This window comes from Oncorhynchus kisutch, linkage group LG4, assembly GCF_002021735.2.
Source record: "Oncorhynchus kisutch isolate 150728-3 linkage group LG4, Okis_V2, whole genome shotgun sequence".
Taxonomy (NCBI): Eukaryota; Metazoa; Chordata; class Actinopteri; order Salmoniformes; family Salmonidae; genus Oncorhynchus; species Oncorhynchus kisutch.
Genome location: NC_034177.2, coordinates 3,466,212 through 3,569,918, shown reverse-complemented (window position 1 = coordinate 3,569,918; position 103,707 = coordinate 3,466,212). Strand labels below are relative to the sequence as shown.

The following is a 103,707-nucleotide window of genomic DNA, read 5'->3' as shown; positions in this document are numbered from 1 at the left end:
CTCACCCATTACTACCAGCATGTCCAGAGATACAACCTCTCTCATCATCACCCAGTGCCTGGGCTTACCTCCGCTGTACCCGCACCCCACCATACCCCTGTCTGCGCATTATGCCCTGAATATATTCTACCATGCCCAGAAACCTGCTCCTCTTATTCTCTGTCCCCAACGCTCTAGGCGACCAGTTTTGATAGCCTTTAGCCGCACCCTCATACTACTCCTTCTCTGTTCCGCGGGTGATGTGGAGGTAAACCCAGGCCCTGCATGTCCCCAGGCACCCTCATTTGTTGACTTCTGTGATCGAAAAAGCCTTGGTTTCATGCATGTCAACATCAGAATCCTCCTCCCTAAGTTTGTTTTACTCACTGCTTTAGCACACTCTGCTAACCCTGATGTCCTTGCTGTGTCTGAATCCTGGCTCAGGAAGGCCACCAAAAATTCAGAGATTTCCATACCCAACTATAACATCTTCCGTCAAGATAGAACTGCCAAAGGGGGAGGAGTTGCAGTTCACTGCCTCATTGCCTGTATCCGCTACGGAGCCGCAGTCAAACGACCACCCCTCATCACTGTCAAACGCTCCCTAAAACACTTCTGTGAGCAGGCCTTTCTAATCGACCTGGCCCGGGTATCCTGGAAGGACATTGACCTCATCCCGTCAGTTGAGGATGCCTGGTCATTCTTTAAAAGTAACTTCCTCACCATTTTAGATAAGCATGCTCCGTTCAAAAAATGCAGAACTAAGAACAGATACAGCCCTTGGTTCACCCCAGACCTGACTGCCCTCGACCAGCACAAAAACATCCTGTGGCGGACTGCAATAGCATCGAATAGTCCCCGTGATATGCAACTGTTCAGGGAAGTCCGGAACCAATACACGCAGTCAGTCAGGAAAGCTAAGGCCAGCTTCTTCAGGCAGAAGTTTGCATCCTGTAGCTCCAACTCCAAAAAGTTCTGGGACACCGTGAAGTCCATCGAGAACAAGAGCACCTCCTCCCAGCTGCCCACTGCACTGAGGCTAGGTAACACGGTCACCACTGATAAATCCATGATTATCGAAAACTTCAATAAGCATTTCTCAACGGCTGGCCATGCCTTCCGCCTGGCTACTTCAACCTCGGCCAACAGCTCCACCCCCCCCGCAGCTCCTCGCCCAAGCCTCTCCAGGTTCTCCTTTAACCAAATCCAGATAGCAGATGTTCTGAAAGAGCTGCAAAACCTGGACCCGTACAAATCAGCTGGGCTTGACAATCTGGACCCTCTATTTCTGAAACTATCTGCCACCATTGTCGCAACCCCTATTACCAGCCTGTTCAACCTCTCTTTCATATCGTCTGAGATCCCCAAGGATTGGAAAGCTGCCGCAGTCATCCCCCTCTTCAAAGGGGGAGACACCCTGGACCCAAACTGTTACAGACCTATATCCATCCTGCCCTGCCTATCTAAGGTCTTCGAAAGCCAAGTCAACAAACAGGTCACTGACCATCTCGAATCCCACCGTACCTTCTCCGCTGTGCAATCTGGTTTCCGAGCCGGTCATGGGTGCACCTCAGCCACACTCAAGGTACTCAACGATATCATAACCGCCATCGATAAAAGACAGTACTGTGCAGCCGTCTTCATCGACCTTGCCAAGGCTTTCGACTCTGTCAATCACCATATTCTTATCGGCAGACTCAGGAGCCTCGGTTTTTCGGATGACTGCCTTGCCTGGTTCACCAATTACTTTGCAGACAGAGTTCAGTGCGTCAAATCGGAGGGCATGCTGTCTGGTCCTCTGGCAGTCTCTATGGGGGTGCCACAGGGTTCAATTCTCGGGCCGACTCTTTTCTCTGTGTATATCAATGATGTTGCTCTTGCTGCGGGCGATTCCCTGATCCACCTCTACGCAGACGACACCATTCTATATACTTTCGGCCCGTCTTTGGACACTGTGCTATCTAACCTCCAAACAAGCTTCAATGCCATACAACACTCCTTCCGTGGCCTCCAACTGCTCTTAAACGCTAGTAAAACCAAATGCATGCTTTTCAACCGGTCGCTGCCTGCACCCGCATGCCCGACTAGCATCACCACCCTGGATGGTTCCGACCTAGAATATGTGGACGTCTATAAGTACCTAGGTGTCTGGCTAGACTGCAAACTCTCCTTCCAGACTCATATCAAACATCTCCAATCGAAAATCAAATCAAGAGTCGGCTTTCTATTCCGCAACAAAGCCTCCTTCACTCACGCCGCCAAGCTTACCCTAGTAAAACTGACTATCCTACCGATCCTCGACTTCGGCGATGTCATCTACAAAATGGCTTCCAACACTCTACTCAGCAAACTGGATGCAGTTTATCACAGTGCCATCCGTTTTGTCACTAAAGCACCTTATACCACCCACCACTGCGACTTGTATGCTCTAGTCGGCTGGCCCTCGCTACATATTCGTCGCCAGACCCACTGGCTCCAGGTCATCTACAAGTCCATGCTAGGTAAAGCTCCGCCTTATCTCAGCTCACTGGTCACGATGGCAACACCCATCCGTAGCACGCGCTCCAGCAGGTGTATCTCACTGATCATCCCTAAAGCCAACACCTCATTCGGCTGCCTTTCGTTCCAGTACTCTGCTGCCTGTGACTGGAACGAATTGCAAAAATCGCTGAAGTTGGAGACTTTTATCTCCCTCACCAACTTCAAACATCAGCTATCTGAGCAGCTAACCGATCGCTGCAGCTGTACATAGTCTATTGGTAAATAGCCCACCCTTCTTCACCTACCTCATCCCCATACTGTTTTTATTTATTTACTTTTCTGCTCTTTTGCACACCAATATCTCTACCTGTACATGACCATCTGATCATTCATCACTCCAGTGTTAATCTGCAAAATTGTAATTATTTGCCTACCTCCTCATGCCTTTTGCACACATTGTATATAGACTCCCCCTTTGGTTTCTACTGTGTTATTGACTTGTTAATTGTTTACTCCATGTGTAACTCTTTGTTGTCTGCTCACACTGCTATGCTTTATCTTGGCCAGGTCGCAGTTGCAAATGAGAACTTGTTCTCAACTAGCCTACCTGGTTAAATAAAGGTGTTCTCAACTAGCCTACCTGGTTAAATAAAGGTGAAATAAAAAAATGAAAAATTAAAAAATCCTTGATTTGATTTGTATTTGATCAGGTTATGCTTGAAATACTTGGGAACAGATGAACAAAATTAAAATCACTTGGAGCTGATATCCTGTGTTTTTTTGTGTTTTTTTTACAGTTGCAAATTCAAGCACATGAGCCACCAGTTGGGAAATCCTGGTGTAAAAGTCCATCTAGACAGGTTGGTTCCTAGACTGTGGGTCGTCCTGCCAGACAGACTACAGTATGAGCAGCACAGAAGGTGCAGAAGAACAGGAAGTGGTGAGAAGCCTGATCGAATCAAAGTGTTAATGTGTCTGGTCCATGGAGCTGTGGGAGACATGGAGGAGTTAGGTTGGTATTCAGGGCAGAGGCAGAACACAATGGCCCGGTCATGACTAAGCTATAATGATTGTTTAGGTGAGGCATCATCACCAAGCCAGGTGTTTCTATCTATTCAGGTAAAGTAGACAATTTGTCAGAAATGATACATCGAAGTCTATTTTACAACAATGAAGGATTATACTGCCTAGACTTGACTGAACCCACAATGATACAGACCAGAGGGAATTGAGCTACAGAGAAGTCTGGATTCAGGGTTAAATCCACTGTCATCATGTCATCAGAGACATGGGCTGAGTCTGACACGGCACCTTAAACTCTAGGGGCTCTGGTCTAAAGTAGTGCACTATATAGGGGAATAGGGCTCTGGTCTAAAGTAGTGCACTATGGAGGGAATAGGGGCTCTGGTCTAAAGTAGTGCACTACATAGGGAATAGGGCTCTGGTCTAAAGTAGTGCACTATATAGGGAATAGGGCCCTGGTCTAAAGTAGTGCACTATATAGGGAATAGGGCTCTGGTCTAAAGTAGTGCACTATATAGGGGAATAGGGCTCTGGTCTAAAGTAGTGCACTATATAGGAAATAGGGCTCTGGTCTAAAGTAGTGCACTATGGAGGGAATAGCGGCTCTGGTCTAAAGTAGTGCACTATATAGGGGAATAGGGCTCTGGTCTAAAGTAGTGCACTATATAGGAAATAGGGCTCTGGTCTAAAGTAGTGCACTATGGAGGGAATAGCGGCTCTGGTCTAAAGTAGTGCACTATATAGGGAATAAGGCTCTGGTCTAAAGTAGTGCACTATATAGGGAACAGAGTGCCATTTGGGAATCAACCATTCTGTTTATTCTGCGGTTTCCCCGTGGTGCATATTCCCAGGTCCTGCGCTGCTTAAAAACAAGTTCATTGGGGCGATCAACTGGACAGGCATCAGCTTCCTGGATGAGGAGAGGAGACTGGGCGGCAGGGTAGCCTAGTGGTTAGAGCGTTGGACAAGTAACCGGAAGGTTGTGAGTGCAAACCCCCGAGTTGACAAGGTACAAATCTGTCGTTCTGCCCCTGAACAGGCAGTTAACCCACTGTTCCCAGGCCGTCATTGAAAATAAGAATTTGTTCTTAACTGACTTGCCTAGTTAAATAAAGGTAAAATAAAAAACTGCTGCAGCTCTCCTACCCAGAGGTCACTAGGAGTCAACACCATGAGGTACAGAAAGATAAGTCAGCGGTCATAGTTTCAGGCATGCACAGTTGGTTGGGAACATGGAGTTTAGTGGGACTAAAAAGGGCAATCTGCAATTCAGACAACAACGCTGCGGCATCCCACCACTCTTTTGTTAAACAGTTGTGCGGCTGGAGAAATTTAACCACTCGCAAATTCCTAGAAAGAGCTATGAATTCAAGGATCGGACCATCCACACCATCTGTGTGGTATTGATTTCCTCTCCGTCCCTCAGGGGAGGGCAAGACGTTTGGCTAGTCTGTGAGTCTCCGGAGTCTGAAGGGAGACTTCTCTCTGAAATGCGGTGATGACTAGGAACATAGCAGAGCTGGTGCATATGTTCCTGGGAGGACTGAGGGAACGCTCTCAGTATGCTGTGGCCCTGCAGGAAGTCAACCAAAGTTAGTCAGACACAAACGCCAACAAATTATTTAAGAGACGTTACTTTTCTTTGGCAAACTTTAAATTAAGTTTTATATACAGTACCAGTCAAAAGTTTGGGACACACCGACTCATTCAAGGGTTTTTATTTTTTACTATTTTCTAAAATTGTAGAATAACAGTGAAGATGTCAACACTATGAAATAACACATATGTACTAACGCAGAAAGTGTTAAACAATCTAAATATATTTGATGTTCTTCAAAGTAGCCACCCTTTGCCTTGATGAATGAGTAGGTGTGTCCAAACTTCTGACATACACATGAAGTAGTATGTGAACCCTTTGTAATTACCTGGATTTCTGCATAAATTGGTCATAGAAATTTTTATTTTTACCTGATCTTCATCTAAGCCACAATAATTGACAAAACACTGTCTGCTTAAACTAATAACACACAAACAATTATACATTTTCATGTGTAAACATTCACAGTGCAGGGTGGGAAAAGTATGCAAACCCTTGGATTTAATAACTGGTTGACCCTCCTTTGGCAGCAATAACCTCAACCAAACGTTTCCTGTAGTTGTGGATCAGATCGGCACGGAGGAAAGGGAGGAATTTTAGACCGTTCCTCAAAAAAACTCAGTTTCAGTTCATCAATATTCTTGAGATGTCTGGTGTGAACCGCTCTCGAGGTCATGTCACTGCATCAGGTTGAGGTCAGGACTGGGCCATTCCAGAAGCCATATCTTCTTCTGTTTAAGCCATTCCGTAGTTGATTTACTGTTTTGTGTCGTTGTCCTGTTGAATTTAAATTTAGGGCAACAGACATATACCACAAAATACACAATGTGGACCCAGAGGAAATCACTTGAAAGTATTCATTAATTCATATTTCCAAAGTGGCCATTGATGGTTAAAACAATAACACAATGATTAAAAGACGAGACAAAATTACAAACCATAAATATATTCATTTATATTGACGTCCTAAAAAGTGTCACTATTCACTGCACGTCTCCCTAACCTTAAAAATCAACCGTATTCATTTCACATTAAAACAATCTATTAATTGCGCCGATCCTTCAAATCAATACACCTGACCAGCACTAGGGGGCAGTGTTTCTTAGACAACCTTGTCCAAAGGAAAAACCTTTGCCTGCTTTTTAAAGCTATTTTAACTTTTTAAATGTGCTTGATCTCCAAGGGGAGGCTATTCCATAGACAAATGCCTGGTTGGAAAAACGTGCTGAACTTTCTCCATTTATCTTACCGTCAACTGATGAACGTCAAGGCTTTTAGAGATACTTTTGTAACCCTTTCCAGCTTTATGCAAGTCAACAATTCTTAATCTTAGGTCTTCTGAGATCTCTTTTGTTCGAGGCCCGGTTCACATCAAACAATGCTTCTGGTGAACAGCATAGGGCAGGGCAGCTCTAACCAACATCTCCAATCTGGTCTCATTGATTGGACTCCAGGTTAGCTGACTCCTGACTCCAATAAGCTTTTGGAGAAGTCATTAGCCTATGGGTTTAGATACGTTTTCCAACCTAATGTTTAAATGATGTATTCAGTATAGACAAGAAAAATACAATAATTTGTGTGTTATTAGTTGAAGCACACTGTGTTTGTCTATTATTGTGACTTAGAAGATCAGATGTAATTTAATGACCAATTTCAGCAGAAATCCAGGTATTTCCAAAGGGTTCACATACTGTTTCTTGCCACTGTGTATGTTTTTAAGTATACTGAAACAAGTAGTATTTCACCTGTATTCATTACTATCTCTATCTCTTATTCTCTCTCCCCCTTTCTGTCTCTCTTTCTCTCCCCCCTCCCCCTCTCACCCCCCTCTCTCCCTCTCACCTCCCTCTCATCCCCCTCTCTCTCTACCTCTCTTTCCCTCTCTCACCCCCCCTCCTCTCACCCCCTCACTCCCTCTCACCTCCCTCTCACCCCCCTCTCTCTCTACCTCTCTTTCCCTCTCATACCCCATCTCTCTCCATCTCTCCCTCTCTCTCTCCCCCCATCTCTCTCCATCTCTCCCTCTCTCTCCCGCTCTCTCCATCTCTCCCTCTCTCTCTCCCCCCATCTCTCTCCATCTCTCCCTCTCTCGCCCCCATCTCTCTCTCTCTCTCTCTCTCTCTCTCTAGATAACCCTACGTTTCTGAGCTTTAAGAAAGGAGAGCTGATAGTCCTCATTAAAGACGATGAGCTGACTGTCGGCCGCGGCTGGATCAAGGGCAAGAACGAACGCACCAGTAAGACAGGGGCGGTACCCACCGACGCTATCCTGGTCCTGCCCACTCTCACTAAACCCACCAATGAAGTCATGGTATGAACACATAGTCCTGCCCACTCTCACTAAACCCACCAATGAAGTCATGGTATGAACACATAGTCCTGCCCACTCTCACTAAACCCACCAATGAAGTCATGTTATGAACACATAATCCTGCCCACTCTCACTAAACCCACCAACGAAGTCATGGTATGAACACATAGTCCTGCCCACTCTCACTAAACCCACCAATGAAGTCATGGTATGAACACATAGTCCTGCCCACTCTCACTAAACCCACCAATGAAGTCATGGTATGAACACTAGTCCTGCCCACTCTCACTAAACCCACCAATGAAGTCATGGTATGAACACATATTCCGTATGTTTCTGAAATGGTTTCTATGAACTCAGGGATGTTGCAACCCTTACACATCAATCATTTTCCTCACTAGCTCTGATTGGTGGCTAGTGTCAAGGTTTAACTGGCAATGATTGTTATCTGTGGTTGTTCAACCTTCTTTGGTTGAATACATTGAATCCGTTGACTGTAAGTGCCTCTAGCGAAATGACTCAACTGTTTTACAGAGTCTTCTGAATCTGTCACCTGACCAGACGAAGAGCATCATGGAGGCCAATCAGAAGGAGACAGGCAATGTGGAGAGTATGGCCCCCTTGTCCCTCCAAGAGTTCTCCTACGAGTACTTCAGATGAGAAGATCTATCCTTATGTTCCTCAAAGGATCAGAATAAAGAGTTCTCCTACGAGTACTTCAGATAAGAAGATCTATCCTTATGTTCCTCAAAGGATCCGATTAAAGAGTTCTCCTACGAGTACTTCAGATAACAGGTTCCATACATCTATCCCTAGCCCCAGTGTCCCTCAAAATGTTCTCCTACCAATACTTCAGGAAACAGTTCTACTACCATAGATCTATATGGTATATTATGTAGATTTGTCCTTATATGGTATAGAATGTAGATATGTCCATATAGATCTACTGTATATGGACTAGAACTAACACATGTAATGTATATTGGAAAACATTGCAATTATAACAGTTCCTAAAAGTTCTGTGATTCTGTCTGTCCCTCCAGGCAGCCCATCAAGGATGTGAACCGTCAGGTGATCTCTAAGAACGTGGCCCCTGAGAGGCTGTGGGTCAACTCCATGGAGCCAATCAGGGAGCCCCTTCTTAAAAGGCTGATGGGGGAACTCTGAACTTTAATAATTGATGTACTACCTTCTCACTGACAGATGACTTCAACATTATCTTCAAGAGCATCTTTGGAATCACATGAACATGACATTTGTAGTCCTTTAGCATTCTTATTCAGAGCGACTTACCCTGGCCTTCACTGATATCCTTATACTGTGTTATCGCTACCTACATTTCTATCCAAACCAAGGTGTCATGAACAGTAGAGCCGACGGAAAATTAAAAAGATATGGAATAAGTGCAAAGATATGGAATAAGTGCAAAGATATGGAATAAGTGCAAATATATGGAATAAGTACAAATATATGGAATAAGTGCAAATATATGGAATAAGTGCAAATACATGGAATAAGTGCAAAGATATGGAATAAGTGCAAAGATATGGAATAAGTGCAAAGATATGGAATAAGTGCAAATATATGGAATAAGTGCAAACCAGTTTGTCTGGATAAGAGGGAGCCACCTTTTGTTATCACGTGTCATGGATCCCTCCGGAACTTTCCTCACGCACACCTGCCCCCTGTCCACCTGTCCCCTGTTCACCTCTCCCCTGTTCACCTGTCCCCTGTTCACCTCTCCCCTATTCACCTGTCCCCTGTTCACCTCTCCCCTATTCACCTGTCCCCTGTTCACCTCTCCCCTGTCCACCTGTCCCCTGTTCACCTGTCCCCTGTTCACCTGTCCCCAATGAACCTGTCCCCTGTTTACCTGTCCCCAATTCCCACTGATTACTATTTGTATTTATGTGCCCTTTGGTTTCCATGACCTTGTTTGATTATTTTTACAATGTGCGTGTGAGTACCTGTGCTGTGTGTTTTGGGCTTTCGTGCCCTTGTGGATTGTGCAGATGATTACAGGTCTCGTCCAGTGTGATAATCATTGTGTGTTATTTATTCGAGGTACTCCTCTCTCTTTTGTTTGGGTTTCAACCCTGTGTTTTTGTTACGTGTTTGTTTGGTCTTCGTCCCCGTGTCTTTACACGCTGTAATTTGGACTTAATAAAAAAAACTATTACGCATTCCTGCGCCTGTCTCCCTATCCTTCATACCAACGTTACATCACGGTTGGTTCCATATCCTTAAAGGTTGAAGAGCCCAGGATCACAGACCCCACGTCTTCTCTCGTGGTTGGATCACAGACTCATCTCTTCTCTCATGGCTGGATCACAGAATCACCTCTTCTCTCGTGGTTGGATCACAGACCCCACCTCTTCTCTCGTGGTTGGATCACAGACTCATCTCTTCTCTCATGGCTGGATCACAGAATCACCTCTTCTCTTGTGATTGGATCACAGACCCCACCTCTTCTCTCGTGACTGGATCCCAGAATCACCTCTTCTCTCATGATTGGATCACAGACCCCACCTCTTCTCTCGTGGTTGGATCACAGAATCACCTCTTCTCTCGTGGTTGGATCACAGAATCACCTCTTCTCTCGTGGTTGGATCACAGACCCCACCTCTTCTCTCATGGTTGGATCACAGACCCCACCTCTTCTCTCGTGACTGGATCACAGACTCACCCCTTCTCTCATGGTTGGATGATGGGCCTGATTGGCATGCACATTATTTGACAGACTGTTTTCAGAGATGTTTCAGTTCCTTTCCACGACCTGTGTGTACCTATCCTGAAGTACATGGGAGACTATACCCCACCAGGCAGATACAGAGTCCTCTAGAGTTGACAGACCAGATCTTTGACCCAGCCACCAAGGACGAGGCCCTGAGAGACAAGATCTACTGTCAGATCATGAAACAAACGACCAGCAACAACAACAGTTCGGCTTTAAGGGCCCGTTTCCCAGACGCAGATTAGATGAAGCGTGATCCATTGATCAAGTGGTTATAGCCTACTGTTACTGGTAGATATTAGTGACATAAGCACTATATTACTACGATATTGTGATTATTACCCCCAGCATCACTGTCGTGGCACAGTTTCTCTGGACCCTCGCAAATGTCGGAGTTACCCCCCCCCCCCTCCTCCTGAAATATACAGTATATATATTTTTACATCTATTGCGTCAATGGCCAGCTACTCACAAAGTATAGGCTGCTGTAGTCATTCTCAGTGGCATTAGACTATGTTGTTCAACATAATTATAATGTTGAAAGTGGCGAGAGAGAGAACGGCAAGCCTAAATATAATCATACACTGACGGTACTGGAGAAAAGAATCTGCTACTGAAAATATCAGGATAATCTTCTAGGATGAATCTCGAACGGATCTTGTTTTACGTTTCATTCTTTTCATTTTAACAAGAGAGGAAAAACAGACCTGTCTTCAGATCGTACATGACGTCATGACGCTCGCCGCCCACAGGTCTGATTAAAGAGCTGCGGTCTAGACAGGCCTGTTTTCAGAAAGCTTCCTGATTGGACATATAGAGAATGAGCAAACTCATAACACGGATACCCAAAGGACCCATCAATCACATTTCTCCTTTCCCTAAAAAACATCTTTAAAAACCTTGCTTTATCTTCAAATCCGTTCCGCAGGATATCAAAAATGCGTATAGGCCTACATTGTAGGATAATGCTAAATCAATGTAGCCTATTATGTATATTGACGAGGAACGTTTTAAGGGGAGATATAGACAGCTGTAATACAGCCTACTGATCAGCCTGTCCAGAGCCTACTGATCAGCCTGTCCAGAGCCTACTGATCAGCCTGTCCAGAGCCTACTGACCAGCCTGTCCAGAGCCTAATGATCAGCCTGTCCAGAGCCTAATGATCAGCCTGTCCAGAGCCTAATGATCGCCTGTCCATAGCTTACTGATTAGCCTGTCCAGAGCCTACTGATCAGCCTTTCCAGAGCCTACTGATCAGCCTGTCCAGAGCCTACTGATCAGCCTGTCCAGAGCCTACTGATCAGCCTGTCCAGAGCCTACTGATCAGCCTGTCCAGAGCCTAATGATCAGCCTGTCCAGAGCCTACTGATCAGCCTGTCCAGAGCCTAATGATCCGCCTGTCCATAGCTTACTGATTAGCCTGTCCAGAGCCTACTGATCAGCCTGTCCAGAGCCTACTGATCAGCCTGTGCAGAGCTTACTGATCAGCCTGTCCAGAGCTACTGGATGGGATACTGGTTGTCTAGGCAGAGTTCCTCTGTCCAGTGTCTGTGTTATTTTGCCCATCTTAATCTTGTCTTTTCATTGGCCAGTTTGAGATACGGCTTCTTTTTTGCAACTCTGCCTCCAATTGTAGTATTTCTATTTAAAAAATAATAATATATATATATAGAATAACTCAGAAACCCGAAAAAACGAAACAGGGAAAACAGTATTAAACAAAATGTAAAACTGATTTTATCGGGCCCTACAACTGTATAAGTATTTAACCCTTTTGTTATGGCAAGCCGATATAAGTTCAGTCGTAAAAATGTAAACATGTGCTTAACATGTCACATAATAAGTTGCATGGACTACATCTGTGTGCACCTGTGTGCAGGTCTGGGATAAGGTATAAGGTCCGGTGAACAGGTCAGGGTTCCATAGGCAGAACTGCGGAAAATGCATCAGCAACATGACCAGGTGGACTGTCAGGCCCCTCAGTTGAGCAGTGAATTTCAAACGCCTTGCAAATAAGGGCACCTATTAGTTCATGGGTAAAATAAAAAGCAAGCCTCCCAAGTGACGCAGTGGTCTAAGACACTGCATCGCAGTGCTAGCTGTGCCACTAGAGATTCTGGGTTCGAATCCAGGCTCCAGCCGGCTGCGACCGAGAGACCTATGGCACAATTGGCCCAGCGTCATCCGGGTTAGGGGAGTGTTTGGTCGGCAGCGATGCCCTTGTCCCATTGTGCACTAGTGACTCCTGTGGCAGGTTGGGCTCAGTGCATGCTGACACGGTTGCCAGGTGTACGGTGTTTCAGCAATGAGAAAAGACTGTAAATGTAACAAACATTTTTTTTAAATAAAAGCACATGTTAACATTCCCTTTGAGCACGGTGAAGTTATTCATTAAACTTTGGATGGTGTATCAATACACCCAGTCATTACAAAGATACAGATGTCCTTCCTAACTCAGTTGCCAGAGAGGAAGGAAACCATTCAGGGATTTCACCATTAGGCCAAACAGTTTAATGGATTTTTGTTTTAATTATCTGGTTAAATATATCTCGAAATGTTTGGATGAAAGATGAATTCACTTCAAAGTGATTCAAATTGTAGAAAATTCTAGAACAACAGCGTTGTTTACAAATGGCAGGTAAGATGATGCACGCAAATGCTACCGGTGTGATATGGGGAGCTAATAACATTTCAACCGGTGTGATATGGGGAGCTAATAACATTGCAACCGATGTGATGTGGCGAGCTAATTACGTTTCAACCGGTGTGATGTGGCGAGCTAATTACGTTTCAACCGGTGTGATGTGGCGAGCTAATTACGTTTCAACCGGTGTGATATGGCGAGCTAATTACATTTCAACCGGTGTGATATGGCGAGCTAATAACGTTTCAACCGGTGTGATGTGGCGAGCTAATAACATTTCAACCGGTGATGTCACTCTCTCTGAGACCTTGACGTAGTTGTTCCCCTTGCAGAGCCGCAGCTTTTGTGGAATGATAGGAAACTCTGGACGGTTCTGATGTCTTGCCTGGGTTTGTTTACATGATGTCTTGCCCGGGTTTGTTTACATGATGTCTAGCCTGGGTTTGTTTACATGATGTCTTGCCTGGATTTGTTTACATCATGTCTTGCCTGGGTTTGTTTACATGATGTCTAGCCTGGGTTTGTTTATATGATGTCTAGCCTGGGTTTGTTTACATGATGTCTAGCCTGGGTTTGTTTACATGATGTCTTGCCTGGGTTTGTTTACATGATGTCTTGCCTGGGTTTGCTTTGTCGCCCTGACAGTTTGATATTTCTTAATCACAAATTATGTAAATTACATTTACTGAGTCTGGCTTGAATGTTCTTGAACGGTAGGTCGCTAGCTAGCACTCACTCACCTGGCTGCTAGCACGTCATGAAAAGTTGTCTGCTTGACTAAAACAAGCAGACAACAAGAACATTGTGTTTGAAAGATTTCAAGTTTTTGCTGTGAGCCAATTTGGTAACCAAGGTGACCATGGGTTGTTGTCCCCCGAGGCAGGCGGTGCCGCAACGTTCTATTTAATACAGACACTTTTTATGAAAGTACCTGCCATGTATATGTTGTATATCGTGGGCAGGATAGGCTAACAATGGGATTGCCAAACCACCTGTTGTATATCGTGGGCAGGATAGGCTAACAATGGGATTGCCAAACCACCTGTTGTATATCGTGGGCAGGATAGGCTAACAATGGGAATGCCAAACCACCTGTTGTATATCGTGGGCAGGATAGGCTAACAATGGGAATGCCAAACCACCTGTTGTATATCGTGGGCAGGATAGGCTAACAATGGGAATGCCAAACCACCTGTTGTATATCGTGGGCAGGATAGGCTAACAATGGGAATGCCAAACCACCTGTTGTATATCGTGGGCAGGATAGGCTAACAATGGGAATGCCAAACCACCTGTTGTATATCGTGGGCAGGATAGGCTAACAATGGGAATGCCAAACCACCTGTTGTATATCGTGGGCAGGATAGGCTAACAATGGGAATGCCAAACCACCTGTTGTATATCGTGGGCAGGATAGGCTAACAATGGGAATGCCAAACCACCTGTTGTATATCGTGGGCAGGATAGGCTAACAATGGGAATGCCAAACCACCTGTTGTATATCGTGGGCAGGATAGGCTAACAATGGGAATGCCAAACCACCTGTTGTATATCGTGGGCAGGATAGGCTAACAATGGGAATGCCAAACCACCTGTTGTATATCGTGGGCAGGATAGGCTAACAATGGGAATGCCAAACCACCTGTTGTATATCGTGGGCAGGATAGGCTAACAATGGGATTGCCAAACCACCTGTTGTATATCGTGGGCAGGATAGGCTAACAATGGGAATGCCATACCACCTGTTGTATATCGTGGGCAGGATAGGCTAACAATGGGATTGCCAAACCACCTGTTGTATATCGTGGGCAGGATAGGCTAACAATGGGAATGCCAAACCACCTGTTGTATATCGTGGGCAGGATAGGTTAACAATGGGAATGCAAAACCACCTGTTGTATATCGTGGGCAGGATAGGCTAACAATGGGAATGCCAAACCACCTGTTGTATATCGTGGGCAGGATAGGCTAACAATGGGAATGCCAAACCACCTGTTGTATATCGTGGGCAGGATAGGCTAACAATGGGAATGCCAAACCACCTGTTGTATATCGTGGGCAGGATAGGCTAACAATGGGATTGCCAAACCACCTGTTGTATATCGTGGGCAGGATAGGCTAACAATGGGAATGCCAAACCACCTGTTGTATATCGTGGGCAGGATAGGCTAACAATGGGAATGCCAAACCACCTGTTGTATATCGTGGGCAGGATAGGCTAACAATGGGAATGCCAAACCACCTGTTGTATATCGTGGGCAGGATAGGCTAACAATGGGAATGCCAAACCACCTGTTGTATATCGTGGGCAGGATAGGCTAACAATGGGAATGCCAAACCACCTGTTGTATATCGTGGGCAGGATAGGCTAACAATGGGAATGCCAAACCACCTGTTGTATATCGTGGGCAGGATAGGCTAACAATGGGAATGCCAAACCACCTGTTGTATATCGTAGGCAGGATAGGCTAACAATGGGAATGCCAAACCACCTGTTGTATATCGTGGGCAGGATAGGCTAACAATGGGAATGCCAAACCACCTGTTGTATATCGTGGGCAGGATAGGCTAACAATGGGAATGCCAAACCACCTGTTGTATATCGTGGGCAGGATAGGCTAACAATGGGAATGCCAAACCACCTGTTGTATATCGTGGGCAGGATAGGCTAACAAAACAAAAAACTATAATTATGTACTATATGTCCCCTATAGTGATATATGTCTCCTATAGTGATATATGTCCCCTATAGTGATATATGGTATGTCCCCTATAGTGATATATGTCCCCTATAGTGATATATGTCCCCTATAGTGATATATGTCCCCTATAGTGATATATGTCCCCTATAGTGATATATGTCTCCTATAGTGATATATGTCCCCTATAGTTATATATGGTATGTCCTCTATAGTGATATATGTCCCCTATAGTGATATATGTCCCCTATAGTGATATATGTCCCCTATAGTGATATATGTCTCTATAGTTATATACTATATGTCCCCTATAGTGATATATGTCTCTATAGTGATATACTGTATGTCCTCTATAGTGATATATGTCTCCTATAGTTATATATGGTATGTCCTCTATAGTGATATATGTCTCCTATAGTTATATACTGTATGTCCCCTATAGTGATATATGTCCCCTATAGTGATATATGTCTCTATAGTTATATACTGTATGTCCCCTATAGTGATATATGTCTCCTATAGTTATATATGGTATGTCCTCTATAGTGATATATGTCCCCTATAGTGATATATGTCTCTATAGTTATATACTATATGTCCCCTATAGTGATATATGTCTCTATAGTTATATACTGTATGTCCTCTATAGTGATATATGTCTCCTATAGTTATATATGGTATGTCCTCTTTGTGATATATGTCCCCTATAGTGATATATGTATCCTATAGTTATATATGGTATGTCCTCTATAGTGATATATGTCCCCTATAGTGATATATGTCCCCTATAGTGATATATGTCTCCTATAGTTATATATGGTATGTCCTCTATAGTGATATATGTCCTCTATAGTGATATATGTCTCCTATAGTTATATATGGTATGTCCTCTATAGTGATATATGTCCTCTATAGTGATATATGTCTCCTATAGTTATATATGGTATGTCCTCTATAGTGATATATGTCCTCTATAGTGATATATGTCCCCTATAGTGATATATGTCTCCTATAGTTATATATGTCTCCTATAGTGATATATGTCTCCTATAGTTATATATGTCTCCTATAGTTATATATGTCTCCTATAGTTATATATGTCTCCTATAGTTATATATGGTATGTCCTCTATAGTGATATATGTCTCTATAGTGATATACTGTATGTCCTCTATAGTTATATATGTCTCCTATAGTTATATATGGTATGTCCCCTATAGTGATATATGTCTCTATAGTTATATACTATATGTCCCCTATAGTGATATATGTCTCTATAGTTATATACTGTATGTCCTCTATAGTGATATATGTCTCCTATAGTTATATATGGTATGTCCTCTTTGTGATATATGTCCCCTATAGTGATATATGTATCCTATAGTTATATATGGTATGTCCTCTATAGTGATATATGTCCTCTATAGTGATATATGTCCCCTATAGTGATATATGTCCCCTATAGTGATATATGTCTCCTATAGTTATATATGGTATGTCCTCTATAGTGATATATGTCCTCTATAGTGATATATGTCCTCTATAGTGATATATGTCTCCTATAGTTATATATGTCTCCTATAGTTATATATGGTATGTCCTCTATAGTGATATATGTCCTCTATAGTGATATATGTCCTCTATAGTGATATATGTCTCCTATAGTTATATATGGTATGTCCTCTATAGTGATATATGTCCTCTATAGTGATATATGTCTCCTATAGTTATATTTGGTATGTCCTCTATAGTGATATATGTCCTCTATAGTGATATATGTCCCCTATAGTGATATATGTCTCCTATAGTTATATATGTCTCCTATAGTGATATATGTCTCCTATAGTTATATATGTCTCCTATAGTTATATATGTCTCCTATAGTTATATATGTCTCCTATAGTTATATATGGTATGTCCTCTATGTCCTTGTATATCGTGGGCAGGATAGGCTAACAATGGGAATGCCAAACCACCTGTTGTATATCGTGGGCAGGATAGGCTAACAAAACAAAAAACTATAATTATGTACTATATGTCCCCTATAGTGATATATGTCCCCTATAGTGATATATGTCTCTATAGTTATATACTGTATGTCCCCTATAGTGATATATGTCTCCTATAGTTATATATGGTATGTCCTCTATAGTGATATATGTCCCCTATAGTGATATATGTCTCTATAGTTATATACTATATGTCCCCTATAGTGATATATGTCTCTATAGTTATATACTGTATGTCCTCTATAGTGATATATGTCTCCTATAGTTATATATGGTATGTCCTCTTTGTGATATATGTCCCCTATAGTGATATATGTATCCTATAGTTATATATGGTATGTCCTCTATAGTGATATATGTCCTCTATAGTGATATATGTCCCCTATAGTGATATATGTCCCCTATAGTGATATATGTCTCCTATAGTTATATATGGTATGTCCTCTATAGTGATATATGTCCTCTATAGTGATATATGTCTCCTATAGTTATATATGGTATGTCCTCTATAGTGATATATGTCCTCTATAGTGATATATGTCTCCTATAGTTATATATGGTATGTCCTCTATAGTGATATATGTCCTCTATAGTGATATATGTCCCCTATAGTGATATATGTCTCCTATAGTTATATATGTCTCCTATAGTGATATATGTCTCCTATAGTTATATATGTCTCCTATAGTTATATATGTCTCCTATAGTTATATATGTCTCCTATAGTTATATATGGTATGTCCTCTATAGTGATATATGTCTCTATAGTGATATACTGTATGTCCTCTATAGTTATATATGTCTCCTATAGTTATATATGGTATGTCCCCTATAGTGATATATGTCTCTATAGTTATATACTATATGTCCCCTATAGTGATATATGTCTCTATAGTTATATACTGTATGTCCTCTATAGTGATATATGTCTCCTATAGTTATATATGGTATGTCCTCTTTGTGATATATGTCCCCTATAGTGATATATGTATCCTATAGTTATATATGGTATGTCCTCTATAGTGATATATGTCCTCTATAGTGATATATGTCCCCTATAGTGATATATGTCCCCTATAGTGATATATGTCTCCTATAGTTATATATGGTATGTCCTCTATAGTGATATATGTCCTCTATAGTGATATATGTCCTCTATAGTGATATATGTCTCCTATAGTTATATATGGTATGTCCTCTATAGTGATATATGTCCTTTATAGTGATATATGTCTCCTATAGTTATATTTGGTATGTCCTCTATAGTGATATATGTCCTCTATAGTGATATATGTCCCCTATAGTGATATATGTCTCCTATAGTTATATATGTCTCCTATAGTGATATATGTCTCCTATAGTTATATATGTCTCCTATAGTTATATATGTCTCCTATAGTTATATATGTCTCCTATAGTTATATATGTTATGTCCTCTATAGTGATATATGTCTCTATAGTGATATACTGTATGTCCTCTATAGTTATATATGTCTCCTATAGTTATATATGGTATGTCCTCTATAGTGATATATGTCCCCTATAGTGATATATGTCTCCTATAGTGATATATGTCTCCTATAGTGATATATGTCCCCTATAGTGATATATGTCCTCTATAGTGATATATGTCCTCTATAGTGATATATGTCCCCTATAGTTATATATGGTATGTCCCCTATAGTGATATATGTCCCCTATAGTGATATATGTCCCCTATAGTTATATATGTCCCCTATAGTGATATATGTCTCCTATAGTTATATACTATATGTCCCCTATAGTGATATATGTCTCTATAGTGATATACTGTATGTCCTCTATAGTTATATATGTCTCCTATAGTTATATATGGTATGTCCTCTATAGTGATATATGTCCCCTATAGTGATATATGTCTCCTATAGTGATATATGTCTCCTATAGTGATATATGTCCCCTATAGTGATATATGTCCCCTATAGTTATATATGTCCCCTATAGTTATATATGTCTCCTATAGTTATATATGTCTCCTATAGTTATATATGTCTCCTATAGTGATATATGTCCCCTATAGTGATATATGTCCCCTATAGTTATATATGTCCCCTATAGTTATATATGTCTCCTATAGTTATATATGTCTCCTATAGTTATATATGTCCCCTATAGTGATATATGTCCCCTATAGTTATATATGTCCTCTGTAGTGATATATGTCCCCTATAGTTATATATGGTATGTCCCCTATAGTTATATATGTCCCCTATAGTGATATATGTCCCCTATAGTTATATATGTCCTCTATAGTGATATATGTCCCCTATAGTTATATACGGTATGTCTCCTATAGTGATATATGTCCCCTATAGTTATATACTGTATGTCTCCTATAGTGATATATGTCCCCTATAGTTATATACTGTATGTCTCCTATAGTGATATATGTCTCCTATAGTGATATATGTCTCCTATAGTGATATATGTCTCCTATAGTGATATATGCCTCCTATAGTTATATACTGTATGTCTCCTATAGTGATATATGTCCCCTATAGTGATATATGTCTCTATAGTGATATATGTCTCCTATAGTTATATACTGTATGTCCCCTATAGTGATATATGTCTCCTATAGTGATATATGTCTCCTATAGTGATATATGTCTCCTATAGTGATATATGTCTCCTATAGTGATATATGTCTCCTATAGTGATATACTGTATGTCTCCTATAGTGATATATGTATCCTATAGTTATATACTGTATGTCCCCTATAGTGATATATGTCCCTTATAGTGATATATGTCCCCTATAGTGATATATGTCCTCTATAGTGATATATGTCCTCTATAGTGATATATGTCTCCTATATGGTATGTCCTCTATAGTGATATAGTCTGTCACATATAGTGCATACGTTGTACAGTGTAGGCTGAGGTTAGAAAAGCCTGTTTCAGTGGTTAAATAACGATGTGATTTGCATCAAGATTAGAGAAGTCTGTTTCAGTGGTTATTAAGTAACTGTACTTGAGTTGCATCACACTAATACATAACGTTGTTAGGTCTCCACTGCAACCCTCAGGCTGTCCTCTTCTATATATACAGGTAACTGCCCAAATAAACACCCACATACACCCACATACACCAACATACACCCACATACACCCACATACACCCACAAACACCCACATACACCCACAAACACCCACATACACCCACATACACCCACATACACCCACAAACACCCACATACACCCACATACACCCACATACACCCACATACACCCACATACAGTGTGTATCTGGGGACCAGAAATGCCATTAGTTTGTGTTTTGTGATTGGTGATTGGTGATTGGTGGAAAACACTGTCTCCGACGCTGCTCCAGAATCTCCCGTTCAAACAAGGTTGAAATCTGGTGACTGAGACGGCCATAGCATATGGTTTACATATAATGGCCTGCCCAGCATTTTATACATGACCCTAAGCATGATGGGATGTTAATTGCTTAATTAACTCAGGCCCTGGTCAAAAGTGGTGCGTTATATTTATTATATTTTATTTATTTATTTAACCAGGTGGCTAGTTGAGAACACCTTTATTTAACCAGGTAGGCTAGTTGAGAACACCTTTATTTAACCAGGTAGGCTAGTTGAGAACACCTTTATTTAACCAGGTAGGCTAGTTGAGAACACCTTTATTTAACCAGGTAGGCTAGTTGAGAACACCTTTATTTAACCAGGTAGGCTAGTTGAGAACACCTTTATTTAACCAGGTAGGCTAGTTGAGAACACCTTTATTTAACCAGGTAGGCTAGTTGAGAACACCTTTATTTAACCAGGTAGGCTAGTTGAGAACACCTTTATTTAACCAGGTAGGCTAGTTGAGAACACCTTTATTTAACCAGGTGGCTAGTTGAGAACACCTTTATTTAACCAGGTAGGCTAGTTGAGAACACCTTTATTTAACCAGGTAGGCTAGTTGAGAACACCTTTATTTAACCAGGTAGGCTAGTTGAGAACACCTTTATTTAACCAGGTAGGCTAGTTGAGAACACCTTTATTTAACCGGGTAGGCTAGTTGAGAACACCTTTATTTAACCAGGTAGGCTAGTTGAGAACACCTTTATTTAACCAGGTAGGCTAGTTGAGAACACCTTTATTTAACCAGGTAGGCTAGTTGAGAACACCTTTATTTAACCAGGTAGGCTAGTTGAGAACACCTTTATTTAACCAGGTAGGCTAGTTGAGAACACCTTTATTTAACCATGTAGGCCAGTTGAGAACACCTTTATTTAACCAGGTAGGTGAGTTGAGAACACCTTTATTTAACCAGGTAGGCTAGTTGAGAACACATTTATTTAACCAGGTAGGCTAGTTGAGAACACCTTTATTTAACCAGGTAGGCTAGTTGAGAACACCTTTATTTAACCAGGTAGGCTAGTTGAGAACACCTTTATTTAACCAGGTAGGCTAGTTGAGAACACCTTTATTTAACCAGGTAGGCTAGTTGAGAACACCTTTATTTAACCAGGTAGGCTAGTTGAGAACACCTTTATTTAACCAGGTAGGCTAGTTGAGAACACCTTTATTTAACCAGGTAGGCTAGTTGAGAACACCTTTATTTAACCAGGTAGGCTAGTTGAGAACACATTTATTTAACCAGGTAGGCTCGTTGAGAACACCTTTATTTAACCAGGTAGGCTAGTTGAGAACACCTTTATTTAACCAGGTAGGCTAGTTGAGAACACCTTTATTTAACCAGGTAGGCTAGTTGAGAACACCTTTATTTAACCAGGTAGGCTAGTTGAGAACACCTTTATTTAACCAGGTAGGCCAGTTGAGAACACCTTTATTTAACCAGGTAGGCCAGTTGAGAACACCTTTATTTAACCAGGTAGGCCAGTTGAGAACACCTTTATTTAACCAGGTAGGCTAGTTGAGAACACATTTATTTAACCAGGTAGGCTCGTTGAGAACACCTTTATTTAACCAGGTAGGCTGGTTGAGAACACCTTTATTTAACCAGGTAGGCTAGTTGAGAACACCTTTATTTAACCAGGTAGGCTAGTTGAGAACACCTTTATTTAACCAGGTAGGCTAGTTGAGAACACCTTTATTTAACCAGGTAGGCTAGTTGAGAACACCTTTATTTAACCAGGTAGGCCAGTTGAGAACAAGTTCTCATTTACAACTGCGACCTGGCCAAGATAAAGCAAAGCAGTGCGACACAAACAACAACACAGAGTTACACATGTGAAGTAATTACAATTTAGCAAATTAACACTGGAGTGATAGATGAGCAGATGGTGATGTGCAAGTAGTGATACTGGTGTGCAAAAGAGCAGAAAAGTAAAAAACAATATGGGGATGAGGTAGGTGGAAATGAGGTAGGGGGAAATGAGGTAGGGGGAAATGAGGTAGGGGGAAATGAGGTAGGGGGAAATGAGGTAGGAAATAGGGTGAGATTTGAGACTCATACACAGACAGGATAGAAACCTTCAGGGCTCAGTAGCACCTCATTTTGTAGATCATGTGACTCAGACTGTGGGTTCTCCTTTCAGGTCATGTGACTCAGACTGTGGGTTGTCCTTTCAGGTCATGTGACTCAGACTGTGGGTTCTCCTTTCAGGTCATGTGACTCAGACTGTGGGTTCTCTTTTCAGGTCATGTGACTCAGACTGGGTTCTCTTTTCAGGTTATGTGACTCAGACTGGGATATCTTTTCAGGTCATGTGTATGTAGTAACCAGTAGTGACCAGTAGTGACCTGTAGTGACCAGTAGGAACCAGTAGGAACCAGTAGTGACCAGTAGGAACCAGTAGTGACCAGTAGTGACAAGTAGGAACCGGTAGGAACCAGTAGGAAACGGTAGGAACTAGTAGTGACCAGTAGGAACCAGTAGTGACCATTAGTGACCAGTAGGAACCAGTAGTGACCAGTGGTGACCAGTAGGAACCAGTAGTGACCAGTAGGAACCAGTAGTGACCAGTAAGAACCAGCGGTGACCAGTAGGAACCAGTAGGAACCAGTAGGAATATGTAGTGACCAGTGGTAACCAGTGGTGACCAGTAGGAACCAGTAGTGACCAGTGGTGACCAGTAGGAACCAGTAGTGACCAGTAGGAACCAGTAGTGACCAGTAGTGACCAGTAGGAACCAGTAGTGACCAGTGGTGACCAGTAGGAACCAGTAGTGACCAGTAGGAACGAGTAGTAACCAGTAGTGACCAGTAGGAACCAGTAGTGACCAGTAGTGACCAGTAAGAACCAGTGGTGACCAGTAGGAACCAGTAGAGACCAGTGGTGACCAGTAGGAGCCAGTAGAGACCAGTGGTAATCAGTGGTGACCAGTAGGCTCTCTCTGTAAAGTAAGTGTAATAACTGATGGCTAGGCCTAGAACTTAGACCTTGAGTCTATTTCCCAGCCAACCTGCACTGTACTAGCATCCTAACCAGATGGTTTATTGGGTTTCCTGAAACTATTCAAAGCAGCATATCTTCCTCTTCATTAGCCTAATGCTAACAGCGCTGATACAGATGTGTCAGATGTGATAACAAAAACCACATACACCACACCCACACACATGGAACCTTCGCATGACATTTCAGACCAGGGGTTGTGAGTTCCAAATGGAACCCTATTGACTATATAGTGCACTACTTTAGACCAGAGCCCTGTGGCACCCTATTCCCTATATAGTGCACTACTTTAGACCCCGTAGGGCATAGGGTGCCATTTGGGATGCATCCCAGAACAGATGAAACATGTATATTCTAACCTCTCACAGGCTAAAACACAGGCCACTAAATGTATGTTTTCTATCAGACAGTTCAACATGACAGTGGTGGAAAGATAGTTTTAGCCTTGGGTAACTATTACAACAGTGTGACAAAGGTCTGTGACCAGCAGTCGTGTGCGTGTGCGTGTGTGTGTGTGTGTGTGTGTGTGTGTGGTGGTAGTGGTTCAGCTCTCTCTCTGGCCCTCCTCTCTCTTTCTAACTTCTCAAATGAGGAAGTTCACAGCCGTGTTTGTAGCAGCTTCCTTTTTACAGCTTTCGACTCACTAACAGGAAGAGAGAGAGAGATATAGAGAGTAAGAGAGAAACAGAGAGTAAGGGAGAGAGCAAGAGAGAAGACTGTGAGAAACATGTCTGTAGCTGAGTGTTTTCAGTAGAGAACTGAACTGTCTGTAGCTGAGTGTTTTCAGTAGAGAACTGAACTCTCTAGCTGAGTGTTTTCAGTAGAGAACTGAACTCTCTAGCTGAGTGTTTTCAGTAGAGAACTGGACTCTCTAGCTGAGTGTTTTCAGTAGAGAACTGAACTCTCAAGAACCAGGATGTCTACGTCGTACCAGCCATGGCACCATGGTAATATCACCCGATCTAAGGCTGAGGATCTGCTCTCCAAAGCAGCTAAGGATGGGAGCTTCCTCCTCCGGGACAGTGAGTCCATACAGGGTGCCTATGCCCTCTGTGTTCTGTAAGTAAAATGTCCATTCTGACTACTTTTTGAAGATACATATATCTTCAAACAATGATATATATAAAATATATATATATATCAGTTACAGACAGATATATATATATATATTTATAGAGAACTGAACTCTGTCTGTAGCTGAGTGTTTTCAGTAGAGAACTGAACTCTGTCTGTAGCTGAGTGTTTTCAGTAGAGAACTGAACTCTGTCTGTAGCTGAGTGTTTTCAGTAGAGAACTGAACTCTCTAGTGTACTGAACTCTGAACTCTCTATATATAAATATATATTTATATATATAATTATATATATGGGTAATATATATATATAAATATATATATAAACTGACAGTTTAACAGTCCAATATTCTGTTGGAAAGATCAAATTGAGGAAGGAAGATTATGTAGACAACTCGTTCCTTTATACCTCTTCGTATGCAGAGAGAGACAGACAAGGAAATATTTGACAGCTAAACTACAAATGCTGTTGTACAAAGTTCAAATTGAGGAAGGAAGATGATTTTGAAGTCTTGACTCTGCAATGCACAGATCAAAGTAGCTTGGAGTAGGAAGAGCTGATTTTAAAATACGACTTTTTAAATCTGGCCAAACAATGCTCAACGCTAATCACACAGTTTATTTTTTGGGAGCGATTTCAATCTGAAACTGTCAAATACCTACTTGTATATTATTTCGGATGACATATTCTCCTGCAGTGCAGTGTTGAGCGCAACTCTGCCTAATGACAGCGTTTGGGATGTATAGCAGAACAATGTGACGTTGACTTTCTGTTTCCTTACATCATGACATAAATCATGCCAACAAGTACATCGGTTGGGAATTTAAAAATGTTTTGCTCAAGACTTTGATTAACCAGAGAAACTGTCTAGAATACTGTTGTTGTTGCATGCAGTTATATATATCTATAGCAGGGACTCTATGTAAAGTAGAAGTATTTTAAAGTACACCTGCTTACTGCAGCGAACAACTCATCGGCACATACAGTCGTGCTGTAAAGCTGGGTAGACTCCGTTGTACAACTCACGCCACACATCTCTGTGTCGCTCTGAGCTTTTATTAGAATAAAAACTAAATAAATGGTCATGTACTCTTTTCCATTGTACACAAAGACCAACGGAAGTGTGTTTGAGTGCATGTCATCTGTCATTACTGCACCTGTCACACGCTGCTGTGAAACGTCAGTTACTTTAAACCAGAAACCCAGACCCAACCTCTTCAGACCCATACCCAGTCTGCTTCTCAAGACCCAGACCGCTTCTCAAGACCCAGTCGGCTTCTCAAGACCCAGACGGCTCCTCAAGATCCAGATGGCTTCTCAAGACCCAGTTGGCTTCTCAAGACTCAGTTGGCTTCTCAAGACTCAAGACCCAGACCGCTTCTCAAGACCCAGACGGCTTCTCAAGACCCAGTTGGCTTCTCAAGAAACAGACCGCTTCTCAAGACCCAGACCGCTTCTCAAGACCCAGACGGCTTCTCAAGACCCAGTTGGCTTCTCAAAAAACAGACCGCTTCTCAAGATCCAGACCGCTTCTCAAGACCCAGATGGCTTCTCAAGACCCAGAACACTTCTCAAGTCCCAGACCACTTCTCAAGACCCAGACCGCATCTTAAGACCCAGTCGACTTCTCAAGACCCAGTCGGCTTCTCAAGACCCAGACGGCTTCTCAAGACCCAGACGGCTTCTCAAGACCCAGACGGCTTCTCAAGACCCAGACGGCTTCTCAAGACAAAGTTGGCTTCTCAAGAAACAGGCGGCTTCTCAAGACCCAGACGGCTTCTCAAGACCCAGACGGCTTCTCAAGACCCAGACTGCTTCTCAAAACCCAGACCGCTTCTCAAGAACCAGACCGCCAGATCAAGACATCTCTGTAAACTGTATTATGATAACCCATCTTTCCTATTTCCAGGTTCCAGAACTGTGTGTATACCTACAGGATCCTACCCAATGAGGAGAGGAAACTCTCTGTCCAGGTCAGTCAGACAGCTCCACAATATATATTCTTACCAAATGCAATGTGAGGGATCTGCACCCTGTTTTGGGAGTGGATCTCCCTACACAGCATTTAATGGTATTATTTTCATGTAATATCTAAGAGGTAATCTAACAGTTCCCCAACAACTACCTAATACACACAAATCTAAAGGGGTGAAAGAGAATATGTACATATAAATATATGGATGAGCGATGGCCGATCGACATAGGCAAGGTGCAATAGATGGTATAAAATACAGTATATACATATGATATGAGTTTTGTAAGATATGTAAACATTATTAATGTGACATTATTTAAAGTGACTAATGATCAATTTATTAAAGTGGCCAGTGATTGGGTGTCAATGTAGGCATTAGCCTCTCTGAGTTAGTGATTGTTGTTTAGCAGTCTGATGGCCTTGAGACAGAAGCTGTTCTTCAGTCTCTCTGTCCCAGCTTTGATGCACCTGTACTGACCTCGCCTTCTGGGTGGTAGCGGGGTGAACAGGCAGTGGCTCGGGTAGATGTTGTCCTTGATGATCTTTTTGGCCTTCCTGTGACATCGGGTGGTGTAGGTGTCCTGGAGGGCAGGTAGTTTGCCCCCGTTGAGAGCCTTGCGGTTGAGGACGGTGCAGTTGCCGTACCAGGCTGTGATACAGCCCGACAAGATGCTCTCGATTGAGCATCTGTAAAATTTTGTCAGGGTTTTGGGTGACAAGCCAAATTTCTTCATCATTCAACTGCTAGCTTGCTGCCCCAGCCTACTGACTGCTAGCTTGTTAGCATCGGCCTGCTAACTACCTGAATCGCTGTGTCCCCAGCCAGCCCAACCACTCACTGGACCCATATGTTCACTCGGCTACGCATGCCTCTCTCTAATTTAGCCTTAAATAAATAATGAAATATGTTCAATTTGGTTTAAATAATGCAAAAACAAAGTGTTGGAGAAGAAAGTAAAAGTGCAATATGTGCCATGTAAAAAAGCTGTATACATCAATGATGTCGCTCTTGCTGCTGTTGATTCTCTGATCCACCTCTACGCAGATGACATCATTCTCTATACTTCTGGCCCCTATTTGGACACTGTGTTAACTAACCTCCAGACGGGCTTCAATGCCATACAACTCTCATTCCGTAGCCTCCAACGGCTCTTAAATGCAAGTAAAACTAAATACATGCTATTCAATCGATCACTGCCCGCACCTGCCCGCCCATCCAGCATCACTAGTCTGGACAGCTCTGACTTAGAATACGTGGACAACTACAAATATCTAGGTGTCTGGTTAGACTGTAAACTCTCCTTCCAGACTCACATTAAGCATCTACAATCCAAAACTAAATCTAGAATAGGCTTCCTATATCGCAACAAAGCATCCTTCACTCATGCTGCCAAACATACCCTCGTAAAACTGACCATCCTACCGATCTTCGACTTCGGCGATGTCATCTATAAAATAGCCTCCAACACTCTACTCAAGATATTGGATGCAGTCTATCACAGTGCCATCAGTTTGTCACCAAAGCGCCATACACTACCCACCACTGCGACCTGTACGCTCTCGTTGATTGGCCCTCGCTTCATACTAGTCGCCAAACCCACTGGCTACAGGTTATCTACAAGTCTCTGCTAGGTAAAGCCCCGCCTTATCTCAGCTCACTGGTCACCATAGCAGCACCCACTCATAGCACACACTCCAGCAGGTATATCTCACTGGTCACCCCCAAAGCCAATTCCTCCTTTGGTCGCCTTTCCTTCCAGTTCTCTGCTGCCAATGACTGGAACGAACTGCAAAAATCACTGAAGTTGGAGACTTATATCCCCCTCACTAGCTTTAAGCACCAGCTGTCAGAGCAGCTCACAGATAACAGCACCTGTACATAGCCCATCTGTAAACAGCCCATCTATCTACCTCATCCCCATACTGTATTTATTTATTTATCATGCTCCTTTGCACCCCAGTATCTCTACCTGCACATTCATCTTCTGCACATCTACCATTCCAGTGTTTAATTGCTGTATTGTACTGTATTGTATAATTGTATTGTATTACTTCGCCACCATGGCATATTTATTGCCTTAACTCCCTTATCTTACCTCATCTGCACACAATGTAAACAGTCTTTTTCTTTCTTTTTCTACTGTATTATTGACTGTATGTTTGTTTTACTCCATGTGTAACTCTGTGTTGTTGTATGTGTCGAACTGGTTTGCTTTATCTTGGCCAGGTTGCAGTTGTAAATGAGAACTTGTTCTCAACTTGCCTACCTGGTTAAATAAACGAACAGCATTCTTACATAGGTATTCCTCTTGTCCAGATGGGATAGGGCAGTGTGAAGTATGTTGACGATTGTGTCGTATGTGCACCTGTTGGGGCTGTGTGCAAACTGAAGTGGGTCTTGGGTGGCCGGTAAGGTGGAGGTGATATGATCCTTGACTAGTCTCTCAAAGCAATTCATGATGACAGACTGTTTATTGTTGTAGTCCACTTCCAGGTGTTGGGTGTTAAGGGGTATTTTAAGAGCCATTTCTCAATTTCTCATGCATCAGGCAACTTCTGCTTTTGCGTTCAATGCCTTCAGAAATGAAGACAGGCCACATGTGGTGGGAAAGTTCTGGAATTTAGCATTTTACTGTGAATATTGTGTAACCTATTATGGTTATGCATTGCACAAAATCAACTTGTATTGTTTGCACGGTGGTTGGGCCAATTCAAGTCAGGGGCTAAAATGTGAGAGCTCTGTAAAACTAGACACTTGATATTAACTGTCACGTTCTTGGGCTGTAAATGAGTTACACTGCTCCTGTCCTCTATTCAATAAACAGACTGTACACCACAGTCTCTAGTCAATAAACAGACTGTACACCACAGTCTCTAGTCAATTAACATACTGTACACCACAGTCTCTAGTCAATAAACAGACTGTACACCACAGTCTCTATTCAATTAACATACTGTACACCACAGTCTCTAGTCAATAAACAGACTGTACACCACAGTCTCTATTCAATTAACATACTGTACACCACAGTCTCTAGTCAATAAGCAGACGGTACACCACAGTCTCTATTCAATTAACATACTGTACACCACAGTCTCTAGTCAATAAACAGACTGTACACCACAGTCTCTATTCAATTAACATACTGTACACCACAGTCTCTAGTCAATAAACAGACTGTACACCACAGTCTCTATTCAATTAACATACTGTACACCACAGTCTCTAGTCAATAAACAGACTGTACACCACAGTCTCTATTCAATTAACATACTGTACACCACAGTCTCTAGTCAATAAACAGACTGTACACCACAGTCTCTATTAAATTAACAGACTGTACACCACAGTCTCTAGTCAATAAACAGACTGTACACCACAGTCTCTATTCAATAAACAAACTGTACACCACAGTCTCTATTCAATTAACAGACGGTACACCACAGTCTCTAGTCAATAAACAGACTGTACACTACAGTCTCTATTCAATTAACAGACTGCACACCACAGTCTCTATTCAATAAACAGATTGTACACCACAGTCTCTATTCAATTAGCAGACTGTACACCACAGTCTATATTCAATTAACAGACTGTACACTGCTCCTGTCCTCTATTCAATAAACAGACTGTACACTACAGTCTCTATTCAATTAACAGATTGTACATCACAGTCTCTATTCAAATAACAGACTGTACACTACAGTCTCTATTCAATAAACAGACTGTACACTGCTCATGTCCTCTATTCAATAAACAGACTGTACACTACAGTCTCTATTCAATTAACAGACTGTACACTACAGTCTCTATTCAATTAACAGACTGTACACCACAGTCTCTATTCAATTAACAGACTGTACACCACAGTCTCTATTAAATTAACAGACTGTACACCGCAGTCTCTATTCAATAAACAGACTGTACACTACAGTGTCTCTATTCAATTAACAGACTGTACAACACAGTCTCTATTCAATTAACAGACAGTACACCACAGGCTCTATTCAATTAACAGACTGTACACTACAGCCTCTATTCAATAAACAGACTGTACACCACAGTCTCTATTCAATTAACAGACTGTACACTACAGTCTCTATTCAATTAACAGACTGTACACCACAGTCTCTATTCAATTAACAGACTGTACACCACGGTCTCTATTCAATTTACAGACTGTACACTACAGCCTCTATTCAATAAACAGACTGTACACCACAGTCTCTATTCAATTAACTGACTGTTCACCACAGTCTCTATTCAATTAACAGACTGTACACTACAGTCTCTATTCAATTTACAGACTGTACACTACAGTCTCTATTCAATTTACAGACTGTACACTACATTATATTCAATAAACAGACTGTACACCGCAGTCTCTATTCAATTAACAGACTGTACACTACAGTCTCTATTCAATAAACAGACTGTACACTACAGTCTATTCAATAAACAGACTGCACGCTACAGTCTCTATTCAATAAACAGACTGTACACAACAGTCTCTATTCAATAAAAGGTGTGTACAGCACAGCGGGTGTAGCTCCATCCTCTCTGCTCTCTCTGTCACCCAGAAGCAGAGGGTGAGATTTTAATACATTTGGTTATTATACATTACTATACATTCCCTTATTACTGTGGCAGTCAGAATATTCCAAACCTGGAGACCATACTACAGTACACAGTTAGATAGATTAGATTAGTTATTCATTTATCTATGGAAAGCATGAAAGTCATCAATGCTGATTTACAAGTTCTTGAGTTTTAACTTGCCCTATACACAGACATGAAGGGTACTGTAGATCATACAGGCTACTCTGCCAATGTTGAAGGGTACTGCAATTCCTAACAGGCTACTCTCCTAATGTTGAAGGGTACTTGTAGTTCCTACAGGCTACTCTCCTAATGTTGAAGGGTACTTGTAGTTCCTACAGGCTACTCTCCTAATGTTGAAGGGTACTTGTAGTTCCTACAGGCTACTCTCCTAATGTTGAAGGGTACTTGTAGTTCCTACAGGCTACTCTCCTAATGTTGAAGGGTACTTGTAGTTCCTACAGGCTACTCTGCTAATGTTGAAGGATACTTGTAGTTCCTACAGGCTACTATCCTAATGTTGAAGGGTACTTGTAGTTCCTACAGGCTACTCTCCTAATGTTGAAGGGTACTTGTAGTTCCTACAGGCTACTCTCCTAATGTTGAAGGGTACTTGTAGTTCCTACAGGCTACTCTCCTAATGTTGAAGGGTACTTGTAGTTCCTACAGGCTACTCTGCTAATGTTGATCAAAAGCTTCTTCCTCTTTCAGTTGCGGGAGGTTTTGAATGATCCCCTAGCGTGGGCGTATGACAAGCCACAACGTTCATCTCGTGGTGCTTAACAGAAAAGAACGGAAACTTCACAAAGAAAAACAACATCCACAGTGGCAGTGAAAGGGGCTATAAAAAAAAAAACAGGTGACTTGGTCGTTAATAAGCCCTTGGAATGTACAGAACAGTACTGTACCTAACAGTACAAAGTCCTTTATAACAGTGTGTCAGCTGTATGATCGTGATAGAAGGAAAACCTGTCATTCAGAACAACATGACCTAAAGTCTCCTGAAACATGCAACAGTAAAGCCCTCTAAGATCTTGCTCTTGTGTTGCTACACTGATCTATACCTGCACCAGAAATATCTATACCAGCACCAGAAAGATCTATACCTGCACCATAAATATCTATACCTGCACCATAAATATCTATACCAGCACCAGAAAGATCTATACCTGCACCAGAAAAATCTATACCAGCACCAGAAATGTCGATAACTGCACCAGAAATATCTATACCTGCACCAGAAATATGTTTACCTGCACCAGAAATATCTATACCTGCACCAGAAATATTTATACCTACACCATAAATATTTATACCTACACCATAAATATCGATACCAGCACCAGAAAGATCTATACCTGCACCAGAAATATCTATACCTGCACCAGAAATATCTATACCTGCACCAGAAATATCTATACCAGTGTCGTGTCTTTGGCTATGCCGGATTAAGTGATATGACATGCTATTCTATAAAATAATTTCTCCGTAATTAATATTACCTGATTGAGGTAATCATGTAAATGTAATTAACTAGAGAGTCGGGGCACCACGAAATAATATTTATAGAGCTGTTATCTTCCGAATAAACTCTTAAAGACCTAGTAATATTTCACATCAATAGCAGTCAATATTAAACGTCATCTTAATTCAGTCTCATCTGAAAGTTGTAAATTCTTAGTTATCTGCACGAACCCTGGCTAACAAATTGAATCAGCAATACAAAATTGGGTTTAATTATTTATTTACTAAATGCCTAACTAATCACACAGAATTATACATACACATAATTAAATCATAACTAGATTACAAATTACGTCATAAAGGAAAACGTCCCTGGCGGGCTGAACAGATATGACAGCTTGTGACACAAAAGAAAAGGGCTGGGTGAAAGTGAGAGCAGGAAGACTGAGGAACAAAGGGTGAAGCTGTGCTATCGTAAATACAGTATCTTATGCATTCTCAATTACCGCCCATTTGGAAAAGGAAAATGCAATAAATATTTACTCTGAGCTGAGCTTCAGTAGGTTGGTGGTAGATGGAAGGCCGTGTTGCCCAACCAAGTCCTTTGAAGAATGTCTCTGGATGTCAATTGGAGAAGTTGTAGTAACGTCATTGTGTGGTAGACGGGATACTCTATCTGTTCCTTCCTAACCCTCATTTGCAGCGGCTGTTGCTAACTCAACAGCTAGGAGGTATCACTTCTGTAGTGAATAAGAGTTCAAAGTTCATACCATTCGCAACCAAAGCTCACGCTGATGTTGGCTTCGTTCTGTAGTTATTATCAGAACCATTCTGACATCGGACCGTCGTCCTCACGTCCTCGGAACAGGAGGTTATATTGTCATCTAGGGCTTATATAGGAAGGGAGAGGAGGGCGTGTTTGAAAAGTTTTATAGCCCATGTCCCTTCACAGGGGCGGGCCACTGATTGAGCAGAGCCCTAACCTTATGAAAACCCAAATGTCACATTTTAGAAGCTAAAATCACATTTCATATTCAAACATTTAAATTGAACAACAATTCCATGTGAATCCGATAACTCTGATGTGTCGACTTTCCACTGTAGAGTTTATGTTATCTTATCATTGATGAGAATGTCTCAGATGACAACCGAACTGACATCATATTAATTAAATACCACCGGATATGTTCAGTTGTTCGGATTACCAGAATATAGTTCATTTCCCCCCACCTTCTGATGTTCCCAGAATCTCTATGTTAACCAAGGGGTTTGCAAATGTAACATCAGTAGGGTAGAGAGAGGAAAAAGGGGGGAAGAGGTATTTATGACTGTCATAAACCTACCCCCAGGCCAACGTCATGACACCAGCACCATAAATATCTATACCAGCACCGTAAATTAAGCACCAAGTAGAGACATGAGAAGAAAGGCTACTAGCCTGTGTCTTCCTGTGGTGCTCTGTAGTGTACTTGTCTTGATGTGGTGCTCTGTAGTGTACTTGTCTTGATGTGGTGCTCTGTAGTGTACTTGTCTTGATGTGGTGCTCTGTAGTGTACTTGTCTTGATGTGGTGCTCTGTAGTGTACTTGTCTTGATGTGGTGCTCTGTAGTGTACTTGTCTTGATGTGGTGCTCTGTAGTGTACTTGTCTTGATGTGGTGCTCTGTAGTGTACTTGTCTTGATGTGGTGCTCTGTAGTGTACTTGTCTTGATGTGGTGCTCTGTAGTGAACTTGTCTTGCTGATGTTGTGCTCTCTAGACTCCTAGCCTGTGACTGATGTTGTGCTCTCTAGAGTTCTAGCCTGTGACTGATGTTGTGCTCTCTAGAGTTCTAGCCTGTGACTGATGTTGTGCTCTCTAGAGTTCTAGCCTGTGACTGATGTTGTGCTCTCTAGAGTTCTAGCCTGTGACTGATGTTGTGCTCTCTAGAGTTCTAGCCTGTGACTGATGTTGTGCTCTCTAGAGTTCTAGCCTTTGACCGATGTTGTGCTCTCTAGAGTTTTAGCCTGTGACTGATGTTGTGCTCTCTAGAGTTCTAGCCTGTGACTGATGTTGTGCTCTCTAGAGTTCTAGCCTTTGACCGATGTTGTGCTCTCTAGAGTTTTAGCCTGTGACTGATGTTGCGCTCTCTAGAGTTCTAGCCTGTGACTGATGTTGTGCTCTCTAGAGTTCTAGCCTTTGACCGATGTTGTGCTCTCTAGAGTTCTAGCCTGTGACTGATGTTGTGCTCTCTAGAGTTCTAGCCTTTGACCGATGTTGTGCTCTCTAGAGTTTTAGCCTGTGACTGATGTTGTGCTCTCTAGAGTTTTAGCCTGTGACTGATGTTGTGCTCTCTAGAGTTTTAGCCTGTGACTGATGTTGTGCTCTCTAGAGTCCCAGCCTGTGACTGATGTTGTGCTCTCTAGAGTTCTAGCCTTTGACCGATGTTGTGCTCCCTAGAGTTCCAGCCTGTGACTGATGTTGTGCTCTCCAGAGTTTTAGCCTGTGACTGATGTTGTGCTCTCTAGAGTTCTAGCCTGTGACTGATGTTGTGCTCTCTAGAGTCCCAGCCTGTGACTGATGTTGTGCTCTCTAGAGTTCTAGCCTTTGACCGATGTTGTGCTCCCTAGAGTTCTAGCCTGTGACCGATGTTGTGCTCCCTAGACTCCTAGCCTGTGACTGATGTCATTTCTAGACTCAGTAGTGTGTGCCACTAGCCAGTGTTTGTTGTTTCTCTGTCTCTGTCTCCAGGCCTCTGAGGGTGTCCCTATCCGGTTCTTCTCTGTGCTGGCTGACCTGGTGGAGACGTACTACAGTCCCAACATGGGTCTGGCTACACACCTGCAGTTCCCTGTTCAGAAAGAGGAGGAGCCAGAGGAGGAGCCAGGTCAGATAATAACCTGTTTATTATCTTTCTGTGTTTCAAAGGGTACCCTATGGGACCTGGTCAAAAGTAGTGCACTATCTAGGGAGTATGGTTTCATTTGTGATTTAGCCATTCTCTCGTATTATGTTTTGCTACAGCTGAGCTAACCCAAGGTAGCTTGGATCTGACCTAGCCCAAGTTAGCTTGGTGGTCCCAGATCTGGCCTAATCCAAGGTAGCTTGTTGGTCCCAGATCTGTTTATGTTGTATAGCCAACTTCTACTGTACCTCAATAACTCCAGTAACCCTGCACACTGTAATTATGGTGGTGGCCCTGAGCCTGTATATAGCTTGCATTTCCTTCTATATACTTTGAAACTTGAAAACTTGAAACCTCTAATACCTGTCCAAAATTGTAATCAGTAAGATAAATGTGGGTTTACTTTTCCCCGAAGAGGCAATAGAAGAAGACAAAACGATCTATCGAACACATTTGTCGTGTCATCATAGCGATCTCTGACTTGTGGTCAGACTGGCTCAGGTGGAACTAACTTAAACTTGCACCTTTTTTTCTGATGCTGAATTGAATGTCATTAAGAAAACATGACTTTCTAAAATGTAAAAGTAATCCAAGAAGTAATCATCTAGTTGTGTAATCTGTAATCTGATTACAATATTTTTAAGCTGATAATGTAACTGAGTTTGTTTTTTTAATAATCAGATTACATACAATCCAACACAGTTAAGGTAGATACAATAAATCAAATCAAATGTATTTATATAGCCCTTCGTACATCAGCTGATATCTCAAAGTGCTGTACAGAAACCCAGCCTAAAACCCCAAACAGCAAGCAATGCAGGTGTAGAAGCTAGGAAACCTAGGAAGAAACCTAGAGAGGAACCAGGCTATGAGGGGTGGCCAGTCCTCTTCTGGCTGTGCCGGGTGAGGATTATAACAGAACATAGCCAAGATGTTCAAATGTTCATAGATGACCAGCATGTTCAAATAATAATAATCACAGTAGTTGTCGAGGGTGCAACAAGTCAGCACCTCAGGAGTAAATGTCAGTTGGCTTTTCATAGCCGATCATTCAGAGTATCTCTACCGCTCATGCTGTCTCTAGAGAGTTGAAAACAGCAGGTCTGGGACAGGTAGCACATCCGGTGAACAGGTCAGGGTTCCATAGCCGCAGGCTACATGACCAAAAGTATGTGGACACCTGCTCGTTGAACATCTCATTCCAAAATCATGTGCATTAATATGGAGTTGGTCCCCCCTTTGTTGTTGTAACAGCATGGACTCTTCTGGGAAGGCTTTCCACTAGATGTGCGAACATTGCTGAGGGAACTGCTTCCATTCAGCCACAAGAGCATTAGTGAGGTCGGGCACTGAGGTTGCGCAATTAGGCCTGGCTTGCAGTCTGCTTTCCAATTCCTTCCAAAGGTATTTGATGGGGTTGAGGTCAGGGCTCTGTGCAGGCCAGTCAAGTTCTTCCACATCAATCTCAACAAACCATTTCTGTATGGACCTCGCTTTGTGCACAGGGGCATTGCCATGCTGAAACAGGAAAAGGCCTACCCCAAACTGTTGCCACAATGTTGGAAGCACAGAATCATCTAGACGATTTGTGCTGCACGCTTCAGCACTCGGCGGTCATGTTCTGTGAGCTTGTGTGGCCTACCACTTCGCGGCTGAGCCGTTGTTGCTCCGTTTCCACCTCATAATAACAGCATTTACAGTTGACCGGGGCAGGTCTAGAGGGGCAGAAATTTGAGGAACCGACTTGTTGAAAAGGTGGCACCCTATGACAGTGCCACGTTGAAAGTCAATGAGCTCTTCAGTTAGGCCATTCTACTGCCAATGTTTCTCTTTGGAAATTGCATGGGTGTCTTCTCGATTTTATACACCTGTCAGCAATGGGTGTGGTTGAAATAGCCAAATTCATTCAATTGAAGGAGTATCCACATACTGTACTATATATAGTGTATTTACATGTTAAGTGGGGCACCAGAGTCATTGAGGTAGATTTATAACAAATACAAATAGCAGAATTTCTTATAAGTTTCCGGGTTAGAATCCCGCTCCTTGAAAGCAGCAGCTCTACCCTTTAGCTCGATGCGGATGTTGCCTGTAATCCATGGCTTCTGGTTGGAGTATGTACGTACGGTCACTGTGGTGACAACTTCATCGATGCGCTTATTGAGGAAGCCAGTGACTGATGTGGTGTACTCCTCGATGCCATCAGAAGAATCCCGGAACATATTCCAGTCTTTGCTAGCAAAACAGTCCTGTAACTTAGCATCTGCGTCATCTGACCACTTCCGTATTGATCTAGTCACTGGTACTTCCTGCTTTAGTTTTGCTTGTAAGCAGGAATCAGTAGGATAGAGTTATGGTCACATTTGCCAAATAGAGGGTGACGGAGAACTTTGTACACATCTCTGTGTGTGGAGTAAAGGTGGTCTAGAGTTTTTTTTCCTCTGGTTGCACATGTAACATGCTGGTAGAAATTAGGTAAAACACATGTAAGTTTCCCTGCATTAATTATCCCCGGCCACTAGGAGTGTCACCTCTGGATGAGCATTTTCTTGTTTGCTTATGGCCTTATACAGCTCATTGAGTGCGGTCTTAGTTCCAGCATCGGGTTGTGGTAGTAAATAGACAGCTAAGAAAAATATAGATGAAAACTCTCTTGGTAAACAGTGTGGTCTACAGCTTATCATGAGATACTCTACCTCAGGCGAGCAAAACCTAGAGACTTCCTTAATATTAGATTTCGCGCACCAGCTGTTATTGACAAATAGACACAGACCTCCACCACTTATCTTACCGGAGGCAGCTGTTCTATCTTTCCGTTCCCCCGAAAACCCAGACAGCTGTATGTTATCCATGTCATCGTTCAGCCACGACTCGGTGAAACATAAGATATTACAGTTTTTAATGTCCCGTTGGTAGGATAGTCTTGAACGGAGCTCAACCAGTTTATTCTCCAGTGATCGCACGTTGGCTAATAGGACTGCTGGTAGAAGCGGATTACCCACTCGCCGTCGGATCCTTACAAGACACCCTGACCTACGTACCCGATATCTCCGTCTCTTCTTCATGTGAATCACAGTGATTTGGGCCTTGTCTGGTGTCTGAAGTAAATCCTTCGCATCCGACTCATTAAAGAAAAAATCTTTGTCCAGTTCAAGGTTCGAGGTTAGTAATCGCTGTCCTGATATCCAGAAGCTCTTTTCGGGTCATAAGAGACGGTGGCAGAAACATTATGTACAAAATAAGTTACAAATAACGCAGCAAAACACACTCAATAGCATAATTTGTTAGGAGCCCGTAAAACGGCTGCCATCTTCTCCAGCCTCATTAATGAGAATGTGGACTTGGTATTTTACCACATAGGGCTATCTTCTGCATACCACACGCCTACCTTTTCAAAACACAACCGATTGGCTCAAATGCATTAAGAAGGGAAGAAATTCCACAAATTCGCTTTTAGCAAGGCACACCTATTAATTGAAGTGCAATCCAGGTGACTACCTGGTTGAGAGAATGCCAACAGTGTGCACAACTGTCATCAAGGCAAAGGGTGGCTACTTTTAAGAATCTCAAATATAAAATAGATTTTGATTTGTTTAACTTGTTATGGCTGCAATCCCAATACCGGGATCGATATGACAACTGCCAGTGAAAATGCCAGCGCCAAATTCAAACAACAGAAATCTCATAATTACAATTCCTAAAACATACATGTGTCTTATATTATTTTAAAGGTAATCTTGTTGTTAATCCCACCAAAGTGTCCGATTTCAAATAGGCTTTTCAGCGAAAGCACTACAAACGATTATGTTAGGTGTCACAGGCCGGCTCATAGCCTGTGCCAAAAATGAGGGGACACGAACAACAGGGATAGGCCAATTTAAAAAAAAATCTTTATTGTAAACAAAACTACTAACTTTAAACTAAGAAAAAGGAATGAGGTGTGGAAGTATCATAATGTAAGGTGTATGTAAAGTGCATGGATGTGTGAATCTGTGTGTGTGAATGACTGAGTGAAAACTATGCAAAACTAGAAAGGAACAAACACAACAGGATCACACCTGGAGGAGCGGAGAGAGAGAGAGAGAGAGAGGTGATTAGTGACAGTTTAAATACTTTGAGCCCAGGTGACTCCAATCACTAACAACCCTCCTCTGCCTGCAGGAGGAACCGCCCCTGCACTGCAGAGGAGGAGCCGTGACATAGGTCTCCACCAAACCACAATAAGCACAGCCATTTTCCAGCGAAATATAGCATTCACAAAATGTATCACTAACCTTGAATTATCTTCATCAGATGACACTCATAGGACTTCATGTTACACAATGCATGCATGTTTTGTTTGATAAAGTTCATATTTATATTTTTCAAAATCTGAGTTTACATTGGTTTAATAGATTCACTTGTTCCAAAAACATCAAGTGATTTTGCATAGCCACATCGTTTCAACAGAAATACTCATCATAAATGTAGATGGTAATACAAGTTATAGACATGGAATTATAGATATACCTCTCCTTAATGCAACCGCTGTGTCAGATTTCAAAACAAGTTTACAGAAAAAGCAAGCCATGCAATAATCTGAGACGGCGCTCAGAACAGAAGCCAAATTAGCCGCCATGTTGGAGTCAACAGAAACCAGAAAATACATGATAAATGTTTCCTTACCTTTGATGAACTACATCAGAATGCAGTCCTAGGAATCCCAGGTCCACAATAAATGCTTGATTTGTTCGAAAATGTCCGTTATTTATGTGCAATTAGCTACTTTGGTTAGCGCGTTTGGTAAACAATTCCAAAGTCACAAAGCATGTCCACTATAATGTGACGAAATGTCCAAAAGTTCCATAACAGTCAGTAGAAACATGTCAAACGATGTACTGAATCAATCTTTAGAATGTTGTTTACATATATCTTGAATAACGTTCCAACCGGAGAATTAGAATGACTTCAGATGACCGGTGGAACGCAGGTCCTTCCCCTGTGAACGCGCATAGTGAAAGCATGGTCCACTCATGCTGTGGTGACTATTTCCTGTCTCATTCGACCCCCCTTCACATTAGAGTCATCAGACACAGTTCTCTTCACTGTTGCCATCTAGTGGAAGGCGTAGGAAGTGAAAACTCATCCATATCTCGCTGTAATTTCAATGAGAGCTTGGTTGAAATTCTGCCACCCCCAGAAGAAAATAAAACAGGAAGTGAAATTTCTATATGAGTTCTGTTATACTCACAGACATAATTCAAACAGTTTTAGAAACTTCAGAGTGTTTTCTATCCAATACTAATAATAATATGCATATTTTAGCAACTGAGACTGAGGAGCTGGCCGTTTACAATGGGCACCTTTGCAGCCATAAAAAGTTAACACTTTTTTGGTTACTGCATGATTCCATATGTGTTATTTCATAGTTTTGATGTCTTCACTATTTTTCTACAATCTAGAAAATAGTCAAAATTAAGAAAAACCCTTGAATGAGTCAGTTTATCAAAACCTTTGACTGGTACTGTACAGTATATACATATTAACAGGAGTACATTGAGGTAGATATATATACATGTTAACAGGAGTACATTGAGGTAGATATATATACATATTAACAGGAGTACATTGAGGTAGATATATATACATGTTAACAGGTGTACTGGAATCATTGAGGTAGATACATATACATGTTAACAGGAGTACTGGAATCATTGAGGTAGATACAGTGGGGCAAACAAGTATTTAGTCAGCCACCAATTGTGCAAGTTCTCCCACTTAAAAAGATGAGAGAGGCCTGTAATTTTCATCATAGGTACACTTCAACTATGACAACTAATACTTATTTTCCACCATAATTTGCTAATAAATTCATAAAAAAATCCCACAATGTGATTTTCTGGATTATTTTTTCTCATTTCGTCTGTCATAGTTGAAGTGTACCTATGATGAAAATTACAGGCCTCTCTCATCTTTTTAAGTGGGAGAACTTGCACAATTGGTGGCTGACTAAATACTTTTTTTGCCCCACTGTATCTACCTCAATGACTCCAGTACTCCTGTTAACATGTATATACTGTTCAGTACCAGTCAAAGGTTTTGACACCCTGAATATACATTATCAACAGGAGCACTGGAATCATTGAGGTAGATATATATACATGTTAACAGGAGTAAAGGTGACTGTAGGTGCTGTTAGTTATGTAGTAGTAATTCAAGCACTACACAGGGGTATGATACTGATACTTTCATTATGTCTAACAGTTTGACTGTTGTGGTTGTTCGTCTCCAGATCCAGCTAAATACCCACCTCAGCTACCACCCAGGAACATCTCAGGAGGGCTGTCAGCCAATGGCAGTAAAGAGACCCATGGGGGAGAGTCACAGACTTCAGAGCTCGCCTGTGCTTCCCTGAGAGACACATACCTACAGAGGCTACAACAGTTGGACATGTCTAAGTATGCTCATTTGGGCCCACAAAATCTTCTCAGGGTGTTGATCTGAGATCAGGTGCCACCCTATCGATGTAATCTTATTCATTATTGATCAGGCAAAAATGTATCTTAGATCAGCTTTTTTGACTTGATAGGTTTCTGCCTTTCTAGGGAGTTTTTCCTAGCCATTGTGCTTCTACTTCTGCATTGCTTCCTGTTTGGGGTTTTAGGCTGGGTTTCTGTACAGCACTTTGAGATCTTAGCTGATGTAAGAAGGGCTTTATGAATAAATTTGATTTAATACACTGAGACACTTCTCATTCTACTATGAGCTGCAAAATGCTGATTGAGTGTCTTCAGTAGTATTGTGTTACTGACGACGTGTTGCATTGTGTTACCCAGCTGCCAATCTTTTAGTTAGGCATCAACAAAACTAATCACACTGACTGCTAATTCATTGTCTTCCAGCCTGCCGGAAGAGCACCAACAATCCATCCAGGAATACTTCCACACCTCACTCTGTCTCGATGCTGAGCAAGCCCAGAATGGGAATCCCAACTTTCCCCGTCTGAAAAAGCTCACTATGGGAATTTGCAAACATCTTAACAGGTACAGACAATAGCTAGCTACAGTGGTGTCCCAGATTGTTGACACACTTGGTGTGGAGACCACTGATTGGCTGGATACCCTGGTCGCGATGTGGTTGAAGCAACATAAGTCATTTTTATTGACACTATTGATAAAGATTAACAACGATGACTGTATAAAATAAATAATTCAAAGACGGAGTTATATTGAATGCATCAACAACAACAACAAAAAGGGGGAAATTATAATATTTTATACTTGTACTTTTGCTCAGAGAAAGAGATTTTGTTTTGTTTATGTTTTTTTCTCAAGAAGGTTAGGGGTCAAAATTATTGACAGCCCTAAATATTCTTATATTTAAAGTCATCAAAAGTTTACTATTTGCTCACATATTTTTACCACACAATGACTACATTACCATTAACAGGGGAGGTTAGCATGTCTTGGAGGTATGAACTAACCTCTCACCATTACCAATAACAGGGGAGGTTACCATGTCTTGGAGATATAATCTAACCTCTCACCATTACCAATAACAGGGGAGGTTAGCATGTCTTGGAGATATAATCTAACCTCTCACCATTACCAATAACAGGGGAGGTTAGCATGTCTTGGAGGTATGATCTAACCTCATCATTACCAATAACAGGGGAGGATATGATCTTTGCCCCTCTGTAACTTTTACAGTCATCAATTCATTCAGGATTATCTGTAATCATTGTATCATCCACATTCATGTAGAAGTGTTTACAAACATATTATATTCCTATTTAAAAGTGACTCCAAAATAACACAATACATTATTTACCATGAATTGATATTGGGCACAAAATAATCTGAAACACAACCAAAGCAAGCAGCAAATGCTTCCAACAAGTTTGAGGCATCACAAGCTTGATGTAGTCATTGAGTGCTAGGAATATGGGACCCAATACTAAATGTTAGACTACTTGATTTATATAGTAAGTATTTTTAGGTTAGTCACTTTAGTTACTATGCCCCCAGCCTTTAGTTACTATGCCCCCAGCCTTTAGTTACTATGCCCCCAGCCTTTAGTTACTATGCCCCCAGCCTTTAGTTACTATGCCCCCAGCCTTTAGTTACTATGCCCCCAGCCTTTAGTTACTAATCCCCCAGCCTCTAGTTACTATGCCCCCAGCCTTTAGTTACTATGCCCCCAGCCTTTAGTTACTATGCCCCCAGCCTTTAGTTACTATGTCCCCAGCCTTTAGTTACTATGCCCCCAGCCTTTAGTTACTATGCCCCCAGCCTTTAGTTACTATGCCCCCAGCCTTTAGTTACTATGCCCCCAGCCTTTAGTTACTATGCCCCCAGCCTCTAGTTACTATGCCCCCAGCCTTTAGTTACTATGCCCCCAGCCTTTAGTTACTATTCCCCCAGCCTTTAGTTACTATGCCCCCAGCCTTTAGTTACTATGCCCCCAGCCTCTAGTTACTATGCCCCCAGCCTTTAGTTACTATGCCCCCAGCCTCTAGTTACTATGCCCCCAGCCTCTAGTTACTATGCCCCCAGCCTTTAGTTACTATGCCCCCAGCCTCTAGTTACTATGCCCCCAGTCTTTAGTTACTATGCCCCCAGCCTCTAGTTACTATGCCCCCAGCCTCTAGTTACTATGCCCCAGCCTCTAGTTACTATGCCCCAGCCTCTAGTTACTATGCCCCCAGCCTCTAGTTACTATGCCCCAGCCTCTAGTTACTATGCCCCCAGCCTTTAGTTACTATGCCCCCAGCCTCTAGTTACTATGCCCCAGCCTCTAGTTACTATGCCCCAGCCTTTAGTTACTATGCCCCAGCCTCTAGTTACTATGCCCCCAGCCTTTAGTTACTATGCCCCCAGCCTCTAGTTACTATGCCCCCAGCCTCTAGTTACTATGCCCCCAGCCTTTAGTTACTATGCCCCCAGCCTCTAGTTACTATGCCCCAGCCTCTAGTTACTATGCCCCAGCCTTTAGTTACTATGCCCCCAGCCTCTAGTTACTATGCCCCAGCCTCTAGTTACTATGCCCCCAGCCTTTAGTTACTATGCTCCCAGCCTTTAGTTACTATGCCCCCAGCCTTTAGTTACTATGCCCCCAGCCTTTAGTTACTATGCCCCCAGCCTCTAGTTACTATGCCCCCAGCCTTTAGTTACTATGCCCCCAGCCTTTAGTTACTATGCCCCCAGCCTTTAGTTACCATGTCCCCAGCCTTTAGTTACTATGCCCCCAGCCTTTAGTTACTATGCCCCCAGCCTTTAGTTACTATGCCCCCAGCCTTTAGTTACTATGCCCCAGCCTTTAGTTACTATGCCCCCAGCCTCTAGTTACTATGCCCCCAGCCTTTAGTTACTATGCCCCCAGCCTTTAGTTACTATTCCCCCAGCCTTTAGTTACTATGCCCCCAGCCTTTAGTTACTATGCCCCCAGCCTCTAGTTACTATGCCCCCAGCCTTTAGTTACTATGCCCCCAGCCTCTAGTTACTATGCCCCAGCCTCTAGTACTATGCCCCCAGCCTTTAGTTACTATGCCCCCAGCCTCTAGTTACTATGCCCCAGCCTCTAGTTACTATGCCCCCAGCCTCTAGTTACTATGCCCCAGCCTCTAGTTACTATGCCCCCAGCCTTTAGTTACTATGCCCCCAGCCTCTAGTTACTATGCCCCAGCCTCTAGTTACTATGCCCCAGCCTTTAGTTACTATGCCCCAGCCTCTAGTTACTATGCCCCCAGCCTTTAGTTACTATGCCCCCAGCCTCTAGTTACTATGCCCCCAGCCTCTAGTTACTATGCCCCCAGCCTTTAGTTACTATGCCCCAGCCTCTAGTTACTATGCCCCAGCCTCTAGTTACTATGCCCCAGCCTTTAGTTACTATGCCCCCAGCCTCTAGTTACTATGCCCCAGCCTCTAGTTACTATGCCCCCAGCCTTTAGTTACTATGCTCCCAGCCTTTAGTTACTATGCCCCCAGCCTTTAGTTACTATGCCCCCAGCCTTTAGTTACTATGCCCCCAGCCTCTAGTTACTATGCCCCCAGCCTCTAGTTACTATGCCCCAGCCTCTAGTTACTATGCCCCCAGCCTTTAGTTACTATGCCCCCAGCCTTTAGTTACTATGCCCCCAGCCTTTAGTTACTATGCCCCCAGCCTTTAGTTACTATGCCCCCAGCCTTTAGTTACTATGCCCCCAGCTTTAGTTACTATGCCCCCAGCCTTTAGTTACTATGCCCCCAGCCTTTAGTTACTATGCCCCCAGCCTTTAGTTACTATGCCCCCAGCCTTAGTTACTATGCCCCCAGCCTTTAGTTACTATGCCCCCAGCCTTTAGTTACTATGCCTTTAGTTACTATGCCCCCAGCCTTTAGTTACTATGCCTTTAGTTACTATGCCCCCAGCCTTTAGTTACTATGTCCCCAGCCTTTAGTTACTATGCCCCCAGCCTTTAGTTACTATGCCCCCAGCCTTTAGTTACTATGCCCCCAGCCTTTAGTTACTATGCCTTTAGTTACTATGCCCCCAGCCTTTAGTTACTATGCCTTTAGTTACTATGCCCCCAGCCTCTAGTTACTATGCCCCCAGCCTTTAGTTACTATGCCCCCAGCCTTTAGTTACTATGCCCCCCAGCCTCTAGTTACTATGCCCCCAGCCTTTAGTTACTATGCCCCCAGCCTCTAGTTACTATGCCCCCAGCCTTTAGTTACTATGCCCCAGCCTTTAGTTACTATGCCCCCAGCCTCTAGTTACTATGCCCCCAGCCTTTATTACTATGCCCCCAGCCTTTAGTTACTATGCCCCCAGCCTCTAGTTACTATGCCCCCAGCCTCTAGTTACTATGCCCCCAGCCTTTAGTTACTATGCCCCCAGCCTCTAGTTACTATGCCCCCAGCCTTTAGTTACTATGCCCCCAGCCTCTAGTTACTATGCCCCCAGCCTTTAGTTACTATTGCCCCCAGCCTTTAGTTACTATGCCCCAGCCTTTAGTTACTATGCCCCCAGCCTTTAGTTACTATGCCCCCAGCCTCTAGTTACTATGCCCCCAGCCTTTAGTTACTATGCCCCCAGCCTTTAGTTACTATGCCCCCAGCCTTTAGTTACTATGCCCCCAGCCTCTAGTTACTATGCCCCCAGCCTTTAGTTACTATGCCCCCAGCTTTAGTTACTATGCCCCCAGCCTTTAGTTACTATGCCCCCAGCCTTTAGTTACTATGCCCCAGCCTTTAGTTACTATGCCCCCAGCCTCTAGTTACTATGCCCCCAGCCTTTAGTTACTATGCCCCCAGCCTTTAGTTACTATGCCCCCAGCCTCTAGTTACTATGCCCCCAGCCTTTAGTTACTATGCCCCCAGCCTTAGTTACTATGCCCCCAGCCTTTAGTTACTATGCCCCCAGCCTTTAGTTACTATGCCCCCAGCCTTTAGTTACTATGCCCCCAGCCTTTAGTTACTATGCCCCCAGCCTCTAGTTACTATGCCCCCAGCCTCTAGTTACTATGCCCCCAGCCTTTAGTTACTATGCCCCCAGCCTTTAGTTACTATGCCCCCAGCCTCTAGTTACTATGCCCCAGCCTCTAGTTACTATGCCCCCAGCCTCTAGTTACTATGCCCCCAGCCTCTAGTTACTATGCCCCCAGCCTCTAGTTACTATGGCCCCCAGCCTCTAGTTACTATGCCCCCAGCCTCTAGTTACTATGCCCCCAGCCTCTAGTTACTATGCCCCCAGCCTCTAGTTACTATGCCCCCAGCCTCTAGTTACTATGCCCCCAGCCTCTAGTTACTATGCCCCCAGCCTCTAGTTACTATGCCCCCAGCCTCTAGTTACTATGCCCCAGCCTCTAGTTACTATGCCCCCAGCCTCTAGTTACTATGCCCCCAGCCTCTAGTTACTATGCCCCCAGCCTTTAGTTACTATGCCCCCAGCCTTTAGTTACTATGCCCCTAGCCTTTAGTTACTATGCCCCCAGCCTCTAGTTACTATGCCCCCAGCCTTTAGTTACTATGCCCCCAGCCTTTAGTTACTATTCTCCCAGCCTTTAGTTACTATGCACCCAGCCTCTAGTTACTATGCCCCCAGCCTCTAGTTACTATGCCCCCAGCCTTTAGTTACTATGCCCCCAGCCTTTAGTTACTATGCCCCCAGCCTTTAGTTACTATGCCCCCAGCCTTTAGTTACTATGCCCCCAGCCTCTAGTTACTATGCCCCCAGCCTTTAGTTACTATGCCCCCAGCCTTTAGTTACTATGCCCCCAGCCTTTAGTTACTATGCCCCCAGCCTCTAGTTACTATGCCCCCAGCCTTTAGTTACTATGCCCCCAGCCTTTAGTTACTATGCCCCCAGCCTTTAGTTACTATGCCCCCAGCCTCTAGTTACTATGCCCCCAGCCTTTAGTTACTATGCCCCCAGCCTTTAGTTACTATGCCCCCAGCCTTTAGTTACTATGCCCCCAGCCTCTAGTTACTATGCCCCCAGCCTTTAGTTACTATGCCCCCAGCCTTTAGTTTACTATGCCCCCAGCCTTTAGTTACTATGCCCCCAGCCTCTAGTTACTATGCCCCCAGCCTTTAGTTACTATGCCCCCAGCCTTTAGTTACTATGCCCCCAGCCTCTAGTTACTATGCCCCCAGCCTTTAGTTACTATTCCCCCAGCATTTAGTTACTATGCCCCCAGCCTTTAGTTACTATGCCCCCAGCCTTTAGTTACTATGCCCCCAGCCTCTAGTTACTATGCCCCCAGCCTTTAGTTACTATTCCCCCAGCATTTAGTTACTATGCCCCCAGCCTTTAGTTACTATGCCCCAGCCTTTAGTTACTATGCCCCCAGGCTCTAGTTACTATACCCCCAGCCTTTAGTTACTATGCCCCCAGACTTTAGTTACTATGCCCCCAGCCTTTAGTTACTATGCCCCCAGTCTTTAGTTATTATGCCCCCAGCCTTTAGTTACTATGCCCCCAGTCTCTAGTTACTATACCCCCAGCCTTTAGTTACTATGCCCCCAGACTTTAGTTACTATGCCCCCAGCCTTTAGTTACTATGCCTTTAGTTACTATGCCCCCAGCCTTTAGTTACTATGCCCCCAGCCTTTAGCTACTATGCCCCCAGCCTTTAGTTACTATGCCCCCAGCCTTTAGTTACTATGCCCCCAGTCTTAGTTACTATGCCGCCAGCCTCTAGTTACTATGCCCCCAGTCTTTAGTTACTATGCCCCCAGCCTGTAGTTACTATGCCCCCAGCCTTTAGTTACTATGCCTTTAGTTACTATGCCCCCAGCCTTTAGTTACTATGCCTTTAGTTACTATGCCCCCAGCCTTTAGTTACTATGTCCCCAGCCTTTAGTTACTATGCCCCCAGCCTTTAGTTACTATGCCCCCAGCCTCTAGTTACTATGCCCCCACTCTTTAGTTATTATGCCCCCAGCCTTTAGTTACTATGCTCCCAGCCTTTAGTTACTATGCCTTTAGTTACTATGTCCCCAGCCTTTAGTTACTATGCTCCCAGCCTTTAGTTACTATGCCCCCAGCCTTTAGTTACTATGCCCCCAGCCTTTAGTTACTATGCCCCCAGCCTTTAGTTACTATGCTCCCAGCCTTTAGTTACTATGCCCCCATCCTTTAGTTACTATTCCCCCAGCTTTTAGTTACTATTCCCCCAGCCTCTAGTTACTATGTCCCCAGCCTTTAGTTACTATGCTCCCAGCCTTTAGTTACTATGCCCCCAGCCTTTAGTTACTATTCCCCCAGCCTCTAGTTACTATGTCCCCAGCCTTTAGTTACTATGTCCCCAGCCTTTAGTTACTATGCTCCCAGCCTTTAGTTACTATGCCCCCAGCCTTTAGTTACTATGCCCCCAGCCTTTAGTTACTATGCCCCCAGCCTTTAGTTACTATGCTCCCAGCCTTTAGTTACTATGCCCCCAGCCTTTAGTTACTATGCCCCCAGCCTTTAGTTACTATTCCCCCAGCCTCTAGTTACTATTCCCCCAGCCTCTAGTTACTATGCCCCCAGCCTTTAGTTACTATGCTCCCAGCCTTTAGTTACTATGCCCCCAGCCTTTAGTTACTATGCCCCCAGCCTTTAGTTACTATGCCCCCAGCCTTTAGTTACTATGCCCCCAGCCTTTAGTTACTATGCCTTTAGTTACTATGCCCCCAGCCTTTAGTTACTATGCCTTTAGTTACTATGCCCCCAGTCTTTAGTTACTATGCACCCAGCCTCTAGTTACTATGCACCCAGCCTCTAGTTACTATGCCCCCAGCCTCTAGTTACTATGCCCCCAGCCTCTAGTTACTATGCCCCCAGCCTTTAGTTACTATGCCCCCAGTCTTTAGTTACTATGCTCCCAGCCTTTAGTTACTATGCCCCCAGCCTTTAGTTACTATGCCCCCAGCCTCTAGTTACTATGCCCCCAGCCTTTAGTTACTATGCCTTTAGTTACTATGCCCCCAGCCTTTAGTTACTATGCCTTTAGTTACTATGCCCCCAGCCTTTAGTTACTATGCTCCCAGCCTTTAGTTACTATGCCCCCAGCCTTTAGTTACTATGCCCCCAGTCTTTAGTTACTATGCCCCAAGCCTGTAGTTACTATGCCCCAAGCCTTTAGTTACTATGCCCCCAGCCTTTAGTTACTATGCCCCCAGCCTTTAGTTACTATGCCCCCAGCCTTTAGTTACTATGCCCCCAGCCTTTAGTTACTATGCCCCCAGCCTTTAGTTACTATGCCCCCAGTCTTTAGTTACTATGCCCCAAGCCTGTAGTTACTATGCCCCCAGCCTTTAGTTACTATGCCCCCAGTCTCTAGTTACTATGCCCCCAGTCTTTAGTTACTATGCTCCCAGCCTTTAGTTACTATGCCCCCAGCCTTTAGTTACTATGCCCCCAGCCTCTAGTTACTATGCCCCCAGCCTTTAGTTACTATGCCCCCAGCCTTTAGTTACTATGCCCCCAGCCTTTAGTTACTATGCCCCAAGCCTCTAGTTACTATGCCCCCAGCCTTTAGTTACTATGCCCCAAGCCTGTAGTTACTATGCCCCCAGCCTTTAGTTACTATGTCCCCAGCCTTTAGTTACTATGCTCCCAGCCTTTAGTTACTATGCCCCCAGCCTTTAGTTACTATGCCCCCAGCCTCTAGTTACTATGCCCCCACTCTTTAGTTATTATGCCCCCAGCCTTTAGTTACTATGCCCCCAGCATTTAGTTATTATGCTCCCAGCCAGAGACCCTGAGGGGGGCTGAAACTGTGGACATATTTAAAAGAGATCTTGAAACACATATTTTTAGCTTTTCTTTTCCTTTTGGGTGCGTTTTAGTTGTTCAGTTCGTCTTTTTTCCTGTAGAGGACATTGTGGACATTGTGGACATTGTGGACATTGTGGACATTGTGGACATTGAGGACATTGAGGACATTGAGGACATTGAGGACATTGAGGACATTGAGGACATTGTGGACATTGTGGACATTGAGGACATTGAGGACATTGTGGACATTGAGGACATTGAGGACATTGAGGACATTGTGGACATTGTGGACATTGAGGACATTGAGGACATTGAGGACATTGAGGACATTGAGGACATTGTGTATTCTGTCTGAAATGTGCTGTATAAATAAAGCTTGATTTGATAACATTTTCTGAGCAATTTGCATTAATAGAAAATAAGATAATTAGCCACATTTTAATTATTTATTTTATACAGTCATTATTATAATTTTGGACCCCACTGTATATATCTGCAACATTTAAAGCACTTAGCATTCACTGTTAACCGCAGGGTTGGGGTCAATTCATGGAAATGAACTGAATAGAAATGGAATTGATTGACTCCAAACCTGGAAAACAACATTTGATGAACCCTAACCTTTGTGGGATGAATTAAGTATTTTCGGTTGAATTTACATTTCTTGTGCTCCTGTGTTGTCAGCGAGATCTCCCGTACCCTGCCCACTCTGGAGGCCTTCCAGAGGCTTCTAGACCAACAGCTGTCCCCAGGGGTCGGCCGAATGAGAAGTCAGGTGGGTTGTTATTATAATCAACCTTATATTAGCCATTATTTTAACGTCAACATTCAGTAAGGAGATGGGACAGTATGAGCTGCATTCAAGATGGTATTATTTTAACATCAGTATTCAGTAAGGAAACAGGTCAGTATGAGGATCCATTCTCGACTAGAGGGTCTTTGTCTTTCTGTAAAATGAGTAATAATGCTATCTGATTGTAGGTATATAGATGCTGCATGGTAACAGGTGGCTATTATTAACAATTTATCAGACACTTCTGTTTAGTTTTACTGTCATCTTTGGTCTAGTGTACAGTATTTATATCATCTCAGGTCTAGTGTACAGAATTTATATAATCTCTGGTCTAGTGTACAGTATTTATATCTCTGGTCTAGTGTACAGTATGTATATCATCTCTGGTCTAGTGTACAGTATTTATATCTCTGGTCTAGTGTACAGTATGTATATCTCTGGTCTAGTGTACAGTATTTATATCATCTCTGGTCTAGTGTACAGTATTTATATCATCTCTGGTCTAGTGTACAGTATTTATATCATCTCAGGTCTAGTGTACAGTATTTATATCTCTGGTCTAGTGTACAGTATGTATATCTCTGGTCTAGTGTACAGTATTTATATCTCTGGTCTAGTGTACAGTATGTATATCATCTCAGGTCTAGTGTACAGTATTTATATCATCTCAGGTCTAGTGTACAGTATTTATATCTCTGGTCTAGTGTACAGTATGTATATCATCTCAGGTCTAGTGTACAGTATTTATATCATCTCTGGTCTAGTGTACAGTATTTATATCATCTCTGGTCTAGTGTACAGTATTTATATCATCTCTGGTCTAGTGTACAGTATTTATATCATCTCTGGTCTAGTGTACAGTATGTATATCATCTCTGGTCTAGTGTACAGTATTTATATCTCTGGTCTAGTGTACAGAATGTATATCTCTGGTCTAGTGTACAGTATGTATATCATCTCTGGTCTAGTGTACAGTATGTATATCATCTCTGGTCTAGTGTACAGTATTTATATCATCTTTGGTCTAGTGTACAGTATTTATATCATCTCTGGTCTAATGTACAGTATTTATATCTCTGGTCTAGTGTACAGTATTTATATCATCTCTGGTCTAGTGTACAGTATTTATATCATCTCTGGTCTAGTGTACAGTATTTATATCATCTCTGGTCTAGTGTACAGTATTTATATCATCTCTGGTCTAATGTACAGTATGTATATTATCAAGTCCTTTGTGTTTTTAATGATATTTCCTATGTGATGCGCTGAAGGCTGCCTCTGCCCTCATGTTGAATTCACGTTTCTGCTTTTAACTTCTAGGTGTCAGCAGATTCAGGTCAGGCTGTGTCATTCAGGCTGGAACAAATTACCAAACTGCTCTACTCCATCGAGGATAAAGTAATGTTTAACACTTTTCTAAACTTAGGGCCTGTCCCATTCTCTAAATAGTGCACTACTTTCGATCAGGGCCCATACATCTCTGGTCATAAGTAGGTCACTATATAGGGAATATGTTTGCCATTTGGGACACAATCTTATTCTGACATTTTTATTTTTTATTTTTTATTTATTCAACGTTAGCAACGTTAGCAATAGCTTGTTCATTTACTATTTCTATCAATCACTAACTGGCCCTGCTGTAGATGATCTCTCATATGTCGTAACGTCTTTCCTGTTACACTTTGACCAAAACCAGACCAGAAACAGAAACAGTTTCAGGAGTAAATGCTTCCTTTTCACATACTGTAGTTTCCTTTTTTTTCCACAGGCCAAAGCTGCTCTGTTTGAGTCGGTAGGATATGATGGAAGCCACAGGAAGTCTCTAATACCACCTATTACATTTGAAGTAAGTTGAACAAAATGAGATACTGCAGCCCCCCCCCCCCCCAAAAAAAAAAAACTATCATTGTGTTTCATGATAACAATGTTACCACTGAATTGAAAATCAAAGGCACAACGGATTATGAAACTTATCTGAAACAAAAAATAAATAAAATAATCTCTATTATCAATTAGGGTAAACTCCAAATTGTCTTCGCACGGTTTAATTGAACAAGGAACAAGGTTCCTTTTGTGAATTTATGAGGTCGTGGTCTTCTTTTACAGGTCAAATCAGAGTTGCTTGGTCTCACAAACAAGATGTTCATCAAGGTGGACGTGGAAACTGGGAAGATCTACTTCAAGAAATATAAAGACGGACCAGAAGACAAATACTTTGTACACAATAAAAGTAGGTACTTTATTCCTCCTATAATAGTAAATAGTCTTTCTATTTTTGTTTTTACATTCTGGGCTGTATCTAGGCCTTAGACTGGGGTTACATTCTGTATCTAGGCCTTAGACTGGGGTTACATTCTGGACTGTATCTAGGCCTTAGACTGGGGTTACATTCTGTATCTAGGCCTTAGACTGGGGTTACATTCTGTATCTAGGCCTTAGACTGGGGTTACATTCTGTATCTAGGCCTTAGACTGGGGTTACATTCTGTATCTAGGCCTTAGACTGGGGTTACATTCTGTATCTAGGCCTTAGACTGGGGTTACATTCTGTATCTAGGCCTTAGACTGGGGTTACATTCTGTATCTAGGCCTTAGACTGGGGTTACATTCTGTATCTAGGCCTTAGACTGGGGTTACATTCTGTATCTAATCAAATCAAATCAAATCAAATTTATTTATATAGCCCTTCGTACATCAGCTGATATCTCAAAGTGCTGTACAGAAACCCAGCCTAAAACCCCAAACAGCAAGCAATGCAGGTGTAGAAGCACGGTGGCTAGGAAAAACTCCCTAGAAAGGCCAATACCTAGGAAGAAACCTAGAGAGGAACCAGGCTATGTGGGGTGGCCAGTCCTCTTCTGGCTGTGCCGGGTGGAGATTATAACAGAACATGGCCAAGATGTTCAAATGTTCATAAATGACCAGCATGGTCGAATAATAATAAGGCAGAACAGTTATCTAGGCCTTAGACTGGGGTTACATTCTGTATCTAGGCCTTAGACTGGGGTTACATTCTGTATCTAGGCCTTAGACTGGGGTTACATTCTGTATCTAGGCCTTAGACTGGGGTTACATTCTGTATCTAGGCCTTAGACTGGGGTTACATTCTGTATCTAGGCCTTAGACTGGGGTTACATTCTGTATCTAGGCCTTAGACTGGGGTTACATTCTGTATCTAGGCCTTAGACTGGGGTTACATTCTGTATCTAGGCCTTAGACTGGGGTTACATTCTGTATCTAGGCCTTAGACTGGGGTTACATTCTGTATCTAGGCCTTAGACTGGGTTTACATTCTGTATCTAGGCCTTAGACTGGGGTTACATTCTGTATCTAGGCCTTAGACTGGGGTTACATTCTGTATCTAGGCCTTAGACTGGGGAAACATTCTGGACTGTATCTAGGCCTTAGACTGGGGTTACATTCTGTATCTAGGCCTTAGACTGGGGTTACATTCTGTATCTAGGCCTTAGACTGGGTTTACATTCTGTATCTAGGCCTTAGACTGGGGTTACATTCTGTATCTAGGCCTTAGACTGGGGTTACATTCTGTATCTAGGCCTTAGACTGGGGTTACATTCTGTATCTAGGCCTTAGACTGGGGTTACATTCTGTATCTAGGCCTTAGACTGGGGTTACATTCTGTATCTAGGCCTTAGACTGGGGTTACATTCTGGACTGTATCTAGGCCTTAGACTAGGGTTACATTCTGTATCTAGGCCTTAGACTCGGTTTACATTCTGTATCTAGGCCTTAGACTGGGGTTACATTCTGTATCTAGGCCTTAGACTGGGGTTACATTCTGGGCTGTATCTAGGCCTTAGACTGGGGTTACATTCTGGGCTGTATCTAGGCTTTAGACTGGGGTTACATTCTGGGCTGTATCTAGGCCTTAGACTGGGGTTACATTCTGGGCTGTATCTAGGCCTTAGACTGGGGTTACATTCTGGGCTGTATCTAGGCCTTAGACTGGGGTTACATTCTGGGCTGTATCTAGGCCTTAGACTGGGGTTACATTCTGGGCTGTATCTAGGCCTTAGACTGGGGTTACATTCTGGGCTGTATCTAGGCCTTAGACTGGGGTTACATTCTGGACTGTATCTAGGCCTTAGACTGGGGTTACACTCTGTATCTAGGCCTTAGACTGGGGTTACATTCTGGGCTGTATCTAGGCCTTAGACTGGGGTTACACTCTGTATCTAGGCCTTAGACTGGGGTTACATTCTGGGCTGTATCTAGGCCTTAGACTTTAGACAGGAAGCAACTTTCATGCAATTTTAGTTGCAGTTGCAAGTGGCATAATCTCAAGCAATTTTGCTGTTACATGAAGTTACTCAAACGCCATTAAAATTGCATGCAATAGCCAATCAAATTGAAGCTGCTTATTTGAGAATTCTAAACTCACCCCATGTCATCTGATGCATTACATTAGATTGAAAACACCAAAATTAGATTGAAAACACCAACAACACAGCTACAGTTGAAGTCAGAAGTTTACATACACATTAGCCAAATACATTTAAACTCTGTTTTTCACAGCTCCTGACATTTAATCCAAGTAGACATTCCCTGTCTTAGGTCAGTTAGGATCAACACTTTAATTGAAGAATGTGAAATGTCAGAATAATAGTCGAGATAATTATTTATTTCAGCTTATATTTCTTTCATCACATTCCCAGTGGGTCAGAAGTTTACATACACTCAATTAGTATTTGGTAGCATTGCCTTTAAATTGTTTAACTTGGGTCAAACATTTTGGGTAGCCTTCCACAAGCTTCCCACAATAAATTGGGTGAATGTTGGCCCATTCCTCCTGACAGAGCTGGTCTAACTGAGTCAGGTTTGTAGGCCAAATGTTCTTTGGGATTGAGGTCAGGGCTTTGTGATGGCCACTCCAATACCTTGACTTTGTTGTCCTTAAGCCATTTTGCCACAACTTTGGAAGTATGCTTGGGGTCATTGTCCAATTGGAAGACCCATCTGCGACCAAGCTTTAACTTCCTGACTGATGTCTTGAGGTGTTGCTTCAATGGGGTTACATAATTTTCTTCCCTCATGATGCCATCTATTTTGTGAAGTGCACCAGTCCCTCCTGCAGCAAAGCACCCCCACAACATGATACTGCCACCCTTGTGCTTCACGGTTGGGATGGTGTTCTTCGGCTCGCAAGCCTCCGCCTTTTTTCTCCAAACTTAACGATGGTCATTATGGCCAAACAGTTCTATTATTGTTTCATCAGATCAGAGGACATTTCTCCAAAAAGTATGATCTTTGTCCCCATGTGCAGTTGCAAACCGTAGTCTGTTTTTTTATGGCGGTTTTGGAGCAATGCCTTTTCCTTGCTGAGCGGCCTTTCAGGTTATGTCGATAAAGGACTTGTTTTACTGTGAATATAGATACTTTTGTACCTGTTTCCTCCAGCATCTTCACAAGGTCTTTTGCTGTTGTTCTGGGATTGATTTGCACTTTTCGCACCAAAGTACGTTCATCTCTAGGAGACAGAACGCGTCTCCTTCCTGAACGTGGTCCCTACATCTCCTGTTGTGCTAGTCTCTGTTCTGTCAACGCTGATCACTGGTTGTGCTTGTGCAGCACTGACAGCTGTGTTGACATGACAACTGGGTCAGAATTCTGAACCTTTCGATTGGATCATGTGTCAAAAGTCTTTGTTTTGATTGGCTGTTGCTTGCAACTAGTTGCACAAAGTTGAAACGTTTCCATGGTTGCAGATGAGTTGCTTATGCAGGGGAGTGTTTCACGAAGCAGTCACGAAGCAACTCATTTGCAAAACAACTAAAAATGTCGTCATGTAAATTGCGTCATGTATCGACAGCCCTGGTCAAGAGTAGTGCCATATAAAGGGAAAAGGGTATCATTTGGGAAGTAATCTAAGACACTTGTGGACGTAGCCTTAAATCTATGTCATGTGTAGTTTTACAGCTGGTGAAATCCCAGAAAGTTGCCAAACTGGTGATCGTGGTGGAGACCGAGAAGGAGAAGACTCTGAGGAAAGAGTTTGTCTTCGACGATACAAAGGTATACCTCAGAGGAACTATAGTGCCTTCCTTGACTTATTCCACATTTTGCTGTTTTACAGACTGAATTTAAAACGGATTAAATTGATTTTTAGAATTGTTTGTAGATTTTTTTGCAAATGTATTGAACATTTATCACAGAAATATCTCATTTACATAAGTATTCACACCATTTTTAGGTCTTGCCATAGATTTTCAAGTAGATTTAAGTCAAAACTGTAACTCGGCCATCAGGAACATTCACTGTCTTCTTGGTAAGCAACTCCAGTGTATATTTGGCCTTGTGATTTAGGTTATTGACCTGCTGAAAGGTGAATTCATCTCCAGTGTCTGTTGGGAAGCAGACTGAACCAGGTTTTCCTTTGGGATTTTGCCTGTGCTTACAGTATCTCCATTCGGTATCTTTTTTTTATCCTGAAAAACTCCCCAGGCCTTAACGACTATAGCCATACCCATAACATGATGCAGCCACCACTACGCTTGAAAATATGGGGAGTGGTACTCAGTAATGTGTTGTGTTGGATTTGCCCCAAACATAACACTATGTATTCAGGACAAAAAGTTCAATTCTATGCCACGTTTGTTGCAGTATTACTTTAGCGCCTTGTTGCAAACAGGATGTATGTTTTGGAAGAATTTGTTTTAAAGTATAGTCTTCCTTCTTTTCACTCTGTCAATTAGGTTAGTATTGTGGAGTAACTACAATGTTGTTGATCCATCCTCAGTTTTAAAGTCACCATTGGCCTCATGTTGAAATCCCTGAGCAATTTCCTTCCTCTCCGGCAACTGAGTTAGGAAGGACGCCTGTATCTTTGTAGTGACTTGGTGTATTGATGCACCATCCAAAGTGTAATTAATAACTACAGCCTGCACAAAGGGATATTTAATGTCTGCTTTAAAAAATATATATGTTATGTTATACCCATCTACCAATTGGTGTCCTTCTTTGTGAGGCTTTGGAAAACCTGGTCTTTGTGGTTGAATCTGTGTTTGAAATTCACTGCTCGACTGAGGGACCTTACAGATAATTGTATGGGTGTGGTACAGAGATGATGTAGTCATTCAAAAATCATGTTGAACACTATTATTGCAATTTAAAACAGTTTTACTCCTGAACTTATTTAGGGTTGAATACTTATTGATTCAAAACATTTCAGCTTTTCATTTATAAACATTTCTAAAAACATAAATCCACTTTGACTTACTGGCCTATTGTGTGTAAAAACATGTATATTTAAAAAACACAATTTAATCCATATTGAATTCAGGCTGTAACACAACAAAATATGTAAAAAGGTGAGAATAATTTCTGAAGGCCTTGTACACGTACCACCAAGCTATGGCTTCATGTAAACTGTGTGGTCATCTTTCTGATGTGTGTGTGTGTATGTGTATGTGTGTGTGTGTGTGTGTGTGTGTGTGTGTGTGTGTGTGTGTGTGTGTGTGTGTGTGTGTGTGTGTGTGTGTGTGTGTGTGTGTGTGTGTGTGTGTGTGTGTGTGTGTGTGTCACCAGAAAAGAGAAGGGTTCTGTCAACTCCTTCAGCAGATGAAGAACAAACACTCGGACAAGCCTGAGCCAGATATGATCACTGTGTTCGTTGGTACCTGGAATATGGGTAAAATGGCCGCCTTCGATGTCTACATTAACTAAAATACATAGAACAATCTACCCAGTGCATCAATTTGTTGATAATAAATACTTTATTTATCAATTAGTATCAATATTGTTCGATATCGATATTGCTACTTCAGCTCAGTCGATAATTATTTTGCTCAAGAACTCAACAGCTAATTACACATTGATTAATTGGGACAATTATACAATTGATTGATTGATAATTACCTCTTCCTCCAGGTAACGCCAGTCCGCCGCACAGCATAGCATCCTGGTTCCAGTGTAAGGGTCAGGGCAAGACCAGGGACGACACGGCCGACCACATTCCTCATGACATCTATGTGATCGGGACTCAGGAAGATCCCTTGGGGGAGAAGGAGTGGATAGACACACTGAAGAGTGCCTTGAGAGGAACCACCAATATCAGCTTCAAACAAGTCAGTTACTATCTCAACACTCAGTGCCAGTTTCCAGGACACATATTAAGCCTAGTCCTGGACTACAAAGCACTTTCATTTTTCCATTGACTTTGCTAGGCTTAATCTGAGGATAGGGTTTAATCTGAGGATAGGGTTTAATCTGAGGACAAGGTTTAATCTGAGGACAAGGTTTAATCTGAGGACAAGGTTTAATCTGAGGATAGGGCTTAATCTGAGGACAAGGTTTAATCTGATGACAAGGTTTAATCTGAGGACAAGGTTTAATCTGAGGACATGGTTTAATCTGAGGACAAGGTTTAATCTGAGGACAATGCTTAATCTGAGTCCGGGAAACCTCCCCTTAAGTATAGTTACTTACTCCTGATTTCTACACTGGTATTAGGTAGGTTACACATTACAACTAATCTCATCCACCTGAGATGACTGTATATGTGGTTGCAATTAAGCCTTGGGACATTACATTAAAACAAATGACAGTGACTGTCAGATTGTAATAGAATTCACCATAAAAAAATAAAAAGATTCATATGTGTTTTATTGTAATTATTATGTGTTGTATTTTGTTCAGATAGCCATCCAAACCCTATGGAACATCCGCATCGTTGTGCTAGCCAAGCCAGAGCACGAAAACAGAATCTCACACATCTTTTCAGACAGCGTTAAGACAGGGATCGCCAATGCACTGGGTAAATCCCATCATCTCACTACAGACCTATCAGCTCACTGCAGAATCATCCACTCACTGCAGACTCATCCACTCACTGCAGACTCATCCTTCCACTGCAGACTCATCCACTCACTGCAGACTCATCCACTCACTGCAGAATCATCCACTCACTGCAGACTCATCCACTCACTGCAGACTCATCCACTCACTGCAGACTCATCCACTCACTGCAGACTCATCCACTCACTGCAGACCCATCCTTCCACTGCAGACTCATCCACTCACTGCAGACCCATCCACCCACTGCAGACTCATCCACTCACTGCAGACCCATCAATTCACTGCAGACCCATCAATTCACTGTAGACCCATCAATTTACTGCAGACCCATCAATTCACTGCAGACCCACCAATTCACTGCAGACCCACCAATTCACTGCAGACCCATCCACTCACTGCAGACTCATCCACTCACTGCAGACCCATCAATTCACTGTAGACCCATCAATTCACTGTAGACCCATCAATTTACTGCAGACCCATCCACCCACTGCAGACCCATCAATTCACTGCAGACCCACCAATTCACTGCAGACCCATCCACTCACTGCAGACCCATCAATTCACTGCAGACCCATCAATTCACTGTAGACCCATCAATTTACTGCAGACCCATCCACCCACTGCAGACCCATCAATTCACTGCAGACCCACCAATTCACTGCAGACCCATCCACTCACTGCAGACCCATCAATTCACTGCAGACCCATCAATTCACTGCAGACCCATCAATTCACTGCAGACCCACCAACTCACTGCAGACCCATCAATTCACTGCAGACCCACCAACTCACTGCAGACCCACCAACTCACTGCAGACCCATCCACTCACTGCAGACCCATCAGCTCACTGTAGACCCATCCACTCACTGCAGACTCATCCACTCACTGCAGACTCATCCACTCACTGCAGACCCATCCACCCACTGCAGACTCATCCACTCACTGCAGACCCATCAATTCACTGCAGACCCACCAATTCACTGCAGACCCACCAATTCACTGCACACTCTTTGGCCCAATTTCCCAGACACAGATGAAACCTAGTTCTGGTTTAAAATGCATGTGCAATGAAGATTCTCCAATGAAATTGCTTTTTAGTCCAAGACTAAACTTAATCTGTGTCTGGGAAACTGGCCTTCTTTTTATTAACAACCGAGACGATGAAAGGCACAAACAGTAGAGAGGCCTAACATCACATCCATGTTGTTTTTCCTTTATGTTCCAGGAAATAAGGGAGCAGTGGGCGTGTCCTTCATGTTCAACGGTACTTCCTTTGGCTTCGTCAACAGTCACCTGACTTCGGGGAGCGAGAAGAAGCTCAGGTGAGCTACAGGGATTAAAAAATGGCTGACAAATTATATCATCAGAATGTAAGAATCCTCAAGCATTTGAAATAGTTCTGACCCCTAGAAACCAGTTTATATTGAAAGCAAAATGGAGCTAAATCAAAAAAGAGTGTATTTATTCCACTGACACAATATCAGAATATTTAGCATCTCCTCAAAATGCCTCTAAACTCTTACCAGTTTTGGGGAGGTGGTTGTTTTATGCTCCAGTATTATTTAGGATGTCTGTTGTTATTTCTTGTCTGCTCTATTTCTTAAATAGCCTTTAACTGGTTCTGTTCATTTCTGTTTGATGAAATAAGGAACACAAAGATATGAGTCTGCATATTGCAAAAATAGCTAAACGTGAGAAAAGAAGATACCATATCTCTTCATATCTCAAGTACTTGAAAGCAAGACATTTATTTTCTCAACATTTTATTTCTCTTACCAGACGCAACCAAAATTACGTCAGCATCCTACGTTTCTTGAATCTTGGAGATAAGAAACTGAATCCTTTTGACATCACACATCGATTCACTCATCTGTTCTGGCTTGGGGATCTGAATTATCGAATTGAATTGCCATCCACAGTAAGTTGAACTAGCATAGCAGTAAACGCTGGATGTGGAGATTGTATTGTAATGAAATTTGGGGGGGGGTAGCCTGACCGGGACTCTAACCTGGGTCCAGCGACTGTCAACTCAACCTTAACCGTTATGCTAAGAGATCTGAACCTTTTAAAGAGGCTGTGTTGGGTTAAGGTTGCTACAGTATCAACAGCTCTCAACTGCTCTATCGACTATCAACAACTCTCATCTGCTCTATCGACTATCAACAACTCTCAACTGCTCTATCGACTATTAACAACTCTCAACTGCTCTATCGACTATCAACAACTCTCAACAACTTCATCACCCCCATCAGACACACATAACTGCACCACATATCACACTTTCACAAAATGCATGAAGACATGGCTAAAGGTCAATCAGATGTGTGATCCTAATCCCTAGCTGTGTGTTGCCGCTTTCCATGTTGTCTGTTGTCTGTAGCTTGTGAGGTGTGGAAACACTTTGTTGCTTTTATGAATTTTGTCTTGTTGCTTTTTGTTCTATGTTGCTCTGTCTGTATGCTACATCTTGCTTGTTCTATGTTGCTCTGTCTCTATGCTACGTCTTGCTTGTCCTATGTTGCTCTGTCTGTGTGCTACGTCTTGCTTGTTCTATGATGCTCTGTCTGTATGCTACGTCTTGCTTGTCCTATGTTGCTCTGTCTGTATGCTACGTCTTGCTTGTCCTATATTGTTCTGCGTGTGCTCACTGCTCAATGATTGTCTATATTGTTATTGTTTTTAATAACCTGCCCAGGGACAGCGGTTGAAAAATAGGCGAGAGCAGTCGTACAGTATATACATATGAGATGAGTAATGTAGGGTATTGTAAACATTATATAAAGTTGCATTGTTTAAGTGACTAGTGATACATTTATTACATCCAATTATTAATTATTAAAGTGGCTACAGATTGAGTCTGTATGTTGGCAGCAGCCACTCAATGTTAGTGATGCCTGGTTAACAGTCTGATGGCCTTGAAATAGAAGCTGTTTTTCAGTCTCTCGGTCCCCGCCGTACCAGGTGGTGATACAGTCCGACAGGATGCTCTCGATTGTGCATCTGTAAAAGTTTGAGTGTTTTTGGTGACAAGCCACATTTCTTCAGCCCCCTGAGGTTGAAGAGACGCTGTTGCGCCTTCTTCACCACGCTGTCTGTGTGGGTGGACCTTTTCAGTTTGTCCGTGATGTGTACGCCGAGGAACTTAAAACTTTCCACCTTCTCCACTGCTGTCCCGTCGATGTGGATAGGGGGTGCTCCCTCTGCTGTTTCCTGAAGTCCACGATCATCTCCTTTGTTTTGTTGACGTTGAGTGAGAGGTTATTTTCCTGACACCACACTCCGAGGGCCCTCACTTCCTCCTTGTAGGCCGTCTCGTCGTTGTTGGTAATCGAGCCTACCACTGTAGTGTCGTCTGCAAACTTGATGATTGAGTTGGAAGCGTGCGTGGCCACGCAGTCGTGGGTGAACAGGGAGTACAGGAGAGGGCTGAGCACACACCCTTATGGGGCCCCAGTGTTGAGGATCAGCGGGGTGGATATGTTGTTTCTTACTGTGCCACTGCCACTGCCACTGTGGGGCGGCCCGACAGAAAGTCCAGGACCCAGTTGCATAGGGCAGGGTCGAGTCCCAGGGTCTTGTGATTAATGACGAGTTTGGAGGGTACTATGGTGTTAAATGCTGAGCTGTAATCGATGAACAACATTCTTACATAGGTATTCCTCTTGTCCAGATGGGATAGGGCCGTGTGCAGTGTGATGGTGATTGCATCGTCTGTGGACCTATTGGGGCGGTAAGCAAATTGGAGTGGGTCTAGGGTGTCAGGTCGGGTGGAGGAGATATTGTCCTTGACTAGTCTCTCAAAGCACTTCATGATGACGGAAGTGAGTGATAGTCGTTTTGCTCAGTTACCTTAGCTTTCTTGGGAACAGGAACAATGGTGGCCCTCTTGAAGCATGTGGGAACAGTAGACTGGGATAGGGATTGATTGAATATGCCCGTAAACACACCAGCCAGCTGGTCTTCGCATGCTCTGAGGACGCGGCTGGGGATGCTGTCTGGGCAGGCAGCCTTGCGAGGGTTAACACGTTTAAATGTTTTACTCACATTGGCTGCGATGAAGGAGAGCCCGCAGGTTTTGGTAGCGGCCCGTGTCAGTAGCACTGTATTGTCCTCAAAGCGAGCAAAGCAGTTGTTTAGTTTGTCTGGGAGCAAGACATTGGTGTCCGCGATGGAGCTGGTTTTCTTTTTGTACTCTGTGATTGACTGTAGACCCTGCCACATACGTCTGGTGTCTGAGCTGTTGAATTGCGACTCTACTTTGTCTCTATACTGACGCTTAGCTTGTTTGATTGCCTTTCAGAGGGAATAGCTACACTGTTTGTATTCGGTCATGTTTCTTGTCACCTTGTCATGATTAAAAGCAGTGGTTCACGCTTTCAGTTTTGGCAAATGCTGCCATCAATCCACGGTTTCTGGTTGGAGAAGGTTTTAATAGTCACTGTGGGTACCACATGCACTTGCTAATAAACTCCCTCACCAAATCAGTGTATACATCAATGTTGTTGTCCGATGCTATCCGGAACATATCGCGATCAAAGCAATCTTGAGGCGTGGAATCAGATTGGTCGGACCACCGTTGAACAGTCCTGAGCATGGGCGTTTCCTGTTTTGTTTCTGTCTATAGGCTGGGAGCAACAAAATGGAGTCGTGGTCAGATTTGCCGAAAGGAGGGCGAGGGAGGGCTTTGTATGCATCACGGAAATTAGAGTAGCAATGATCCAGAGTTTAGCCAGACCGGGTCGCACATTTGATATGCTGATAAAATGTAGGGAGCCTTGTTTTCAGATTAGCCTTGTTAAAATATCCAGCTACAATAAATGCAGCCTCAGGATATGTGGTTTCCAGTTTACATAGAGTCTAATAAAGTTATTTCAGGGCCGTCGAGGTGTCTGCTTGGGGGCGGAATATACACAGCTCTCAACTGCTTTGTCGACTATCAACAGCTCTCAACCACTGCTCATCTAAATTTGTATTCATGTGCTTATTGAATGTGCTGTTACATACCAAGTAAGTAAGCGTAAGCAAGCAAGTTGTGTAAAGGACATGGACCAGAGGAGTGCACTACTTTTTAAAACTTTTTTTACCAAAGGCCCTGATCTACAGTAGTTCACTAATATAGGGATGAGGGTGCCATTTGGGACAAAGCCAGCATGCAGTTCATGTTCCCTATTTCTCTAGCAGCAGTTAGGCTAAATAGAGACAGTGCTGTTCTGATGACATCACTGTGCAGGAAGAGAGAGCAGCTATTTTGCATTGTGTTCCCTTAACAGGAAGCCGAGAGCATCGTGACCAAGATCAAACAGCAGCAGTACCAGGAACTGCTGTGTAGAGACCAGCTCACCATTGAGAAAGGAGAGGGGAAGGTATTCCTACACTATGGTAAGACATGGCCACTAGCAACATACATTCTGTCATAGCTAACTATGATTAAAGTAAATTGAACTTCACTAGGCTATATGATGTGTATGGAAAAATGTGAGGATGAAATTGGTGGTCATTGATAAGTGATTTTGATGAAAGTCATGCATTTCTATGTCAAAGCCATGGTCATTGAATGGGCACAACTAGCCATTGAGTGAACACATCTACAGCATGATAGCCTTGGTAAACTATAGGCTTGCTAGCCCCAGAGCCATGACTCTAGCTAGCCCTACCAGAGAGTAAACTATAGGCTTGCTAGCCCTACCAGTAAACTATAGACTAGCTAGCTCCAGAGCCATGACTCTAGCTAGGCCTACCAGAGAGTAAACTATAGGCTAGCTAGCCCTACCAGAGAGTAAACTATAGGCTAGCCCCAGAGCCATGACTCTAGCTAGCCCTACCAGTAAACTATAGGCTAGCTAGCCCTACCAGAGAGTAAACTATAGGCTAGCTAGCCCTACCAGAGAGTAAACTATAGGCTAGCTAGCCCTGCCAGAGAGTAAACTATAGGCTAGCTAGCCCCAGAGCCATGACTCTAGCTAGCCCTACCAGAGAGTAAACTATAGGCTAGCTAGCCCTACCAGTAAACTATAGGCTAGCTAGCCCTACCAGTAAACTATAGGCTAGCTAGTTCCTGAGCACCACTTCACCAGGTCAAATTCCTGGTACATGTAATTGACAAATAATGGTGATTCTGACATCTCTCTCAATTTTTTTTATTATTTAATCTCATCACAGATGAGGAGGAGATCACGTTCGCGCCCACATATCGTTTCGAGAGAGACACACGCGAGAAATATGCCTACACCAAGGCCAAAGCCACTGGGGTAAGTTTACTGTGTCTGTTTCCTGAGATGCTGTATGGTACAGGTGGCCCTCATACCTTAGAGGAAATAAGCAGATATCTGAGAGCACAAGTCCACAGCTTGGCTGTTTATTATTTTACCTTGTAGAGGAAGTCCCAAATGGCATCCTATTCCATACATAGCCCATGGGGCTCTGGTCTAAAGTAGTGCACTATATAGGGAATAGGGTTCTGGTCTGAAGTAGTGCACTTTATAGGGAATAGGGTTCTGGTCTAAAGTAGTGCACTATATAGGGAATAGGGCTCTGGTCTAAAGTAGTACACTATATAGGGAATACGGCTCTGGTCTAAAGTAGTGCACTATATAGGGAATAGGGCTCTGGTCTAAAGTAGTGTACTATATAGGGAATAGGGCTCTGGTCTAAAGTAGTGTACTATATAGGGAATAGGGTTCCATAGGGCTCTGGTCAAAAGTAGTGCACTATATAGGGAATAGGGCTCTGGTCTAAAGTAGCGCACTATATAGGGAATATGGTTCTGGTCTAAAGTAGTGCACTATATAGGGAATAGGGGCTCTGGTCTAAAGTAGTGCACTATATAGGGAATAGGGCTCTGGTCTAAAGTAGTGCACTATATAGGGAATATGGGTCTGGTCTAAAGTAGTGCACTATATAGGGAATAGGGCTCTGGTCTAAAGTTGTGCACTATATAGGGAATAGGGCTCTGGTCTAAAGTAGTGTACTATATAGGGAATAGGGTGCCATAGGGCTTTGGTCTAAAGTAGTGTACTATATAGGGATTAGGGTTCTATAGGGCTCTGGTCAAAAGTAGTGCACTATATAGGGAATAGGGTTCCATAGGGCTCTGGTCTAAAGTAGTGCACTATATAGGGAATATGGTTCCATAGGGCTCTGGTCTAAAGTAGTGCACTATATAGGGAATATGGTTCCATAGGGCTCTGGTCTAAAGTAGTGCACTATATAGTGAAAAGGGTGCCATTTGGGACACACATGGGTCTCTGAAACCACTATTAGAAAGATGGCATGGTCTTAGATAGGCCTGCCATCAAACCAATGCTGATTTTTCAGAACGACTGAAATATAAATTCTTCTCCCTCGCAGACTAAATACAATCTACCATCATGGTGTGATCGCGTTCTACGGAGGTCCTACCCTTTGGTGCATGTGTTCTGTCAGTCATACGGTGAGACTACTGCCATGATAATTGATTGATTGCAATTAACGAACAAAATATGTGTCATTTTAGTTAATGTTATTACCAATTCTATAATTTTGCAACCGCTCTTGTAGGGTGCACCAATGACATTATGACCAGTGACCACTCTCCAGTTTTCTCCACATTTGAAGTCGGAGTGTCATCACAGTTTGTCTCCAAGCACGGTATAGTTTTTTACTTCACAACAACTACACCGTGCTGTCTGTGTGACTAATGCACGTGGGTCTGACATCGCTGTATTTTACGAAATGATCTACCCTCGGAAAAATATGTTCTCGTGTTTTACCGAGTGCAAATCTATGGACAAAGACAACTGCCTTTCCAATGATCTTTCTATCTTTTCTTTCCAGATCCCAACAGTGTGTCTCAGGGTGGGATCAAGTTCATGAACTGTGTTGCCACCCTCATGACAAAGTCCAAGACCAAGTTCTTCATCGAATACCATTCCAGCTGCTTAGAGAGTAAGGCTACTTCCATTTTCCATCTGTCCACAGTGGTCAGTTGATCATAGGATAACACTAAAAACATATCAAGCGTTTCAACTGAACTGGAGACTAACTCATAGTGACTCCACACTAGCCTGAGTGCTATAGTACGAAGCAAACTAGACCTACTCAGGTTTTTATAAAGCTAGCCAGCTTCAGTTAGCTTCACATTCCAGATCAGGCTTTTATTAAATTGTATTTATTGTATTTATTTATTTCACCTTTATTTAACCAGGTAGGCCAGTTGAGAACACCTTTATTTAACCAGGTAGGCTAGTTGAGAACACCTTTATTTAACCAGGTAGGCTAGTTGAGAACACCTTTATTTAACCAGGTAGGCTAGTTGAGAACACCTTTATTTAACCAGGTAGGCTAGTTGAGAACACCTTTATTTAACCAGGTAGGCCAGTTGAGAACACCTCACAACTCTCTAACCACTAGGCTAACTGCCTCCCCATAAGCACACCGAAGAAGGCATTAACAATAAGTAATAAAATAAAGACGACCCTTCTAAAAGTCTATTTCACAACATCGTCTGGTGAATTTGCAAGATCCCTTTTCTTTCATTTTGATTTCTGCACAAATGTAAATGTGGCACTGACTTGTCTATGAAGTGATGTTTTTGTCTCAACGAAGAGTTCGACCACAGAGTTTCTGAACCCAGAGGCGCAACATCACGAGACTTCCGGGAACGCTTTTGCGAAACAGACCAGGCCGGGGTTTGAGAAGTCAATGAGAGGAGTGAAAAATGATTTCTTAGTTGTTAATTTTCGTGAACGCTAAAGGCAAAATGTAGATTATTAAGTAGTGGAACTTGTTATGACTCCAACCTCGTGAGCGTGACAAACTGAAACGTCAATTTTAGTCAAAAACGTTATATCGAAAGAGTGCCACATGCTCGTTCGGCAAGAGTCGACCGTTAGACCCGATGACATGTTTCTGTGCATGAGCATAGCTAGCCAACATCGCCATAACATCGCCTACAAGTGTGATCGGGGATTTATTTTGGAGAAGCAGCTTCTGCCTATCTTCATACTGTACCATCTTTGGTCTGGTGTTCAACTAGCCCATGTGCAACATGCACACACAGTTACAAGCCCGCTAGAGTTAGTAGCAGACGGACATAATCCACCTTCGTAGTATGGATGAAGCCTGATCTGGAATGTGAAGCTAACTGATGCTGGCTAGCTTTATAAAACCGCATCCGTAATGTGTCTGCGGTCAAACGACCACCCTTCATATCACTGTCAAACGCTCAGGGAGCAGGCCTTTCTAATCAACTAACCTCATTCCGTCAGTAGAGGATGTCTGGTTATTCTTTAAAAGTGCTTTCCTCACCATCTTAATTAAATAAGCCCCATTAAAAAAATGTAGAACCAGGGACAGATATAGCTCTTGGTTCACTCCAGACCTGTCTGCCCTTGACCAGCACAAAAACATCCTGTGGTGTACTGCATAAGCATCGCGACATGCAACTTTTCAGGGAAGTTAGAAACCAATATACACAGGCAGTTAGGAAAGCAAAGGCTAGCTTTTTCAAACAGAAATGTGCATCCTGTAGCACAAACTCAAAAAAGTTCTGGGACACTGTAAAGTCCATGGAGAATAAGAGCACCTCCTCCCAGCTGCCCAGTGCACTGTGGCTAGGAAACACTGTTAACACCGATAACTGAGAATTTCAATTAGCATTTTTCTACGGCTGGCCATGCTTTCCACCTGGCCACCCCTACCCCGGTCAACAGCCCTGCGCCCCCCACAGCAACTTGCCCAAGCCTCCCCCATTTTTCCTTACCCCAAATCCAGATAGCTGATGTTCTGAAAGAGCTGCAAAATCTGGACCCCTACAAATCAGCCGGGCTAGACAATCTGGACCCTCTCTTTCTAAAATTATCCCCTGAAATTGTTGCAACCCCTATTACTAGCCTGTTCAACCTCTCTTTCGTATCGTCTGAGATCCCCAAAGATTGGAAAGCTGCCGCTGTCATGACACTCCAGACCCAAACTGCCACAGACCTATATCTATCCTACCCTGCCTTTCTAAGGTCTTCGAAAGCCAAGTTAACAAACAGACACCGACCATTTCGAATCCCAGCGTACCTTCTCCGCTATGCAATCTGGTTTCAGAGCTGGTCATGGGTGCACCTCAGCCACGCTAAACGATATCATAACCGCCATCGATAAGAGACAATACTGTGCAGTCGTCTTCATCGACCTGGCCAAGGCTTTCGACTCTGTCAATCACCACTTTCTAATCGGCAGACTCAACAGCCTTGGTTTCTCAAATGACTGCCTCGCCTGGTTCACCAACTACCGTACTCTGTACTATCAGACAGAGTTCAGTGTGTCAAATCGGAGGGCCTGTTGTCCGGACCTCTGGCAGTCTCTATGGGGGTGCCACAGGGTTCCATCCTCGGGCCGACTCTTTTCTCTGTATATATCAATGATGTCGCTCTTGCTGTTGGTGATTCTCTGATCCACCTCTACGCAGACGACACCATTCTGTATACTTCTGGCCCTTCTTTGGACACTGTGTTAACTAATCTCCAGACGAGCTTCAATGCCATACAACTCTCCTTCCGTGGCCTCCAACGGCTCTTAAATGCAAGTAAAACTAAATCCATGCTCTTCAACCGATCGCTGCCCGCACCTGCCCGCCCGTCCAGCATCACTACTCTGGACGGTTCTGACTTAGAATATGTGGACAACTACAAGTACCTAGGTGTCTGGCTAGACTGTAAACTCTCCTTCCAGACTCACATTAAGCATCTCCAATCCCAAAAATCTAGAATCGGCTTCCTATTCAGCATCAAAGCATCCTTCACTCATGCTGCCAAACATACCCTCGTAAAACTGACTATCCTACCAATCCTTGACTTTGGCAATGTCATTTACAAAATAGCCTCCAACACTCTACTCAGCAAATTGGATGCAGTCTATGACAGTGCCATCCGTTTTGTCACCAAAGCCCTATATACTACCCACCATTGCGACCTGTTGGCTGGCCCTCGCTACATATTCGTTGCCAAACCCACTGGCTCCAGGTCATCTATAAGTCTTTGCTAGGTAAAGCCCTGCCTTATCTCAGCTCACTGGTCACCATAGCAGCACCCACCCTTAGCACATGCTCCAGCAGATATATTTCACTGCTCACCCCCAAAGCCAATTCCTCCTTTGGCCGCCTTTCCTTCCAGTTCTCTGCTGCTGAGACATATCTCCCTCACTAGCTTTAAGCACCAACTGTCAGAGCAGCTCACAGATCACTGCACCTGTACATTACCCATCTGTAAATAGCCCATCCAACTACCTCATCCCCATACTGTTATCTATTTGATTTATTTTGCTCCTTTGCATCCCAGTATCTCTACTTGTACACTCATCTTCTACACATCAATCACTCCAGTGTTTAATTGCTATATTGTAATTATTTCGCCACCATGGCCTATGAATTGCCTTTCCTTCGTTATCCTACGTCATTTGCACACACTGTATATAGACTTTCTCTATTGTATTGTTGACTGTATGTTTGTTTATTCCATGTTTGTTTACTCCATGTGTAACTCTGTGTTGTTGTTTGTTGTATGTTGTAGTTTGCCAGGTCGCAGTTGTAAATGAGAACTTGTTCTCAACTAGCCTACCTGGTTAAATAAAGGTGTTCTCAACTAGCCTACCTGGTTAAATAAAGTATATATCCCTCAAGGTTCCAGATCTACGTAGTATATATCCCTCAAGGTCCCAGATCTACGTAGTATATATCCCTCAAGGTTCCAGATCTACGTAGTATATATCCCTCAAGGTCCCAGATCTACGTAGTATATATCCCTCAAGGTCCCAGATCTACGTAGTATATATCCCTCAAGGTCCCAGATCTACGTAGTATATATCCCTCAGGGTCCCAGATCTACGTAGTATATATCCCTCAAGGTCCCAGGTCTAGTTGTCTTGCAATCTCTTACTATTCATTGTCATGCCAAACTGGATTTGGCTATACGGCACAAACAGATCTGGGATCAGGCTAACTGCACACATCCTGTCCACAGAATTTGTCAAGAGCTCAGAAGGAGAGAACCAAGATCACTCTGATGGGAACATCAAGGTTCGGTTTGGAAATCAAGTTGAGGTAAATTGACATTTTGACGCTTCTTTCAAGTACAATACTAAAGCTAATTGTCTTACAATATGGTGTATTTTTGATGCAAAAGAGTTGTTGAGTGTCTGAACTCCTGTCGTGTCTTTTTAAAGCTCGTCCCTATCATCTCAGACCCGGAGTATCTGTTGGATCAGCACATTCTCCTGTGTGTCAAGTCCACAGACTGTGATGAATCCTATGGTGAGAAAGAAGGACAACTGTGGTCTGTTTGGAACGACTCGTTGTTAGAATGACACAGACCACATTTGGGCTGGTGTAAATACTAGTCTAAGTTTGTGACTCTTGATCATCTAGTTCTGTCTTCATCTACCTCCGTCTAGCTCCGTCTGTCTACAACTGTCTTTGTCTGTATACCACCAACTGCACATTGTCCAGGTCACTAGGTGTACGATGTTTCCTCCGAAACATTGGTGCAGCTGGCTTTCGGGTTAAGTTGGCATTGTGTCAAGAAGCAGGGCACCAGAATCATCCCTTTCCACTTGGATGAAATCTGTCTTTCATCGTCTAGCTCTGTCTGTCATCGTCTAGCTCTGTCTTCGTCTAGCTCTGTCTTCATCTAGCTCTGTCTTTCATCGTCTAGCTCTGTCTTTCATCGTCTAGCTCTGTCTTTCATCGTCTAGCTCTGTCTTTGTCTAGCTCTGTCTTCGTCTAGCTCTGTCTTTCTTCCTCTAGCTCTGTCTTTCTTCGTCTAGCTCTGTCTGTCTTCGTCTAGCTCTGTCTTCGTCTAGCTCTGTCTTCGTCTAGCTCTGTCTTCGTCTAGCTCTGTCTTCGTCTAGCTCTGTCTGTCTTTCTTCCTCTACCTCTGTCTTTCATCGTCTAGCTCTGTCTTCGTCTAGCTCTGTCTTTGTCTAGCTCTGTCTTTCATCGTCTAGCTCTGTCTTTCATCGTCTAGCTCTGTCTTTCATCGTCTAGCTCTGTCTTTCATCGTCTAGCTCTGTCTTCGTCTATCTCTGTCTTCGTCTAGCTCTGTCTTCGTCTAGCTCTGTCTTTGTCTAGCTCTGTCTGTCTTTCTTCCTCTACCTCTGTCTTTCATCGTCTAGCTCTGTCTTTCATCATCTAGCTCTGTCTTTCATCGTCTTGCTCTGTCTTCCTCTAGCTCTGTCTTTCATCGTCTTGCTCTGTCTTCGTCTTGCTCTGTCTTTCATCGTCTTGCTCTTGCGTCTTGCTCTGACTCATTCTGATTGGCTGCGCCCATGCCTAGTCATGTGAAATCCATAGATTAGGCCCTAATTTATTTATTTCAATTGACTGATTTCCTTGTGAACTGGAACTCAGTAAAATCTTTGAAATTGTTGCATGTTGTATTTATACTTTTGTTCAGAATAGTTCTGTCATCTAGCTCTCAGAGAGGAAAAGACAGCTTCTTCCAATCCTCCTCTCCTCTTCTTCTCTCCTCCTCTCCTCTCATCTTCTCTCCTTCTCTTCTCTCCTCCTCCTCTCCTCTTCCCTCCCTCTTCTCTCCTCCTCTTCTTGACTCCTATTCTCCTCTCCTCCTATTCTCCTCTTCTCTCCTCCCCCTCCTCTTCTCTTCTCCCTCCTCTCTTCTCTCCTCCTCCTCTTCTTTTCTCTCCTCCTCCTCTTCTGCTCGCATCTTCTCTCCTCCCCCTCCTCTTCTCTCCTCCTCCTCTTCTCTTCTCTCCTCCCTTTCTCTCCTCCTACCCTTCTCTCCTCCACTTCTCTCCTCCTCTCCCCTTCTCTCCTCCTCTCCTCTACTCTCCTCCTCTCCTCTTCTCTCCTCCTCCCCTCCTTTTCTCTTTTGTCCTCCTCCTCTTCTGTCCTCCTCCTCTTCTCCACTTATTCCCTCTTCTCTCCTCCTCCTCCTTCTCCTGCTCCCTGACATGGTGTCATCCCTACAGGAGAGGGCTGTGTGGCTCTGCGAGCGGCAGAGTCCTCCTACACAGAGTTCCAGGTGACGCTGACGCACCACGGCGAGCGGACAGGCACCCTGACAGGGGGAGTACAACTGCGTACTTCTGGGGGCAAACAGACCGAGAAGTTATACGGTGAGAGGCTGAGAACCAATGTCATAGTGTACCACTGATGTCTCAACAAAATGATGTTTTCTCTTGTTGCTAAACACACTCCTCCTTTTTCAGATTTCATCCAAGTGGAAAGGGATGATTCTGGTGTCCCAAAAGGAAAAGGAGTGGATCCCAACAACAAGTGAGCAGTCTCTCTCTTCACTCATCGCTATTTTACAATCTTGTGATCTCAGTTCAATCGTGAGATCAGGACATCTGGTTATTTCTCCTGTTCAATAGGTTCGCTTTTCCTCATCCCACTGATATCACCAACCCCAGTTACATGGGGGTGGGCTACAAGTCTGTAGGTGTGACAGACAGGGGCTGGAGCTACAGCATGTCCCTCAGATCAGGCTCCGGAGGTGGGGGTGTCGGTGGGCACGGGGGCAAAGACCAGACGCCCATCTTTCCCAGGAAGACTGTCTACGACCACAGCGCTGTGCGAAGCCCCACAGGAAAAGCACTGGACAATGTGTACGTTAAGCAAACAAAAAAAAACATCTACTTTTTATAGTTTTACAAACTCTCTGACAGGCCGGGGTTTTCTCGAACACAGACTGAACTCCTTTGATATATATTTTCAGTCCGGGAGAACGACGACTTGGTAAATTGGAGGGAATTTGTTGAGGACTTCTAATATGTGGATTCACGTTATTTAGGCATACTTGGGACTGAACAATATTGCTTTCTATTTCCCTCACAGAGTAGACAATGTACTGAGAGTGAAGAGATGAATTGATACCTCATTGTGAGTCTGTGAAGCTGAACTCTGAATGACCTGTGTGTCCTGTCTTCCAGGGGTGAGGACGGGAAGCCAGCGGAGATGTTTGACAACCCCCTGTACGGCTCCATGGGAAAGTCTGGAGGAGGAGCTAAAGACTCACCAGACCCTCAGTCCTCCAAGGACCACCTGACCGCTCCAGACCCCTACTTCTCCTTCCCCAAACCCTCTGACCAGGACCCTGACCGCCCCCCGGTCCCCACCCCGCGTAACCGCTCTTACACCTGTTCTGAGACCAAGCCCCCGTCTTCCGGCCCTACCTCCTTCACCTCCCTCCATCCCCTGGCCTACACCAAGAACCCTGTGAAACCGTCACGCTCCGAGGGGGGCATGGTACTAATGGCCAATAAGCCGCCACTGCCCATGAAGTCCCGCCCAGGCCAGGCGGAGGCCACGCCCACTAAGCCCAGAGACTACCGAGACAGCTCGGAGCTGCCCAGCAAACTCCGCCCAACTTCAAGGCCCATCCAGCCCCTCCCCAAAGAAGGTTAGACTCCACCCTCTGTTCACATATCAGGCAACCAGCCTCTGTTCATATATCAGGCAACCAGCCTCTGTTCACATATCAGGCAACCAGCCTCTGTTCACATATCAGGCAACCAGCCTCTGTTCACATATCAGGCAACCAGCCTCTGTTCACATATCAGGCAACCAGCCTCTGTTCACATATCAGGCAACCAGCCTCTGTTCACATATCAGGCAACCAGCCTCTGTTCACATATCAGGCAACCAGCCTCTGTTCACATATCAGGCAACCAGCCTCTGTTCACATATCAGGCAACCAGCCTCTGTTCACATATCAGGCAACCAGCCTCTGTTCACATATCAGGCAACCAGCCTCTGTTCACATATCAGGCAACCAGCCTCTGTTCACATATCAGGCAACCAGCCTCTGTTCACATATCAGGCAACCAGCCTCTGTTCACATATCAGGCAACCAAGTTGCTAATAGCTTCTGTGGTCATGTTTTTAAACTAAGGATACCGTAGAGGAAGAGGTATGTACATTAAACTGTAACAGGCACAACAGGCTGATGAAAACCAACATGGCCTTTCTTTCTGTAGTTGAAAACATTTCTCTTGTCCCCCCCCCCCCCCCAGCTCTTCATGAAACAACTCAACCCTCGAAGATGGGCCGTTCAGTGAAATGACTGTCTGCTCCTGTCCTAGACGTTGGAAATGAGATGTTAAATGGGGGTGCTAGTGACAGATGATAACTCAATACAACGTCTCACCCAGTCACTCCACGACTCACGTCTCACTGACTCTCCCAAAAACATGTTTCTGTACAAACTCGTCGTTCCTTTTCCATTTTCGTTAGACTATATTACTGGAAGTCCATAAGACATTTTAGGAATTGTCTTCATGTCTCGTGGATTTGTATTTGTAGAGTCCTCCTTATACAAGGTATCATTGTTCTGTTTTTGCACAGACGTTTTAGGAATTGTCTTCATGTCTCGTGGATTTGTATTTGTAGAGTCCTCCTTATACAAGGTATCATTGTTCTGTGTTTGCACAGACGTTTTAGGAATTGTCTTCATGTCTCGTGGATTTGTATTTGTAGAGTCCTCCTTATACAAGGTATCATTGTTCTGTTTTTGCACAGACGTTTTAGGAATTGTCTTCATGTCTCGTGGATTTGTATTTGTAGAGTCCTCCTTATACAAGGTATCATTGTTCTGTTTTTGACGTTGACCACCACAAGAACTCTTTAGATAATAGGAAACGTTTTGAAGACTTTTGAAAACAATCTGAATGTGTGTTCCTTGTATCTGTTGTTTGGTCAAATCAGTACTATTAAACTAAAAGGAATCAGACTCACCTGCCTTTCATTTAATTATTCATTTATCACATCTGCTTTGAGCCTGTCTATCTGCACACAGTTACTATTCAGTTTACGACAGCCCAGTGTCCAACTATCCATTATATATTTTTTTTAGGAGACTGAAAAGATTTGACACGGGGTCCCCAGATCCTCAAAAAAGTTATACAGCTGCACCATCGAGAGTGTTCTAAAACTTTTGACCGGTAGTGTGTGTGTGTATATTTGCAATAAAATAAATATGGGGGATTGGAAATGATGCAGACAATGACATTGATGGAAGCTACAATCTATCTGCACTATTAAAGCTGATCTACCACCAAGAAAAAATATATATATATATAAAATAAGACTCCAGTCACCCAAGTCATAGACTGTTCTCTCTACTATCGCACAGCAATGGACCTGAGCGCCAAGTCGAGGACCAAAAGGCTCCTTAACAGCTTCTACCCCCAAGTCATAGACTGTTCTCTCTACTATCGCACAGCAATGGACCTGAGCGCCAAGTCGAGGACCAAAAGGCTCCTTAACAGCTTCTACCCCCAAGTCATAGACTGTTCTCTCTACTATCGCACAGCAATGGACCTGAGCGCCAAGTCGAGGACCCAAAGGCTCCTTAACAGCTTCTACCCCCAAGTCATAGACTGTTCTCTCTACTATCGCACAGCAATGAACCTGAGCGCCAAGTCGAGGACCAAAAGGCTCCTTTAACAGCTTCTACCCCCAAGCCATAGACTGTTCTCTCTACTATCGCACAGCAATGGACCTGAGCGCCAAGTCGAGGACCAAAAGGCTCCTTAACAGCTTCTACCCCCAAGTCATAGACTGTTCTCTCTACTATCGCACAGCAATGGACCTGAGCGCCAAGTCGAGGACCAAAAGGCTCCTTAACAGCTTCTACCCCCAAGTCATAGACTGTTCTCTCTACTATCGCACAGCAATGGACCTGAGCGCCAAGTCGAGGACCCAAAGGCTCCTTAACAGCTTCTACCCCCAAGTCATAGACTGTTCTCTCTACTATCGCACAGCAATGAACCTGAGCGCCAAGTCGAGGACCAAAAGGCTCCTTTAACAGCTTCTACCCCCAAGCCATAGACTGTTCTCTCTACTATCGCACAGCAATGGACCTGAGCGCCAAGTCGAGGACCCAAAGGCTCCTTAACAGCTTCTACCCCCAAGTCATAGACTGTTCTCTCTACTATCGCACAGCAATGAACCTGAGCGCCAAGTCGAGGACCAAAAGGCTCCTTAACAGCTTCTACCCCCAAGCCATAGACTGTTCTCTCTACTATCGCACAGCAATGGACCTGAGCGCCAAGTCGAGGACCAAAAGGCTCCTTAACAGCTTCTACCCCCAAGTCATAGACTGTTCTCTCTACTATCGCACAGCAATGGACCTGAGCGCCAAGTCGAGGACCAAAAGGCTCCTTAACAGCTTCTACCCCCAAGCCATAAGACTGCTGTCCATATAATCAAATGGCCACCCGGGCTATTTACATAGATTTAGTTTTTACACTGCTGCTACTCACTGTTTATTACCTGTGCATATTCACTTTACAAATTACCTCGACTAAACCTACACACCTGCACATTGACTCGGTACAGGTAATTTTCTTCTTACTTTTTATTGATTAAAAAATATATAAATATACTTTAGTTTATTTAGTAGATATTTTCTTAACTCTATTTGTTGAACTGCATTGTTGGTTAGAGGCTTGTAAGTAAACATTTCACAGGTAAGGTCTACTACACTAGTTGTGTTCCGCGCATGTGACAAATACAATTTGATTTGAAATGCTACCACCTGCTGGTATGTTAACAGTATTGCATTATTGTGGATATATTTAGAATCAAGTGGCAACGTCATTGGATTGGAGAATAATAATTTATGCTTCTTTTAGTAACTCCATATAAGATATAAAAAGTACATTAATTAGCCTACTTATCCTACTCGGTCCATAAATTTATGACATAAGGAGAAAAATAAAATAAATTGCGTAAAATAAGATTTTATTAATGAAAATGTCAGCGCGCATCACAAATGTTTCTTCCACAATCATGACGTATTTTAAAACCGACCAAATGGTATCGTCGTGACATCATCAACCTGAGACGAGGAAGCAGCGCTGAAAACTGAAAATGGTGACAATCTTGCGTTTAGTGTGCTATATTGTAATCGTTTTTATCTCGTTTACGATGTTACAAAGTGTGTTGATAGTTATCATTTAACTCGCATAGTTAACTGCATCTATATAACGTTAAGTCAAACATATACGACCGGTTTCAGGCCAGCTAGCATGTCTGTAGAATGAGCATGTCGTTTATCAGCTAGCAAACTTTTGAGCCTAGCTAGCTAGGTAATTACTATAAATAATTGTTGCATAAAAATCATTAAGTTACGGCCCTGGTCTCCTAGTTAGCGCAAGGAATGCCAGACTACCAACGCTATCAATGATTCATAACGCTGTAGCTAGTTAAGGTTAAATGTGTATTTCTGTGTTGCAGCTTTTCTACTCCTTTTTCAAGTCCCTGGTGGGGAAGGACGTGGTGGTGGAGCTCAAAAATGACTTGAGGTTTGTATTATTTAGTTCGTGGCCAGCTAGTTAGTGGCAGAATTCACATAACGCCATTGTTTTATAACGCGTTTAACTTTTTTTTATAGCGCGTTTTCGTTAGACAAAATCTGAAATCGTTTGATCAAAAAAATAAACAAGTATTTTTTTAATTAAAATATATATAGGCTACAACAGTAGCTAGGTGAAGTCTGAGTGGTTGTTAAAGCCTCCAGCAGATGAACAGCCGCTGTGGCTGTGAGAGAATCTGGAAACTCAAAAGCGAAATGTTTTAACACACCGTTTAAAAAAAACTATGGCGCCCGACATGGTTCAATGTACCAATAAACCAGTACGATCTACTTTTGTCGTTTTTCTTCTAATTTGTCGGAATCTTGGAGCAAGAATTGGGATCATGTATATTGTGGTAATGAAGATAAATGGATAATAACTGACTGTAATGTATAATACGTTGAATTTAGCAAACGAGGAGTCCATTCATTGAGGTATAAAAGAATTGGGGAAGAAAACAGTTTCTATTTTTTAGGTCCCTCCCCTTTTTGTTCAGTTTGCGTCTAAGAAATGTTTTGCAGCATAATTTGAGTAATTTTCAAATTGTGATTCATGGACCATGTATAGAGCCCCACAGTGGTGTCGTAATACCCATAAAATCAGCCTCCGTTACAATTATTTGAATAATTCAATGGATGTGTCATCAATTTTCGAATCAGTCTTCTCAATGAGGCGATCACTGGAAATGGTCTTTCTGGGCTTGACGTCAGTTAAACTGCAGTACAGAAAGCAAGAATGTAGGAACAATTGACTGCTTCCAGACCTGAACCCTGGCCCCTTGAAGTGGTTTCCTCTAGTTGCCACAGTCAAAATTGGCAATGCAAAATGTTATTTTTGGTCTTAATTCAAGTTTAGCTGTGTGTTTTTTAGGTTTAATGTCACATTTTAAGAAGAGAAATTGTCAAATAAAAAAATAGATGGGGAAAATGATGATGATAAGATAGCTGATAAAAAAGGGGGATTTATGACTGTTGCTGTGGCAACTAGTGAAGACTAGTGTTGGGGCTTCTGCTCCTCTGGGAATAGCTGTCTAACACAACAACAACAGAGACCCGAAAAGAAAGGAGGACCAAGGCACTCTTCATATAATTGATTAAAATGCTTTTATTTGTTCAATAGAAACAAAGTTGTGTTTTTTTTTAAACCGACGCGTTTCGACTGCATGGCCTTCGTCAGGGAGAACAAAAAAAAAGGAATACAATGTCCTCTTTTTTTCAATTTCCCTCAGCTATGTTTAGACTGTTGTTGTTCATGTTTTGCTGTGTTCTAGTGTACTAGGGAATATATTGCTTTCTTATTCTTGACACTTCTCCCAGTCATATTTAAGGTTAGAACTACCTTTACTATATTTAAGGTTAGAAGTGTCCTGATACTTCTAGCTTGGAGTTGTATCTTTATGATCACATAGCTACAGTATTTCACCCTTTAATGTGTATAGTATTGCTTACTAGGTGTTGTCCAATCAATTGTGTAACCCCTCCCACTTCTAATTAGGGCCAATTGGAAAAGCTGATCAAAAGAGGACATTGTATTATTTTTTTTGTACTCCCTGATGAAGGCCATTCTATTGAACATGCCATACAAATATAGGCATTTTAATTAATTACATGAAGAGGGCCTTGGTCCTCCTTTCTTTTTGATGACCAATTTACCCCTTTTACCAAAGAGCACCTTCTATCTACCAAAATGTACTATTGTGTACCTTAGTAGCGCTTCCCTTCCTCCCTTTTCTACTACAACAGAGACCCACTTGAACGCTTGCTTACAGCTGGACCACGGGGTCGGACAGGCCGTTGGCTTAAGTTATCGTCATGGCTGCTCTGTCCGACCCTGTAGTGTAACGTGTCAGATCTGCTGGCTAGCTTATCTACTTTCCTTCATCTGAGGGTTGTTTTTGTAAAGGATGGGTGTAAATCAATTTTGTCTACGAAGGCAGACAACACCCTATACCATTTTTAATGGAAATTAATTTTGTGAGAAGCACACAAAATACACAATCAATATGTTTATAAAACATGCAATTAAAATAAACAAAGAATTGAGTGTACACATTTTCCCGTAGTCCCGGTGACACAAGGTCAGCCCACGCCACAGGGCTCTGGGAGAATGTGTTTTCATACCTAGAAGATGTAGACAAAGACATTTAGGAGCACAGTGAAAGCTATTTAAGGTATTAATAAAGCTAGAAACTTTCATTTTTCTAGGAGCTCCTAAATTAAACTTCCAGGTCGCACAGTATTTAGGCGCATATGCGAGTACCACTGTAGAACCCTGTGTCCTTGGTCCCACTGTAGAACCCTGGTCCCACTGTAGAACCCTGTGTCCCTGGTCCGCCTGTAGAACCCTGTGTCCCTGGTCCGCCTGTAGAACCCTGTGTCCTTGGTCCGCCTGTAGAACCCTGTGTCCTTGGTCCGCCTGTAGAACCCTGTGTCCCTGGTCCGCCTGTAGAACCCTGTGTCCCTGGTCCCCCTGTAGAACCCTGTGTCCCTGGTCCCCCTGTAGAACCCTGTGTCCCTGGTCCCCCTGTAGAACCCTGTGTCCCTGGTCCCCCTGTAGAACCCTGTGTCCCTGGTCCCCCTGTAGAACCCTGTGTCCCTGGTCCCCCTGTAGAACCCTGTGTCCCTGGTCCCCCTGTAGAACCCTGTGTCCCCGGTCCCCCTGTAGAACCCTGTGTCCCCGGTCCCCCTGTAGAACCCTGTGTCCCCGGTCCCCCTGTAGAACCCTGTGTCCCCGGTCCCCCTGTAGAACCCTGTGTCCCCGGTCCCCCTGTAGAACCCTGTGTCCACTATGTGGGTGGGATGTCCTTGTCTCTTACCTGTCTGTCATGGAGTCCCTGAAGCCCCCCCCCCCTGCACTGAAAACCTCACAATTGAAAGCTTGAGATGACAGATGTTGATTTTGTAAGTTACACATCTTTGTCTATTTTCAGCATCTGTGGAACACTTCACTCTGTTGATCAGGTAAGACTAGAACACAACCCAAACCACATTCATCACCTTTAAAAAAAAAAATACATTGAGCTCACTGTAGTTCTTTCTCTTGCAGTACCTGAACATTAAACTGACGGACATCAGTGTCACGGATCCAGAGAAGTATCCACATATGGTGAGTTGTCCTGTCCATACATTGGCCAATATAGGGCTGGTTTCCCAGACATACTGTATTTACCCTATTTACAGTGCATTGGGTAAGTAATTCAGCCCCCTTGACATTCCACATTTTATGTTACAGCCTTATTATAAAAATTGATTAAATTGTTTTGTTTCCCCCTCATCAATCTACACACACTACCCCATAATGACATCACAATACCCCATAATGACATCACAATACCCCATAATGACATCACAATACTCCATAATGACATCACAATACCCCATAATGACATCACAATACCCCATAATGACATCACAATACCCCATAATGACATCACAATACCCCATAATGACATCACACTACCCCATAATGACATCACAATACCCCATAATGACAAAGCAAAAACCTTTTTTTTGGGGGGGCAAATGTATTCAAATTTAAAACAAGATCACATTTACCTAAGTATTCAGACCCTTTACTCAGTACTTTGTTGAGGCACCTTTGGCAGCGATTACAGCCTTGAGTCTTCTTGGGTAGGACGCTACAAGCTTGGCACATTTGTATTTGGGGAGTTTCTCCCGTTCTTCTCTGCAGATCCTCTCAAGCTCTGTCAGGTTGGATGGGGAGCGTCGCTGCACAGGGTTCAAGTCCGGGCTCTGGCTGGGCCACTCAAGGACATTCAGACAATTGTCCCGAAGCCACTCCTGCGTTGTCTTGGCTGTGTGCTTAGGGTTGTTGTCCTGTTGGAAGGTGAACCTTCACCCCAGTCTGAGGACCTGAGGCTCTGTAGCAGCTTTTCATCAAGGATCTCTCTGTACTTTGCTCCGTTCATCTTTCCCTCGATCCTGACTAGTCCCTGCTGCTGAAAAACAGCCCCACAGCATGATGCTGTCACCACCATGCTTCACCGTAGGGATGGTGCCAGGTTTCCTCCAGACGTGACGCTTGGCATTGAGGCCAAAGAGTTTAATCTTGGTTTCATCAGACCAGAGAACCTTGTTTCTCCTGGTCTGAGAGTCTTTAGGTGCCTTCTGACAAACTCCAAGTCGCCTGTCATGTGCCTTTTACTGAGGAGTGGCTTCCGTCTGGCCACTCTACCATAAAGGTCTGATTGGTGGAGTGTTGTAGAGATGGTTGTCCTTCTAGAATGTTCTCCCATCTCCACAGGGGAACTCTGAAGAGCTGTCAGAGTGACCATAGGGTTCTTGGTCACCTCCCTGACCAAGGCCCTTCTCCCTTGGTTGCTCAGTTTGGCCGGGCGATCAGCTCTAGGAAGAGTCTTGTTGGTTCCAAACTTCTTCCATTTTAAGAATGATGGAGTCCACTGTGTTCTTGGGGACCTTCAATGCTGCAGAAATGTTTTGGTACCTTTCCCCAGATCTGTGCCTCGACACAATCCTGTCTCAGTGCTCTACGGACAATTCCTTCTACCTCGTGGCTTGTTTTCAGCTCTGACATGCACTGTGTAAATACGTATTTTTTCATTTTTTTTAAATGTGCGAACATTTTTACACCTGTTTTCACGTTGTCATTACGTGTGTAGATTGTGGATTTTTTTTTTTTCAATTCAATTTTTGAATAAGGCTGTAACAAACTGTGAGGGGCGTTCAGAATACTTTCAGAATGTGTAGTCCAGGTCTAGGCTTAAATCTGTGTCTAGGAAACCAGCTCTGCTTCTGACATTGACTGGATGCACTGTAAAACCCCAATTCCTTCCTTCACCATCTCACGATCTTCAGAACAGATGATGCTGTGAAATAAATCAATAAGGGATTATTGACTGTTCTCCTGTGTGTTCCCCCCCCCCCTCTCTAAAGTGATCAATTCAGCCTGTCCCCCCCCCCTCTCTAAAGTGATCAATTCAGCCTGTCCCCCCCCCCCTCTCTCTAAAGTGATCAATTCAGCATGTCCCCCCACTCTCTCTAAAGTGATCAATTCAGCCTGCCCCCCCCCCCCTCTCTCTAAAGTGATCAATTCAGCCTGTCCCCCCCCTCTCTAAAGTGATCAATTCAGCCTGCCCCCCCCCCCCTCTCTCTAAAGTGATCAATTCAGCCTGTTTCCCCCCCCTCTCTAAAGTGATCAATTCAGCCTGTTTCCCCCCCTCTCTAAAGTGATCAATTCAGCCTGTTTCCCCCCCCTCTCTAAAGTGATCAATTCAGCCTGTCCCCCCCCTCTCTCTAAAGTGATCAATTCAGCCTGTTTCCCCCCCTCTCTCTAAAGTGATCAATTCAGCCTGTCCCCCCCCTCTCTCTAAAGTGATCAATTCAGCCTGTTTCCCCCCCTCTCTCTAAAGTGATCAATTCAGCCTGTTTACCCCCCCTCTCTAAAGTGATCAATTCAGCCTGTCCCCCCCCCTCTCTCTCTAAAGTGATCAATTCAGCCTGTCCCCCCCCCCTCTCTCTAAAGTGATCAATTCAGCCTGTCCCCCCCCCCCTCTCTAAAGTGATCAATTCAGCCTGTCCCCCCCCCCCTCTCTCTACAGTGATCAATTCAGCCTGTCCCCCCCCCTCTCTCTAAAGTGATCAATTCAGCCTGTCCCCCCCCCCTCTCTCTAAAGTGATCAATTCAGCCTGTTTCCCCCCCCCCTCTCTAAAGTGATCAATTCAGCCTGTCCCCCCCCCCCCTCTCTAAAGTGATCAATTCAGCCTGTCCCCCCCCCCTCTCTAAAGTGATCAATTCAGCCTGTCCCCCCCCCCCCCCCCTCTCTAAAGTGATCACTTCAGCCTGTCCCCCCCCCCCCCCCCTCTCTAAAGTGATCACTTCAGCCTGTCCCCCCCCCTCTCTAAAGTGATCAATTCAGCCTGTTTGTCTAATCCTGTTCTGTTATCTTCTGTCACCAGTTATCAGTGAAGAACTGTTTCATCCGAGGCTCTGTGGTGCGGTACGTCCAACTGCCTGCAGATGAGGTTGACACTCAGCTGTTACAGGACGCTGCTCGCAAGGAGGCACTGCAGCAGAAGCAATGATGCTTTAACACATGACATCATGGCTCGGGGGGGGGGGGGGGGTTTGGAAGATGGACAGATGTTTTAGTTCGGTGTAAGCAATCATTCGGGTATCAAAATTAAATCTGTTTGCATAGACGCCCCTGATGTGTTCCTTGTCGAACCTATTTTGCCACATTGGTGCTGCAGTGTCACTTACCTCAAATGCCGACGAAGGTCTCCCAGCACTTTGCTTTTACCCTCCTGTTTTGTAAAACATTTGGACCTCCAATACTTTAATTTCTCTGTTCTACACAGCGCCACTATTTGCTGATGTCAGAAACGACCAGATTCTGCCTGTTTTTATTTTATTGATGTCCTTGAGAAGTGGTGTCCAGAATGAATATGTTCTCCTTCTGAAGAGAATATTCTCTGCTCTTTTTCCTTTCTAAAAACCAGTTTTGAGTTTTGTAAGACTCATGTTATTTACATCGCCCTTTTTGTTGTGTAAATAAACCTTGTTTAAATCCTGTTCTTATTGTCCACTCGTTTGAATACAATGCGCCTGAAGGATGGTCACTAAAGTTTCTATTTATTATTTTATACAGTCTTTATTTGTATGTATTTATTATGGATCCCCATTAGTTCCTGCCTTGGCAGCAGCTACTCTTCCTGGGGTTTATTATGGATCCCCATTAGTTCCTGCCTTGGCAGCAGCTACTCTTCCTGGGGTTTATTATGGATCCACATTAGTTCCTGCCAAGGCAGCAGCTACTCTTCCTGGGGTTTATTATGGATCCCCATTAGTTCCTGCCTTGGCAGCAGCTACTCTTCCTGGGGTTTATTATGGATCCCCATTAGTTCCTGCCAAGGCAGCAGCTACTCTTCCTGGGGTTTATTATGGATCCCCATTAGTTCCTGACAAGGCAGCAGCTACTCTTCCTGGGGTTTATTATGGATCCCCATTAGTTCCTGTCAAGGCAGCAGCTACTCTTCCTGGGGTTTATTATGGATCCCCACTAGTTCCTGCCAAGGCAGCAGCTACTCTTCCTGGGGTTTATTATGGATCCCCATTAGTTCCTGACAAGGCAGCAGCTACTCTTCCTGGGGTTTATTATGGATCCCCATTAGTTCCTGCCAAGGCAGCAGCTACTCTTCCTGGGGTTTATTATGGATCCCCATTAGTTCCTGCCAAGGCAGCAGCTACTCTTCCTGGGGTTTATTATGGATCCCCATTAGTTCCTGTCAAGGCAGCAGCTACTCTTCCTGGGGTTTATTATGGATCCCCATTAGTTCCTGCCAAGGCAGCAGCTACTCTTCCTGGGGTTTATTATGGATCCCCATTAGTTCCTGCCAAGGCAGCAGCTACTCTTCCTGGGGTTTATTATGGATCCCCATTAGTTCCTGCCAAGGCAGCAGCTACTCTTCCTGGGGTTTATTATGGATCCACATTAGTTCCTGACAAGGCAGCAGCTACTCTTCCTGGGGTTTATTATGGATCCCCATTAGTTCCTGTCAAGGCAGCAGCTACTCTTCCTGGGGTTTATTAGGGATCCCCATTAGTTCCTGACAAGGCAGCAGCTACTCTTCCTGTGGTTTATTATGGATCCCCATTAGTTCCTGCCAAGGCAGCAGCTACTCTTCCTGGGGTTTATTATGGATCCCCATTAGTTCCTGACAAGGCAGCAGCTACTCTTCCTGGGGTTTATTATGGATCCCCATTAGTTCCTGTCAAGGCAGCAGCTACTCTTCCTGGGGTTTATTAGGGATCCCCATTAGTTCCTGACAAGGCAGCAGCTACTCTTCCTGGGGTTTATTATGGATCCCCATTAGTTCCTGCCAAGGCAGCAGCTACTCTTCCTGGGGTTTATTATGGATCCCCATTAGTTCCTGACAAGGCAGCAGCTACTCTTCCTGGGGTTTATTATGGATCCACATTAGTTCCTGACAAGGCAGCAGCTACTCTTCCTGGGGTTTATTATGGATCCACATTAGTTCCTGACAAGGCAGCAGCTACTCTTCCTGGGGTTTATTATGGATCCCCATTAGTTCCTGACAAGGCAGCAGCTACTCTTCCTGGGGTTTATTATGGATCCACATTAGTTCCTGACAAGGCAGCAGCTACTCTTCCTGTGGTTTATTATGGATCCCCATTAGTTCCTGCCAAGGCAGCAGCTACTCTTCCTGGGGTTTATTATGGATCCCATTAGTTCCTGCCAAGGCAGCAGCTACTCTTCCTGGGGTTTATTATGGATCCCCATTAGTTCCTGTCAAGGCAGCAGCTACTCTTCCTGGGGTTTATTATGGATCCCCATTAGTTCCTGTCAAGGCAGCAGCTACTCTTCCTGGGGTTTATTATGGATCCCCATTAGTTCCTGCCAAGGCAGCAGCTACTCTTCCTGGGGTTTATTATGGATCCCCATTAGTTCCTGCCAAGGCAGCAGCTACTCTTCCTGGGGTTTATTATGGATCCCCATTAGTTCCTGCCAAGGCAGCAGCTACTCTTCCTGGGGTTTATTATGGATCCCCATTAGTTCCTGCCAAGGCAGCAGCTACTCTTCCTGGGGTTTATTATGGATCCCCATTAGTTCCTGCCAAGGCAGCAGCTACTCTTCCTGGGGTTTATTATGGATCCCCATTAGTTCCTGCCAAGGCAGCAGCTACTCTTCCTGGGGTTTATTATGGATCCCCATTAGTTCCTGCCAAGGCAGCAGCTACTCTTCCTGGGGTTTATTATGGATCCCCATTAGTTCCTGCCAAGGCAGCAGCTACTCTTCCTGGGGTTTATTATGGATCCCCATTAGTTCCTGCCAAGGCAGCAGCTACTCTTCCTGGGGTTTATTATGGATCCCCATTAGTTCCTGCCAAGGCAGCAGCTACTCTTCCTGGGGTTTATTATGGATCCCCATTAGTTCCTGCCAAGGCAGCAGCTACTCTTCCTGGGGTTTATTATGGATCCCCACTAGTTCCTGCCAAGGCAGCAGCTACTCTTCCTGGGGTTTATTATGGATCCCCACTAGTTCCTGCCAAGGCAGCAGCTACTCTTCCTGGGGTTTATTATGGATCCCCATTAGTTCCTGCCAAGGCAGCAGCTACTCTTCCTGGGGTTTATTATGGATCCCCACTAGTTCCTGCCAAGGCAGCAGCTACTCTTCCTGGGGTTTATTATGGATCCCCACTAGTTCCTGCCAAGGCAGCAGCTACTCTTCCTGGGGTTTATTATGGATCCCCATTAGTTCCTGTCAAGGCAGCAGCTACTCTTCCTGGGGTTTATTATGGATCCCCATTAGTTCCTGCCAAGGCAGCAGCTACTCTTCCTGGGGTTTATTATGGATCCCCATTAGTTCCTGCCAAGGCAGCAGCTACTCTTCCTGGGGTTTATTATGGATCCCCATTAGTTCCTGCCAAGGCAGCAGCTACTCTTCCTGGGGTTTATTATGGATCCACATTAGTTCCTGACAAGGCAGCAGCTACTCTTCCTGGGGTTTATTATGGATCCCCATTAGTTCCTGTCAAGGCAGCAGCTACTCTTCCTGGGGGTTTATTAGGGATCCCCATTAGTTCCTGACAAGGCAGCAGCTACTCTTCCTGTGGTTTATTATGGATCCCCATTAGTTCCTGCCAAGGCAGCAGCTACTCTTCCTGGGGTTATTATGGATCCCCATTAGTTCCTGACAAGGCAGCAGCTACTCTTCCTGGGGTTTATTATGGATCCCCATTAGTTCCTGTCAAGGCAGCAGCTACTCTTCCTGGGGTTTATTAGGGATCCCCATTAGTTCCTGACAAGGCAGCAGCTACTCTTCCTGTGGTTTATTATGGATCCCCATTAGTTCCTGCCAAGGCAGCAGCTACTCTTCCTGGGGTTTATTATGGATCCCCATTAGTTCCTGACAAGGCAGCAGCTACTCTTCCTGGGGTTTATTATGGATCCCCATTAGTTCCTGACAAGGCAGCAGCTACTCTTCCTGGGGTTTATTATGGATCCACATTAGTTCCTGACAAGGCAGCAGCTACTCTTCCTGTGGTTTATTATGGATCCCCATTAGTTCCTGCAAGGCAGCAGCTACTCTTCCTGGGGTTTATTATGGATCCCCATTAGTTCCTGCCAAGGCAGCAGCTACTCTTCCTGGGGTTTATTATGGATCCCCATTAGTTCCTGTCAAGGCAGCAGCTACTCTTCCTGGGGTTTATTATGGATCCCCATTAGTTCCTGACAAGGCAGCAGCTACTCTTCCTGGGGTTTATTAGGGATCCCCATTAGTTCCTGCCAAGGCAGCAGCTACTCTTCCTGGGGTTTATTATGGATACTCATTAGTTCCTGCCAAGGCAGCAGCTACTCTTCCTGGGGTTTATTATGGATCCTCATTAGTTCCTGCCAAGGCAGCAGCTACTCTTCCTGGGGTTTATTAGGGATCCCCATTAGTTCCAGGCAGCAGCTACTCTTCCTGGGGTTTATTATGGATCCCCATTAGTTCCAGGCAGCAGCTACTCTTCCTGGGCTTTATTATGGATCCCCATTAGTTCCTGCCAAGGCAGCAGCTACTCTTCCTGGGGTTTATTATGGATCCCCATTAGTTCCTGCCAAGGCAGCAGCTACTCTTCCTGGGGTTTATTATGGATCCCCATTAGTTCCTGCCAAGGCAGCAGCTACTCTTCCTGGGGTTTATTAGGGATCCCCATTAGTTCCTGCCAAGGCAGCAGCTACTCTTCCTGGGGTTTATTATGGATCCCCATTAGTTCCTGCCAAGGCAGCAGCTACTCTTCCTGGGGTTTATTATGGATCCCCATTAGTTCCTGCCAAGGCAGCAGCTACTCTTCCTGGGGTTTATTATGGATCCCCATTAGTTCCTGCCAAGGCAGCGGCTACTCTTCCTGGGGTTTATTATGGATCCCCGTTAGTTCCTGCCAAGGCAGCAGCTACTCTTCCTGGGGTTTATTATGGATCCCCATTAGTTCCTGCCAAGGCAGCAGCTACTCTTCCTGGGGTTTATTATGGATCCCCATTAGTTCCTGCCAAGGCAGCAGCTACTCTTCCTGGGGTTTATTATGGATCCACATTAGTTCCTGCCAAGGCAGCAGCTACTCTTCCTGGGGTTTATTATGGATCCACATTAGTTCCTGCCAAGGCAGCAGCTACTCTTCCTGGGGTTTATTATGGATCCCCATTAGTTCCTGCCAAGGCAGCAGCTACTCTTCCTGGGGTTTATTATGGATCCCCATTAGTTCCTGCCAAGGCAGCAGCTACTCTTCCTGGGGTTTATTATGGATCCCCATTAGTTCCTGCCAAGGCAGCAGCTACTCTTCCTGGGGTTTATTATGGATCCCCATTAGTTCCTGCCAAGGCAGCAGCTACTCTTCCTGGGGTTTATTATGGATCCCCATTAGTTCCTGCCAAGGCAGCAGCTACTCTTCCTGGGGTTTATTATGGATCCCCATTAGTTCCTGTCAAGGCAGCAGCTACTCTTCCTGGGGTTTATTATGGATCCCCATTAGTTCCTGCCAAGGCAGCAGCTACCCTTCCTGGGGTTTATTAGGGATCCCCATTAGTTCCAGGCAGCAGCTACTCTTCCTGGGGTTTATTATGGATCCCCATTAGTTCCTGCCAAGGCAGCAGCTACTCATCCTGGGGTTTATTATGGATCCCCATTAGTTCCTGCCAAGGCAGCAGCTACTCTTCCTGCGGTTTATTATGGATCCCCATTAGTTCCTGCCAAGGCAGCAGCTACTCTTCCTGGGGTTTATTATGGATCCCCATTAGTTCCTGCCAAGGCAGCAGCTACCCTTCCTGGGGTTTATTAGGGATCCCCATTAGTTCCAGGCAGCAGCTACTCTTCCTGGGGTTTATTATGGATCCCCATTAGTTCCTGCCAAGGCAGCGGCTACTCTTCCTGGGGTTTATTATGGATCCCCGTTAGTTCCTGCCAAGGCAGCAGCTACTCTTCCTGGGGTTTATTATGGATCCCCATTAGTTCCTGCCAAGTCAGCAGCTACTCTTCCTGGGGTTTATTATGGATCCCCATTAGTTCCTGCCAAGGCAGCAGCTACTCTTCCTGGGGTTTATTATGGATCCCCATTAGTTCCTGCCAAGGCAGCAGCTACTCTTCCTGGGGTTTATTATGGATCCCCACTAGTTCCTGCCAAGGCAGCAGCTACTCTTCCTGGGGTTTATTATGGATCCCCACTAGTTCCTGCCAAGGCAGCAGCTACTCTTCCTGGGGTTTATTATGGATCCCCATTAGTTCCTGCCAAGGCAGCAGCTACTCTTCCTGGGGTTTATTATGGATCCCCACTAGTTCCTGCCAAGGCAGCAGCTACTCTTCCTGGGGTTTATTATGGATCCCCACTAGTTCCTGCCAAGGCAGCAGCTACTCTTCCTGGGGTTTATTATGGATCCCCATTAGTTCCTGTCAAGGCAGCAGCTACTCTTCCTGGGGTTTATTATGGATCCCCATTAGTTCCTGCCAAGGCAGCAGCTACTCTTCCTGGGGTTTATTATGGATCCCCATTAGTTCCTGCCAAGGCAGCAGCTACTCTTCCTGGGGTTTATTATGGATCCCCATTAGTTCCTGCCAAGGCAGCAGCTACTCTTCCTGGGGTTTATTATGGAACTCCATTAGTTCCTGCCAAGGCAGCAGCTACTCTTCCTGGGGTTTATTATGGATCCCCATTAGTTCCTGCCAAGGCAGCAGCTACTCTTCCTGGGGTTTATTATGGATCCCCATTAGTTCCTGCCAAGGCAGCAGCTACTCTTCCTGGGGTTTATTATGGATCCACATTAGTTCCTGACAAGGCAGCAGCTACTCTTCCTGGGGTTTATTATGGATCCCCATTAGTTCCTGTCAAGGCAGCAGCTACTCTTCCTGGGGTTTATTAGGGATCCCCATTAGTTCCTGACAAGGCAGCAGCTACTCTTCCTGTGGTTTATTATGGATCCCCATTAGTTCCTGCCAAGGCAGCAGCTACTCTTCCTGGGGTTTATTATGGATCCCCATTAGTTCCTGACAAGGCAGCAGCTACTCTTCCTGGGGTTTATTATGGATCCCCATTAGTTCCTGTCAAGGCAGCAGCTACTCTTCCTGGGGTTTATTAGGGATCCCCATTAGTTCCTGACAAGGCAGCAGCTACTCTTCCTGTGGTTTATTATGGATCCCCATTAGTTCCTGCCAAGGCAGCAGCTACTCTTCCTGGGGTTTATTATGGATCCCCATTAGTTCCTGACAAGGCAGCAGCTACTCTTCCTGGGGTTTATTATGGATCCACATTAGTTCCTGACAAGGCAGCAGCTACTCTTCCTGGGGTTTATTATGGATCCACATTAGTTCCTGACAAGGCAGCAGCTACTCTTCCTGGGGTTTATTATGGATCCCCATTAGTTCCTGACAAGGCAGCAGCTACTCTTCCTGGGGTTTATTATGGATCCACATTAGTTCCTGACAAGGCAGCAGCTACTCTTCCTGTGGTTTATTATGGATCCCCATTAGTTCCTGCCAAGGCAGCAGCTACTCTTCCTGGGGTTTATTATGGATCCCCATTAGTTCCTGCCAAGGCAGCAGCTACTCTTCCTGGGGTTTATTATGGATCCCCATTAGTTCCTGTCAAGGCAGCAGCTACTCTTCCTGGGGTTTATTATGGATCCCCATTAGTTCCTGACAAGGCAGCAGCTACTCTTCCTGGGGTTTATTAGGGATCCCCATTAGTTCCTGCCAAGGCAGCAGCTACTCTTCCTGGGGTTTATTATGGATACTCATTAGTTCCTGCCAAGGCAGCAGCTACTCTTCCTGGGGTTTATTATGGATCCTCATTAGTTCCTGCCAAGGCAGCAGCTACTCTTCCTGGGGTTTATTAGGGATCCCCATTAGTTCCAGGCAGCAGCTACTCTTCCTGGGGTTTATTATGGATCCCCATTAGTTCCAGGCAGCAGCTACTCTTCCTGGGCTTTATTATGGATCCCCATTAGTTCCTGCCAAGGCAGCAGCTACTCTTCCTGGGGTTTATTATGGATCCCCATTAGTTCCTGCCAAGGCAGCAGCTACTCTTCCTGGGGTTTATTATGGATCCCCATTAGTTCCTGCCAAGGCAGCAGCTACTCTTCCTGGGGTTTATTAGGGATCCCCATTAGTTCCTGCCAAGGCAGCAGCTACTCTTCCTGGGGTTTATTATGGATCCCCATTAGTTCCTGCCAAGGCAGCAGCTACTCTTCCTGGGGTTTATTATGGATCCCCGTTAGTTCCTGCCAAGGCAGCGGCTACTCTTCCTGGGGTTTATTATGGATCCCCGTTAGTTCCTGCCAAGGCAGCGGCTACTCTTCCTGGGGTTTATTATGGATCCCCGTTAGTTCCTGCCAAGGCAGCAGCTACTCTTCCTGGGGTTTATTATGGATCCCCATTAGTTCCTGCCAAGGCAGCAGCTACTCTTCCTGGGGTTTATTATGGATCCCCATTAGTTCCTGCCAAGGCAGCAGCTACTCTTCCTGGGGTTTATTATGGATCCACATTAGTTCCTGCCAAGGCAGCAGCTACTCTTCCTGGGGTTTATTATGGATCCACATTAGTTCCTGCCAAGGCAGCAGCTACTCTTCCTGGGGTTTATTATGGATCCCCATTAGTTCCTGCCAAGGCAGCAGCTACTCTTCCTGGGGTTTATTATGGATCCCCATTAGTTCCTGCCAAGGCAGCAGCTACTCTTCCTGGGGTTTATTATGGATCCCCATTAGTTCCTGCCAAGGCAGCAGCTACTCTTCCTGGGGTTTATTATGGATCCCCATTAGTTCCTGCCAAGGCAGCAGCTACTCTTCCTGGGGTTTATTATGGATCCCCATTAGTTCCTGCCAAGGCAGCAGCTACTCTTCCTGGGGTTTATTATGGATCCCCATTAGTTCCTGTCAAGGCAGCAGCTACTCTTCCTGGGGTTTATTATGGATCCCCATTAGTTCCTGCCAAGGCAGCAGCTACCCTTCCTGGGGTTTATTAGGGATCCCCATTAGTTCCAGGCAGCAGCTACTCTTCCTGGGGTTTATTATGGATCCCCATTAGTTCCTGCCAAGGCAGCAGCTACTCATCCTGGGGTTTATTATGGATCCCCATTAGTTCCTGCCAAGGCAGCAGCTACTCTTCCTGGGGTTTATTATGGATCCCCATTAGTTCCTGCCAAGGCAGCAGCTACCCTTCCTGGGGTTTATTAGGGATCCCCATTAGTTCCAGGCAGCAGCTACTCTTCCTGGGGTTTATTATGGATCCCCATTAGTTCCTGCCAAGGCAGCAGCTACTCTTCCTGGGGTTTATTAGGGATCCCCATTAGTTCCTGCCAAGGCAGCAGCTACTCTTCCTGCGGTTTATTATGGATCCCCATTAGTTCCTGCCAAGGCAGCAGCTACCCTTCCTGGGGTTTATTAGGGATCCCCATTAGTTCCAGGCAGCAGCTACTCTTCCTGGGGTTTATTATGGATCCCCATTAGTTCCTGCCAAGGCAGCAGCTACTCTTCCTGGGGTTTATTATGGATCCCCATTAGTTCCTGCCAAGGCAGCAGCTACTCTTCCTGCGGTTTATTATGGATCCCCATTAGTTCCTGCCAAGGCAGCAGCTACTCTTCCTGGGGTTTATTATGGATCCCCATTAGTTCCTGCCAAGGCAGCAGCTACCCTTCCTGGGGTTTATTAGGGATCCCCATTAGTTCCAGGCAGCAGCTACTCTTCCTGGGGTTTATTATGGATCCCCATTAGTTCCTGTCAAGGCAGCAGCTACTCTTCCTGGTGTTTATTATGGATCCCCATTAGTTCCTGCCAAGGCAGCAGCTACTCTTCCTGCGGTTTATTATGGATCCCCATTAGTTCCTGCCAAGGCAGCAGCTACCCTTCCTGGGGTTTATTAGGGATCCCCATTAGTTCCAGGCAGCAGCTACTCTTCCTGGGGTTTATTATGGATCCTCATTAGTTCCTGCCAAGGCAGCAGCTACCCTTCCTGGGGTTTATTATGGATCCCCATTAGTTCCTGCCAAGGCAGCAGCTACTCTTCCTGGGGTTGATTAGATTTCAAGTCGGATGGCAGCCTACACAATAAATAACTAATATTGATAACCATCTAGATGTCACCTTGATACATCGGCTCAATGGGGAGGGCATGAACAACAACCCCACCGGGAAACAGCGCCCTTCACTCCCGCTTGCTGTTGCCAGGCACTACTGTGTCCAGGCAACAGGAACCTAGTAACCAGAGGTGGAATAAACCCAAATGCAACAGGAACATCTACCTAGTAGCCAGAGGTGGAATAAACCCAAATGCAACAGGAACATCTACCTAGTAGCCAGAGGTGGAATAAACCCAAATGCAACAGGAACCTAGTAGCCAGAGGTGGAATAAACCCAAATGCAACAGGAACCTAGTAGCCAGAGGTGGAATAAACCCAACTGCAACAGGAACCTAGTAGCCAGAGGTGGAATAAACCCAAATGCAACAGGAACATCTACCTAGTAGCCAGAGGTGGAATAAACCCAAATGCAACAGGAACATCTACCTAGTAGCCAGAGGTGGAATAAACCCAAATGCAACAGGAACATCTACCTAGTAGCCAGAGGTGGAATAAACCCAAATGCAACAGGAACCTAGTAGCCAGAGGTGGAATAAACCCAAATCAACAGGAACCTAGTAGCCAGAGGTGGAATAAACCCAAATGCAACAGGAACCTAGTAGCCAGAGGTGGAATAAACCCAAATGCAACAGGAACATCTACCTAGTAGCCAGAGGTGGAATAAACCCAAATGCAACAGGAATATCTGCCCAGTAGCCAGAGGTGGAATAAACCGAAATGCAACAGGAACCTAGTAGCCAGAGGTGGAATAAACCCAAATGCAACAGGAACCTAGTAGCCAGAGGTGGAATAAACCCAAATGCAACAGGAACATCTACCTAGTAGCCAGAGGTGGAATAAACCCAAATGCAACAGGAACATCTACCTAGTAGCCAGAGGTGGAATAAACCCAAATGCAACAGGAACCTAGTAGCCAGAGGTGGAATAAACCCAAATGCAACAGGAACATCTACCTAGTAGCCAGAGGTGGAATAAACCCAAATGCAACAGGAACCTAGTAGCCAGAGGTGGAATAAACCCAAATGCAACAGGAACATCTACCTAGTAGCCAGAGGTGGAATAAACCCAAATGCAACAGGAACCTAGTAGCCAGAGGTGGAATAAACCCAAATTCAACAGGAACATATACCTAGTAGCCAGAGGTGGAATAAACCCAAATGCAACAGGAACCTAGTAGCCAGAGGTGGAATAAACCCAAATGCAACAGGAACATCTACCTAGTAGCCAGAGGTGGAATAAACCCAAATGCAACAGGAACATCTACCTAGTAGCCAGAGGTGGAATAAACCCAAATGCAACAGGAACCTAGTAGCCAGAGGTGGAATAAACCCAAATGCAACAGGAACCTAGTAGCCAGAGGTGGAATAAACCCAAATGCAACAGGAACATCTACCTAGTAGCCAGAGGTGAAATAAACCCAAATGCAACAGGAACATCTGCCTAGTAGCCAGAGGTGGAATAAACCCAAATGCAACAGGAACCTAGTAGCCAGAGGTGGAATAAACCCAAATGCAACAGGAACCTAGTAGCCAGAGGTGGAATAAACCCAAATGCAACAGGAACCTAGTAGCCAGAGGTGGAATAAACCCAAATGCAACAGGAACATCTACCTAGTAGCCAGAGGTGGAATAAACCCAAATGCAACAGGAACATCTGCCTATTAGCCAGAGGTGGAATAAACCCAAATGCAACAGGAACATCTACCTAGTAGCCAGAGGTGGAATAAACCCAAATGCAACAGGAACATCTACCTAGTAGCCAGAGGTGGAATAAACCCAAATGCAACAGGAACATCTACCTAGTAGCCAGAGGTGGAATAAACCCAAATGCAACAGGAACATCTACCTAGTAGCCAGAGGTAGAATAAACCCAGATGCAACAGGAACATCTACCTAGTAGCCAGAGGTGGAATAAACCCAGATGCCACAGGAACCTAGTAGCCAGAGGTGGAATAAACCCAAATGCAACAGGAACCTAGTAGCCAGAGGTGGAATAAACCCAAATGCAACAGGAACCTAGTAGCCAGAGGTGTAATAAACCCAGATGCCACAGGAACCTAGTAGCCAGAGGTGGAATAAACCCAGATGCCACAGGAACCTAGTAGCCAGAGGTGGAATAAACCCAAATGCAACAGGAACATCTACCAGTAGCCAGAGGTGGAATAAACCCAGATGCAACAGGAACATCTACCTAGTAGCCAGAGGTGGAATAAACCCAGATGCAACAGGAACCTAGTAGCCAGAGGTGGAATAAACCCAGATGCCACAGGAACATCTACCTAGTAGCCAGAGGTGGAATAAACCCAGATGCCACAGGAACATCTACCTAGTAGCCAGAGGTGGAATAAACCCAGATACAACAGGAACCTAGTAGCCAGAGGTGGAATAAACCCAAATGCAACAGGAACATCTACCTAGTAGCCAGAGGTGGAATAAACCCAAATGCAACAGGAACATCTACCTAGTAGCCAGAGGTGGAATAAACCCAAATGCAACAGGAACATCTACCTAGTAGCCAGAGGTGGAATAAACCCAAATGCAACAGGAACATCTACCTAGTAGCCAGAGGTGGAATAAACCCAAATGCAACAGGAACATCTACCTAGTAGCCAGAGGTGGAATAAACCCAAATGCAACAGGAACCTAGTAGCCAGAGGTGGAATAAACCCAAATCAACAGGAACCTAGTAGCCAGAGGTGGAATAAACCCAAATGCAACAGGAACCTAGTAGCCAGAGGTGGAATAAACCCAAATGCAACAGGAACATCTACCTAGTAGCCAGAGGTGGAATATACCCAAATGCAACAGGAATATCTGCCCAGTAGCCAGAGGTGGAATAAACCCAAATGCAACAGGAACCTAGTAGCCAGAGGTGGAATAAACCCAAATGCAACAGGAACCTAGTAGCCAGAGGTGGAATAAACCCAAATGCAACAGGAACATCTACCTAGTAGCCAGAGGTGGAATAAACCCAAATGCAACAGGAACATCTACCTAGTAGCCAGAGGTGGAATAAACCCAAATGCAACAGGAACCTAGTAGCCAGAGGTGGAATAAACCCAAATGCAACAGGAACATCTACCTAGTAGCCAGAGGTGGAATAAACCCAAATGCAACAGGAACCTAGTAGCCAGAGGTGGAATAAACCCAAATGCAACAGGAACATCTACCTAGTAGCCAGAGGTGGAATAAACCCAAATGCAACAGGAACCTAGTAGCCAGAGGTGGAATAAACCCAAATGCAACAGGAACCTAGTAGCCAGAGGTGGAATAAACCCAAATGCAACAGGAACATCTACCTAGTAGCCAGAGGTGGAATAAACCCAAATGCAACAGGAACATCTGCCTAGTAGCCAGAGGTGGAATAAACCCAAATGCAACAGGAACCTAGTAGCCAGAGGTGGCATAAACCCAAATGCAACAGGAACCTAGTAGCCAGAGGTGGAATAAACCCAAATGCAACAGGAACCTAGTAGCCAGAGGTGGAATAAACCCAAATGCAACAGGAACATCTACCTAGTAGCCAGAGGTGGAATAAACCCAAATGCAACAGGAACATCTACCTAGTAGCCAGAGGTGGAATAAACCCAAATGCAACAGGAACATCTACCTAGTAGCCAGAGGTGGAATAAACCCAAATGCAACAGGAACCTAGTAGCCAGAGGTGGAATAAACCCAAATGCAACAGGAACCTAGTAGCCAGAGGTGGAATTAACCCAAATGCAACAGGAACATCTACCTAGTAGCCAGAGGTGAAATAAACCCAAATGCAACAGGAACATCTGCCTAGTAGCCAGAGGTGGAATAAACCCAAATGCAACAGGAACCTAGTAGCCAGAGGTGGAATAAACCCAAATGCAACAGGAACCTAGTAGCCAGAGGTGGAATAAACCCAAATGCAACAGGAACCTAGTAGCCAGAGGTGGAATAAACCCAAATGCAACAGGAACATCTACCTAGTAGCCAGAGGTGGAATAAACCCAAATGCAACAGGAACATCTGCCTATTAGCCAGAGGTGGAATAAACCCAAATGCAACAGGAACCTAGTAGCCAGAGGTGGAATAAACCCAAATGCAACAGGAACATCTACCTAGTAGCCAGAGGTGGAATAAACCCAAATGCAACAGGAACATCTACCTAGTAGCCAGAGGTGGAATAAACCCAAATGCAACAGGAACATCTACCTAGTAGCCAGAGGTGGAATAAACCCAAATTCAACAGTAACATATACCTAGTAGCCAGAGGTGGAATAAACCCAAATGCAACAGGAACCTAGTAGCCAGAGGTGGAATAAACCCAGATGCCACAGGAACCTAGTAGCCAGAGGTGGAATAAACCCAAATGCAACAGGAACATCTACCAGTAGCCAGAGGTGGAATAAACCCAGATGCAACAGGAACATCTACCTAGTAGCCAGAGGTGGAATAAACCCAGATGCAACAGGAACCTAGTAGCCAGAGGTGGAATAAACCCAGATGCCACAGGAACATCTACCTAGTAGCCAGAGGTGGAATAAACCCAGATGCCACAGGAACATCTACCTAGTAGCCAGAGGTGGAATAAACCCAGATACAACAGGAACCTAGTAGCCAGAGGTGGAATAAACCCAAATGCAACAGGAACATCTACCTAGTAGCCAGAGGTGGAATAAACCCAAATGCAACAGGAACATCTACCTAGTAGCCAGAGGTGGAATAAACCCAAATGCAACAGGAACATCTACCTAGTAGCCAGAGGTGGAATAAACCCAAATGCAACAGGAACCTAGTAGCCAGAGGTGGAATAAACCCAAATGCAACAGGAACCTAGTAGCCAGAGGTGGAATAAACCCAAATGCAACAGGAACCTAGTAGCCAGAGGTGGAATAAACCCAAATGCAACAGGAACCTAGTAGCCAGAGGTGGAATAAACCCAAATGCAACAGGAACATCTACCTAGTAGCCAGAGGTGGAATAAACCCAAATGCAACAGGAACATCTGCCTAGTAGCCAGAGGTGGAATAAACCCAAATGCAACAGGAACCTAGTAGCCAGAGGTGGAATAAACCCAAATGCAACAGGAACCTAGTAGCCAGAGGTGGAATAAACCCAAATGCAACAGGAACATCTACCTAGTAGCCAGAGGTGGAATAAACCCAAATGCAACAGGAACATCTACCTAGTAGCCAGAGGTGGAATAAACCCAAATGCAACAGGAACATCTACCTAGTAGCCAGAGGTGGAATAAACCCAAATGCAACAGGAACCTAGTAGCCAGAGGTGGAATAAACCCAAATGCAACAGGAACCTAGTAGCCAGAGGTGGAATTAACCCAAATGCAACAGGAACATCTACCTAGTAGCCAGAGGTGAAATAAACCCAAATGCAACAGGAACATCTACCTAGTAGCCAGAGGTAGAATAAACCCAGATGCAACAGGAACATCTACCTAGTAGCCAGAGGTGGAATAAACCCAGATGCCACAGGAACCTAGTAGCCAGAGGTGGAATAAACCCAAATGCAACAGGAACCTAGTAGCCAGAGGTGGAATAAACCCAGATGCCACAGGAACCTAGTAGCCAGAGGTGGAATAAACCCAGATGCCACAGGAACCTAGTAGCCAGAGGTGGAATAAACCCAGATGCAACAGGAACCTAGTAGCCAGAGGTGGAATAAACCCAGATGCCACAGGAACCTAGTAGCCAGAGGTGGAATAAACCCAAATGCCACAGGAACCTAGTAGCCAGAGGTGGAATAAACCCAGATGCCACAGGAACCTAGTAGCCAGAGGTGGAATAAACCCAGATGCCACAGGAACCTAGTAGCCAGAGGTGGAATAAACCCAGACGCCACAGGAACCTAGTAGCCAGAGGTGGAATAAACCCAGATGCCACAGGAACCTAGTAGCCAGAGGTGGAATAAACCCAGATGCCACAGGAACCTAGTAGCCAGAGGTGGAATAAACCCAGATGCAACAGCCTGAAATGTGGCAAAAGGTCGCAAAGTTCAAGGGGGCCGAATACTTTCGCAAGGCACTGTAAGTCCAGGATTCAGAGGTTGCAGAAGGAGGTGTTTAGTGTCAGGGTCCTTAGCTTATTGAAGAGCTTTGAGGGCACTATGGTGTTGAACGCTGAGCTGTAGTCAATGAATAGCATTCTCACATAGGTGTTCCTTTTGTCCAGGTGGGAAAGGGCAGTGTGGAGTGCAAAAGAGTTCCTGTGGATCTGTTGGGGCGGTATGAAAATTGGAGTGGATCTAGGGGTTTCTGGGATAATGGTTTTGATGTGAGCCATGACCATCCTTTCAAATCACTTCATGGCTACAGACGTGAGTGCTACGCGTCAGTAGTAATATAGGCAGGTTACCTTCGTGTTCTTGGGCACTGGCACTATGGTGGTCTGCTTAAAACATGTTGGTATTACAGACTCGGACAGGGAGAGGTTTAAAATGTCAGTGAAGACACTTGCCAGGTTGGTCAGCACATGTCCCGGTAATCCGTCTGGCCCTGCGGCCTTGTGAATCACACAATGCTCACATCCACATCCACATTCACTTAGTACTCTAGAGCTCTGTCAGAGTCACCTCCCTGACCAAGGCCCTTCTCCCCAGGTTGCTCAGTTTGGCCGGGCGGCCAGATCTAGAAAGAGTCTTCTTCCATTTTAGAATGATGGAGGTCACTATGTTCTTGGGGACCTTCAATGCTGAAGACATTTTTTGGTACCCTACCCCAGATCTGTGCCTCGATACAATCCTGTCTCGGAGCTCTACAGACAATTCCTTTGACCTCATGGCTTGATTTTTGCTCTGACATGCATTGTCAACTGTGGGACCTTATATAGACAGGTGTGTGCCTTTCCAAATCATGTCCAATCAAATGAATTTACCACAGATAGACGCCAATCAAGTTGTAGAAACATCTCAAGGATGATCAATGGAAACAGGATGCACTTGAGCTCAATTTCAAAGTCTCATAGCAAAAGGTCTGAATACTGATGTAAATAAGTTTCGGTTTTTTATTTTTAATACATTTCTTAAAACCTGTTTTTGCGTTGTCATTATGGGGCATTGTTAGTAGATTGCTGGAATGTCCACCAAAACTGTTGCCAGATAATTTAATGTTCATTTATCTATCATAAGCCGCCTCCAACTCATTTTAGAGAATTTGTTAGCGCGTCCAACCGGCCTCACAACTGCAGAACATGTGTATGACGTTGGGTGAGCGGTATGCTGATGTTGACGTTGTGAACAAAGTGTACCACGTTTGCAGTGGGGTTATGGTATGGACAGGTATGGACGGGCAACAAACACAGTTGCATTTTATCGATGGCAATTTAAAATGCACAAAAATACCATGATGAAATCTTGAGGCCCATTGTGAGACCCATTTTTCTTTTTTTTTTTAAGATATGTGACCAACAGATGTATATCTGTATTCCCAGTCATGTGAAATCCATAGATTAAGGCCGAATGAATTGATTTAAATTGACCGATTTTCCTCATATTAACTGTAACTCAGTAAAATCTTTGAATTTGTTGCTCGTTGCATATTTTTTGTTCAGTATATTTGTCTCTGTTT

The 103,707-nt window shown here is 44.0% G+C and overlaps 2 protein-coding genes across 4 annotated transcripts; both read left to right on the top strand.

Moving 5' to 3' along the window:
- The first annotated feature begins 24,487 nt into the window (after positions 1-24,487).
- Positions 24,488-77,424, top strand: inpp5d (inositol polyphosphate-5-phosphatase D). 3 transcript variants are annotated; one of them, XR_004209625.1, is made up of 28 exons: positions 24,488-24,941; positions 26,865-26,928; positions 35,723-35,858; positions 42,148-42,313; positions 42,758-42,898; positions 51,783-51,873; positions 53,212-53,289; positions 53,660-53,737; positions 53,998-54,121; positions 57,820-57,923; positions 59,436-59,538; positions 59,778-59,974; positions 60,546-60,663; positions 61,934-62,030; positions 62,488-62,626; positions 65,979-66,087; positions 66,868-66,956; positions 68,056-68,137; positions 68,245-68,334; positions 68,521-68,631; positions 72,693-72,772; positions 72,895-72,982; positions 74,659-74,805; positions 74,899-74,965; positions 75,064-75,297; positions 75,622-76,091; positions 76,705-77,184; positions 77,272-77,424. XR_004209625.1 is itself a non-coding variant. In XM_031822313.1 (27 exons), exons 1-27 carry the CDS (start codon positions 24,799-24,801, stop codon positions 76,752-76,754), a joined length of 3,396 nt encoding a protein of 1,131 aa, XP_031678173.1. In that variant the 5' UTR covers positions 24,488-24,798; the 3' UTR covers positions 76,755-77,424. The 3 variants fall into 3 exon arrangements, 2 of the variants coding, with proteins under 2 accessions (XP_031678173.1, XP_031678174.1); XM_031822313.1 differs by having other exon boundaries at positions 76,705-77,424; XM_031822314.1 differs by lacking the exon at positions 26,865-26,928 and having other exon boundaries at positions 24,829-24,941; positions 76,705-77,424.
- Positions 77,425-79,437: 2,013 nt separating this feature from the next.
- On the top strand, positions 79,438-86,601 carry smx5. The gene is made up of 5 exons (XM_031822312.1): positions 79,438-79,567; positions 79,931-79,998; positions 82,979-83,009; positions 83,095-83,154; positions 85,986-86,601. The coding sequence occupies exons 1-5, from the start codon at positions 79,565-79,567 to the stop codon at positions 86,109-86,111; spliced, it is 288 nt and encodes a 95-aa protein (XP_031678172.1). The 5' UTR covers positions 79,438-79,564; the 3' UTR covers positions 86,112-86,601.
- Positions 86,602-103,707: the final 17,106 nt, after the last annotated feature.

Coding starts and splice junctions, on each gene's coding strand:
- inpp5d (XM_031822313.1), top strand. CDS start 24,799: ATGTCTACGTCGTACCAGCCATGGCACCATGGTAATATCACCCGATCT. Junction 66,957..68,055: donor CCAAGGCCAAAGCCACTGGG/GTAAGTTTACTG, acceptor TCTCCCTCGCAG/ACTAAATACAATCTACCATC. Junction 75,298..75,621: donor GGAAAAGCACTGGACAATGT/GTACGTTAAGCA, acceptor CCTGTCTTCCAG/GGGTGAGGACGGGAAGCCAG.
- smx5 (XM_031822312.1), top strand. Junction 79,999..82,978: donor GAGCTCAAAAATGACTTGAG/GTTTGTATTATT, acceptor GTCTATTTTCAG/CATCTGTGGAACACTTCACT. Junction 83,155..85,985: donor CAGAGAAGTATCCACATATG/GTGAGTTGTCCT, acceptor TTCTGTCACCAG/TTATCAGTGAAGAACTGTTT.